Source organism: Marmota monax, unplaced genomic scaffold (assembly GCF_021218885.2).
Source record: "Marmota monax isolate L192 unplaced genomic scaffold, Marmota_monax_Labrador192_F-V1.1 WCK01_AAM20220418_F8-fsc00012, whole genome shotgun sequence".
Taxonomy (NCBI): Eukaryota; Metazoa; Chordata; class Mammalia; order Rodentia; family Sciuridae; genus Marmota; species Marmota monax.
The window spans coordinates 30,069,470-30,193,880 of NW_026695227.1; the positions used below are offsets into that span (position 1 = coordinate 30,069,470).

Below are 124,411 nucleotides of genomic sequence, written 5' to 3' on the forward strand. Positions count from 1 at the left end.
GGGTGGCCATAGCCCTTGGGTTGATCATCTTAAGTTTCAAGAAGCTGTATCTAGGGCTGGAGATATAGCTTGTGCTTGCCTCATATGCACAAAGCCCTGGGTTCAATCTCCAGCACCACAAAAAAAAAAAAAAAAAAAAAAAAAAAACAGCAGTTGTGTCTATTTCTGTGTATGTCGTGTTAGGAAAAAGGTTGGGGCCTTCCACCTGAAATCCCAGCAGCTCAGGAGGATGAGGCAGGAGGATCACAAGTTCAAAACAAGTCTCAGCAACTTGACAAGGCACTTAGCAACTCAGCAAGACTCTGTCTCTAAATAACATATAAAAAAAGGCATGGGGATGTGGCTCAGTGGTTAAGTCCCCCTAAGTACAAAAAAAAATGGTTGGACAGTTTTCCACTAGACTGTGAGTCCCTTTACCTGTAAGATCTATGCCTTATTCATGTTTCATGTGCCTAGCATACAGCACCATGACTGACTTGTAGTTAGTGACTGAAATCCTTGCAGAGGAGAATGGTTCTACTAAGGGTGGCAAAAAAAATCTGGGAATCAAAGACAACAGTATCCTATACGTGGTCCCTGGTTCTTTTCCCATATTTTACAAACTGAATAAGTGGTTTCCAAGATCTCAGAGCCCTCAGGTTCTTTGGATGGATTCAGAGGCTGCCTGGGAAAAGGAGGAGGTCCCATTATATTCTCCCATTCCCCACTAATACCAGAGCAGCATTTTGTTTATTTGCAGTACTGGGCATTGAACCCAAAGGTATTCTACCACATCCCCAGCCAGTTTATATTTGATTTTTTTTTTAGATGTTGATGGACCTTTATTTTATTCATTTATTTATATGCAGTGCTGAGAATCAAACCCAGTGCCTCACACATGCTAGGGAAGCGCTCTACCACGAGACACAACCCCAGCCCCTTGTATTTCATTTTGATACAAGATCTCATTAAGTAGCCCAGGCTAGTCTCAAATTTATGATCCTCCTGCCTCAGCCTACAGAGTAACTAGGATTACAGGGAGTGTACTGCTACACTCAGCTAACTTTTATTCATTTGATGTATTAGACTTCAAATAAGAGTTTACATAAGGTAAAGTTTGAATACTTTTTTTTTAAAAAAAAAAGGACAAAAATCATTGCAACAGAAAGCAAACACTTTACAGCATGTTAAGTTCATGTCGAAGTTTAAACATTCATGCCTGACACTTGTGCATAAGTTAATAAAGGAAGTGTTATGCCAGGCTCTCACAAGTAAGAGCTAGAAAGTACCATGAGACCTGCCATTTCATCTTTCTTTAGGAATATGGCGATAATAGCAGATCCCTGAAATCTTGAGCCATTTCCTATCTAGTCCATATGGTGTGGCAGATTCTCTGCAGAAGTCCATGGCAAAAGCCCTAACACATTCAAAGAACTTACCTCAGTCAATTCTTTCCCAGCCTACAATACAAAGCCTTTACACTTATAGGACTCTTTCTAAATGTTTCTCAAGTCTTTAAATTATCAAAAAGTTTTATTAGGGGGTGGGGTTATAGCTCAGTGGCAAAACGCTTGCTTGTGTGAGGCACTGGATTTGACTTTCAGCACCGCATATAAATAAATAAAATAAAGGTCCATTGACAACTAAAAAAATTATTTTAAAAAAAGGCCTTATTAGCACTTCACCTATATTTACCACAGATGCTGGAGTGATAGGTATGATAAAAGAGAATTACACAGATATCACAATCTCTATAGATGTTAAGACAATATATCATGAAAGAGATACTCAGAGGCAGACATTTTAAAAAGGTATGACTAAATGAAAAGAGTGACCCAGGAAATGGAGGATCCTGAAATACTGATTGAAACTTAAAACAAAGGGACCAAGGAATCTAAACCTCTGATGAAGACCAATCAGGATGTTCAACCATTACCTCAGAGTCATGTTGACTTTTCTAACAAATATTATTAAGCCCCCACATCCTCACTCTACATCCAAGTTGATGGTACAGGGCCCCTGTTCTGCTTCAGCTTCACCTCCCACTCAGGCAGCAGGAGCTGCCTCTATGAGGCTGATGCTGAAAAAAGATTTCACTGCTCATAAGCCTACAACCAGCATAGAAAGTCATGGTAACAATCATCCCTTTACACAGGCACCTCAGGTGCCAAGATGTTCTTTTGTAAACCTCTTCTCCTTTAAGGCAGCCTGGAGTGATCACGTTATTATTACTATTATGATGATCAATTATTCATAACAGCTAACATTTTGGTGCTTCATACAATACTAAGTGCTTTACATTTTTCATCACATTTAATTTTCATGACAACCATAGGTACTACCACTGTCTTCTTTACAGATAAGGAAAATAAACCTAGGGGAGGACAGGTGCTTTTTACCAAAAATACACAACTTATAAAGAGCAGAGGCAGAATATCATCTCAATTTTATCTAATTCCAAGGCCCACTTTAAAAAAAATTTTTTTTGTAGTTGTAGATGGACAGCATGTCTTTGTTATTTTTATGTGGTGCTGAGGATCAAACCCAGTGCCTCATATGTGCTAGGCTAGCACTCTGCCACTGAGCTACAGCCCCAGCTCCCAAGGCCCACTCTTGATTACTACACCATTCTGCCTTAAATTTACCTGAAAGTGAAAAGATGAGAGCCAAAAACAGTTTTGGTTTTTGAGTTTGTTTGTTTGTTTTTGGCGGGGGTGGGGGTGGGAAGGTGGGGGGAGACTGGTACTGGAGATTGAACCCAAAGGCACTTTACCACTGAGCCAAATCTCCAGTCCTTTTTTTTTTTTTTTAATTCTGAGACAGGGTCTCACTAAGTTGCTGAAGGCCTCACTAAACTGCTGAGGCTGGCCTTGAACTCATGATCCTCCTGTCCCTGCCTCAGTCACTGGAAGTAGCTGGGATTATGGGTATGTGTCACCTTGCTTGGCTAGTGATACTTTCTGACTTCGACTCTCGGGCTTCTCAGCATCTAAATTATATGGGAAAGCAGATTCCAAAATTTCCCTCAGTTACATACTCAGTTTTAACAAAACTGGTTTTAAAGAAGTTTCTCCTTTTAACCAATAAATCCCACCCTTTGTCCTTTAAGTCTATTTCCTTTTAAGTCTAGTGGAAAAGAGAGAAGGGAATATGAACACACACTTTATGACCTTTTGTGAATTTAAGATTTCACTTTCACTCTTTCTAGACTGCTGTCTGCTTTCCTTTATACTTTATATTCAGTGTATCAGCAGGTATCATTCACTGGTACCAATTCTGTGCCAGGTACCACATACATACATTGGCCTCTCCTCTCCAGGATCCCAATTAACAGACAACAACACTTTGAAGGACTTAGGTATGATGGAGAGATGCCTTCTGTGCACAATGGGAAAGCAGGAAATTTGAAATTTCAGATAAATAATGACTTTATATTCTAATAATATTTTTGGTGGGGGAGATTTTAGTTTCCATTATCTATGCCTGTTTTGTGCCTCTTAAGAAGGTAGGAAAGACCAAGTCTTTTACTCTGCTATCTTCAAGCACTTTCAGTGGCAGTCTAGCCATCTCCCTCCTTTCCTTAAACTGTAGTTAGAAACCTTATTGAGCCAGATGTGGTGGTGGCACATGACTATAACCCAAACTTCTCCCAACTACTAGGAAGGCTGAGGCAGGAGGATAGCAAGTTTGAGGTCAGCCTGAGAAACTTAGTGAGACCTGTCTCAAAATTAAAAATAAAAGGAGACGGAGGTGTAGCTCAATGGCAAAGCACCCAAGCACCCCTGGGTTCAATCCCCAGTGCTACTTAAAAAAAAAAAAGAACTTTTAAAGACAGGCTATTCAAACTCAGGTCCAATGTGCAAGGACCAATCCTCTGGCCAGTTCCAGTCATAACACGGCCCCAACAACAGGCCTAAGATAAAATGGAAGGACAGACTGTCTATATTTGCCTGATTAGGGACAGGGAAGGAGGTATAAGGAATCTAGATTCTGTCCTGTTGTACTGACCCAAGCAATCAGACTCCTGCAGCAGTCGTCCTCTCAATAAAACTTTTATGTCATAGACCAGGGATGACCCAATCCAACAGCAGCAGAGAGGTTTTACATTACATTTCTTCCTCACCCTGATGACCTCACTATTTCTTCTTACTCCTGACCACATACCACACTCCTCCACCTCCATCACCACATTCCTCCTGGCATGGTCAAATGCAGACCGGCAGTAGTACAACCCAGAAGGAAAGGAATTCCCCCAAAAGAGGAGTTACTACTCAGCTAATCAAGTGGCCCGTTTTAACAGGGAACTTCACCTCCCCACCACCCCCTCCTTCACTCAAACGATTGTCGTAAGCAATGGCTCCATTTTCTGTTCCGGGAATCTTGGTACTTCCTAAAGAAAGAAAGCGGATTGGAAGACACAAACTCGGGGCCAGTGACAATATTCTCCCTCCTCCTGTGTAACCACCCCCGCCACGCCTGGGGGAGGAACGCCCCACCTCTCTTCTCCAAGCAAGCTTGGATCCCCCTCCCCCTTCTAAAGCCTCCTCTCTATCCTCTCCCCACCTGCTGCCCTCTTCCCAACCTTCTGTTCCCAAGAACCGAACATGCAACCTCCACCAGAATAGTGCCCCTGGGGTGTCTCACCAGCCTGCCCAGTTGCTAACCTCAAGACCCCCTGTGTACCCTTGCCCCATGATGCGTGGGGGGGGGGGGGGTAACGCAAGGCTTTTCTCCAGTCTCCTATAGCTAAGGTGGGGGAGGGAGAGGGAGAGAACAGCATTCCCTAGTCCTTTAACAGGAAAAAAAGAAAGAAAGAAAGAAAGATGCTAACAGCCACACCGCCCCCGCATCATCTCTCTTTTGGACGGCTTTCCTCCCCCTCAACCCCCACCCCTTGAAAGCCCACCACCTGAAGGCTAGGAAAACCTAACTGCAGCCCAGGTTGCCCCCTTGTGCGAGGCGGAGGACAAATTCGGTGTTGCCCCCCCCACCCCCATCCCAGCTCCGCGTCCTTCAAATGCGGGGGCAGGCATGGGGCTGGTCCGACGCCCCTCTCTGAGCTCTGGGATGAGAAGAGCTACACCGCTCCATGTCAGGCAGTGCCGGGCGGAGCCGCTCTATCTCCTCAGCCCCCAACCTGACCGAACCTCTTCCCTCTAAGGGGACCCGCCTTCCCTCCCCAGCCCCTCACCTGTTCCAGCTCCCAGCTCTGCCGCTGCTACCGCCGCCTCCGCCCCCGCAGGTTCCGCTCGGCTCCCGCTCTCTTTCCTCCGGCTCCCCAAGCCGACTTCTGCGCCGCTGCTCTCCTAGCCCGTTCCCCAGCTCCCTCCTTCCTTCCCTCCACCTAGCACCGGAAGCCGCGACCGCGACAGGAGCTGTGCGGCGCACCCCCACCCCCAGCCCAGGATACTTCCCACCTCCACGATCGCGCGATAGCTGCACGGTACCAAGCGGCAATTCTCGCGAGACCCATCACCATGGCAGCGGCTGCAGCAGAAGCAGCCCAGCACTGGAGCTTGAATCTAGGCGGGGGCTGGTGTGGGGGCTGGAGGCTGCAGGCGGCGGAGGCGGGAGCCTGGAGCCTGGGAATGGGCATGCGACAGTGAGGACTGAGGTGAGACCCCTCACGCCCCAGAGCCATGCCTAGAATTTAAAGGACTGAGGTCACTTGCTGATTGCACTGGAGACAGGTTGAGCCAAGAGGTACAGGGGCACCATGGGCAAAGCTATAAACGGAATATGGGTGAACAGTCTTTGCTGCGGCCTGCTTTACTGTGCCAGACTCCTTTATTTCTTATCCTGGGCTACCTGCATACCCCTGACAGCTGCACCGTTTTTGCTACTCACTATTCCTAAGACTATATTACAGCAAGACCTGAATCAAGAGATCCTTTCCCACAAGGAAGAGGAGGGAGAGGAATTAATTCAAGAGACTAAAAGAAAAAAAACTGGATTCTAGGTCATTTAGGAAACTGGAACTTGAAAAACAAAAGGCTGAAGCCTAATATTCAGAGTTGTTGTCTGGGGAAATATATCTAGATTAATGTGGGTTTTAGCATCAAGAGGAAAAGTGAAGGTCTTTACACCCATGTTTCTCACTTCCTACCCATCCCCACTTCTCTCACACTTATTTTTGCACCTGTTCCACACATGCAGAGGTGCCTTGGAACAGTCACAGCTGTGATAGAAGCTGTGCTAGAAGGGCACTAATAATGCTAAGAACAGAAAGTTCTTTAGGTTCCCTCTCATTTACAGCAGTGTAAAGGAACACATGCCTCATCCTTCAAGCATGAGCCAAAATTTTTATTCTGAACTTTATTCCTTGTTTTTTGTCTTCATCTAAGAAGGCCTAGACTAGTAGATAGCCTAATTATGTCTATCCCCTTGACCCCATCAGGCCCTGGTTTATGCACTCACTAGACCCTTCTTTTCCCAAAGTCTTGTTTTCCCAAAGAATAACATGACCTTGGAATGTGAAGCCAAGAAGACCCTAATTTAAAATGGTGAGAGATGAGATAGATAACAAGGATAATATCTGTCCTGGCCCATTCCTATTAAGAGTCTTTGCCCTGCTAAGTTCTGTGTTTATAAAAGCAAAAGACTTCTCCAATGTTATTACACACTACTAGAGTAGGACTTGTGATATCTTTATATATAACCCTTTCTAGAAATGGACATAGTTACTGTAACAAAAATTTCTAGCAACACCTCTCACCAGGTCATACTCCCATACTAACCACCAAAATAATGCTCTACAATAACCTCTTCCCTGGTGCTCTAACCAGACCAACATACCTTGTGAGAGTCTGATAAGGAAATGGAAACTGTTAATGGATGTCTGCCCAAGATTTCAAATAATCTCAAAATCATATCCCAGGTATGACAGGGTGGAAATGGTGACAACCTAATATAGTTATCAGCAAGTGTCATGATATTTGACTCAGGACTAATAAATGGGACTAGAGACTCTCCTAGCTCATCTATACATCACCCCTCTGGAGTAAGGAGAAGAAAATGTCTGTTGTAGCATAAGAGGGGGCCACCCAAGAAACAAACAGGAACAGAGATAGGAGTGCTGCCTAGTTGGCAGTTAGCTGACCACTGCCGCACCCAGTTTTCCAGCCACCTGATAAAGGGTAAAGAAAGAGCTCATCCAAAGCTGAAGGACACCCAGAAGCCTTACAGTTCATCAGTCTTTTTCCTCTCTCCGGAGCCTAGTAAAAGCTGAAATTGTAGGCACCAGCTGTATGGGTTACATATTCCCACTCCATCTCTGACTCCAGGCCTGGGCCTGAGCCCAGCACATGTGCTAGAAATGGAGCAGGGAGGTGTAGGCCTTGCTGACAAAATCCATTTGAAATTCGTCAAGGTTGTGATTTGGGGCTTATGTTTGTCACAGAGTGTGTCTGATGAAAGAAGAGGGAAAGCTAGAAAAAGAGCCAAAGGGACTACAGAAAAAGGAAAAAGCTGACGTATTCTTGCTACAACTCCATTGGAAATTCTCCTTCTTCTTGCTAAATGTGAGAAATTCCCATTCTGGATATTCTTTATCATTATTCTCTCTATATCCTATGCCCACTCTAGCCACCTTCCTTCCCCGCCACCACCCCCAATGCTTACAACAAATGCCTAAAGTAAGAATGGTATAATTTCTGGAACCTAGGAACTACCAAATCCAGAATTTTCATGCTCAAATTAAAATTCAGGACATAAAACATCGCCATAGGGTTGGCGATCTCAGTGATAGAGTGCTTGCCTAGCGTGCATGAGGCTCTGGGTTCAATCCTGAGAACCACAAAAAAGATAGAGAAAAGAAAAGATAAGCTGGGCAGGTACCCATGCACAGGCCTGTAATCTCAGTGGATTGGAAGGCTAAAGCAAGAGGATCGCAAGTTTGAGGCCAGCCTTAGCAATTTACTAAGACTCTGTCATAAAATTAAAAAAATAAGCCAGATGTGGTGGTGCAAGCCTATAATCCCAGCTGCTCAGAAGGCTGAGGCAGGAGAATCACAAGTTCAAAGCCAGCCTCAGTTACTTAGCAAGACCCTAAGCAATTTAGCAAGATCCTGCCTCAAAATAAATAAAAGGGCTGGGATGTGGCTCAGTCATTAAGTGCCCTTGAGTTCAATCCCTGGTACAAAAAAAAAAAAATTATAACTTTATTTTTATTTGTTTATTTTTATGTGGTGCTGAGGATCCAACCCAGGGCCTCACACGTGCAAGGCAAGTGCTGTACCACTGAACTACAACCCCAGCTCCCCCCAAAAAAATATTTTTTAATTAATAAATAAAAAGGGCTGGGAATGAAGCTTGGTGGTAAAGTGCCTCTGGATTCAATCCCCAGTATCCCCCCCAAACAAAAAAAAATTTTAAGAAATAAAAGGAGGGGCTGGGGTTGTGGCTCAATGGTAGAGCAATTGCCTAGCATGTGTGAGGCACTGGGTCTGAACCTCAGCACCACATAAAAATAAATAAATAAAATTATAAAATATATTCATTTTAAGAAAGAAAGAAAAGGAAAAAAAAGTTGTCATAAATTACTGCCCTATCTCAACACTTCTCAAAATTTCCTAGCTACCCCAGTACTACTCTCATTTCACCTGATTTGAGGGTCATTTGGGTTGCAGAAATATCTATTGCTTAGAGAAGTGGAAAGAACTATTTCTACATTCCCTTGCAAAGGACATGACCTGTTAGTCATTTGTAAAATTCTAAATGTGTAATGCATATCCCTTTTTAGCACTGAATCATGGGAAGATAAGTTTATTTTCAAATATATTGGACTAGACATTCCCTGGTTGTATAATAGTTAGGAATTGGCCTCTCAAAGGTATTAGGCTGGAAAAAGAGAGGTTGGAACCAAATAATAATAATAGAATTATTTTACTAAGATTAAATGCAAAAGAATTCTGAAAAAAAAGGACAAGCCTGATAGGGTAGTTTAAAACCTGTAGCCCCAGCAACTCAAGAAGCTGAAGCAAAAGGATTACAAGTTCTAGGCCTGCCTCAATACTTTGTGAGATTTTGCTACACAATAAAAAATTAAAAGGGAGGTGGGATGTAGCTCAGTGAGAAAGTACCCCTGGTTCAACCCCTACCCCCCCACACACCCACACACACCAAAAAAAAAGGACAAAAATACATAGGCAGTAAACTCAATGGGAGAGCATACTGTTTTTTTGCTGGCTTGGAGTGGGACGAACAACTCATTTTGACATAGGAATCCCTTTTCTATGCTTCCCGTCAGTCTTACATCTATCTCCCAAATTCTCTGGTTTGGAGACTAAGAGGGACCTGCTCTTTTGGGTTCACATTCAATGCTGAAATACCTTTAAGAATTTAAAACTCCAAAGAAAAACTCATAATACAGGTAGAGGTCATCAAACTACAGCCAGAGGACCAAATCAGTCCTGCAGCCAAATTTTGTGAATTAAGTTTTATTGAATTTAGTCATGCCCATTCATTTATGTATGATCTATGGCTACTTTTTGCTCCATAAGAGCAGAGTTGAATAATTGAGACAAAGATTACAATGTAGATAGCCCAATATGTATACTATCTTGCCTTTTATAGGGAAAAAAATGCCAAACTTGTTTTAGGCAGTGATCAAGATAACATCTGAAGTTGAGGTACACAAATACTAAACAGGGTCTACATTTGGATCTCTAATGCCACCTAGAAGTAAACCCTACCCCTGGTTTCACAAAGAAAAGGATGCCAACTAAGTTACTGAGGATGATTTCAAATCCTTTGTAGAACTCAATAGGATGTGTGTATATAAAGTCATTGAGTATAGGAGGGTAGGAGAAATCACCTGGAAAAGAAACTATGGAATAAGATCCCAACTTTGGCTAAATATATCACCATGTACATCCACCAGTTCAGTAACTTAATTTATTTTAGTTTCAAACTGGAACCAAGAACAAGTCTCAGTACAATAAATTATCCATTCCCATTCCTCCTGCTAAAGAAGAAAAAACAGGCTCCAAGAATCTTAGGTAAACCCTTCCTTTGGCAGGTCCCCTTTAACATCTGAATGGAAGGAAACAACTTCCCTAAGGGTCTACATGGATAGTTTTTGTGAGATTTGTGGGAGAGTACTCTCTAGTACTCTGTTCCTTCCCCAAGAAAAACTTCTCTACTCCTACTGTCTCCCTTGACCCCACAAGAGAAAGTCTAGGCTGTGGTAGAGAATTATGGGAAAGCTAACATGAGTGGTGGTTCCTTTCTAGAAACTGGTCTTAATGGCTCCACACAATGCTTGGACTATCCCTTAAGGGAGAGGACAGCCAAACCTTAAGGAATATCCCCCCCCACACCAAAAGGAGTATGAACAACAGAAGCCTGGAGTTGAGAAGGGGCCCTGGATTTGAGAAGAGGGGAGCATGACAGTGCATTTCATCTTAGTCCATTCAGATGTTTAAGGAGCAAAATAGGGGTAACAGTTTCCCCAACCACCCTGCAACTATGGGGAAAAGGCCGCACATCACAGACCTCACCTAAACCTCACCACTCCCAAAGCCATTTCCAGATAGATACTTTGAACTTCCAGGGTGTCAAGATTGACCCTAAACAGAAATCAGAGCAAAGGGCTGAAAAGCTGCCCTTTCACACAGTACCTTTACCTAGTGCCAGGGTCAGGCTCACCCTCACTTACATACATTGACCCACTCTGTGACTTTGCACTCCTCACACAGCACATAGCAGCACCAGTGGAAACGGCAATGGCAGCGCTCAACTCTTGTCTGCCGGAGCACATTGTGCCCTCGGCCACAGCATAGACTGCCACAGCCATCCAACAGATGGCTGGTCTTGTTGCAGGCTCGGCCCCTTGTGCCTGGGGAGCCCACTGTGGGGTCTCGCTCACAGAAGTCAGGAGATTTTTCAAAGTAGACCAGCTCTCCTGAGAGGCGTCGAGGACGCAGGCGGGGTTGGAAGGCTCCAGAATTGCGGTTGTGGGTATCAATGAAGATGGCTCGACCCAATCGCTCCCTCAATGCTGCCCCCACAGCCCGGAACTCTGGGACCGCTCTCCAGCATGTCTTGAACTGGCAGCTGCCTGAAGTGCCATGGCACTTACATTTCCGCTTTAGGTTTTCAGTTACCACCTAGAGCATCAGAGGGGCACAGGTGAAGGGGAGGCAGCAAATGGAAAGAGCATGTAGACATAGGAAAGGGAAGGAAACAGAGAACACAAGGAGGAACAAATGTAATATCAGAAGAGAAAGGGCATTTTAAAGTTAGCTAATAGCTCAATTCCCTCATCATATAATTGAACTGAAGCCATCGTATAATTGAACTAAATCACTAAGTGATTTGTTTTGTGTGGGTATGTCGGAGTGGGGGAGTTGGGGGGGCAGAATATGATAATGGGTATTGAATCCAGGTGTGCTCTACCACTAGCCTACAAAAGCCCTTTTTATTTTATTTTGAGACAGTGTCTTGTTAAGTTGCTCCGGCTGGCCTCAAACTTGTGATTCATCTGCCTAAGCTTCCTGAGTAGCTGGGATTACAGGGATGTGCCACCACACCTGGTTGGATTTGCCCATCTTTGATCACCAACTGGTAACAGAACCAGAACTCAACTCCAGTTTTCTGGACTCTCAGTCCAGAGTAAGATTGGTAAAATGGAAAGTGTAGCCCAGAGTGCCCCTCAGGTCTTTAGGGAAGGCAGCTGTAATAACAGCCACCGTGTAACAAGCCAAGGACTAGGCACTGTGTGGGGTACCCTATTTGCTAGCTTAGCTTTAAAGATGTTGTGATATGGTTATCATCAGATTCTTTGTACAGATGCAAATCCAAGGCTGGGTGACTTGCTGATGGCAAATGGAGATCACCCACCACACCTCATCCTCTTACTCTGCTGGGCTTCTGGGCTTCTCACACTCTAGCCTGACCTTAATAGCAAAGGAAACCAGGATAAGGCCCACAAACATACCTGGCGTCCCACCCTGTTGTTGTGAATTCTCATCCGTGCCTGGATGTCCCGAGGACCTTCCCTGGAATCCAAAAAATCCCGAGAGAACTTCTCTCCAAAGTCCATGTCATGGTTACAGCCACCCCATTCCCATGTGTCCTGGGGGCCAGAACTGGGGCTTGAGCCTGGGACAGGGCTGGGCAGGGAGTGGGGAAAACTCTTGCCCCGGGACAGTGCCTGCAACTGCAGCAGTTTGGCCCTCAGCCGATCCTGCTCACCACTGCCCTTCCAGCCACAGCCACAGCTCACCAGCTTGCCCAGGCTGCAGGCAGTGGCAACAGCATGCATGACTCCAGCCGCCAACATGGAGAAGGAGAAAGCACTCTCACGGAAACCTGGGGATGATAAGGATTATAATGGTGGAGCTAAGGTTGACAGGCAGCTGAGAATGGGGAGGCAGGAGGAAATAAACAGCCATCCTCCAATTCCAAAATTTTCTAATTGAATCCTGACCCTGCTATATTCTAGCTGAGTGATTGGGAGAAAGTTTAACAGGACAAGAAAGGAAATAGCACAAAGCTTGTTTCCTCATCTATAAAAGCAGACTCATTGATCAAGATGCTCTCTGAGGTCCATTCTCACTCTGATTTTCAGGTGTAGATAAAAGAGCCAATCCAGAGGGAGAGACCCTTGGGGTTGGGCGATGACTAAGAGGGAATCCCTGAGAAGATGAGAAAATGTATTCATAGAGTTCTACATCTGAAAGCCTTAGGAATTCCCCAGCCCTGCAGGAGCTGGAGTGGGGTGGGAGCAGAGAATTTTAGGGTTCTTTTGTATTCCCCTGAAGAATTATTTAAATCAGTCTTTTAATCAATCTACCCTCCATTACCCCACAGAAAACCCCAAAACACTGGAGCTATGGAGTTACCCTTCCCTTTCCCAGATTCTAGTTGTACATTTGCCCTTCAAGACTGCCCTTTATGTTTATCATAACCTGCTATTACTCTATAAAACACTGGGAGGAGGAGAGAGGAGGGGGTGATTTTCCCTAAGGCCCTCTTAAAAGGTTGGCCTCTTTGTTATGTTTTTGGGGTCATGGAGGCTCAGGATGACAAGCCTTTCCCAGGCTTAGATAGATGTGCTCACCATTTGGGTGTCAAAGCCTTCCCCTAAGCCAGGCCCTGAGGTGAAGAAAGGGTCCCTTACTTCATTTTAGGCAGGGGCTCCCTGGAGCCCTGAGAAGATGAAAGACAGCACCCTCTTAGAGGCCAGGTCTCTCTTACACTGGGATTCAGGGCTCCCAGGCCAGCCTCCTGATCCCCCCAATCCCAACCCTCTAAGGGTGAAGCTGTTTGCACAAGTCTTGGGAATTCCCCTGCAGATGGCAGCTGCTTATTAACCCCATAGTCCCCAAAACACTACACCCACCCCAGGCTGAGCCCCCATGGATCTTTACTCCTCAGGGAGTAAACTTAAGCAAGGCATAGGTACTGACAATAAAATCTCCCAGATCATCCCTTCCAGACCTGGCCAGCAGTGACCTGTTCTCTGTCCCTCCATCGTTCCTCACCTGCTCAGGTGAGTGACACCTGGGCTCCCCACAGCACAGAGGAGGGGGCTGCTCCCCAGCTTCAAAGCCATCAGGGTCTTTGTTCCCAGCTTTGGCTCCTGGGAACCCCAGCAATTAGGGGAGCAGGTTTAACCCTTAAACGGTTGGGGGCGTCACCCCACCCCCGCTGGGGACACTGGCCTGGGCTTGTCCCGGTAGAGAGGGAGGGGGAGAGAAAAATAGGGGAGGGAACAGGGGAAATTTGAGGCTTCCAGGGCTGGGGGCATCTCTTGTTCACAGGTGCAATCCAGATTGAGCTGGGCAGAGGCAGGAAAGAGGGGGCCCTGGGGTAGGGAAGCAGGGACCCAGCTGCCTTGCCAGCAGCGCACAGGTGGAAATCGGGACTGCAAAGCCACGGACGGACGGGTGGCCAGACCCGGCTCAGCGCTGGGGCGGGGGGAATTCCCGAAGAGGCCCCTCCCGAAGCCATGGACCGGTCTCTTCCCGCCTCCGCTCGCCTCAGCCTGCCCCCCACCCCCTAGCTTCGGCTGCTGCACGGTCCCGCCCGCCAGGCTCACCACGCTTCAGGATGGCGCTGTGGTGCGGCAGGCGGCCGCCGCCCTCGAGCGCCGAGCAGTTCCAGCGCTGGTCGCGCAGCTGGTACTGACACTCGTGGACAGCGATATGCAGACCTTGAAGGGCGGACGCCGTCACGTCGGGGCTGCGCAGGCACAGGCCTAGCTGCCGCTTGCTCAAACCCGACAGCGTCAAGCACACGGTGTTGGCCGTCAGCGACGGCTCGCCCGGCAGTTTCAGGCCCAGAATCTCATTGCTTAGAGCCCTGGGAACAGAAAAGGCGTCTGGGATCTGTGGATCAGGCCGCACACCTCCCTCCCAATCTCCCCACGCCAGGTCAGTGCTTCTCTCGTAGTCTGGAAGACAGGGGGATCTGCTCACCTACTGCACAAGGCCAGGAATAGAAGACCCGCGAAGCCCGAGGGCGGAGGCCGCTGCCGGGGCTCCTCCAGCATGTCGAAGCCCGGAGGCTCCGGTGCGCAGATGATCAGCGCCTGCGGGACAGGGAGATTTAATGCTAGCTCTGAAATATGGTTGCTCCCCAGGGAACCGAAGGATGCCCTACTTAGGTCTCCTAAGCCACCGGTGCCAACCTCACTGACCCTTTTCACCCCTCTCCAAACCAAGCAATTAGAATCACCCCCTTGATTTCCAGAGTCCCTGAGTCTTGGAGTGCTGGAAGAGAAAGAGTCCAGGTCACCCAACTAAGGACTCACCCGAAGGCCCCTGGAGCCCAGTCCAGTTAGACACAATGCCCGGCACACAGACACACTCACATGCAAATACAGACTTGCAAACACTTGCTCCAGGACCTCACCCACTGCTCCCTCTGCTCCCTCCTCAAGGGCCCCAAGACGGGCTTCCCCACCCTTATAGGGCTAAGGGGGTGGGATCAGGAGGGGGTTCCCCACCACCTGGGGGCGGGAGGGGGGGCGTTGCCTCCAGGTGCCATCAATGGCAGGCAAGCTCCTTCAGAAAGGTCGAAGACTGGGCTCTCCACCCAGCTCTACCCCCTCCCTGCACTACAGAGAAACAGGAGAGGCTCCAGGTGCAGCAAAAGAGGAGGGAAACTTGGTGCTCCCCAGCAAGGGATGGTGTGGCAAGCTGGGTCCTCTTCTCTGTCCACCCTTTCCTAAGTAAATGCTCCCCTCCTCAGCCTGCGACCGTCTGGTCCCCACAGGTTCCAGCCTCGGTCCCCACCCCTTTGCCTTGGTGTTCATTGCCCTCTAAATCTGGAAGCACTCCTTTATTCTCTGTCTTTATCTCTGGCAACATCTTTGGCTCTCTGCGTGTCTGTGCTCTTATGGGTGGATGTGTCTGTCTGACTACCCGTGTGCCTGTCTGGTCCTGGGTGCGCGCCTCGTTGCCCTTCCTGCTTTCCCATGTCCGATTACCTCCAGCGGTTCGGGTGCAGAGTCCGTGACCCACACGGTTGGGTCGCCTGGGCTCCGCTCGGACTGCTTAAACCGTGGGGTGACTGCGACGGGTTCTGCCCCTTCGGCAGAGCTGCATTCTTCCAGAGCCGGGCCACTCCTCTTCGCCGCTTCCCCAGCGCCGCCGGGAGGAAGGGAGGGAGGGAAAGAGGGAGTGATCGAAAGGGCTAGCGAACGAGCGGGCGAGCAAAGCACTGGGGGCTCTGGCTCTGCTCGAGCCGAACTGACGGGTGGCTCTGCTAGGGCTGACGAAGCTATGGCCCCTCCCCGAGCCCGGGGCATCCCCACCCCACCCCCCTTTGACTAGGGGAACGCAGCCGCTCCCCCTCTTCCCAGCGCGCGCGCACACACACCCTCTCCCCCGACGCCTGGGTTCACGCTTGGTCCTCCTGAAAGAGGAGGTGGCCGGAGTTTCTTTCACCTGCTCTGGGGTCACTAAGGACGTATAGGGAGGATGCCTGGCCCAGATTAGGGAGCCAGGACCCAGCCCAAGTGACCAAATCTTTCATTGCTCTTTGCCTCAGTTTCTCCCACCGACAGTGGGATGGGTGGACAGCTCTTTGACAAGGGGAGGAGGGATCTGGATCATCTTCTCCTTCAGGCGTTTGACAGTCACTTATAGAACCCACAAGGTGAGCACACAGCAGGGCACTCAGTACCTGCAGAAAAAGCCAATGAGACCAAGTGGCTTGGCTCCTGCCCACCTCCCAACCCTACCCCAACCGCCTGGGAGAATTTGACTCTAGTCAAAAGGTTCAGGTAGCCCCAAAGATCTGTATCTCGCGCCTATGCTTGTCTTCCTCCGTAGGCATACTGCCCAAAGAGGTCTCCTATCATTCGTGGATTCCTGGCTTTGCACTTGGGAGGACTGTATTCCTGCTCCAGGAATACAGTCTTGCTTCACATGGGCTGAGGAGTGCTTCAGAATCCCAAATTGAGCCTAGCTCAGGGAGAGCTGGGAAGTAATCTGGTCTTGGGGTGCACAAGCAAGACAAAATGCCTTAGGTAGCTCCAGCGGCAGCGAAGGGGTTAGTCGCCGATGCACTCCCGCCTGACTCACCCTAGTAGCTCTAACCACTGCGGACTATTTTTGCCAGAGAGGGGCCCCAGGCTTCCCAACCGCCCCCAGCCCCTGCCAGACCACAGCCTAAGGCACTGCTGGCCCTGTGCACTCAAGCGCATTGACTCAGAGACCAGCCCCCCAACCAAGTAAGCAGAAGGACGGAGATGATACCCACAGCCACAATCACCTCTTCCTTGGTGGTGGCAACAGCTCTGCTGGGCAGCCAGCCTGGAGTCTGTGCTGTGGCAGGTCCTGCCTTATGCTGAAGGGGGCACTCCTGGCTAAGGGGCATAGCAGTCTGAGAGAAATCAGGAACTTAAATCTACTGGGATGTTTACTGGGCACATACTGAACAGTCTAGGGAAGTAAGTGCCATAGTTCCTGACATTGGACAGCATGGACCACAAATGGTTGCTTTTCTTTTATTCCCCATCTCTGGGGTGGGAAGAAGAAGGCCAAGAACTCCTGAACAGCCTTCCTATTTATAGGATGCGACCCAAACACGTGTGACTGTTGAGGTCACCAGAATCTGAAAGCCCTGTCTTGTAGCTTTCATCCTTACACCTGGATTCAGTGATTCCTACCAGTGTCCTCATCCTTTTTCCTCATGTCAGCCTGGGATTCCACCCAGGTCCCTGGAAGAGGAGGTAATGAAGTTTCCTATGCCCCTTTTCTCCATGGGGACCTCATACACATTTGTATTTCTTCATGAGTCTCTGGTCTCCCTCAAGTTTTGGATTTTGTCCAGTTTTAGTTTGTTTTTGTTTTTGCCTTTGATTCTATCCTCAGACTCCAGGCAGGTGACAAGATGGGACCGGGGTCAGAACTATTGCCATAAGTTTCAACATCTCAGTGATTGGGTGGCTGTCCAAGGTGGATGTTTCAAATCCAAGGATGCATATGCCTGCTCCCTCTCCTCACTGAAGCCTAGCTCTGGGATAGGAGGCCACAAGCAGGCTGACTGGGTGGCCTGAGCTGGCCCACAGTGCCCTCAGCCCGACCGGCTGGCCTGAGCACTGACCCGCAGGCAGCTAGAGAGCGGTGGGACAGGCGGGGCCTGGAGAGGGCTGCGGGTGCACACCCATTGCCTAATACCCGAAGCACGCGGCCAGCTCCAGGAAAGGGGAGGGGCAGGAACCAGAGAGACCTTGACTAGGGTTGGGGCTATGACAGGAGGGGGCGAATGGGGGTCTGTCATCACTGCAGCAAGGGAGTGGGAGCAAGCTGGTCCCCATTCCTCTCAATGAGAAGAATAAAGGGCTGCTCTTCCATTCATGAGGATGGAGGGCGTAACAGAACAATGTGGGAAGAACACTGGGGCCCTGGAGGGCGGGGGTCAAAGAAAAAAGTGGGGGCCCCTGGAGATTGGGGGAATCAAGTAACTGAGGCGGTGGCTAAACCCAGTCACAGCCTCGGGAACCTCCTCCTCCTCCTCCCCTCATGTTTGCCTTGGCCCGGGGTCTTGGGTGACTCATCTGTTGCTAAGCCGCTGATAGGGGCGGCCAGGCCAGGGGAACCCAAATTATAGGCCCGGGAGGAATGGATGCGCTCGCTTGGTGGTGAGCTCAGCTGTGCTGCCTACCCTCCACCTCACACACATTCTGCTGCAGCACCACAGGCTACCACCTGGAGGCACCAAAGTATCCAGAGCCAGATTCTGGTGGTCTCTGGGGAAGCCCCCCAACATTTGGCAGTTGGCCCCAACAAATCTTCAGGATTACCCTAGAGAGAATTTTGCTCCCTTTTCTACAGGGGGCTGATGGATGGGCTGTGCCTTTCCAGCCTAACAGGCAGTTGCTTCAAAGGAAGTAGACTCCTCTGTCCACAAAACTCCCTGATTCCCTTCTTCCTTCCCATATCCCAAGGTCAAAACAAGGCTCCTCTCCCTCCAACATCTCTCCCCATGCTTACTCCAGGAGGGTGGTTTTCTCCTGATTTTCCATTTCAAGCTTTTTTGGGGGGAGGAGGGTGTACTGGGGATTGAACTCAGGGGCCCTAGACCACTGAGCCACATCCCTAGCCCTATTTTTGCATTTTATTAGAGACAGGGTCTCACTGAGTTGCTTAGCGCCTCACTAAATTGCTGAGACTGGCTTTTAACTCGTGATCCTCCTGCCTCCACCTCCTGAGCCACAGGGATTACAGGCGTGCACCTCCATACCTGGTTCATTTCAAGCTTTTATATCTGTGGTTGGGTGGGGAATATGGCTCAGTGACATAGTGTTTGTCTAGAATGCTTGAGGCTCTGGATTTAATCTCCAGTGCATGTGTGCACACGCACACACACACACACACACACACAATGTTATCTGTGGTCAAAGATGATACAGAGGGAAAAATAAGGCAGGATAAAGGAGATTGGTGATGGGATTCTATTTTATATAAGGGGACAGATGAGGAAGTGAAGGAACAAAGGCATAGAGATATCTAAGGAAGGGCATTCCAGAAGACAGAAAAACAGGTGTACAGACCCTGAAAAAGTAGCATTCTTGTTATTTTCAAATAATCAGCAAAGAGGTCAGTATGGCTAAGGGGGAGGAATACATAAGGGAGACAATGGTAGGCAACAAAGTTGGAGTACTAGGAAGGAACAGGGTTAAATCACCTGAGGCCTTGTAGACCACTGTAAAGATTTTGGCTTGATTCAAGTGAGATGAGGAATGACTGGAAAACTTCTAGCTGGGTAATGAACTTATTTAACTTCCTTTTTAGAAAGGATGGCCCCTTGTGCTATATGGAGAACAGGAACAGACTGTGGGGAAAAGCTTAGAAGCAAGGAGTCAAATAGGAGGCTATTACAGGAATGAAAGCAAGAGTTGATGGTGGCTCCTATTAGCATGTAGCAGTAGAGTAGTGAGATTGGATAAGAGTCTACCTATTGAAGATTGAGGGACAGAATTTGCTGATGGCTTAACTCAGAGTATAAAGCAGATTGAGTCAAGGATGACTCCAAGATTTTTGTGTTGAGCAACTGAAACAAAGGAGTTGCCATTTACTGAGATGGAAATGACTGAAGAAAGAGCAAGTTAAGGCAATGGAGGAATCAAGAGTTCAGTTTGCACAGGTATATTTTGAGATGCTATTTAAGTGTTAGATGTGTAAGTTCATATTTCAGGACTAGAGATATAAATTAGGAAGCATAAGACTGGAAAGTTTACCAAGGGAATTCATGAAGACAGAAAAGAAGGTCAATTAAACCTGGGTATGCTCCAGTGTTTAGAAATTCAGTAAACAAAGAGCATCCAGGTAAGGACCCTGAAAGGGAAGATGCCATTGAGATAGGAATAGTATTTCAAAACCAAATGAGAGGGGCTGGGGATGTGGCTTAAGCGGTAGCGCGCTTGCCTGGCATGCGTGCGGCCCGGGTTCGATCCTCAGCACCACATACAAACAAAGATGTTGTGTCTGCCAAAAACTAAAAAAAAAATAAATAAATATTAAAATTAAAAAAAAAAAACAAATGAGAGGAAGGAAGAAGGAAGTGGCTGGGTGCAGTGGCACACACCTGTAATCTCAGCAGCTCAGGAAACTGAGGCAGGAGGATCACGAGTTCAAAGCAAGCCTCAGCAACTCAGCAAGACCCTGAGCAACTCAGTGAGACCCTGTCTCTAAATAAAATATAAAAAGGGCTGGGGATGTGGTTGAGTGGTAAAGCACCTGTGGGTTTAATCCCAGGTACGAAAAAAAGAAGAAGAAGAACTAGTAGTAGTAGTAGTAGTAGTTGTGGTTGTTGTTGTTGAGCAGTGTCTGCTGTTCCAGGATGGCTAACTAGGATAAGAACTAAGAATTGGTTATTGGATAGAGCAATACAGATTTTCATTAATGGTTTTGATAAAGAAGTGTAGTGAGTTGAAAGGTATGATTGGAGCTGAGGGCAGTAGCACATACCTGTAATTCCAGCTCCTCTGGAGGCTGAGGTAGGATGATCACAAGTTCAAGGCCAGCTCAGGCAATTTAGTGAGATCCTGTTTCAACAAACAAACAAACAAAAGTAAACAAAAAAGTGCTGGGAATGTATCTCAGTGGTTAATAGCCCTGGGTTCAATCACTAATACCTAAAAAGAAGGAGATAAATTTTTAAAAGAGACCTTCTAAGGGGCTACCAGTGTGGTTCAGTGGTTAGAGCACTTGCCTAGTATGCATGAGGCCCTGAGTTTCATCCCTAGCACTGCAAAGATGTAATTTGAGTAGAAAGAAAATAAATTGATGCTAGAATTAAAATTAAAATTTCAAGTTTTGTAGTAAAAGAAGAGGAATGGGGCAATCTTGGACAATAATGTAGATCAAACAAAGCATTTGAATTTTTCAGATAGAAGATATTACAGCGTTTGCATGTTGATAGATGTGTTCCAAAAGAGAGATAAATTGATGATGTAAGAAAGAAAGATGGGGGCTGAGGTTGTGGCTCAGTGGTAGAGTGCTCATCTAGCATGTGTGAGGCACTGGGTTTGATCCTCAGCACCACATTAAAATAAAATAAAATAAAGGTATTGTGTCCATCTACAACTTAAAAAATTAAAAAAGAAAGAGGGGACAATTGATAAAATATGATTTGATCAAAATAGTAATTTAAGCAGACCATATACCATGTGACTCAGACCTAGGGCCTTTCCCCTCTTTCCTCCATCCTCCTGGGAAATGGAGGAACAAGAAAGAACATAAGCTTTGAGTCAAAATGGTTTGGGCTGTATTGCTGATCACTTATTAGTTGTGACCTTGTACAACTGCCTCACTTATTGGTCCTCTGTAAAATGGGAGAGAGGAGAGAGGTAAAAGAAGAGATTTTTCTTTCCCTCCAGGAGCCATCTCTGAGTGACACTGAGGCATGATAACCAAGCTGGCAGTGCCCCCTATGCCCCACACAGGGAACAGCACCACTTCTTCAACAGAAAACCATGATGGCCATGAAGTTGAATTGAAGTCCCTGGGAGAGAAAAGTGTACTATTGTTAAGATGATCTTGGGCACTCAAAGCACCACTGTGTGGTGAGAGCAGAAAGAACCAGAATTTTAGGAGAACACAGTAACTTGGTAGCAAAATCCAGAGAGAAGCAAACACATAGAGGCCAAATTTCCTAATCTAGGTTCAGTTCAGTCAGCAGCCTTTTTCTTCCTAGTCCTCCCTTACCTTACACTTACTTTATTGCCCACCCTGTCTTTTTCTTTTTCTGTTACTTTTTTCTCAGTACTGGGGGTTTAATTCAATAACATTCCACGAACTACACCCCCAGCCCTTTTTATTTTTTATTTTGAGAAAGGGGGTCTCACTAAGTTGCCTAGGCTGACCTCAAATATATAATCCTCTTGCCTCAGCCTCACCAGCAGCTGGGATTACTGGCATGTGCAGCCTCCATGGCTGGCTCCACTGCCCACGCTTTCTAATCCTAGTCATCAAAGACTCAGTCATTCAGGCCTGGTTCATCTTCATACCCACTTCATTGTAGGTTCAGCTCTCTCCCCCAGTGATATGCACAGGTTGACACATACCACAAGGTGACACACTGTAGGATGACACAAGATACACAGGGTGACTGTGACACATCCACACATATGTAATCTTCCCATGCACACACTCATCCACCCACCTTCCAACAGTACCAGACACTCTGCATCCCTTAGTCAAGCTTCTGGGTTTCTCCTATCATAGCTGCCACCTCCTTCCTGACACACTGCCCCAGGCAGCAACTGTAAAAAAAAAACAAAACTTGATGATCTCTTCTGACTTGAGTCCAAAATTCTTTGGAAAGAGTTCCTAACCTCACTCCTCAGAACTAGGAGTTTCTGAACATATCAATACACAGGAGCATGCACCTTCAGAACACAGTGTACATTTTCACTTGCACACACACACAGCCACTTGTGCTTTCCTCTGGCTCACATGTGCAACCTGCTGCTGCTTCAGGTTTCTCTCCACAGCCAGGCTCTGTTTGGTCAGCCCACCCCTATCCTAACCTCGGGATTTCCCTGACCACAGCTCCACCCACGTCCCTGTCTCCCCCTTTTCCTTCTCTGTCCAGACGTTGGGGGTTCCTGGGTGGGAAAGCATCTCCCTAGTCTCTGGCCAGAACCACAGGTTTCCTTCCTTCCGCCACTCAGGATGGGGGAGAGAAGGGACACCAGTGGGGCCAGGGTGACGTCGAGGGGACAGCCCCATCGCGCTTGGAGAGGCGGTCTGGGCTCCTGGGGGATTCTCCCCAAGCACATTGTCCCCGCGCCCCCTGGCGGATGCTGGTCCCCGACGGGCTCCCGACGCGAAGAGTAGTGAGGCAGGCGCGCGCGTGGGAGGGCGTCCCAAGGGGAGGGGTCGGCGCCCAGTGCAAGCCTGGAGGCGGGGGCCACCGGGCAGGGGGCGGGGGGGGGGAGTAAGCCCCGACGGTCAGCCCGTCAGTTCTTTGCTCAGACGGGAGGGAGCCACGGCCCCGCTCGCTGCCCATTGTCTGCGCCCCTGACTGGTGCGCCCTGGTGCCACAGTGCAGCCTGGCTGGGCAGCCTTCTCTCGTCACTCCAGCCAGCGCCGCAAGTATAAGAGGCGGTGCCGCCCTCCGTGGCCGCCTCAGCCCACCAGCCGGGACCACAAGCCATGCTGCCCGCCGACCGCCTCCGGGGTTGTTAAAGCCAGACTGCGAACTCTCGCCACCGCCGCCACCGCCGCGTCCGGTCCCACCGTCGCGGGCAGCAGCCAAAGCCGCCGCAACTGCAGCACAGAAGCGGCCAGGCCAGGCAGGCCATGGGGCGCTGGGCGCTGCTGCCCAGCTGGGTTTCTGCTACTCTGCTACTGGTGCTGGCCGCTCTGCCCGCTGCCCTGGCCGCCAACAGCAGTGGCCGATGGTGGTAAGTGAGCTGGTGTCGGGTGGTGGCCTCTTGTTCTGGGGGACAGAGCCAGGGGCCAACCCTATCCAGCTCCTATGCTCTGGGACCCGTCAGTCCACAGACATTGCCCCATCTCTGACTTCCTTCTGCCACACCAAAGGTTGCTCTAGCCCAGAGCTGCACCAGAAATTCCATTCCATTTCCTTTCCTTTTTTTTTTTGGGGGGGGGGGGTTAGGGATCAGGGCCTCGGGCATGCTTCTGCAATGGGTCTACCATTGACCTGTATCATCAGCCCCAGAGATTCCATTTCTGATGAAGTGGGATCAATGATCTGCCGGCAGAGGCCCACCATAACCCAGTCGGGGAGCCCACTCCCATCTAGGATTGTCATTCCCTTTTGAGCCCCAGTCTTAACCTCATACTCGTGGTTGCGCCACAGATTTCCAAAGATCAGAAGTGAAGGACTAGGTGTTCACTTAGAAAGGAGACCCGAAAAGGGTGGGACTCCTGGGCATTTCACTCCTAGGCAAGAACTGCAGGTCAGGATTTCTTCCCGGTACTGATCAGAAGGAGGCTGGGAAAGCCCAGGTACTCTTGCAGTCTCCATGTTCCCCATGACTCTTCTGTGCAGTCCCTGGACCCAGGACTCTGAGAATCCCCTAGGACTACTAGACACCCAAAAGTCTGGATACCCAGTTCTTTCATACTAGTAAGTCTGGGAGCACAAAGACATTACCTTATAATTGATCTCCCCCGAACTCTCCTGGTATGTATTCCCAAAGGTCAGGTGCATGCTCCTGTGTATTGGTATGTTCAGAAACTCCTAGTTCTGAGGAGTGAGGTTAGAAACTCTTCTTTATGATTAGAGTGCAGGTCCCCTTCCCCAGTCTGAGTTCCCATTGTGCGTCCCACCAGGGGTATCGTGAACATAGCCTCCTCTACGAACCTGCTAACCGACTCCAAGAGTCTGCAGCTGGTGCTGGAGCCCAGTCTGCAACTGCTGAGCCGCAAGCAGCGGCGGTTGATCCGCCAGAACCCGGGGATCCTGCACAGCGTGAGCGGTGGGCTGCAGAGCGCAGTCCGGGAGTGCAAGTGGCAGTTCCGGAACCGCCGCTGGAACTGCCCCACTGCTCCGGGGCCCCACCTCTTCGGCAAGATCGTCAACCGAGGTGAGTACCCAGGAAGTCGACGCTTCCGGGACCAGGGGAAATGCAGGGTCACCCCCAGGGCATAGGCCGGTGAACGCAGGAAAGATGTCCCAGGCACTGCAGGGTCACACAATCAACCCACCTAACTGCTTCTTGCCGAGCGCCAGTTCCAGGCGCTTTCCAGCTGTATATTTTCGGTACCAAGCTTAACTTTTCTGAGCCACTGACCAAAAGAAAATGAATTCCAGGTTGTGCACGCTGGATGACGGTCGCTTTCCTCAATCTATCGAAGTTCCTGGGAAGCTGCTGTCTGCCCGCGTGTGTCTTGCTTCATGCTTAGCAAAGTTTGCTACGCCAAAAGCTGCGTAGATTGTTTGGGCTGCGTAGAAGTCTTGACAATGCAAAGTTCTTCCGCTCCTCTCGTGTTTTTCTCTCTGGTGCTGCCTCACTTCCTCTCTAAAGCCAAAAAGTGTTCTGAAGAGTCTCCGTAAAGCGTGACTACCAGTGTGTTGGTGGGTTCGTGCCCACGCACCTGTTTTCTCTGTGAGACCTAGAAATAAGGTTTCCAACACTACCGCTAGTCTAGCCCTCAGGACTCCAAGGGTGGAATCCGGGCGTGGGACTCCAAGGTTCCAAGCCCTCCAAGGAGGGCGCTGGCCGGACCACAAGCGCCTTCTCTTGATTCTTAGTCTCTTCACCCCTAGGCTGCAGGGAAACAGCGTTTATCTTCGCCATCACCTCTGCCGGGGTCACCCATTCGGTGGCGCGCTCCTGCTCAGAAGGCTCTATCGAGTCTTGCACATGCGACTATCGGCGGCGCGGTCCTGGAGGCCCCGATTGGCACTGGGGGGGCTGCAGTGACAACATTGATTTCGGCCGCCTCTTCGGTCGGGAGTTCGTGGACTCTGGGGAGAAGGGGCGGGACCTGCGCTTCCTCATGAACCTTCATAACAACGAGGCGGGCCGCACGGTGAGTAGACCTGAGAGGCTCAGCACCCGAAGCTGAGTGACCAGGCTAACCTCGGGCTCAGAAAGTAAGAGTCGGTAGTAAGATGAGGACTCCAGGGGTGGGCGTCCTGAGGGAAGCAGGAGATTTGGAAAAAAGCCAAAAAAGAGATAGTGGCTGAAGCAAAGGAATTTCTGGGTTGAGAGCAGATAGAACGGAAGAAGATACAAGTTATACAACACATAGAATGGATTGCCTATGGCCCCTCCTTTGCAGAGATTACAAAAAAAAAAAAAAAAACAGGGTAGAGAGGCCGAGAGTGACTCGCTGGTGTGCAGCTGAGTTTGGCCAAGTGTCCAAATCTCAGAGGGACATTTCGCGCCTTCTCCTGGGTTCCACCAGGACTTTGCTGAGGTCCCGTCCGCGTCCAGGAGGGGGCGGTATCTGGAATAAGGGCTCTGACTGACAATGCCTTGGGACATCTTTTTTCCTTCTTCCCCCCCACCCCGCTCCCCACCCCAGACAGTGTTCTCTGAGATGCGTCAGGAGTGCAAGTGCCATGGGATGTCTGGTTCATGCACGGTGCGCACCTGCTGGATGCGGCTACCCACGCTGCGTGCGGTGGGCGACGTGCTGCGTGACCGCTTCGACGGCGCATCGCGCGTACTCTACGGCAACCGCGGTAGCAACCGTGCTTCAAGAGCGGAGCTGCTGCGCCTAGAGCCCGAAGACCCTGCGCACAAGCCTCCTTCCCCTCATGACCTCGTCTACTTCGAGAAATCACCCAACTTCTGCACATACAGTGGACGCCTTGGTACAGCAGGCACTGCAGGGCGCTCCTGCAACAGTTCATCACCGGCGTTGGATGGTTGCGAGCTGCTCTGCTGTGGCCGGGGCCACCGCACACGCACGCAGCGCGTCACCGAGCGCTGCAACTGCACCTTCCACTGGTGCTGCCATGTCAGCTGCCGCAACTGCACTCACACGCGCGTACTGCACGAGTGTCTGTGAGGCGCTGCGCAGACTTGCCCGGGAACGCTGTCCTCCAGACTTCCCGCGACAGATTCGCTGGCATTCAAGACCCTGATTGATATTGGCCCGCTCCAAAATCTTCAGCCACATTCCCCGCGGTTCATACGTGTCCCATCTCTCCCATCTCCTCCTCTCTGGGGACTCCTCAAACCACTTGCGTGGGGCGGCATGAACCCTCTTGCCATCCTGATGGACCTGCCCCAACCTACCTACCTCCCTCTCCGCGGGAGACCCCTTGTTGCACTGCCCCCTTGCTTGGCCTGGAGGTGAGAGAAGGATTCGTCCCCTCCCCTACCCGGGGTCAGCTCCTGACGCTGCCCTGACTGTGCCACACTACACCAGAGTCCTCTCTGCCTCTTTCATTTCCCCTTTGTCCTCCCTATTCTCCTGGTCCCTACAGGCGCCTTACCACTCTCCAGCGATGGGCGCAGACCCTGAACACACACCTGGGCATCAGGGCCATTCTCCTCCCTGCTTCAAGCGAAGCCGAGAAGTTCCAGGGTGAAAGGGCAGCTGTGGTGATGTGGAAGAGGAGGTGGGGGACGCAGCAAAAAATCCCCCTTTCTTCCAGCCTCTCTGTTGGAGCCATTGAACAGCTGTGAGCCATGCCTCCCTCAACCACCTCCCACCCGTTCCTGTCCTGCCTCCTCATCAGTGTGTAAATAATTTGCACTGAAACGTGGACACAAAGCCACGAGTTTGGTTGTTGTAAATAAAATTATTTATTGTGCTGGGTTCCAGCCTGGTTTGCAGAGACCACCTTCACTCTAACCCAGTCCCTCTCCATTCTTCTCTCCTTTTGCCCTCCAACCTTCTCTCCTCTCCTGTTTCTCAAAGATGCCTTTGCCTACCGGAATCAGTATTTCCTTCCACTGTAGCTATTAGTGGCTCCTCGCCCCCACTAATGTAATATCTTCCTCTGCAGAATAAAATCTCTATTTTTATCAATGACTTGGTAGTGTTTCCTTGAATCCAGAACACAACATGGTTTGTGGTATCCACTTACCTTCCTCTTACTACTCCCAGATTTGGGTGCTTACTTCTCTTAAACAAATAGGGTATATTGTTGGGGAACTGGTTTCCTGGACCTGCAAAAAGATCCTGAAATTCTGAGCCTTGGATGACCTAATGAGACCAGATGGGACCCTGGTCTCCAGAAGAAACTGGTCAGAAGCTTAAACATCCTGCAGGGTTCATCTTCCTATTCTTTTTTTTAAAAAAATATTTATTTTATAGTTGGACACAAAACCTTTGTTTCACTCAATTATTATTTTTTTAAAGAGAGAGAGAGAATTTTTTAATATTGATTTTTTAGTTTTTCAGTGGACACAACATCTTTGTCTGTTATGTGGTGCTGAGGATCCAACCCCGGGCGGCCACACGCATGCCAGGCCAACGCACCACCACTTGAGCCACCTCCCCAGCCCCAATTATTTTTTACGTGGTGCTGAGGATTGAACCCAGGGTCCCACGCACTCTACTGCTGAGCCACAACCCCAGCCCCTCATCTTCCTATTCTAAAAGCAACTTTCTATGTGATATAGGCAAGTGCATTCATTTGATGAATGGGGATTAAACATACTCTGAGCCTGCTTTTCCTCCTAGAAGACAACTGAGTGATAACTGTGGCCATGTTCTGAAGAGTAGAAAGAGAAATCCAAGCAGAAAGGATGCTATTGCCCTTGATATAGATCTCTTGTTCCCTGAATCCTGTCTCCTACTAGGACCCAGGTATAGGGCAGTGGTGAAGCACCCCTTTCTTCTGCAAGACAGGGAAATATCTTCTTAGAATCCCAGTTATACCTTGGACGCAGGAGCATCCAGGTAACAGGTTATTGACTCTTTTCCTCAGAGAAGGATCTCCATGCTGAGGAAGCTCAGACTGATGATGGGAGAGAAGAAAGGAGCAGGAAGTTTAGAATTCAAATGTGGACTAGGCTTAAACCACCCTAAACCAAAAGGAGACAAAGTGTGATTCATAACCAAATCATTAAACTGGCCATTCCCACAGAGTCAGAATGAGGATTCTGTTACTAACAATTCCTAGAGGCTACCTCTGTGTGCACATTCACTGGAGTCAGCAGGAATGCTAATCCTGCCCATAGTTCTAAACCTATGTTAACTCTAATCCTCTCCCTGTCCCCAGGTCTAGGCTGAAGCCTAGCCTGAACCCTAACTTCAGACAAACACTAGCCCCTTCCTAAACTCTAATGTCTGTCTCTAATCTTAACCCCTCCCCTCCAGGGAAGGACCAGAAGGACAGCAGGAGCTAAGAAACACCCCCCCCCCCCAAGGGCAACAACTGGTCCCAGCCAACAAGAGAATTTCCCCCTCTCCCCAGGACTCCTTTGCTGTTGTCACTGCCTCCCACCTCTCCCTGGGTGTATGAACTCTGACCCTTGTTGGCCTTTGGGATGTGTGTGGGGGTAGGGAAGTGGATCCAGGATCTGCTCAACCCTGCAAGGACATCCCTTTCCCTTTCTCTTCTTTGGTTAAGGCAGCACCATTTCAGTTCTGATGGGCAGCCTAGTGGGAAGAATAAAACCCTTATTGATTCTGAGTAGGAGACACCTGAAAGACCTTGGGTTTCCAGTAAATATCTTTTGCTTTCTCAACCTCTTTTGCCTTGACCATTAAACAGGAAAGAAAGATTATTGTTACTTATTCTTCAGGGAGGATATGAGGTTCAGATGAGATCATGTACATGAAGGCTTCAGTCATTTGAAGCTTACTGACACCTCTTCTGTACTGGGTATACACCAAATGCTGGCAATATAGTGTTGTACAAGCCATATTTTCTGCTAGGAGAAGTTTACAGTCCAGCCAGAGAATCAAACACATAAACAGATACTGTCAGTTTAAAGGGTGGGAGGGAGTACAATGAAGGTTCAGTGAAGTGTAAAGTCTTCTGCATGTACCTGAAGACTTTACTAAGGTACTAAGCTTAAAGACAGACTCCCATACATAAGCCCTCAGCTTGGAAATCCTTCTCTTCCTGAGGCTGGAAAGTGCAGAATATTCTGGGAAGTACAAAACAGGGCTGGGCCCTAACAGGGCATGCGCTAATAAAAGGGGGGAAAAAAGCTCTTAAAAGGGCTGGGGGTATAGTTCAGTGGTAGAGTGGCGAATATGCTGGAGGTCCTGGGTTCTATCCCCAGCATGGGGTAGGAGACAAGTAAAAGGAGTGCAGGATCCGAAAAGCATGGCACAGGAACTAATTACTTTGTTATTATGATCATCTGTGTTGTTCTCACTTGGGACTAGAGTGGGTAGATCCTGGGGGAAAGAACAGCTGTGCCTAGAAAGAGTCTCATAAAGGTCTCAGGGCTGAGTGGTTCAGGGTGGTGGCCACAGGATAATGTCAGCAGGAATGTGCCTGATGCTCTGGCTCCCACCCACCTCTGATCTTCAGGTGCCACATACCCAAGGGGATCTGAGGCTGGCAGGGACCCTGGATACAAGGTTGGCCTCAGAAAATGAGGGAGGTACTAGTCCTGAAATATCCTCAGGGGAGTGGAAAAGCTGAGAGGACTGAGACAGCAGTCTTGCGTAGTCCCTGGGGGGTCAGCAAACTGGCACCCGCACACACCCTGCCACACGCACCCTGGAAAAACCCTGTCAGTGGGGCTGCAAATACCCTAGGGTCCAGTCCACTCCCCCCACCCCCTGTCCCAGGCTGGCTCAGTCTTCCTCTCCAGGACAGAGAGAGAAAAATAACAAAATGAGGAGAAAATAAGCTGTTTGGCTGTGGTGTGAGCAGGAATATCCATGCAGAGCTGCCCACCACTCACCCTTACTCACTCTTTCCACACCCAGCTGGGGCGCCCAGCATGAGACAGACCACCCTCCTGCCCCCTCCCCCGTCTGGGCTAAAAGCAGACGCTGGTGAGGAACAGCAGGTTATAAATATGCCCAGGGAACTGCCGCCAACTCTCCCTTGTCATCCCCTGGGAGGGGGTAGGGTGGGGTGGCTCTAAGGAGGAGCCAGGGCTGCCCTGTTCCCTGAGGCCCAGGAGGAAGTGGGGCTTCCAACAGCCTACTGCCTTTTTTTTTTTTTTTTTTTTTTTTGTCTTTTCCAGGTGAAGGAACCACTGCTGCTCCATTTTCCCTAGACACTTGCTCATCTCCTCAGAAATGGAGTTCCCTGGCCATGGCTGAAAGTTCGGTATGGAAGGGCCCAAAGTCACTCACTCTGTGTCAGGGTGCAGCCAAGTACCACTTCTCTTTTTTCAAATCAGTTACTCTCATCAAAAGGTCATTCATTCATTCATTCATTCAACAGGCATTTACTGAGGACATGCCAACACCAAGCCCGGTGCACAGGCATACCTGCAGGCAAAATCTCCTGTGCACACTTGCAACCACCCCTAGTCCTATGTGTTCACATCAATTCCAGCCATACAGGCCAGAAGGTTCTGGCTTTAACCTGGCAGCCTCCTTGGGGAAGGTAAAGCTTCAGGCTCTGGAATCTGCTTCAGAGTAGGTTTTGTGGGGACTGGGTAAGAGGGGCTGAGAACAGGGCTCCTAAATTACATGCTTGTCTCCTCTACTTCCCTGACAAATGAGGAGGTGCTTCCTCCCCTCTCTGCCCCATCATTTTCCCTATGTAGGTGCCATGTAAGGAAGAGTCATTCTGTGGGATGCTGAGGGCACCTGCCCAGGTGGCCAGTCTCCTGCCTCCAGCCTCTTGTCACATAGGTACCCAGCAGGGCAAGAGGGGGCAGTGCCACCTTGTGAAGCTTCCAGCTCTCCTCCCCCAGGGCTGAGCTCCCCCCTCCATTAATCCTCGGAAGTGAAGGGGCCGTCCCTGGCAGCCCCTCAGCCCTATTGTGGCCCCTCGCCCTCCTCGGCTGGCGTCTAATTAACTCCTCCTGCCCCTGGTTTTGTGTGCCCCCCCCTTACCCCACCTTGTCGGCCCCGCCCCTCCGCTCGTCCTGCTCCCTCCCACACGGACATTCCAGCCAGGCCGAGCCAGTATGCCAGGGCAACCAGGGCCGGACCGAGGCCTAATCCCCCTGCCGCCTGGCCCGGCTAGGGGAGCCCCACTCACCTCCCCACTCTCTGGGGGCTGCTCGGCTCTGCTGTGTCGGAGACACACAATCAGGACAAAGGCGCAGCCCCCAGGGGGCTAACTCAGCCTTCACGCCCAGGTTGTGCGGCATTTGGGGAGTTTAATGAATTGTCCATCACGCCTTTCAGGGCCCGCCCGTCAGCCTGGATTAATCTTCGGAGCCCTGGTGGGGTAGGAGACACTAAGCCTGTATTTATTACTCTCCCATTGTCACTAATTGAGGTAATTATCTGTGACTCTGGCCTGACCAACAATGCCGCATTCACTCCCTGGGACCTCGATGGGCCTGGCTCCCACTCTCAGCACCAACCCTCCCTCCCATCCTCTCCCAAACCCGCCAAGGGCTCAGAAGGGCCCTGGAGCATGTTGGGAAAGTGGACAATGTCCCACAATGCTCCATCTTCAGCCACCACTATGATGGAGTTGTGTCTAAGGAGGGGCCTGATCCTCCCAAAGTAGGTCTCTGTCAGGAGACAGGTTTGGCTGGCAGAAGCCTTGTGCCACAGAGGACCATTTTTCTGAAGTCTGGTTTTCTAGAGTCTCCAACTCCTCATTTCTGGATAGATATGGATCTGGCCTCATGTCCTTGTAGCCTCCAGAGCTTTAGGTGTAAGGAGACCCTAGCATATACCAGACCTATGCTGTGAACCTACCAGGGCTGGCAGAGTGACTGTGTATACATGATGGGATGTGGGGGAGAGAGAACAGGAAAGGACATGACTGGGAACTGAGGAGAAGGGCAAGAGAAAGAAGCCTTTGAGGGAAGGAGTGCTCAAGGGTCAGTAGTGTGTCAATATTCTGTGGCCATGCAGCAATCTTGGGGAGAAATTTGGATTTGAATGTGTGAACATCACCAAAGAGTAGATCTCATGTGGAGATGGCTTCCCAGGTCAAGGGGATTGGCCCTAACGAACAGTTGCATGTGTGAGTGTGCATGTGTGTCACACATATGTAAAAGAGAGAAGAAGGGAAGATCTGCATAGGACTGGACTATGAGGTTCTTGAGGCAAGAACTGTGTTTTGGTCCCTCTTGCTTTTGCAAGACCCTAACATACAATGAACCTGGTACATAGTGGCACAGTCAAAGGAATGGTTGGATAGATGATAACTGATACATGATTGAGGTTGGGGTCTGTTAGCTCTCCTCCTCCTCCTCCTCCTCCTCCTCCTCCTCCTCCTCCTCCTCCTCCTTCTTCTTCTCTCTCTCTCTCTCTCTCTCTCTCTCTCTCTGTATATTGAACCCAGGGGCTCTTAACCACTGATCCACATCCCCCATCCCTTTTTAGATTTTATTTTGAGACAGGATTTAAGTTTTCTTAGGGCTTCACTAAGTTGCTGAAGCTGGCTTTGAACTTGGAATTCTCCTGCCTCATCCTCCCAAGATGCTGGGATTACAGGTGTGCACCATCTTGCCCAACTTGTCAGCTCTTTTATTCTGTGGCTGCACTCAAGTTCTTCATTTTCTTAGGACTAGCTGGAAGGAGATGTCTAGACCATTCCTGGATAATTCTTAGACAAGGCTTCACCAGTTGAAACACTAAGGACTCTAGCAGAATCAAAAGCTATAGTTGGAACAACGCCACCTTGTGGTGCCTTATGGAGAGACCCCAGCAAAAAAGGCAGGATCCTCTCTTAGGAGCTGGAGTGGTGTGGGGGACACAGTAGGCAGAAACGATCACTTTTCCTATATATATGATGCTACATCATCATGCCAGTGTTCCTGTGGCACAGTTTTGTCATCTGTTCCATCCTTATGTCCGTATTTTCTGAGCACCTGCTCCATGACAAGCTTGTAGGGATATAGAATTAAATCAAAGGCAGGACTCTTGAGTAGTTCATAACCCTGCAGGGGATTCCACAAGGTATTAAGACCAAGAGGGTCATAATCAAGCATTAGGTAAATTTTTATTGGTGTTTAGGAGCACTGGGACATTCTCACTCCAAACCTCTGCCACTCACCTCTCCCTCAATTCCTCTCACTAAAGCTCAAATGTTTTTGTTTTGTCTGTTTTGAGACAGGTCTCACTATGTTGGCCAAGCTGGCCTTCAACTCCCAGGCTCAAGTGATCCTCCAGCCAGGACTAAAGGTGTGTGCTACAGGGCCTAATTAAATGTCAGATGTTTTATCTTTGCTTTTAAAAATCATTTCATGACTTGATTCCCACATATCTCTCCAGGACCCCACTTCTTTTCAGCTCTGTATTCCTCAGTGCTTCTGTTCCCTGTGAAAGCTATGTGTTTTCACATACCCAGAATGCACCCTTTTCCCATCTCCCTATTGAAACTTGTCTCAAATTTTCCTTCCTCCACGAAGACTCTGATTTCCCTTGCCTGTTCGAGCTCCTGAAGCACCTTGCTGGTGGAGCTTTCACTAACAGCACAGACTGGCCATCCTATCAGTGGTTATTTGTGTATACTACTCCCCCACCAGGCTTCCAGTTCCCTGAGAACATGCTCTGTGTTTTCTTCATAATGGCATCCTTTGCAGCATTAAGCTATACAAAATTGCCTTCATTAAATGATGAATGGATGGACAAATGAATAGATGGATGGATGCATGGATGGGTACATGGATGAATACACAGATGCATAGATAGATGGGTATAGAGGGATGACTATATGGATGATAGATGAGTTGGTAGATGGGTAAATGGATGGATGGGATACATAGATAGACACGATGGATGGATGAGTGGATGGGTGCATAGGTGGAATATCCATCCACAAAAGAATTCATGTGCCATGGGGCTGGGGTTGTGGCTCAGCAGTGGAGTGCTTGCCTAGCACATGTGAGGCCCTGGGTTCAATCCTTAGCACCACATATAAAATAAAAGTATTGTATCCAATATATATATATATATATATATATATATATATATATATGAAGAATTCATGTTTATATAAATATAAAGAATTCATGTGTCATGGGATTCAAGGAAGAGAGTTCACCCTATGTCATGCAAAGGCAAGGACAGCATATCTAGGCTGAACCTTCCTTTATTATGGACTTTCAACAGTTTGTCTCCTGGAAACCTGAATATGTTCTCACTCCTCATAAGTCCTAGTCTAGTAGCTGTTTCTTCTTTCCTGCCATGTTCCCTCAGGAATGCTTTTTATTATGCTGTCATTCTACACTGTAATACCTCTGTGGGTCTTTACCCATAGAGCCTAGAATGTGGAATCCATGAAGGTAAAAATTGTGCCTGAGTCTCTTCTGTATCCCTGGCATATGCATTTAATGGGCAAGTGAACAAATGAATAACTGAGTGAACACTGACACTATACCCCGTAGACATACTTCGCATACTTCCCATGTCCTCGAGTTTGGTTTTCTCTCCTGGTTCTCTCCTCCTCACACACATACATGTTCACACTCCTGACTCTGATAGTCTCTGAAGTCCCAGAGTTATGTCCTGGTTCTTGGTTTCCATTACCCACCTATGGATGATCTCAGGAAGTCCCAGGGACTTTCCTGAGTCTGAAAGGAGGAGAAGGTGCTTGGTTCTTCCAAAGCCTTAATCACTAGAGCAGAAAAGTCTTCCCAGGGAAGAACCTGGCTATTGGGAGGGTCACAGGGACCCACACTAACCTAAGATCTCTGCTCCAAACTGACCATGTCCTCCTGTATCTGCTGTTCCTACTCATAAACAGTAAGGCAGTACTAAGGTGGGGGGTGGTTGTGGCCTCCATCACGAGGCTGGCTGACTGGCAGACACAGCCGAATTTAGAAGTCATTTTCGCAGCAGGGAACCTTCAGCCTCCCACCCACAGGGCCCTGCAGGGCCAGCCTGAGATATGGATTACCAGGAGCTGGCCCCAGACCTGCAGTCACTTCTCCACTTCTCTTTCTCCCTTTCTCCCCAGAACTTTGGCAACTGGTGCCAACTCTATCCATAGGCAAAGATGGAGGGAAGTTCTGGGAGAAGGAGCATGTTGTTCCTAATCACTCAAGTGTTCCCAGTACACCACTGGCCCATTTAAGGTGCTGTTTGCATCCACTCCAGTGCTTTTTTTGTTGGAAATTGAACCCAGGAGCACTTTAACACTGAGCCACATCCCAACCCTTTTTATTTTTTATTTTAAGACAGTCTGGCTAAGTTGCCCAGGATGGCCTTGAACTTTGGATCCTCTTGCCTCAGCCTCTGGAGTCTCTGGGATTACAGGCATATGTTACCATGCCCAAACCCTGTGCTCCTCTTTTTTTTTTTTTTTTCCTGTGCTCCTCTTGATGTGGACTCTGCTACCCCTTTCTCCTCTTTTACTTCTACTTCTTTCCCTCATCCTTTGTTTGACACTCCATCACTAATGAAATAGTGCTAAAGAGAAAGAATAGAGCTAATACTTATATATCACTTACCATGCATTGTTCTAAGTACTATGCATATTGAATCATTTAATCCTTTCAACAATCCTATGCAAAAAGTGCTTTTAATATTTCCCCCCTGCCTTTTTTTTTAAACCAGGGATTGAACCCAGGGGTTCAACCCCAGCCTTTTTATAATTTTTTACTTTGAGACAGGGTCTTGCTAGTTGTTTAGGGTCTTGCTAAATTGCTAAGGTGAATTTGAACTTGTGATCCTCCTGCTTCAGCTCCCAAGTTGCTGGGATTACGGGTGTGCACCTCCACACCTGGTAATATCCTCCTCTCCTTTTTATATAAGTTAAGACACTGAGGCATAGAGACATTGAGTATCTTGCCCAATGTCACACAGCTAGAATGAGGTAGAGGCAAGGTTTAAATACAGGCTGCCAGGCCCCGAAGTCCAAGTTCTAAACGTGCTACCTTAATTCTCCAATAATGGTAGCAATGTGGGTGAGCTTTTAAAAAATAGACTATTGTATGTTCACCTCAAATGTGTTTAGGCAGTATAGTGGAGACAACTCCCACAGGGTCAGCCCCTCTACTATACCACGCAGTTAGTTCACCACTTCTACCTGCCTCAGGATCCTGGAACCCCTAGGTTGTAGCAAACTGCAGGCAGCTGCCCTCACTTCAGCAGTGGGCTTCCCTAGTTTTCCTCTTAGCCTGAATCCTACCCTCTTCCCAAGCCCAAGAGGGTAGGGTTCACCAATGTACCAGGTTCACCTGTTCCCACCTCTATTTTCACTCCCAACTGATTGATCTTCCACTATGAATGTTCTCTCAACTTTGGGAGGACTAGACCATTTGGTAATTTGTGGGAAGGAGGTATTGGGAATTGAACTCAGGAGTTCTTTGCCATTGAACTACACCCCAAGCCCTTTTAAAATTTTATTTATTTATTGGTGGTTCTGGGATTGAACTCAGGGCCTCACACATGCTAGGCATGCACCTTACCACTGGGTCCATCCCCAGCCCTGATTTATTTCTTTATTTTGACACAAGGCCTTGCTAAATTGCCCAGGCTGGTCTCCATCTTGGAATCCTCCTGCTTTAGATGGGTTTACAGTCCTGCCACTGTGACTGGCTCATTTGATATCTTTCTTTTCTTTTAATTTTATAATTTAAAAAATATCCTGTTTCCCTGCATCCATATCTTTTTTAAAGAGAAAGAGAGAGATAATTTTTAAATTTTTTTTAATTTTTATTTTTTGGTGGACACAAATCTTTATTTTTTTATTTTTTATGTGGTGCTGAGGATTGAACCCAGCGCCCCATGCATGCCAGGCAAGCGTGCTACCGCTTGAGCCACATCCCCAGCCCTCCATATCTTTTTTGCTACTTTGTTCCCTCTACTTCTTCTGTTTTGATTTTTGAGATGTTGCTTACACTGGTCACGAATTTTAGGACTCTAGCCATCCTCCTGTCTCAGTCTCCAGAGTAACTGGAACTACAGACTATGCCCTTAAAGACAGGCACCATCCTACTTGAAATGCTCTTTCACCAAATTTAACTCAAATGCCACTTCCTCCAAGGAGAAGTCCTGAATCTCATAAAATGGTAATCTCCCTAGTTTGACTCCTCATAGTATTTAACATTCACACTCGGTACTATCATCTCTGTGTTTCATCTTTGCCTCATTGTCAGGCATGCCTTGCTTCTCTTTCTGGAGGCCAGCACAGAGTGTCTTGCTCCTAGTACTGCTCAGTAAACACTTAGTCGTTAGAATTGGCAACAGCTAAGGATTGCGATGGGAGGGAGACAGATATCAGCAACCTTTAATCTCTGCCCAAGATGGTATGGTCCTCCTCCCCACTTCCTTCACCCTCTCCTTCCAGAACTATTTGAAATCTGGAAGTGTGCATTCAAGGCAGGCAGCGGGGTGGACCTTCTTCCAGAGCTCAAACCAATGCTCTCCCCTCTGGTTCGGAAACACCAAGAGGACAGACCCTCATCTCCTGAAGTAAGGCCAACCTCGGGGGCCCTGGGTCGCCTCACATCCAACTGGCAGCCCTGCCTCCTCCAAGTCCTTCCCAGAGTGATGTCGAGATAATTGGAGACTAAAACCAGAAGTGGTTTGAGAGAGGAGCTGGGGACCTGAACGCTGAGCGGGAGCTGGGGTTGGCGGGACTCGATGGAAGTGAGGACAGAGGCGGGGCCGGGGGGTAGGCCAGGACCCGGAGACTGAGTCTGGGCAAAGCCCCCGCGCCTGCCTAGCCAGCGGCTAAATTTACCCAGGCTGACTCAGCCCTTGCCCGGAATGAGGGGCGGGGGGAGTGCTCCCAGGCAGTGGGAAGAGGTAGCAGGAGTGGAGTGGGGGGCGAGGAAGAGAGTCCCTGGTAGGGGAGATGGGTGGGCCTAGAGTTTTCACCAAAGAAAGGAGTCCTCCTCCCCCCTCACAGCAAGCGGGAAGGAGCAGAGGAGCCCTGGGAGAGGGTGTGGGGAAAGGGTCAGAGAAAGGAAGATGCCAGAACTGGTTAAAGGGAAGCTTAGATTTATTGAGCGCCAATGTGTGCTAGGCACTGTGCAAGGCGCTTTACATACATTACCGCATTAAATCCTCACAACAACCCTGCGAGGTAGGTGTTTATAAACCCCCATTTGACAGATGAGGAAACTGAGGCTCAGGGAGGTGAAGTGATTTGGCCAAGCTCACATGGCTAGTAAATGGCAAACAGAGGATGTGTCCAGGATCAGAGAGAAAAAAAAAGGTCAGTGTCCGCGTTCCAAGCCACTTGGCGTGGATGAGTACAAAGAGGGGCTCGGCGTGCTCCAGAGGTCTGGGAAGCCGGAGGCCTGCTCCCGGCCCCGCACAGCTGGAGGTGGCAAGGCGGGGGACAGGCGCGCGGTAACTAGGGATCAGATAACCTGCAATGCCCGGATAGGGGGGACTCAGGAACTAGCAACCGGGGAAATCCGCGACCTGCGCGCGCCCCTTAGTGGCTACTGTGAGTATCACGCCCCACCCTATGGTCTTTTTGAGACCAGCATTTTTCCTTGCCTGGAGGGTTTCTTGAAGAGGCAAAGATGCAGGAATTCTCAGGGTTCTGTCAGGTGGGCAATACACCTGGCTGAGAAATCGTAATAATACTTTAGTACACCACTAAGGGACATGGGGGTGAAGCAAAAGGGGGAGGCCTGGAGAGGTCCCAAGCTGATTCATTGGCTACCTTCCCTCCCCAGCTTGGACCACCACAGGCCAGGGACAGTAACAGGGTCACTATCCTGCCTTGCTTTGGGGAACCCTCATCTAAACGAGGGAGACCAGGGTATGAGCACCTTGCTCACTCAGTTCTTCTGTAAACCCTAGACAGTCTCCTGAATTGAGGATAAGTGAAGGTGACAAGGAAGCAACTGGGGAACCCTTGGATTCTGTTAGCCTATTCTCAATGCTCTTTCCTGGCTTGTTGAGATGAGGCCTCCTCAAAGATCCCCAAATTCCAGAGCTGGAAAGAACCATAGATCTCCCTCATTTTAAATACTAGGAGCCCTGGAGAGGGGAAGTGACAGGTGTAAGTCAACTGGCAAATCAGTGGCAGAGTTGGGGCCAAAACTCAAGACCTGTGACTCAACAGTCCTTTTCCTGCTTTGCTGGTTGCTTCTGGACCCTCTTCTGCCAAGAACCCCTCTATCACCTGGCCACTTTGTCCCTAGATCCTTCCTGCCCAGAGGTCCTGCCCTGACATTGTCTTCCTATGACTGCCTCCATCCCTGACCTTTAGCCTGGTCCTTACTAGGCCTCTCTGTTCAGCTCCACACCTTGGGCACCAGCCCCTGCTGAAGATCTCAAGGAATGTCTTGCATACAACAGGCATTAAATCTGCTCATTCTCATCTCTCCTGAAACAACCATAAAATGCCACATGCTCTCTTTTCCTTTCATTTCTATTTCAAGTATGGGAAACGGTATGGGTAGGGAAACAAGGAAAAGAGAGCAAAGGAAGTCTCTGTGGGGAAGAAGGAGGTCCAAAGAGGGATGGGTCAGAGGATACAAATACAAGAAGGAGTCTCTCACTGCCTCTCCCTATTCCCTTGTGGGGTCCCCTTGACATCCCTCGCCCCAAAGAGGGCCTGCTCAGTTTGGCTGATGACATCTAGAATCTCTTGGATACTGTCGCTCAGCTCTGCTGTCTTCCCGCCTTCCCGTGGCCGGGCGTTCCCAACCACGGACAGGGTTCTCTCATTCCGCCAGGAGGCGCCCGGGGTTTCTGTGTCGCTTCCATCAGAGGAACCGCTATGGATGCTGAGCTCTTCAGCTTCATCTGAGTCCGAGTCTGGGGCAGTGTGGCGGCGGATGCGGGACACGGCTTCCCGCAGGGCCCCGGCATAGGGCCCCGGGGTCCGCGCCCAGCCCCCGCCCGCGCGCCGCGGGACCACTGCCACTTCCAAGCCCTTTGCGCTGCCGGCGCCTCCCAGAGCTGATGGGCCTAAGGTTGGGTGCTCTGGACTAACTGGCTGCGTGGGGGCGTCCGGCAGGTTTACTTCGCCTACCGAGAGCCCCAAGATGCCGGAGGCGCGCTCCTCCAGTGAAGATTCCCCCGGCTTCCCGTCCTCAGTTTCGCCCCCGCGCCCCCTGCCCAGCTGGTGTAAAAGGAGACTGCTCAACAGCGGTTTCTGGTCGCTGGAGGGAAAGACCGCGGACCCCTCGCCCTCTTCCTTACAGGGATTGGGTTGCCTGGGAGCATCTCCCACAACGCGTGGCTCCCCAGAGGGCAAAAGCTGCACCTTTTGGGTTCGAGAGGTGGGAACATACTGGGACCGTATCACCACACACGTGGCGTCAATGACAAAGACACCTTCTCCACTAGCGGGACCCCGGGAACTGCGAGGCAGGGTGTGGGCGCGGCGGGTCACCTTCCAACCCTCCAGGGTCTCGGATCCTGTCCCTTCTCTAGGACCCAGGAACTCTCTCCATCCAGTGCCTCCTGGAGCCCAGGGTCTGGGGAGCGTCTGGCTATGCCGGGGTGGCTGCTTTTTAGGGGAAGGAAACCAGCATTTGGGCAGCCAGATAGGTTCTCTTCCCTCTTTCCCTTCCCTCGAGCCCTTGTGATGGTGCCTGGACCTGGGAGCTGGACGTGGGGGGCTCGGAGACGCAGTTGCAGACCTGGAAGGAGCTATCTCCGTGCCTGGGCTACCTGTAGTTTTGGCTTGGGAGTGGCGGTCACTACTATTGTTGAGGCCAGCAGCCGCTAGGCTCAGACTTTTCTCCGTGGCCCCCTTGTCAGACTCTGGCCTCGCTCTGGCCGCTCCACAGCCTGGAGATCCCCCTAAGAGACCTCGCCCCTGTCGGATACCCCAAGCCCCTAAGACGTCCCGGTAGATTCGAGGGTCTAACTTCTTTTTTGTGCGCCCTCCCTCTGTCCTGGCGGGGGTCGGAGTTGGGGCTGATAAGATGGGTGCCTGCGAGAACTCGGGACCTCGCTTGGTCCCCAAGGTCCTGTGGGGGCCTTCGTAACAAGGTGGAGCCACGTAGGGTGGTGGCCGGTCCCAGCGGCGTCGTGGGGCCGTACCTGCAGAGCCTCTGAGTAGCAGGTGAGTCTCATAGCTGGGGGGCCCTGGCCTGCGACCTCCCCAGGGCCCCGCCCATGGCGCCCCCGGGTCGCTCTGCGGTTGCGCGGATGGACGAGCTCTCCCCACCTGCCCCAGGCGCCCGGGCCGAGAGGGAACTGGGAGCCCTGCAGGTTGGGCCACCCGAGGAACGTTCCGGGGCTCCAGGCGCGGCTGACCCACGGGGCTTCGTCGGGCCCCACCAGCTTTGCGCCTTTTTCGCTCGGTCTCCTTGGCCTCCCGCTCCTGCGACGCCGCTTTCCTTTTCTCTTGCTCCCGGGCTCGGGCCTCGGCTGGAGGCCCCGCCCGCCAGTTGGTCGCCTCCTGCAGCACCCTGGAGGCCCAGGGACGGCGGGGCGGCGGCTCGGGGGATCCCGGGCTTGGCCTACACCTGGGACAATGAGCAGGAACCCAGGTGAGCAGTTTGTGGGGGAAGGGAGCCGAGGTCCAGGGAACTGGGAGCACTGGTGACCGTTTGGGGCAGCCACGTGAAGGGGTTTGTGTGAGTGTGTGCGAGTGTGCACGTGCGTATATGTTAGGGCTGAAGTCGAAGTGGGACTCCTCGCCACCTCTCCATGCACACTTTAATAGCGCCTGCCCCATCTTACCTCCTGCCCTTTCTCACGCCCACTCATGTCCCCCGAATCAACGCTGAATGAGTCAGGCCTGAGCCCTCGAGGGGTGGGGGAGGGAGGCGCGGGAAAGAGAATGGGGACCAGCGGTGTTCACCGGTGCCTGTGGGGAGATCTGGACCCCAATCCCCGCCCCACCACTTGCTTCCCCTCACCCCTCCTTCACTCACGTGCGGTTCTGGGGCCCGCGAGCCCAGTGGCTGGCCTGAAAGTCCATGGGCTGTCGAGAAGGGGCGCGGCGACTATAATGACAGGAAATAGTCTTCACTTCGATCACCAACAGCTTGGACTTCTGCACCCAGAGGCAGCTGCCAGACTCCTCATCCTGGAGCTCCCGGGGGCTGTCGGGCCCCTCAGAGAATAGCGGGCCATCCAGCATCCTGCCCCACCCCACCCCGGCCCCCCACCCTCCCACCCGCCCCTGGAGCCCCCTCCCAGCCCAGGGAGCCGGCGCCCACTGCAGAGCGGCGGGCCCAGGGACTGGGAACTATATATACCCAGGCACACGTGTGTGCCTGTCTGTGTGTGTGCGCGCGCGCATGTGACACAGCGCGGACGGCTCAGCGTTGCTACCTCCCCCATGTACACGGCCGCCCCCTGGGGCCCAGGATTGGACGCCCCTTCCCACTGCTCTGTCCCCCAAGCCTAATGGGACCCACAGTGTGGGTGGAGGAGAGGCTTCTGATTCCTACCACGCTGACAGTGCCCCCCTCTCTAGTCGTCCCCATTTCTTCAACCTTCCTGCTGTTTTAACCCTTTACTCTCCTGCTTGTCAGGTTGCCAGACCACTAGGGTTCTACCTGGTACTTTCTTCCTGCCTTGGACTTATTTCCACAACGGGGAATGATGAGAATGGAATTTAAGGTCTCTGCCTGCCACTCTCTGTGCTGGTTTCCATGGGGTTGGGGTGCAGGAGGGGCTGGCCCACGGCTGGGGGCGCTATTTTTAGCGGCAGTGGCATTCGGGTGCAGAGATGAGATGAGTAACTAGCTCCCAAGCAGTGGAGAGAGGAGGCGGTGGCTTTCAGGAAGCTTTTGTATGATTCGGGGAGAGAGCTGTTCTCCCAAGCTCAGAAAGGGTGACCCCTACATCCTTAACCCTCACTTTTTGAGTGTGGCAGAGTGGCTGCTGGTATAGTAGGACACACTCCATGGTGGCTATCTAAGCTGTTCTACCACTCCCACTCCAGATATTTGCTCTTGGGCACCCATGGAGCCACCCCACCCAGGAGCAGATACTTTCCCCAAGTACAGAAGCCAGAATTTTGGGGTTACACTGTTCTGTGCCTACACAGCCCTGCTCAGCCTTATGGAGGACAGAATAGAGTGCTTATGCACTTGCACCCTTACTAAGAGGGATGGAGGAGGAATGATGTGCTCCCTTGGCAAAACAAATTCCCTAGCAACTGCAATAAAAGTGGCCTGTATTTCCCACTGTAGGGCTCCCTCTCCACTACCACAATTCCTAGTTCACTCAACCCCTTTCTAAAGTGGAACTAGCCTCTTGGGCTCAGTCTGTCCTAGGAAGTTGTTGCTTACATCCACATGATCCCTCCCCCTAAGCCTATACCAGGTGTCCCCTGATTCACCATGGTAATGTTAGTGGCAGCACAGCCCACGCCAACCCTTACATGCAGAGACTTAGCAACATTGCCTGGCAACCATGGCAGCAGCTTCCGTGGAGGGGAGGGGTGCAGAGAGGGAGAAAGTGTGTATGGTAATGGTTCCTAAGGAACAAGGGACAATTTGCCTCTTCTGAGAAGAAAAGGTTAGAAGCCTGTGGAGCTCCCTTGTCCTTCCCTCAGTTCCATCCTCAGATTCTGAGACTGATTGGTTGGATTTTAGAGGAAAATGGGAAAAGCAGGAGATCCCAATTTGTTTTCTGCTAAAGGACATGGACCTCTTTGGGTACAGACCCTACCTTTTAAGGTAATGGGAATAAAAAGGGTTGCATGGCAGAGATGGGACTTACTACTGAGAAATAGCACAAAACTTAGACCCTCTGCTCCTTAACATGGACCCTTGGAGAGAACCCAAACAGCCCCTGTCCCATCTATGTCCTCCCTCCTGATTCCATGCACATACCAGCCGCACTGATGGCTCTGCTTGAAGGTGCTTCTTTCCACTCTGGATTCCACCAGAGTCCAGAGGCTTTTTAAAGCTCTTGCCTCCTCCCCAGACAAATCTTTGTTAATGAGGGAATGTGACATAAGGAGACATCTGTCTTTTCCACCATGCACCTACCCACACACATATAAACATACTCTAATTCTAATAACTTGGAAGCCTTCCTCCCCCAAGTTTGGGAATGTGCTGCCAGAGCTGTGAAGAGGTGAGCACAGAAGCAAGGGCCTAGCCACAATGCAGCACTGAAAGCTGAATTCTAACAAGTGTCTTGATGCTTTTCTCCTGGTTTGGAATCAGGAGATTCCATTAGGAATCCTAGTTTGGAAAAAGTATAGTAAGGCTGATGGTTCATCAGAAGAGTTAGATACAGGGGCTGGGGTTGTAGCTCAGTGGTAGAGTGCTTGCCTTGCAAGCGTGAGGCCCTGGGTTTGATCCTCAGCCCCACATAAAAATAAACAAGTAAAAATAAAGATATTGGGGCTGGGGATGTGGCTCAAGCGGTAGTGTGCTCGCCTGGCATGCGTGCGGCCCGGGTTCGATCCTCAGCACCACATACAAAGATGTTGTGTCCGCTGAAAACTAAAAATAAATAAATAAATATTTAAAAAAAATAAATAAAGATATTGTGTCCATCTACAACTAAAAAAAATTTTTAAATGCAAAAAAAAAAAAAAGAAAGACTTAGAAACAGTAGAGGGAAGCCCAGGCTTGTAGAGATGCTGTAGTTCCTGGTTTGGATGGGAAATTATTTTGTACCTGCAAGGGAGTAGTGAAATGGCATTGGAATCTGGCTCATATCCATAGTCTGGCAGTCACTGAGGTGTCTGATGCTGACTACTGTTTCAGTCCATGTAATTTCAGCATAGGGAGTGGGTCTGATAGGGTGACCTTACTCCTGCTATTCCCTTACCCACTACTGTTAGCTCAGTGTTTGTGTGTGTGTGTGCGCACATGTTTGTGCGCCGCGAGCTACTGGAGATTTAAACTAGGGCCAAACATGCTAGGCAAGTGTTCTACCACTGTCTAGCTCATTCTTATCTTGGAAGAAAGGCAAGAATTTGTAAGTTCAAGGATAGTGCCAGCCCAGCAAAGTTCAAACAATCCAACCTTCCTTAGGAAAAGTGCTGATGGTGGCAGGTCTCTCTGCCCAAAGACCTGTCTATTCTCTGGAGAGCTATCACTGTTATGAGATTTTCCTGGGGCCTCAGCTATGGTTCAGGCAGAGGAGAAAGTGAATAATAAGGGAATAGGGTGGACAACACTTGTGAAAGGAGAATTACAGAGGTAGTAAGTCTAGCATAGTGATTAAAAAAAAAAAAAAAAGAAAGAAAGAAAGAAAAAGAAAAAGCATGAAACCTGGATCTAGACCATTTGGATTCTAATCCTAATTTTATTTTTTAGTAGCTTGTGGCCTTGAGCCAGTTAGTCCCTCTATGCCGCACTTTTTAAAAAAATCTATTAAGGGCTGGGGATTCAGCTCAGTTGGTAGAGTGCTTGCCTTGCATGCACAAGGCCCTGGGTTCAATCCCCAGTACCAGTATCTCTCTCTCTCTCTCTCTCTCACACACACACACACACACACACAAAATCTATTAAAACTAGGATAGTATTTAGTATGGTTCTGAAGACTAAATGTGTTAACACAGTTGACAATCCCTAATCAAAAAATTTTAAATCTGAATTGCTCCAAAATTCAAAACACATAGTCTCAAGTATTTAGGATAAGGAATACATAACTTGTATAGGTAAAGCACTGAGAATGATATTTAGTATGCAGTTATATATGTATGTGTGTTGTTATTACTACTGTTATTAGTGATGAGTTGAAGAAGTCATATGAAGTTAAAAGGCTGGGGAAAGTGTCTATTAAGTGTAAAAATCAAACACTGCAATAACATGTGAGATTCTTGTCATTTAATCAGCTTTGCCATGAAAAGCAATAACCTTTGCTATCCACTCTGACCTCCTCCACCACTTAACCATCTTCCTTCATACGCTTACAGCACAAGAACCAAAAGCCTTCCTCCCCACAATACTCCCCACTCAGATCACTGGAAGAAATGACACTAAATGGACACAGCCTCCTCCATACAGCATGAACTAGGAAGAATAAAAATATGAAGAGTTTGGTTGTGCTATTATCTTAGGATAGAGTCAGAGCAGAGACAGAGGCAAAGGAAGGGTGAGGTCTAGGGATCTCTCAGAGATCAGTATTTGCCTGAGGAGCACAGAGCCCATTTTATACCCAACAGGGGGCTATGTCTAAGACAGGAGCTGGGATTGGCTAGGCTGAAAGATTTTCTCAAATATACATGTGAGGGTAAGGGCGGCTAAAATCCTTTCCCCTTCTCCTCATGCCTCCTCTAGCTTTCAGACAGAGGGCAGGGGACTCTGAGTAGGGAACAGTCAGTTCTCCTAAGGTTTCATCTGATTCCTACAGCTTTTATCAGGCAGCAAGTGAAGCATATCCCCTGATGCTGCCCAACTCCTTCGTCCTGCTAGGGCTTCTTCTCTCCACCTGTGAGCACCAGGGCCTGCAGGATGTCAGATAGTGATACAATTCCCTTGACCACATCATTCTCATCCACTACTACAAGTCGGTGAACCTGGCACAGAACAAGAAGAAGGAATGCTTAGTGCCAGCCTCAGTTGGGGTGAGCCCCTCAACCCCTATTCTCCATGCTAAACCCCAACTCTCAAGACTACTTCCCCCAGCTCCTTTAGAGTCACTGGCCTCCCTACCTCTGCTTCCACCAGCCTGTTGATGATGGTCTCTAGAGTTTCATGTAGGTAGCACTTGAGAACACCCTCAAAATAGTGTGATCGATGTTGGAGAGCTTTGGTCACAGACACATCCAGGTTGTTGTAGGTCTTTTCTGCTGCCAGATTCTGGGGAGAGAAAGGAAGGGCTTGCAGGGAAGCAAGGGAACCAGTCCCTAAATCTTGGACACACCCAATCTCACCACAGGGGTTTAGGGCAATTGTCAGCCACGTCCACAAGCCATACACAGATCATTCAATTTATTTTCAAATAGAATTTGAAAGCTTGGAAACTTCTAAGACTCAAGTGACAAAAAAGACTCCTTCTTTTCCCTTTCCACATTCAATATCCCTCCCCTTCCCAATATCCCAACCCCTCCACAATCACTCACGATAACATCAAACTTGGAGTAGATGTCCACCACACGCCCTAGGGGGATAGAGGCAGCTCAGAAAGGAGATCTGGCATCCAAGGCTCCCCCTTCCCCAAAGAATTGCCCCCCCTCCCATGTTGAGCTGAAGGGAAAACAGATTTTCTTCAGCTACCTGACCCCTAAGAGTCTTCCCTCTCCTTTCCTAATCTCACCTTTCTCATCCACCACAGGCAGGGCTGAGACTCGATGCTGTACAAAGATACCCAGAGCCACATATACGGGGGTGGTAGTACGGACCATAGCAATATTGGCATAGGTGCCAATCTGCAACTCTTCCAAAGACTTAGACATGAACTCTGGCTTGGGGAACTCAGTGATCTGAGGAAAGAACCATTAGCTTGACTTTTAAGGCCCCCTAAACCAACCATGGATAACCCTCCAACCCAGTATATAAGAAATAAGAACTGGGTTGAGATCACTTACAAACAATTTGAGGAACTTCAGGATGCGCTTGTGAGTAAGAATGTACAAGGTATTGCCTGATTCTGGGTCAATAACTGGCAGCCTGTGGATCTTGTTTTGAATTAATGAAGAGACAGCATCAAACAAGCTGTGAGAAGGTAAAGAGTAATAATAAGTCCATAATTCTAATGCTGAGTTATATAATTTTGTTAAAGAGTATTTGTAAACAGGGAAAACTGGTGGTTAGGAGAGGTTGATAGCTTAGACCAGACTTGGGGGGAGAGAAGGAGTGAGTGAGTGTATAAGAGAGTGTGAGTGTTAAGAGGAGTATCTTTTTTTGCCCCTCCCTGGATCTTTGGGTGTTTAGGGTTTTAGTTATGCTGATGGCAAGGCTGTTCCCATTTGGATACATGGACAGCAGGAACTCACCTAGCATTTGGAGAAATACAGACAAGTGGCTTAAAGGAGTCCTGTAGGTACACCTCTGAAGGGAAAAGGGACAGTTCACAAAATACTGCCGTGGAAAAAGCATTTCCCACAGGAAACACCCTCATCCCTTCATCCTTTTACAACCCCCAAATTCTCCATATACCTCTCCAGGTTTCTATTTTGTGTTCTTCTAGCTCATAGATCTGTACCTGGAAGCAGAAGCAAAAGAACTTGATCATCTTCCTCTTTATTTCATGGCTTGCATGCAGGAAAATACATGAGAATGAGAAACTCTGGGCAAGGAAAGTGGTTTTAGTGTTTGGGCTAAGGTTCCTTACCAAGGCTGACTTATAGTAGCGATGTAAGATATTGATGAAATCTGTGATAGTCAGCATACCTAAAGGCCAAGACAAGAGCCCTCAGCATTGCTCAAAGCTTCTCTCCCTTCCCAGCATAAGATGCCAATAATATTGTGTTCCAGACTTTTGCTTACCCACAAAACTTTGCTTCTTACTATCCCACAATGGGGCAGCACGTACACCATTAGTTACCAAAGCAAAGAAAGCTTTCTTCACCTGTAGCCAAGACAGTAATAATCATAAAGGGAAATTAGCAGGATACAGGACTGTTAGAAAGAAGAAGGGTTGGTATTCTGGAGAAAACAAGAAACTAATTCCATAGAAGGAAAAGACCATTACCCTTAAGATGAGACAGGATAAGAGGTATTGAACCAGAGGTTCCAAGGAAGGGGGAAGGGAAAAGAAGATTCCACCCACCTGCAAGGAAGTATCAAATACAACCAATTTGGAGCTTGTGGGAATCAGGTCATAGCAGCGATGAGACTTCATGAAGGAAGTATACACGCTATTGTTCGATTCCGGGGTCTCTGCATAGGGTGGGACAGTTAATAGCTTTCTTCCATACAATAACCCCCCATTAAAAGAGACAATAAACAAAACAGTGTTTTAGTTTCTCAAATAGAGAATTTAAAAAAAAAAATAAGGTTCCCTATTCTGTTTTGTTCTGTTGTTCCTAGAAAACCTAGATGAACCCCTTAAAAACTGTTTTATCCAACTCCTAACCCCAGATAAGACTATATTGGCTCTTTTGGTAAAAGAAGGATGATTAAAACAAAGTCTATAATATCTTTCATTAACTTTTTCTAGTCTAAAAGTTTTTTCTCATCTTTAATTCAAAAATTTCCTTCTATTTATTTAGCACACTTTCACTTATCTTTTCTCAGTAAAGATGAAATACCAAGGGGCTGAAGTTGTGGCTCAGTGGCAGAGCACTCGCCTAGCACAGGTGGGGCACTGGGTTCAATCCTCAGCACCACATAAAAATAAATAAAGGTATTGTGTTCACCTACAACTAAAATAAATAAATAAATAAATGATAAAATACTAAGTAAGCTTTTTAAAATTCTTCTCTAAGAGGCTGAGGTTGTAGCTCAGTGGCACAACACTTCCTTAGCACCACATAAAAATAAATAGACATTCTGTCTACCTACAACTACAAAAAAAATTCTTCCAAGACCTGCAGATGGCAGAGTCATGGTGTAAGTTGGGCCGCTTCTCAGCAACACTAAGTTGGAGCCCAGTGCTCAATCATCCTGAGAGTTCATTATGGGATCATTCTGGAATCAGAGATCATATCACCTACTCTAGACAAATAGGAGAGTCTGGCTAGGCTTACCTCCAATCTTGTGATTATTTTTTTTTTTTTGGAGGGGGGACAGGTACTGGGGATTGAACCCAGGGGCACTTTACAATTAAGTTACCTTCCCAGACCTTTTTTATTTTTAATTTTGAGACAAAGTCTCACTAAGTAGCTTAAGGCCTTACTAAATTGCTAAGGGTGGCCTTGAACTTGAAATCTTCCTGACTCAGTCTCCTGAGTCACTGGGATTAAGGCATGTGCCACGATGCCAGGCTCATTCCTGTGATTTTAATTGCTTGACCAAAACTGGAGAAGCAATCCCTCAAAACAGCAGCCCAAATGTGCTATGTACTAGGCTATGTATACTTAAACATATTACATCACTTAATTCTTTCAACAAATCTGTTAAGTATCCTCATGTTTCAGATGAGAAAACCAGATATGGAAGAATTAAATAAGCCATCAAAGTCACACCATTAGAAAGTGGCAAGAAAGATCTACCTAATCCCAAAGTTCATGCTCATAAAATTCTAAGTCAATTTTGTTTATTTGTAGCTGGGGATTGAATGCTAAAATGTGTTCATACTAAAATGTGCTCTACCATTTTTGGTAACAAAACAAAACAAAAACAGAAATAAATAGGAGATCTGAAAAATCCAGGAGAAGAATTCTCCCAGAATATAATTAAACATCAAGGAAGCTGCTCTACCATTGAACCATACCCATAGCCCCCTCCCACCAGCTTGCTTTTCAATATTTAATTTTTCACCAAAGTTACACAGGCACACAGTTTGAAGAGTTAAATAGTTTTGCTAATTTTATTACGAAAAACTGCTGTACCAGGCACCCACCTCCCTGAACCACCCCTCCTCAGATATTTATCTCTTTTAGCTGATTATTTTGGTAATTATTTCTATGTCCTTAAATTATATACTTATATTGCTACTTTCTGATTTTTCATTTTTGATCTTTATCTACTATCTTTCTAACAAGTAAGATGAGGATTTTTAGTTTTTTGTTTTTGTTTTTTTTCCCTACCGGTACTCCATCACAAACATGTGCCTTCCACCTCAATTCTTCCAGGAGTTAAACTCTAATGTTGGTTACATTAGTACTTAAGCCATTTTGGCTAAATATGCATTATCAGAACTAAACCAAAAAGTAAACTCTGATTTTTCTTTTACAACTTTGTTTTCCCTGGAGTTAACAATGGTTTTATACTTGTTAATTTTCTATATAAGTACTTATAATTCAACCCCCAAACTCTTCACAAATTATTAAAATCTCCTTTCAAAAAATTCAGAAGCATGAGATAACTTATCAATTTAAATTATCTAAAGAAGTCTCTCTGGAGTCTTCTGACCTGCTCAAATCTGGACTGGTTTGCCTGGTGTATACTGCTGCCATCCTGGGATCTTCCTTCCGTCACCACCCAGGGGGCCCTTTTACATCTCTCCTCTATTGGTACTCCTGTTTCCTGTATTTCATGTTTTCATCTTTTTTGATTACTCCCTTGTTTTGGTGGAGCACATCTTCGAGTAGCTTCCTGAGAAAGGGTGCATGGGAGGTAAATGTTTTGAGACCTTGCAGTCTGTTGATATCTTTATTCTACCCTCATCCTTCCTTGGTTTATAATTTGGGTGGATATGGAGTTTATTTTCCTGAAGAATATTGAAGGCATTGCTCCATTTCCTGTTAGCTGCTAGTATTGTTGAGAGTCCCAGGTAATTCTGATTCTTTGTATATTACTTGCTTTTTCTTCTCTGGAAACTCACAGGATCTTCTGTTTTCAGTGTTTTTGAAGTCTCATGATGACTGTGTTTCAGCAGGGTTCATCCACTATGCTAAATGTTCAATGAGTTATTTAGTTTGAAAACTAATTTTTCAGTTCCCAGAAATATTCTTGAATTTTTTTGTTTTCTTTCTTTCTGTGTTGTCATTTTCCCTTTTAAGTCCCATTATTTAGATATTGGACCATCTACACTGATCCTCTCAGGTCTGTCTGGGTTTTTGTTTGCTTTTGTGACTTATTGGGTTTTTTTTTTTTTATCTTTTTGTAGTTGTAGATGGACAGAATGCCTTTATTTTATTTGCTATGTGGTGCTAAGAATCAAACCCAGTGCCTCACATATGCTACACAAGTGCTCTGACAGTGAACCACGTCCCAGCCCCCGACTTCTTGTTTTTAAAATATCTTCTCTCCTATTTTCTGCTTCCTTGATTTATTTTGCAGTGCTGGGGATTGAACCTAGGGCTTTGCCCAGGTTAAGCAAGTGCTCTACCACTGAACTACATCCCTAGCCCAGCTTCCTTGATGTTTAACTATATTCTGGGAGAATTCTTCTCCTGGATTTTTCAGATCTCCTATTTATTTCTGTTTTTGTTTTGTTTTGTTACCAGCAAGTGAATCCAGGGGTACTTAACCACTGAGCCACATCCCAAGCCCTTTCTATTTTTAATTTCTTTTTAGGTACTGGGAATTGAACTCAGGGCACCAGACCACTGAGCCATATCCCCAGCCCTATTTTGTATTTTATTTAAAGAGAGGGTCTCACTAAGTTGCTTAGTGCCTTGCCATTTCTGATGCTGGCTTTGAACTCATGATCCTCCTGCTTCAGATTCCCAAGCCGTTGGGATTACAAGCATGCACCACTATGCCCAGCTTTATTTTTTGAGACAAGGCCTCACAAATTGCCGAAGCTGGATTTGAACTTGTGATTCCCCTGCCTCACCAGGGCTTTATGTATGTGAGGCAAGCACTCTACCAATTGAGCTATATCCCCAGCCCCCCGAAAAGTTTTTGTTTGTTTGTTTCTGTGGTGCTGGGGATTGAACCCAGGGCCTTCTACATTCGAAGCAGGCACTCTACCAACTGGCTATATCCCCAACCCCTGTATTTGTTTTTAAGTTTTGATTGATTTCCAAGGGCTCCATTTTTGTTTTCTGAAAATTCCTTTTTTAAAAAAATAAAAACATATCTTATACTTGTTTCCTGATAGAAATATGTTCATCGAGCCTAATATTATTATTAAAGTTTTCTACTCTGTGTATTGACTTTTTCTGCAGTTGCTTTTTTTTTTCTTTTTGTTTCCATATGTGAGGTGGCAAGTAATCATTTGTATCACTTTTTTCACTTCCTTTAGATGTTTGGTAGTTCTTGGTTTAATTTTATTAATTCATTCACCCATTCATTTATTCAGGGGCACTCTACCACTGAGCTACACTCTCAGCCTTTTCTTGAGATAGGGTCTCCTTAAGATGCCTAGGTTGATCTCCAACTTGTAATTCTTCTGCTACATCCTCTTGAGTTGCTGGATATTATGGTTTGGATATTAGGTGTCCCCCAAAGGCTCATATGTGAGACAATACAGGAAGGTTTAGAGGCAAAATGACTGGGAGACCCTTTAACTCAATCAGTACCTTAATTCCAACAGTGAGTGTAGGCAGGTAGGGTATGGCTGGAGAAGGTGGATCATGGGGGGGATAGAAGGGGGGGCACGTGTCTTTAGTATCTATTTTGTGAGCTCAGCTTCATCGCTCTGCTTCCTGGTGCCATGTCCCCAGCTGCTTTCCTATGCTACACACTTCCTCAGCTGCTTTCCTATGCTACACACTTCCACCGTGATGTTCTGCCTCATCTCTAGTCTTCAGGAACAGAGTCAGCCAGCCATCTATGGACTGAGACCTCTGAAACTATGAGTCCCAAAATAAACTCTTCCTTCTCTATTTGTTCTTGTCAGGTCTTTTGGTTACAGCAGCAAAAAAGATGACTGAAACACTGGGATTGTAGGCATGTACCACTGGGCCTGGCTTGGCTAGTAACTCTTGGTTTAAAAGAGTATTCAAATCCTATTGTTCCCCCCTCCCTGCCAAAATCACACACACACACACACACACACACACAAACATTTGCGGGAGGTCCAGATTATATTATAAGAGGGGAGGATTAAAAACTGATTGGGTGCTCTAAGTGTGTGAGTAAGCCTTCTGTGAGCCATTTAAATAGAGAACATTCAATACTTACATTTTTGGGGCATTCCCCTCAAGGGGACTCTGGAGAGAAGAACTATTCAATTTCAAGCTTGGAGGGTGAAGTCTTTCAGTATTCTAGAAGCTGAATCTCCAGGGGAAAGAGGGCTGAAGGGTCAGTACCTGGGGCAGTTCACTTTAGGCTCCAGTTTTCAGTATAGTACCTCCGCCCTCAACTGTGCCTCAGTCTCTCTCTTGATGCCCAGTTTTGGCCAAAGTGGGGAGGGGGAGTTGTCCAACCATATTCAATAGGTAGACTCTTGGGATCTATTTTCTCATTTTCAGTTTTCTCAGATAAGCCAAGTTACTCAACATTCTTCCATCTACTTTCCAGCTTCCAAGAATTCATTGCTATTATCTTCTCTCCTGTTCTGATAGTTTGTACCTTTTTAAAAAAATTCCTTTATAATGGTTTTAGGGGGTTTTGTGAAGAATATATATATCCAATCTACCATCTTTAACTGGAAGCTATACATTGTTTTTCAAACATGAAAATTCACAAACACCTAAGAAATACCTTTAGATACTAGTTGAAAATACACTACATCAACAATTAAAACACTACCATTTTAAGCCACAGGCCCCTATACATATTGAATTTGGCTTTCCTAGTGTTTTAAAAAAGTAATTTGTATTTGCTCAACTTTAAAAACCTGGAGATTTACATAAAAATGCTAATTCCGAGTTTCTTTCCAATATCAAAAAGATCTGGGGGACAGAGATATAGCTCAGTGGGTAGAGTGCTTCCCTCACATGCACAAGGCTCTGGGTTCAATTCTCAGCACCACAAAAAAAAAAAAAAAATCTGGCCAAAATAGGTAGATAGTCATAGTGGCGCATACCTGCAATTCCAGTGGCTCGAGAGGCTAAGGCAGGAGGATCTTGAGTTTAAAGCCAGCCTCAGCAAAAGCAAGGCAATAAGCAACTCAGTGAGACCATGACCATGTCTTTAAATAAAATAAGATTTAACTGGAAGCTACCCATTGTTTTTCAAACATGAGATTAGATTAGAATAAATCAATTAAAAATAAAAAAGATTTATAGATTGTTCCAGTCATATTTCTGTTTTACTGCTAGGTTCATGTAGATAATCCAGTTTCTAACTCCTGCCTTGGTGCTACTGAGAATATACTCAGACAGATACCATGTGAAAATGCTCAATTATGAAGAGTTATTCAGATAATCCAAAAATAAAATGAAAACAAAAAATGTTTAATTTTTTTTTCAGTGGTGGTACTGAGAATCAAACCCAGGGCTTTGCACATGCTAGGTAAGTACTCTACCACTGAACTACTTCCCTAGCCTAAAAAAATTTTAAATTCTTGTCAAGAATTCAAAGACCCTTAGGATCACAATATGACACTATATTGCCTCTTGGAATCTGTACTCAGCTCCTATTTAATCCTCTGGAAAAGTGTGTACCCCCAATGCCATAAACACAGCCTGTGGAGACCTAAGAATGTTCCTGGGAAAAATCGTTTACTAGAGATGTCTATCAATTGTGCCTCTTTCTAGATGGTCTAGAGTTGGAACATTCCATTTTTAAAAGGTATTTGGAAATGCACTGGAATTGTCTTCTCCTTTACTCTGGATTTTAAAGGCATAGTACTTCTACTTCCAGATAAATTCTAAGGACTTTTGAAGTTTTTCCATAATTTCTTTTGTACACTTAAAGGCTTTGTGAACTTGCTGGGTGATAAAATCCTCACGGCACTGTTTTTGGACTACTCAAAAAATACCAGAGATTTCAAAAGCATGGCTAGCCAGCTGAGTTGCCTACTGGGAATGTACTCAGACAGATACTATGTGAAAATGCTCAATTATCTCAGAAGTTATTCCCAAGTGGCTTAATAATTGAAGGTATTAATCCTCTCCACCCTATCCAAGATTTATTCCTGGGTGATCCTGCCAAATGACTATTCCTGATTTGAGTGGCTTGGCACATTATCTGGATCAGTTTTGATTTTTCCAGGGGAAACACTAGAAGATGCAAAACCATTGTGAAGATAAGTTAGGGTCAAGCTATGGTTTTTGTGTTCAGTCTCCTTTGTTCACTTTATCGCACAGTATACTTACCTTGAGGATGCTCATTTTCCAGAGCAGGGGAGCTATCTGAAGTAACCTGGAAAGATAAGAGAAACACAGATGCAACTTAACCTAGGCTCCATCCATTTTAACCTAGCAACATTAGGAAAAAGGCTTGTAAACTAATGATTTCCTTTAAAACACTCTAAGACCCTTCATAAATATTATTTTACTTAATTTTCATAACAACCCTAAGGTGAATACTATTATTATCCTATTTTCACAGATTAGGAAACTGAGAGTCAAGAGACATTAAACAACCCATCAAAGGTCATCTGGTTGGTAAGGGGTAGAGACTTGAACAAATCATCTGTCTGGTTTGAAAGTTCATGTTCTTATTTGCTACCCTGCCTATGAGACATTAGGTCTTAAAAGTTTTTTGTTTTTTTTTTAAACATTTCCTTAGTTGTAGATGAACACAATACCTTTGTTTTATTTTATTTTTTATTTTTTTTAAAGAGAGAGAGAATTTTTTTAATATTTATTTTTTAGTTTTTGGTGGATACAACATCTTTATTTTATTTTTATATGGTGCTGAGGATCAAACCCAGTGCCCCCCACATGTGAAGCGAGCACTCTACCACTGAGCTACAACCCTAGCCCTAGGTCTTAAAAAATTAAGACTAAAAAATATGGACTTAGGACAGGCCTCACAGGATTCTCACAGATCGACTTTATTAAAATATAGATGCTGGGCTGGGGTTGTGGCTCAGTGGTAGAGCGCCTATCTAGCATACGGGAGGCACTGAGTTCGATTTTCAGACCACATGTAAATAAATGAATACAATAAAAGTCCATCAACAACTAAAAAAAATATTTTAAAAAATAGATGCTGCTGGGGACTGGGGTTGTGGCTCAGTGGTAGAGCGCTTGCCTAGCATGCATGAGGCACTGGGTTCGATTCTCAGCAAGCACTACATACAAATAAATAAAAATAAAGGTCCATCAACAACAACAAAAAAATATTAAATAAATAAATAAATATAAAATAAAATAGATGCTGCTGGGCACAATGACGCATGCCTGGAATCCCAGCTACTCAGGAGGCTGAGTCAGGATGATCACAGGTTTGAGGCCAAACTAGGTAACTTAGTGAGACTATGTCTCAAGATAAAATAAAAAGGGCTGGGGGTGCAGCTAAGTGGTACAGTGCTTGCCTAGCATGTAGGAGGCCCTGGGTTCAATCCTAGTATCTCAAACAAATAAAAACAAACAAAGACAAAACAAAAACATGGATGCCAGAGAGATAATGATATTAAGCATAGTTGTGGGCACTGGAATCACAGACATACCCCTTACCACTGACAGAGGGCCATGTCTGGGGAGATCCTCATAGTTGTCAGTAAGACAGCCAAAGCCTGAATAACTGAGGAGTAGATGAGGAATATCAATGTATAAAACTGAAGACTTGAGTCCTCTCAGCACCCTGTGAGTCAAAGGGGATGCTGGATTTCCAAGTTTCATTTCCCATTGTCTAGTCTCAGATTAGACAAACAAACCTTCAGAACCATCTCTGTGCTCCCCCAAGTGGGGATGTTTGGGAATTTCATTGTTATGTAGGAACTCAGGAGGGATTCTGAAAATCAACTGGCATCAATAATTTTGGATCCACCTGTTTTGGGTAATATCCCCAAACAAACTTAAGGCCATACTTTACATCCATAATTTCTGTAGTAACATGAAGTTAAAGACTTTGGCTTGAACCTTGGAAGCTGGCTGGCAAACAGGGTCAAGTTGGCAGAGCAACCCTAACTTCCCCCCTGAAATGTGCTGAGGGTTGGGGGAGGGGAGAGAATAAACTCCCTCACTTCTCTTTGGGCTTGGTCTGGGCATTTTGGGCAGGGCTATCGGAACAACAGCCTCATCATTTAAAAGTGGAGAGAGCTGTTCTGTAGCAAAGATACATACATCATATACACAGCCTCACAAAGGTCTATACAAAGGTACAGAAACAGCTACTCATATAAATTACCACACCCATCATATGATACCTACACACCGCACTGTGTTACAGTTATTTTTTTCATTATCTATTTAAACAGATTATAAATTCCTGGAAGCCTACAACTAGCTTATACTTTGTATCCCCCATCACTTAACATGGTGTACTGTATATCATTCACAATTTTTAAAAATTCTCTAGTAATAATTAGACCTAAGACTAAGTTATATATAGAGAGAAGAGACATACATCTTATTTGAAATATAGATAACAATATAAAAGAGTAAGACAATTGAACATATGACCTTATCTTTCTGCCTGTTTCTCCACACAAGAGGGGAATTTACTCCTTTCTATTTTTAATAATGTGAGGAACTGATAAGATACCCCTGTATTCCACAAGTAGTACAATATATTACAGACACAGTTTAGATCTGACACACAGACAACAAATTCTTTAAACTTCTTATCCACATTTCCAACTGACTTGACAACAACACATGTCACAAAGACTACTAAAAATGCTTCAATACAAAACAGAATATTTATCTGTTCAATCCTCTTAAGTCTTACTGGGATTGGTTATCTTCCCAAGTACCTAGAACTGTAGTTGATTTCCCTACTTTCTGTAACATGCAGAACTCAAGGTGCTAAGCTACTATGTTAGAAATGCCTAATATCATGCCAGATGCAGAGGCATAAGCTTGTAATCCCAGCTACTTAGGAGGCCGAGGCCGGAGGTTCACAAGTTCAAGACCAGTCCCAGCATTTAGTGAGACTGTCTTGGGGGGGGGGGGGGAAAGCCTTATATCCATCTCTCTTACACTTTTATAGTCTTAAGCTTTTACCTCTCCCTTCTGCAACAGTCTCTAAATTTGTTTCCTTGCCCTCAATCTATCTCCTCTTTGATTCATCTTCTATGCTTTCACCAAGTTCTCTCACCAATGCATCTCTAGTTTGAGAGGAATTTTCATCTCCAGAAATCAGAAACTCATTACTTTCTGTAGTGGGTCCATCCATTGACAGAAAGCTGTTAAGAACATTCCCTGCAAAGCACACTTATCCCTGGTTCAGACATCTTCCACAGGTCCCTTAATTATAAAGCAAAATTCAAACCTAGAACAATATGCAATACCTTCAACCTGATTTTAGCCTACTCTTTTAGTCTTTTCTCATACTGTGTCAAAAAATTCAAAGCTCCAGCAACATCAAACCAACTATCTCACTCCTATTTATTCTTTGTGTACCCAATTTTTATGTCCTTGCTCAATTTTAATGCTCATTGCTAAGTCCAGTGTAATTTCTTCCTCCTCTACACTTGTACAGTTCTTACTTTATGTCTCGATGATGGAACACTCTATCTTAATAGCTGTTTCAGGTTTGCCCTCACCCTCACTTCAGTTAGGTCAAGGACTTTCAAAGCAAGAATTTTCTTTTTCTTCTTTTTAAAAACAATCTCTACACCTAGAACCCAATCTGGTACATAAAACATGAGGGCTAAATTAGAAAATGCTTTGTAAACCATAATACATTACCAGTAAATTAAAAATGATACATCATTTTGAATTAAGTGGAATCAAACTATTGTTGCTCAAAATTCTCTTACTCTAGAAACTGACTCCCTTACCTGCATTTCACTTTACCACTTTGTTTTCTTCTTTAGAATCTAAGGAACACCACCTCTCTGCAAGCAGAGAAACGGTGTGGCAAAGAATTACTCAGGGCAAATAACTAACTGATCCAAAGAAAAGTGAACCTGCAATCCTTCCACAACAGTAGCGGATGATTAAAAACCAAGCTGAGAAGAATTACTCTGACAGAGTAACTGGGGAGCAGGAAGTAAATGGGGGGGGGGGGTTCCTAGAGTCCTGGAGAAAGAATCCCCAGAGTGAGGTGGGTCCAAACATGGAGCAGGTAACCTGCAACATCCGTGGGACAGGGATAGGGACCTGTCACAATTGGTCTTTCGCCTGCTCATCAAGAATGAACTATGAAAACACTCCTGCTTGGGTCGCAAAGCAGGACGTCAATGACCTAAGCTTGTCCAAGGGACAAGACCGCCTATAACACTGAAAGATTTCTTCCTTCAAGAAAACCTCAATTCTCAGTCAATAAGGGAATGGAACCTCGCTGGATGCAGTACAAAAGTCTTTCAGATCTCCCTCCAGCTAGAGATTGTAGGAATCAGTCAATCGGGTTCCAAGAACTATCTGCAAGCACGGGTCACCCATCAGTAAAGCCAGATCATAACCCTGCTCTCTCATGTACACTTCTGAAAGGGCTTGAGTTGCTATGAGGAAAGAGGCCTGAGAGCCATAGGGTACGTGGGCTCCAAGGAAGGAAGCCAGGAAAGTTCCCGCCCGCTCCGGCCAAGGGTACCGCGGACTGACGGAAGGCAGGCAAGGGCGGGGCCCCGTCTTAGGAAATACGCCCAGCGAAGGAGCAGAGGGGCAGGGTCACGCAACAGGACAGCCACCGGCTACTTCTTGTTTGCCAGACACCAGCGCCAGGCCCTGCCCGTCTCCTAAACTAGGGGGTCTCAGGCTCCATAGCGCCCCCCGGCCGCCCTCCTGCGCTCCTCACCGTCTCCATCGCAAGGGGCACCGGCCTTATCCTTTCACTTTAGGAAGCTCGCTCAGGGCACGCCCCGCCCCATGTCCGGTGCTGCGACGCCACTTCCGCCTACGTCACGGCAGAACGTACGCACAGACGGGAGGAGTCCCCCCTTCCGGGGGTGGCCTTGCCTGGATAACCGCCCTCCCCCGGGTCCTCGCGGACCTCACGTATCCGGTTGACGGCGAGGGTCACGGAACGGAGCCGCTTATATTTAAAATGTTCTTTTTTTATTTGTCGTTTAAAAACAAACTTGGAAGAAGCAAAATCCAAAACTTGCCCTTTGCCTCTCGCAACATAAATTATGTACAGTTCAGAATGATCGCTGATACAAAACATGCCAAGGACAGGGGCGCTGGGGGTGGAGGGAGAGAGGGCGCTTTAAAAAAAAGGGAACCATTTCATCCGTTGTTACGAAGGACCAACCTTGCTGTACAGGATACACACAACACAAAATAAAGTCTTCACGGGATTCACACTTGTCAGCGATTTATTTTTTTTTAAAAAGGGGGAGGGTCCTGGAGGTGAGGGTAGAAGGCGGTACAGGGGAAAAACTGAAAATTGAGTATGTGCAAGTGTAAACCAACCCAAAATACAAACGGGGGGAGTGGGGTGGGGAGGGAATTGTGATGCAATTATACAGGCAGGGTACTTAAAAAAACCAACAACCAAAATTCCAACCTTGCAGCTTGGGTCTGAGTTATAGTTTATATAAAAATTAAAAACTGTATAAGGATTCTTCACTAAATTCTACAGGACTATCGGATACCTAGCATATGCTTACAAAGTCTGCCCCATCCCCTTTGCCCAATCTTAAGGCCCAAGCCCTGACCAGAGTTTGACTGCAGCCAATCTCCCCGTCCCAGTGGCCTAGACCTTTTTGATCTCAGAAAGAGAGACCAAGGGCTGTGGCTCTAGGGGCAGCAGCCCAGTCTCCCCACTGCCTGATCTAATTACAGTGATTCCTGTGGGAGTCGGGGGTGTTATTCTCTTAAACATTTGCAGCTTGAAACAGTTGAGGAAGCAGCTTTAAAAAAAAAAAAAAAAAAAGAAAAGAAAAAAAGAAAAGAAAGAAATCTCCCTACCCCCATCAATCCACAACCCCCCAAATTCAAAACAAAACAAAAACAAACCTAAAATCACAACAGCGACCATGCTCCCCCTCCAGCAGGCCTGCCCATCTGCCACCACCAAGCCCACCCCTACACTCCAGACATCTGATTCTTGAAAATATTAATTACAAAATGCCCTTTGCCCACAGCCCCTAGGAGAGAACTGCATATAAGTTTTATCTTCATTCCAAGGCTCCCTACCAGAGAGGGGTCTGGGGCTTCACCTACCCCCTACCTACCCCTACCCCCAGGAAGAGGTTCAACTGCAGCACAAGCTTGGGCAGAAAGGGGAAGGAAAGGGGGCAGGGAACCCATCACCCTCTGGCTCCCCCTGGGGCCAGCTCACTTTTGTGCGTTATAATAGTCCAACTATACAATGGAGAGGGAGGCGGCCCAGCCTCTCTCTATACCCTCACCTTACAGCAGTCACAGCCAGGGGGTGGGAAGGGGGGGTGAGGAAAAGGGCGGTAGGTTGGGTAATGGAGTGGGCCCCCCCACAAGGGGAGCTCCATGTGTCCGCCCCACACCCCCCTACCATTTATAAACTGGTTTTGTAAAAAGAAAATAGATATATTTATATAGAATATATAAAGCACAAAAATTAGTAGTTTTACATTTGCTCTCCCCGGGGGTGGGGGGAGAGGGGAGGGTTCTCACCTCCAGCCGGCTCCCCCATGCCCCACAAGACTATGTACAATCCCATGTATAAATAGATAAATACCCCCCACCCTCCCCGCGCTGACACTAAGCTCCCCACCCCCACATCACCACCCCTTCCCACCAGACCAGCAGCAGTTTGGTGACTGAGGGAAAGTGGGAGCTCCGGGCCACACCCTGCCTCACTGGGTATGGGCATGCCACTCAGGGATAGCCCTCACCCTGCCCCCCACCCACCCATCCAGGGGCTGGAGGGCAAATGGGCTCATGATGAGGTTAGGAAAACAGGAGGGAGATATCCTGGTCCTAGGTTTAGCACACCCCTCCTGCCCCATGTCCAGATGGAGAAGGAAGTCCTAGAGCAACTAGGGGCCAGTCATCCCCAATCTTCATCACCATTTGCCTCAACCACCATCCCATGCCCATAATTAAAAACAAAGATGGATTTTTTGTTGTTGTTTTTCTTCCTCCTCCTACCCCCTTTCCACCCACTCAGAAGAGGGCAGTGAGGTGGGGGAGAGGGTTGGGGCAGTAGGGGCTTGGAGAGGGTCTCACATTTCAAAACAGCAAAAAATCCAACACTTAAATGAGGTAGGTGTGGGTGCGGGGTCTCCTTGCCCGGCTTGCCCAGCTTGCCCTCCTGGGAAGCTGGGCGCCTCTTTCCCGTTCATGTTGCATTTGTCAGAGTGGAAAACAAGGAAACACAACCCATAGAGAGACAGAAACACAGAGGAAAGAGGGAGACAGAGACAGATAAGAGAGGGAAGGAGTTGGGGGTGAGGGTGGGGGCAGGACCCGGCAGGCAGGGCCAGGTGTGGGACCCGGCCTTTGGGATTGTCAAGCTTAGTCAAGTCTCTTTGCAGCCTTGAGTTGGGCCGGAGAGGTCAGTGGGAGCAGCAGGGCTGTGAGGCCCGGCCACACATCCTCCTCCCCGCTCCCTGCTGCCTCCCAGATGCTTCTGGGTAGTTCCCGGCCCATATCCCCCTCAAACCTGAGATGCCCAATGGCTGCTTCTGTCTGGCCCCTCCTGGAGCTGGGGGCAGAGATGCCAGCCTGAGGGTCAGTGGCGGGGAAGAGGGTTGTCCCTGGTGCCCAGGGTGGGCGTGGCCTAAGGGGCCCTCTGCCCCAGCCTCTTGCTCCAGGGGCTCCGGTCAGTCGGCAGCCCCTGCCCTGGGTCCTGGCTCTGGCTGCTACCTCTCTTCCCCCTCATCCCTTTCAGGGAAGAGGTTGGGGGTGGGGAGACTCCCCTGCCTGGTAGCCTCAAAGCTTCTTAGTTCATCCATTTTCGACAATTCCAGGCTCCACAGTGACAGGGGATCTTGTGCTGATCATCCTCAAAATCAAACTGATAGTCATAGGTTAGCTGGAAAGAGAAAAAGGCAAAATCAAAATTTACTCCCCAGAGGAAGGGGATGCTGGCTGAGATCTGATCTGTGGGTCACGGCCTTGAAACCCAGCTCCTAAGGAATAGCAGAGAAGGGGAAGAGAGGGAGGAGCTGCTTTATCACTCACTTAGGATGCTTCCTCTCACCTCCTCTCCTTTGGGGATTCGCCGGCTAGAGATGATAATGATTTTGTCCTCCTTGTCAAATGTCACGACTTCTGCCACACAGTTAGGGGCACAGGAATGGTTAATGTACCTGGGCAGTGGGACAGAGTCAGTGATGCCAGGCAACTGAGTAGAGATAATTTTGGTTCATTGTTGACCTATGCTCAGAGGGTCACCTCCAAAGACCCCTAAATCCCTCCTTCATCTCTCACCTGGCAGGGCCTCCAGTCAACGTAGCATCAATGACATGTTCATTGTTTATTCGGAACATGTAGATGCCTCGATTCTAAGAAAGACAAAGGTTGCAGAAGGGACAAGATTATCATATAGTAGACTCAGGCTGTGGGTTTATCTACCATGTTCCTCCTCATTTCTCCTGCCTTTCTCCTTTCCCCCATAAACTTTCTACCTCCCCTCCTATACCTAAACCTCTCATACCTAAACCTGCCCCCTGTTCCTTGACTGAGTGTGGACTGTCTACCATAAAGTCCCCTCAACTCAGCCCATACCTGCTCTTCATATATTTTCTCCCGCCGGTTGGCCACCTCATTGCGAATGATGGTGCCAATGTACTCGATGACCATAGTGTGCTTTTCTAGATCCTTGGCTGCATAGAGCCCCAGGCCCTGGATACGGGAGCGAGCCAGATACACATTGTTCTTCCACTCGGTGCGCAGGCGCCGGTACTGAGATGACTTCGAGTGCACAAACTGCTTGCTGTATGGTGTGTTGGTTTCGCCTGTGAAGGTGCTCTGATATGCCTTAGACATGCTGGTGCTGTTCAGGGTATGGGGCCTGGGAGGTGATATAGTCCATGACAAGACAGCTCTCCTACAGACCAAGTACACACCACCCACCTCCTCCCTGGGATGTGCAACACACTGTTAGGATGTGTGGTGCTGGCAAGTGCTGCCTGGGAGTGGGGTGGAGGCACCTGGATCTCAATTATAGAGAGGCAACAACTAGCTAAGAGGACCCTTCTGACACCCTAGATGGCACAAACTGCCCAAGACAAGGGATGGGGATGGAAGGAGAGGGGCACCAATTCCCCTACACTGAGCCTGCTCTCCTATCTCTTCTCTTGCTACCACCCTCTTGCAAAGGCCAGGCTCCTCTAGGAGTCCCCAAGCAGTCCAGGCCTAGAATGTAAACTAATAGTTTGCTCAGATTCTTGAGTTCTACCTCCTGCACATGCTGGAGCCATGTCTACCACATGGGGTGGATGTGGGTGGGATTTTAATTAAAATTGGCTGTAAATTTGCAGCCTAAAGGTGATATCCTTGCTTTTCTTCAGACTGTCCCATTCTCTGACATAGCATTTGGCTCTGTACAGATGGCTCAGTGCAGGGGAATGACTGCTACCTGGCAGGATGCCTTTTCACCACCCTAGGACACCAGCCAAATTCTTGCCCATCCCAGAGCAGTGGTTTTCAAACATTTGGGTTGTTTTTGGTTTTTGTTTCATTGGCAGAATTTTTTCTTTAACAAAATGTTGACTAACTCCAATCTAAAAAGTTGGTGAGGATGTAACTCTTCTGGTTGAATGCAATTTGGGGAAGGTGAAATTATGCACAGCAAGTGCCAAGTTCTTCTGCCCATCAGATTATGTGTTCCATAGCATTCGGCAACATATACACTCATAGTTTGAAAACCACTGTTGTAGAGCATCAAGGACCAGGGCTGACTAGGGGTAGACTCTGACGCTCTATGACAGCCTAGGAGTCACCAAAGGCCTTTAAGAAATCCCTGCTATCATGGATTCTGCCTCCCTCTACCCAAGGACCAAGGTCAGGCTACTGTGATACACAGAAAGAATAGTGACACAAGTCAAGACGTAAGGGTCTGGTCCCACTTGTATGACCTTTATCCAGTCATGTAGTCTTTCTGGGCCTCAGTTTTCTCAGCTGTAAAATGGGGGTCATACCACCTGCCCTACCTACCTCATAAGGTTGTTGTGAGGATCAAATGAGATAATGGATGTGAAAACGCTTTGAAAAAAAAAGTATAAAGTGCTATACAAATGTAAGGTTTTATTATTTTTCTATTATATTTCTAATTATTTTTGACACCAACTCAACCTTGGGAAGGGAAGGTGACCCTAGCATTCATGGGGTGCCTGAGATTTTGGAGAATCACAGGCCCCCCTGGATGCAAAAGAGGAAAAGGAAGAAGTGACAAAGTCCCTTATATATTTCATAATATTTCACCACTATCTACCCAGAACCTCCCCAGCAGCCATTCCCAGGGTACCCAAGATGACAATTCAACCAAGAATATCTGAACAGATTGGTGGGGAGGAAAGGGATACCCTAGTAATAGTTATGCATCCTTTAATCAGGATGTCTAAGAGTGAATCCCAGTTTCTCCAAGGGAACCCTGATCTTCATCCCAAACTCTCATAATGTGGCCAGAGACTCTCTACCAACACCCACACCCATAGCCCATGGCCCATGGCCCCAGCCCCACAAGCTCACCGTTTGTAGTGTGTGAGGATTTTAGGCTCCGATCGGGCACAGCCAGTGGGGTTGATCATGAGTGGCAGCTCCATCAGGGGGTGGCGCCCATAGCGGAATAAATAGTTTTGACAGCTCTCCACCCCAGGCAGCTGTGGGCATAGGTAGTCTTTGCCTTAACCTGAGATCCTTTGCAGCAGGGTCAATGTTCTCAGTGCCACAGTCCCCCAGCTCCCAGCCCCTTGCTTACTGATTCAGCTATGCGAAGCACGGCATGCACCGTCAGCCCAAAGAGCTCCTCGCCTTTTAGGTACTCAGGGAAGAGTCGCAGCATGTCAGCTTCTTTTCTCATGGCAGCCACTGGCTCGATGATGCGATTCCACACAGCTAGAAGGTAGAGAAAGAAGAGCAGCCCTCAGAGGAAAGCTCTGCTGACTGACCTTCAGTCCTTAACCCCACTCCTGAGCCTCAGATATTTTCTGTGGCCTTCACACCTTCCTGTTATGAAGGTGTGTGAATCTTTAGGATCCTCTCCTGGCTTCCTAGTAACACTTTCTCTTAAGAAACCAACAGGGACTGGAAATATAGTTCAGTGGTACAGTGCTTGCCTTGAATGCATGAGGCCCTGGATTTGACTCCCCAAAAAAAGGAGCCTCAGGAGCCTATAAAAACAAACAGTTCAGGTTCTAGTGCTCTGGCCATGAGACCTTAAACAAATATGTAAGTTTCTTTGCAAGATTCTTTCTTTCCATCCTTCTTTCTCTTCCTTCTCCTCCCCCCAATCCCTTCCTTCCTTCCTTTTTTTCCTATGGTCTAGGGATCGGAACACAGAGCCTCAAACATGCCAGGCAAATGATCTACCACCAGAACTTCATCCCTAGCCCACAAACCTACTTACCTCATAAGGATGCAGGAGCAAAACAACCTATATAAATCACTTAGTTTGTGGCACACAGTATATACCCAATAAAGGGTAGTACCAGCTCTTATTATTTCATCATTAACACAAAAACAAAAATCAAAATAATTTTATATAGAGAAAAAAAACCAAGGAACTTAGAATCAGGTTGGGTGAACCAAATCATGAGTCTCAGAACTGAATCCTTTAGTTCCATTGAGAATAGGAAAAGGAGCTAGAATATATGAGATTAGAAAAATATTTTCAATTACAAAGGAATTTAAAGTGATTGAAAGAGGATGAAATACTTTCAAGAAACCCCTGTGTGCCTGAGGTGGGGGAGGAACACTCATATGGAGGTTGAAGATCCTCTTATTGACATTGTAAAGTGACCCCTATGAGAAACTTACGCAATTCAATATTACCACTACAAAAGCTTAGTGCTTACCCTGTGGAGAGGCATCAGTGAAGACCAGATCTTCCAGGCCCTGCTCCATGACTTTGATTATAAACTCAGGCCGCCCATTGTTCTCTCCAATGGAGCATCGGTAGCAGCAGCGGCGATTGTTAGTGCGGAGGCTCCAGTAGATGCGTGTGGCCTCATAGCCCACAGGATAGAGGGCAGTGGCACTGTGGAAGTCAGCCATCTGGTGAGGGAGCAGCTGTCCAATGGCATGGAACACAAGGCCCCCTACACGGAACATGTGAAGCCGCTCTCCCCGCTGGATGATGCTAGCAATCTGCTTCACCTCATCCCGTTCAATGTAGACCCGCCGGAAGACAGCAAATGAGCTGAGCTCCTGCTCACAGGGCCCCTTGATCTTATGCATAGGACACAGCATGGTCTTGTCCTTAAAGAACATGCACTTGGCGCGGATGGCACAGGCAAAGTGGTAGACATTGGGGCAACGCATGCGATTACAGCTGCTGGTGGCACCAGTTCGCTGGCACAGGGAGCACTTGGTTAGCAGTCCTCGGTGCAGGGCAACCTCCACATTCATAAGCGCCCCACCCTGGGTCTCATATACTTCCGTGGACCACAGAGCACAGTTGAGGTGTACCCACAGGTCCAGGTCCAGGTTTAGCAAGCGGGCAGGACCATCAGTGGCCCCATCCCCCTCCTCATGACAGAAGCAGCAGCGCCGCATGTCGCGGGGCACCTTGTCAGGCCGCAAGGCTGTGCCAAGTTGTTCCATAAACTCTGCCACTTCCCGCTCATCCTCCTGCCGCCCATTGCCCTTCTGGATGGTCAGAAGCAGCCTCAGCCTCTTCCAGCGCACCCCTTTCCACTTCTTGAGGCGAGGGGAACGGGAATCTTCACCTTCTTCAGGGGGCCGGGCTCGGGGCTTAGGCCGGGCTGATTCGGGGGATGAGGCCAAAGGCAAGGGTGAGGGCATTGGTGGGTCAGCTGAGGGTTCAGTTGCAAGTTCAACCAGGGGTTCAGCAGGAGGGCTGGCAGGGGAGGGTGCCAAGGGGGATGGGGGTGGGGAGGGTTCTTCAGGAGGCGGAGCAGAGAGCTGTCGCACATCCAGATTGGAGACGTTGTAGGTGTAGCTGTGCTGGGTGGCCGGCTCTGGAGCGGGGCTCTCCTACAGGAGAATGCCCTGGATAATTAGTGCCAGCTCCTCCGCTAACTAGCCCTCTCCCTCTTCTCTAAAGCCCTCTGTCTTCTTTGCCTTGGATAGCACCTTTTTCGATGACCACCCCTTTTTCCTTCCCTCTACCCACCTGTTTCAGGAGGCTCAAGATGTCTAGCTGGCTCTTAAGGGTGTAGCCAGGCAACACTGCGTCAAACTGCTTTAGCCAATCAGGGCCAGCATCTGAACTCTTGACGCCCAGACCCTTTTCTTTCCCACCTGTAGGAAAGAAGGAGTCAAGAGTCTCTACCAGAACCTTTTTCCTCTGGTCCCAAGGAACTCTTCTGTCCCACTCACCAGGGCCCTCGGCTTCTCCCTTCTTAGGCTCAATGCTTGCCCTGGCAGGGCTCTCTGGAAACAGCACCTCATAGGAGTTGGGGATCTTCATGCTTAGCAGCTCTGCCACTGCCACCATCACACCATTAAGATTCTGCCACAGAAGAAGAAGGGATGGGAGAGACATGTCAGGAGAGTGTCCTGAAGCATGAGTCCCAGGTGGGTGGGGACAAAGTCAGTGCTGCCTGTTCCACTCTAGCTCTTCTCAAACACCTCAGTTACAGCAGGAGGTATTTCTCAAACTGTTACAGATACTCACAGGGGCTCTGCAAGAAGAGAATATTAACTGAATTTAGGAAGTGATGCCCATTATACTCACAAGCTGGAGATTCATTCACCCTATGTGTGCAAATTAAAGCACCTGAGAGTTCTTGTAGTAAAGAAACTGAGTAATGTTGTTTTAACTCTGTTTTCCTTTTTTTTTTTTTTTCCTATAAAAACCCTGCTAACATTCAAATACAGCAAAGTTCTACCAAATGTGAGTAAGGAAATTATATCTTCTGGCACCTGTAGCATTTGTTGCACAAAACACACTCTATTGGCTTGCCAGTTTTTACTACTAGATGAGGAGCTCTGGTGGACAGAGACTATGCTTCATTCACCCTTTTCTCACAATCTCTAGCCCAGGCTTTCACACATAGCAGATATTAAAAAAAAAAATTTTTTTTAGATGTTAATGGACCTTTATTTTATTCATTTATTTATATGTGGTGCTGAGAATCAAACCCAGTGCCTCACACATGCTCTTAACTCTACCACTGAGCCACAACCCTAGGCCTAGAAGAGATTTTTTTGAATGATCGGATATATTTATCTAGACAAGCAAAGAGACTGCCTTCTTTCTCAGCAAGGTCCTCTTGGCCTCAGAGAACCCGCAGGACACACCTTGGCTGCAGCAGCTGAAACTGTCAGCATGACTGACACCTCACTTCCTTTGCTCTTTTCCCAAGTTGTGGCAGGCAGCTTTCCAGGGACCTCTAAGTCGAGGGTCCCATAAGGTTTGGTATCTGGGAAGACTGAATGAGAAAGGGACATGTATAGAGTTAGTTATCTCCCTCAACCACCCACTCATGCCAGCGCCTGCCAAGCCAGGCCTGACACATCTCCAGCACATACCTGGGATGCTAGCCCGAGGAATGATTGGGATGACAGGAGAGAGGGCTCGGTCATCCTGCTCCCACCGGCCTGAGCCCAGCTGAGGGAAACGAGGGGCCTCCTCCCCCAGGATGCTCTCGGGGGACGATGCCGGCACAATGCTGTCAGGAGAATCACTGTCCTCATCACTCTCCATCCTGTGGGCCAGATGTAGATACCTATTGGTACAGCCCTGGGGACTCTCCCACCCAAATCTAAAAATCTGCCATTGGCCAAAGAAAACTGAAGCAAGCTGTACCCCATTCCATTCTCAATTCCACCCTCACCTGACATCCTCAGTCTGATTGTGGGGGGGTGTGGGCAAGGCAGCCAGCAGGTCTACACTCTTCACCTCTGAAGCATCTGTGGGTAGGGAGAAGAAAAGTCAGGGGTGAGGGTGTCCAGAGTAGACGGTGTTTTCTCCCTGATACTTCATATTCAACTAACATGAAATCTTAGCTTAGTTATGATTAACCATCAAACTCACCTACCAGTTTGGGGCAGAAAAGCTATATTTATTGGGCCTTTCCTATATGGTAGACCCTGGGCTTTAGGTACCCTTTCTTAAAAATACTTTTTTAGTTGTCAATGAACCTTTATTTTTACTTATTTATATGTGAGGCAAGCACCCTACCACTGAGCCATAAACCCAGGCCCAGGTATACTCTCTATTTCATCTTTTTCTTCTTTTTTCCACCAATACCAAGGATTGAACCCAGGCACTTGCATATGTTAGGCAGCAAGTATTCTACCACTGAGCTACACCCCCCAATCCTTTTTTGTTGTTGTTGTTACTAGGGATTAAACCCAGAGGCACTTTGCCACTCAGCCACATCCCAGCCCTTTTATTTGAGATAGGGTCTCACTAAGTTGCTTAGGGCCTTGATAAATTCCTAAGGCTGGCTTGAACTTGTGATCCTCCTGCTTCAGCCTCCCCAGTCACTGGGATTATAGACATGCACCACTGCACCCTGCACCTCTCTAGTCCTTTTAAGCCTCTTATTTTGAGACAGGTCTCTCTAAGCTGCCAAAGTTGGTGTCAAACTTGTGATCCTCTTGTTTAAGCCTCCTGAGTAGCTGCAATTCTCCTCACCTGGCTTTATTTAATCTTAACGACCTGTTAGATGAATGTTCTAATACTCCATTTATAGGAAGGAAATTGAGGCTCCCACAAGGAAATTTGGCTGAAGTAATACAACTAAATAAATGCAGGCACCAGAGTCCAAATCCAGGTTGGGCTAAAGCTCCACACCCAGGAAAGTTGCACTGTTTCTTCTATACAAAAATTCAATCAGACTCTCCCTGCCACCAACCTCCCCTGTTGCCTTTGCTTCAGATTCCAGAAGCCCATCCTTGTCCCTAACAAATCAGTCCTGAAGAGGCCCTTCCTACCAGGCCACCTATCATGTTAAGCACATAGAGCAGTATGTAATCTACTTGTTTTCTTCAATTGTGTGACAGAGCACAATAATAACTGCTTAAACCCCAGCCACAGAATCCCACTGGGAAAGAAAAGTCAGCTCTTCACTTACCCCTCAGTGCTCCTTCAGTGTCCCGGGAAGAGGCTGTGTCCTTGGGGTGCTCCCCCAGCTCTTCAGAAGGAGTGACACCATTTACCATCTTCTGCTGCACCGATGGGGGTGGGGTGGGGGGCAGCGACGAGGGTGGTGTCGGCGGGTTACTCAGGTTATTCTGGGGGGTGGGGTGGTGTTGTGTGCAAGATGGCATAGGGAGACTGCTATAATCTCCTGGCCCCATACTATATCAGCAATTTCCTCAAGTATTCCATTCCTAGTATCCCCACCCCCACCTCCCCAAGAACTTCATTATTCCCAAAAGGCAATGCCACTTTTCTGACCTTGGTAAGCAGCTGGGAATAGTAGTCAGGGCTGCTGGACAGTGCCCCACTTCCAAAGGCCCCTCTCAGCTGGCTCTGCCCACTGACTGGGCAGCCACTGCCAAAGGGAGCAAAGAGACTAAAATTGGCAGTGATGGTAGGTTCCGTCAGGGGCAGCAAGGACAGCTCCTACAAGGGCAAGATGACAAAGTTGGAAACCTGCAGCACTTGTACCTGCGATTACAAAGCTGGGGGACAGGGTTCCCCCATTCTGGGATGGGACCAGGGGACTGGTTCCTGGGGGAGGTCACCTGTTTTAGCTGTTTCAACAGGGCCTCGTTGGCCCTGACACCATCCTCCTTCCGCAGTTTCTTTCGGGAGCTCACCAACCTGTCGCTTGCCTTCTGTACCCGCTTGGGCTTTGGTGTCAAAGGCTTCCTTGCTGCCGCATCCTAATCCAGATAAACTCTGTAAAGGCTGCTGCCCTTATCTGTTCTGTCTGACCCAGACCTGCTCATTCTTGCATCTCCCACCTCCATTCCAGGCCCCACTGTCTGCTCAACTCTAGCAGGAGTACTCACCTCCTTGTTGTTGGGGGTACCCTGTAGTTTCTGTTCCAGCCCTGCCAGCTTGCTGTCAATGTGCCCGTTGATCTCAGCTCGCAGCCCCTCAGGCACCCGCCCAGCGCCGAGTTGCACATTCTTTGCTCGTAGAAGCTTCTGCAAGAGCAGATGCCCTGCCTCTGAGCGGGAGCCTGCCAGCAGGAGGTGGTTGCTGGTACCTGATGTCCCTATTGGCTCCCCATTGGCCTCCCTCTTCACTGCCTGGGGTCCCAGGGCACATGGCTCTTCCCGAGGTTCCTGCTTGATGCTGAGTTGGGGTGGCTCAGGTACCACTTGTCCATTCACCTGCTCCAGATGCCCAGGTACCAGGCTGCTCTGCTCTAGCTTCTGGGCTTCTGCTAGGTTGTCTGGGGGATCCCAAGGTCCCAGCCCCTTGCAAAAGAAGGTATCCACAAGCTGGGCAGCAGCAGGTGAGACCCTCTCAGGAGGCAGCTCTGAGGTTGGCCCCTGGGGCTTTGGGGTCCCTGGATGGGTAGGGGTGAGCTGGGCACTGGGGGAAGGTAATTGTGAAGATCTCTTTGGCTCTTGGGGACTGGATGGTGGAGGTGTGGGATGGACAGGGCCAAGGACTGGTCCTGTGGATAAGGCTCCTTGTGGGGTAGGGAGCCGGGGTGGGCCCTGAGGTCTAGGCCCTGCCCCTAGCTCCTGGAGGGGGCCTGTCTGGGATCCAGGGAAACCCCCAGGTTGAGGATGGCTGCCCAAGAGGCCCTGCAGGGGAGAGGGTTGGGTTCCAGGCTCCTGGTAGGGTGGAGTCTGGCGAACGGCCTGACTCTGCTGCAGCTGCCGCTGCATGAGGAGGGCCTGTAGTTGCTGCTGCTGCTGAGGACTCAAGTGCCGCAGCTGTGGGTTTTTGGCCAGAACTCCTTGGAGCTGTGCTCGAAGTTGACCCACTGTAGGCATGACTCCAACCCCAGGCAGACCCTGCCCAGACTGGGCGCCAGATCCTGCTTTGGAAGGCTGTGGCCCTGTATTATTTTGCATGGGTCTCTCTAGCCCAAGGGGCTGTTGTGGCCCCAGAAGGTTCTGGGTCATGGGCATAGGCTGTTCCCCTAAGGAAACAGAGGGCTGGGCCAGCAAGTGGGGCATAGATGAAGCCTCAGAGGATGGTCCACTGCCTAGTTGCCCATGGCTTCCTGCACCTGCTGCGTGTAGCAAGTTAACTTGCTGCTGAGGTTGTCCCGGGAGCCTCAGAGGTGGCTGCAGCTGCAGAGAGTTGGGCTGAGGCTGGGCCTGGGGTTGGACCAGCAAGAGTTGTGAGTCCCCAGAGAGGGAGGGCTTTACCTCTCCTGGCTCAGTAGCCAATGACTCAGGTGCAGTCCCTATTCCTAATGGCCCTCCTTGATGTGTTGAGGGCCCTTCGGTGACTTCTGAAGGAAGAGCGGTCTCTACAATGTTTTGTTCCTTGCCCGTCAGGAGGAGGGTTGGGCCTAGGGCTCCAGAGCTAGAAAAATGTTGAGGAGGCTTGGCTGGCATGCCAGGGCCAAGTGTCACCTGCTGCTGCTGCTGTTGCTGAGGAGATAATAAAGTTCGACTCTGGTTCAAGAGGCCCATCTGGTGCTGTTGCTGCTGCTGCTGCTGCAGCTGCTGTTGTTGCTGTTGTAACTGCTGCTGTTGCTGAAGTTGTTGTTGCTGCTGCTGCTGCTGCTGCTGCTGCTGCTGAAGCTGTTGCTGCTGTTGCTGAAGTTGTTGCTGCTGTTGCTGTTGAAGCTGCTGCTGCTGCTGTTGAAGCTGCTGTTGCTGCTGTTGCTGCTGCTGCTGCTGTAGTTGCTGTTGCTGCTGTTGTTGAAGCTGCTGCTGCTGTAAGGAGCCCAGAGGCTGAGTGCTCAGTTTGGGCTGACCACTGTGTGATATCAGGCCCTGCTGAAGATGGGAAAGCCCTGCCATGGATCCCTGCTGTTGGTGTTGTTGTTGCTGCTGCTGTTGTTGCTGCTGCTGCTGCTGTTGGGCTGTGACCAGCCGGTGTCCCATAAGGCCATGACCCTGCTGTGTCAGCTGGGGGGAACTCAGCACCCGGGACTGGGTCATAAGCACCTGTCTGTGAGGGCCCTGAGGACCCAAAGCTGCAGGGTGCTGCTGCTGCAACACTGCCACCTGGGAAGGACCCAACATACTTTGGGACCCCTGGGGTGGTTGTGGGGACAACTGCTGCACCAGGAGGCCCTGGTGGCTGCCAGGAGGCAGAAGACCCTGGGGCTTGGGACCCAGAGTCTGGTTTGCTTGTACCCCAGGACCCTGTTGCTGTTGCTGCTGAACTGACACCTGTCCTAGGAGGTGTTGCTGCTGCTGTTGCTGCTGCTGTAATTTCTGAGCCAGCTGCATGCGTTGCTGCTGCAGCTGCAGCTGCCTTTCCTGTAAAAGCCTTGAGTCAGGTCCTAGGCTTCGAAGAGCAAGGTTGCCAGGAAAGAAGCCCCCTGAGGCACCAGCCAAGGATCCAGCCCCACCAGAATGTTGCTGTTGCTGCTGTTGGGCCAGGGCTGTGTTGAGGAATGGGCCAGTAGGCTGTCCAGGTAGTGCCATACCCCCAGGAGGCAGGCGAAGACCTCCAGCTTGTCCACCCGGAGGCCCCTGTGGTGGCTGTAACCCATGGCCAGGGAGCAGCTGACCAGGGAGCTTGGTGAGTAGCCGAGGACTCTGAGAAGGGCTGAGAGCTAGCACAGCTGAGTGCTGTTGCTGCTGTTGCTGCTGTTGTTGCTGTTGTTGCTGCTGCTGTTGCTGTTGCTGCTTGTTTCGATACTCTGCCATGAGATTCGTGTGCTCCTTCTGCTGTTTACGAACCTAACACGAAGGGTAGAAGAGGTCAGCCTGGAACCTGCCCACCCACGCCATCCCTTATTCCTGACTTCTGAATGATAAGTTGAAGTTTGCTTTCCCCACCTGATCCAGTTGTTTCTGGATCTTGCTCTGCTGTTCTGTAACCAGTTTGAGCTTCTCAGCATCAGCTTCTGGGAACTCACGGCCAGCCTTTTTGGCAGTGCGCTGTTTGGCACACAGAGCCTTCCGGGACTTACGGTGCACACCAATCTGCTCCTCTAGCAACTTCAGTTGCATCTGTAGGAGCTGTTGGGTATGGAAGAGCCACTCCTCATACTGCCGCTGATCAGCCTCATCTAGGAGAGGAAGTGGCATGTCAGGACCATAATCCCTCTCTTTCCACTGGTCCTTAAACCACTTCCTTGTACCTTCTCTTCTACCCCATACTCACTGATTACTCCCTGGGCAAAAGTGGGTGGGTTGGGACGAGGCTGGGAGGGGTCACTGGCATTCCGCTCCTGTTATGAGAAAGACCAATAAAAGGTCACTGTTCCACACAAGGCCCTAAGAAAGGTGACTCAATGCATAACATCCATGTTCCAACCCCAACCCCCAGCTCCTGACAACTTACCTGGCCACTCCCAGGTGCCACATGGTTCTGCAAATCACTGCCAGGTCCCCCAGAGAGCCTCTGGGCTAGCAGTGACACTTGCTGCCTGGAGTCCATCAAAGCACAGAGGATTAAGTGTTGTTGAAAGGCAAAGAAGTAGGACAAACAGGAAAGTGGGGCCAAGAAGGGAAGGGGTGTTAACTGGGAAAGAAAAGGGCCAGCCCCAAGTCTTACCTGTTCATACCAGGTGCCACCCCAATGCTGCCCTGAGCCATCACTTTCTTGATGCCTTTTAAAGCTACCATCTTGGCCTTTGCAATGGGATCAATGATGTCTTCTGCAGCAAATTTGTCCAGGTCTAGAGAGGGGATAGCCAAATGAGCTAGACTTTGGAATCAATGCTTTATACATTATATGACTAACACCCTGACCTACACCAAGCCATGAAGAATATGGCACAGTCAGGCAGAAAGACAACTGAGACAGGAGACAGGTGGCTTGGTGACACAGCTCTGATATTCAGAGAACATGTGATCCAGCCTTTACTTGTACAGTGTCAGGAAAAAGAACTTGGTAAATATTTGTTTAGTCAATAGATTAATGTCACTTCACCTATCTAAACCTCAGTTTACCTGTTTGATAGAGATCATGATCCCTATTCTGGGTATATCATGGAGATGTGACAAGCAAGTATACTTTATGACCTGGAAAGTTCTCTTCAAACATAGTATTCTTAGAGTAAGCACAACTCAGAACCCAAGATGTGGGCACTGTGGCAAAGCCCTAGATGTTAAGAGTAGTTTGGGACACAAAAAGGCATCATCTAAAACCAACTTTCCTGCCAATCTAGGATGCTGGGCTAAAAAGGGTAAAATAAATAACCACCCAAGATGCAAATTTTCCAGCAGGGCACAGTGGCATACACCTGTAAGCTCAGGTACTCAGGAGGCTGAGACAGGAAAATCGAGACCAGCCTGGGCAACTTAGCAACATCCTGGCTCAAAATGAAATAAAAAGGGCTGGGAACTCAGTAATAGAGTACTTGCCTAGTATCACCCCCAAAAGAAAAAACAACCTCAAATCTTCCTAAAACCCTTTTCTTGGGCTGGGGATGTGGCTCAGAGGTGGAGCACTCGCCTAGCATGCGTGAGGCACTGGGTTCGATCCTCAGCACCACGTAAATGTAAAATAAAGATATTGCGTTCACCTATAGCTAAAAAATAAATACTTAAAAAAAAAAAAAAACCTTTTCTTTATATATTTCCGTTGCTTAGAAAACAACTGACCCCCGACACACACACACACTTTCTAAAGAACTAACCAAACTCATTGTCCTGGAATTCTGAGGCAGTCAAGAAGAGTACTGGTATTCATATCCAACTCTGCTACTTGCTGTGTAATCATAGACAAGTTACTTAACTTCTATGCCTGTTTCCTCTTCTGTAATCAGACAATAATAGGACCTATTTAGTGAGTCTGTTGTGATGAGGAAATTAGACAATGAGTGTAAAGCACTCAACACACTGCTTGGAAAATAATAATTACTCAATAAATGTTGTTATAAGTTGACGTCTTTCTCAATATGGCTTTTCTTCTTACCGCTTCAAAATTATGGTAGTGCCTGCTCACTTATCTCACTGTTCTCCAACATCCTGGATGGGTTTTCCTGCCACTACAGCTTCACTCTATCTTTCTGTTTATCTGGATTGCTTTCTCTTGTAACACTTCTCTCCAAGTCCTAAACTTTTAGCCTCACCATAGCCACCATAAAGCCTTTGCTAATTAGACTTCATTCATTCCATTCATTCATTCTGATATCTGAATGCCTTCTATAGGTCAAGAACCATTCCCTCCCTTAAAAGCTACAGTGCTTCTGCCTGCCCTAGTACAGTATTTAGCCAAATCACTTTGTGTCCAATCTCCCTTAACTATGGCTTATCTTAGGTTGCTAACCTCAATGCCCATTTGGTGATAACAATGATCATCCCCAGTTAACTCAACCATGCCAGCAACTAAGGTTACCTGTATCTGGGAAGAAGTTGTTAGCCAGCTGCTGCTGCATCACCAACTGCTGGGGCTTCATGCACATGGAAGGTGGCATGGTACCCATGGGTTTCTGTGGTAGCACTGGCTGAGGGCTCTGCTGGGGCACCAAGCCTGCTTGCCCCCCATGCTGCCCACTTAGCATATGCCCTTGGTTGGACACCATGGCCATAGATGGGGCCAGGCGCTGCTGGAGGGCATGAGCTGGTGTCTGGGTGGGCATCAGTGGTTGGCTCAAGCCTGGCTGTCGGGCACCTGCAAGACCTAGGGCAAGCTGTTGTTGGGGCCCAGCCAAACTAGAAGAGCCCTCATGTGGCAAAGGCAGGGCCTGGGCAGGGCCTGGTGTGGACAGTAGGGGATGTTGTTGTTGCTGCTGTTGCTGTTGTTGCTGGGCAGGTTGCAGCTGTGCTGAAAGCTGCTGTTTCTTCTGCAGCTCCTTCTTTTCATGTTCCAACAGGTCCTCAATGAGCAGGGGCAACTCACTGGCAACCAGCGAGCTCTCCATCTTGTCCAGCTCATCCCCTGATGTTGTGTGTCCACCAGGCAAGGTCAGGGCCCCACTCTCTAGCTCAAACTTTTCCAGTAAGGAGGATCCTCCTGGGCCACTCAAGGGGCTAGGAGTCAGCAAGTGGGCTGATGGTCCTCCTGTGGCCCCAAAGGAACCCTTCTCAACTGTGTGCCCACCGCTGGAAAATGGTCCTGTGCCCATTCGGGTGTCCCGGCTACCCATCACACTCTGTCCTGGCTTCAGTCCTAGGCCAAGGGAAGTTGTAGCAGGTGCTGATTCTCCCTTGGGGGCAGTAATGGTGAACTGGCAAGGGGAAGGGTGGCGCCCACCTTCCTCCACCTTGGGCTTCACCTCAGGAAGTACAGATGCTAAGCGGGGTTCAGATGCATCAGCAGCAGGGGCAGGGCGCTCCTCAGGGCCCAAGGGTCCTGGCTCAACCCCCCGCAGCAGGGCCTCCCGCTCAGCCTTCTCATTTGCCGACTCCACCAGTCTTAGGTGCTCATTAAAGATGTCCTTCTTGTCCCCTGTGTCCAGCTCAGGATCAGTATATGCCAGTAGGTCAAACTCATCTCCATTAAGCAGGTCATCCAGGTGGGGATCATTGGTCTCCAGGTTTTCCAGGGTACCCAGCTCATCATCACCCTTGGCTACATCCACACCCAGACCCAAGTGAGCAAGCTCTTCATCATCCTCTAAGGCCTTGTGGGCATCAAAATCGTCGTCTAGCTCAGAATCCTCACAGGGTAATTTCCCAGTTTCTAGGGCCAGAGGAGGGGGACGGCCAAGCTCAGTGCTTGAGGGGGGACGGCTGACTAGCTCCAAACCAGCTGGCAAAGCCGGACTCTTGGTGTGGACCGTTGGATGAAGGCTATTGTTCAATTCAGGGGCTTGTGGAACAGAGGGTTTCTGTGGGGGAAGACCTGATATTGCCAGGCCTCGAAGTCCTTCAGGGGCTAATCGATGGGGATCTTCATTTACAGGGTAAAAACGGGGCCTCTGAGGGGGGCCCTGACCAGGAAATGGAGCCCCTCCAGGTCCTAGTCCTTTCTGTACATTGTGTCGCAACTCAATGAACTGAGCAGGACCAGCTGGACCAGGCACTGGCTCAGCAGGACCTGGTAGGCGGGTGGGAATTCCCGCCAAGGGAGAACCTAATGTTTGGCGGCCAAGTTCAGGTCCAGGAGTTGATGGAAAGCGAGTAGACATGGCAAGTCGCATGGAGGTTGCTGTTGTTGCCTGCTGCTGCTGCTGCTGCTGCTGCTGCTGCCACAGTTGTTGCTGCTGTTGCTGCTGTAAGGGCAGGGACGCAGGATAGGGCCCTCGCTGATAGAAGGCCTGGGAGCCTCCCACCAGTTGCCTGGAAGAATATGTAACAGTCAGTGAGAGACAATCAGGATAGAGAGAGAGAACAGGACTTACTAGCAACATGAGGAAGGACAGAATTAAAGTAGTGAAGGGGATGGAATGACGAAAAAGTAAATGATACTGGAGAAGGACTGGTAAAAAAGGAAAATCAGAGTATACAATGGCGATAAAATCTGTCCCCTTAGTTTATTCCCAGGGAACCCCCTAGAGCCTCACCGGCTGTTCATGTCCAAAGAAGAAGGTGTGGCTGGTGGAGGTGGCCGAGATAGTCGTTCATCGGTAGGGAAGGCCCCAGGCCCAAGGATAGGGCCACCTAGCTTGCTCGGAGGTAACCCCACAAGGCTGCTCTTATCCTGGAAGAGAGAAGTAGATGAAACTGGAGCCACTTCCATTTCCCTGGCCCTGCCACCCCATGCATGTTATTTACCTGGGTTCCAGTAAAAGGGGTCTGGCCTCGACTCAGCTGCTCAAAGGCAGGGCTGCTGGGCTCAGCACCCCAGCTGCCTGGGGGCCCTGCTGCACCTGCAGCTGCTGCAGCCGTTTCCTTCTCCTGCCGCAGGGTGTTGCGCTGGATCTGCTGCCTAATCAGCAACTCCCGTAGCCGCTGGCGCTGTACAGAAAATGGAGAAAAGGAGTGAACCCATTCTATTCCAATCATGAGCCTGGCACAGAAGATATAGAGATAGGCAGGAGCTGGGGGGCAGAGCTCAGCTGTGGGATATTCACTCACCTGCCGTTGTTTCTCCAGTTCTGTCTGGCTGAGGTTGGACATGCCTGGGTCCTGGGTACCTGGGAGATCAGGTGCTGCCAAAGAGCTACTCATTGTAGACCCTGGGTCTTGCTTTTCAACTGGAGAGGTGATGCTTGCCCGCTGTGAGGCTCCATGGGACAGGTAGGAGAGGGATCCATCGGGTGCAGGTGGTGGCAGAACTGATGCGGGGCGTAGTGGGGACAGCCCATAACCCTCCCCTGTGGACCCACTGTTGGACCCCAGCGGACTGCCTGATGGATGGAAGTTCCCCGTGGCTACTGTGTAGTTTGTGCTTTGTGGCTTGCCCAAGGTGGGGCCGGGCCCAAAATGGCTGTTGATCCCATGGGGTGGAGGGAGACCAGGCTGAGGGACAGGGGGCTTTAGGGAAGGCTCCCCTACTGCCTGAGGGAAAGTAAAACGCATGGGAGAGGGGGTGCCCACAAATGCACCCGTTCCAGGGGAGCGGGCGAAATTGGGGGGCTGTCCACTTGGGACCTTGGCATGGAGCTCACCTGCTGGCCCCGAGGGCAGGGCTGCTGGGAAGCCCCCAGCCCCCAGAGGAGTGTGGGCTAGAGGCCCAGCCTTAAAGGCAACTTCAGGGGGCTGGGGTCGGGGTGGCTTATGCAATGGGGCAAATGGGTCACGGGACTGAGGGCGCGAGGGTGGGCGAGAATAAGGGTCAGGGGACTGGAAGCGAGGGGTAACAGGGGATGGGCAGAAAGCCTCAGCAGACAGGGGACGAGGAGTTAATGGGGACTGGGAGCTGGACTGGGACTGAGGACTGGCGGGCACTCGGGAGAAAGGGTCAGAGGGCAGTGAGCGAGGGGGCAGGGCACAGCAGCTTTCAGGAGGTGGTGGCTGGGGCCGAGGAGTCAATGGGGGCTGGGCATATGGATCAGGGTAGGGACCAGGGCGAAAGATGTCTGGGTGGCTGGGAGGAGAAGGGGCCAAAGCCTGGGAAGAGGGTGGCTCCTGAGGCCGTAGGCCCAGACCTGGGCTCTGGGGCTCTACCTGAGATGCCCGAGGGGTCAGGGGGGCTTTGAAGACATCAGGTGCCTTCAACTCCAGGCCACCCAGATGAGGGCCTGAGGAGGGTGAGTCAACAAAACCCAGGTTTTGGGGTCCATAGCTAGGAGAGGATGCCCCAAGTTCTTCTTTCTTCACCTCTAGGGCCTTCCGGGACTCCCCAAAAGATGGGGGTGAGAGCAAGGGCTCAGAAGCCTTGCCTCCCACTACTCCTGGGCTCTCAGGGACAGCCAGGTTGTCCAGTGAGGGGCAGCGGGGTTTGAGGAAGGGGTCAGGCGTGGAGGGCTGATGTCGAGGGGTGCCAGGTGGGGTAGTGCGGAATTCTCCTGGCTGACCAGTCCCAGGACGAGATGAGGCGCCCAACATCGGGGGCTGCGCAGGGGCCCCAGTCGGACTCGGATAGGGGGGATAAGTGGGTGGTGCCACAGGGAAGCGGGGCTCCAGGGTGTAGGCAGGGGCCAGTCCAAAGGGGTCCTGCGAAGGCACTTGGGCAGGCACCTGGGGCGGGAGCTTGAGGAAGAGCTCACCGGGCGAGTCGGGGCCGGGCACCGTGCCCACTGGTGGCTTCAGGAACCCGTCCGCAGAGGTAGACAAGCCGGCGGGGGTAGTGGGACTGCCAATGAAAATGGTGGGGGCCGCGGCAGGGGGCGGACTGCCCAGTGCTCCTGGCTGAGGGGGAATGCGGAGATGAAGGGCCGGTCGATCAGTCTTACGGGCTATGTCGCCCACCTTGGTCTGCTTGTTGATCTGGCTCTCAGCCTGCTACAGGGAGAGACCAGGCACAGAGCAGTCAGGCTGCTGTAAGCAGGCCCCATGACCCTAGATGGGCCATCCACTATGAAACTTCAATGACTTGGCCCGGCCCAGCCCCAACTCACCTTCTGCACCTTGTTGATGCGGTGAGCCGCTCTGTTATCTTTGGCCTTTTGCTGAGGAATGTAAGACACAACAGAGGCCTAGCACTGAGTCTCAAACCTAATCCTCATCCCTCATGATGTTACTCACACTCCCTACCCATAAGCTGGTCCCTCTTGGCCCAGCTTCTTTAGGAATAGGGAATGGAAAGATCTAAGGTAAATATACCATAGATATCTCCCCTCCACCTCCATTCCAAGGCTGGCCCATGCTCCTTTCTGTCTCACCAGATAGGGGGCTTTGTCAGCAGCTGGAACCTTTCTCCAGAGCTTCATGATTTGTTTGCAACGGTTAGACCAATCTGGAAGGCAAAGGTATTGAGTCAGAGACTTAGCAGGTGACCGCTCCACCTGCCAGGCTGCCAAGTTGTTTCCCTTGCCCTCAACCCACAGGTACCTGGGTAATCTTGCTTGAGATTTGGAAAGTTAATGTTGGCATAGAGCACAGGTGAGATGGTAGAGAGCTGGCCCAACTCCTCGTCCTTCTCCCAGCGCTGCAGATTCCGTTGATTATAGGAGAGCCCGTCGCCCTCACCCTCTGTGGTGGGAGTGGTGGGGGTGGAGGGTGTGGTGCCCCCCGAGCCTGTCCAAGGGCTGTCTGGCTCACCGGGTTCTGGGCTAAAGAAGCCCCCGCGCTCCCTGGGGCGCAGGGGCAGAGAGTCACAGTGGGCAGGGATGCCAAGTCCCCCACCAGGCCACCGCCCTTCCCCAATAAAGAAAGGACATTAACAAGGGAATGAGAAGAGCAGGGGAAGTATTGCTATAGTGACCCAGAAGTCCAAGCCAAGGTATGGACCTGGTTGGAGGGAAAGGATAACAGGAACTACCCACAGAGATTAAGCATAGATACCAACCTAGAATCCAAGAACGGGGACTGACAGAGGCCCGGATAGGAGTCCATTGGGCTGCTGGAGGGGAGATTGACCAGAGGGAGTCCACCTACAAGAGGGATAGGATCAGAGGAAAGGGAGTGACTGGACTACTCTGGGAGCAAGCTTATTTATCCCTTGGCCACTCCCCACTCCATATCACCTTGGATAAAGGGCCTCTGCAGTGGTGTACGGCTGCCTTCTAGGCCAGGGGTTCCACAGCCCAGATGCTGCTCTCGTTCAGAACCCAGGACATCCTTGAAGAGCTGCTGCAGATCCTTGGACTCCATCTTGGGCAGTTCTGTGGGGGAACGATAAAGGATGCTGCTGAGGAAGAAGGGAAGGGTCACCACAGGTCAACAAATGGTCATAGCCAGAGAGGGTGCCCAGGACTTCCCACCAGAGAAGATCATCCCACGAGTGGGACATGAATAAATACAACCCTTATAAGCCTCACCTTCTGTAGGAATCCTGTCTAAGTCAGAGCTAAGCATCCCTTCACCTGGGGTGCCTGGCTTCTCAGGGTCACTGGGCACAGGGGATGCCTTTACACCTCCATCCTCAGGACCTGAAATTATCAGGAGAAACCCATCAGCCAAGGCCATGGAGATATGAAGGTACCACACTGGCCATCCTGAACTGCAGAAAGGTATGGAACAATTTCCAGCCTCCAACCCTGACAGTGCTCAAGGGCAGAGCTAACTGACAGAAGCAAAGCCAATAAAGGACACAGTCCACCCAGTGGCCCTTACCTGGTATATCAGCCATGCCCTCGGGGCCACGGGATTCTTCATCTGCAACATCTGGACCATCATCTCCTATAAGCAATAGGCCCCACTCCAATCAGAGACACGCTATTCTCCAGCTTCACCAGCCAGGGCCCTTAGCATACCCTTAACTGCTGGAGGCTAGCCCCTTCCCTGCAAACACCCACCAGCTCCTAAGCAAAAGGCAAGTTGGATCCCCTCAGATCATTTCACTCATAAAGAACTAACCTTTCTGTGAAGTGGTGAGCTCCTTCCTATCTGAGCCTCCATCCCCACGGGCTTTTGGGGTTCCTAGCCCAAAGGTTGGCCGGCTCACCCCAACTGCAAAAAGGGCCTTCCGGCTCAGGTCCAGCAGCTCCTTCCCAAAGAAGGCTTCCTATGATAGGAGTCAGAAGAAACAGGCTCTTGATGCCTTACATGTACAGATACCTCCCTTGCCCCTCAGAGTCTGAGACCCACCTGCAGGTAAACAGGGAACATATCCTCTAGTTTGCTTTTCTTGCGCCCTCGTCGCTGCTGCTTCTTCTTCTCATCCCCATCAGCGAGGTTCTGTTCCATGGAGCCCTCTGCAGGCAGATCAGTAGGCATCACTGTGGACAGAATGGGAAGGCTCTGGCTCTCTGGGAACATTGGGTATCATGTACCCAATTGGACTAGAAAATACTTTCTACCTACTCTCTCCCCTAAAATCAACTGGGCCCATCACCCTCTTGGCCCTTGCAGCAAGTCCCCACCCTGAGCCTCCCTGGCATTGTTCTGTGGGTGCTGTGATCCCCACCTTCTCCCAGGTCCCACTGGTGCCCTCACCCGTCTCACCCTCGTCGGGCTGCCCATCCCCACTCAACACCTCCGCCTGTGCAGCAGGCCCCTTTTTCACGCGTGTGTGGGATTTCCGTTGTCGCACCATGAAACCACCAATGCCTATGAGGAGGTGGAGCTGAGGATAAGTAGCTGCTGAGGGACCTGTTAAACTGTCCTTCCCATCCCACCTCCCCATCCCAGGGCCTTACCAGGCCGATAGGGTTTGCGCTTGCGTTTTTTGCTTTCTTCAGTCTCTTCTTTGCCAGGTTCCACATCAGGGCTTGCAGGGCCCTCTAGTTTAATTTCACACTCCATGTGTTCCACACCACCTGCATATGATGACAGAAGCGACGGAGGTAGATCAGAGGCATGGGCCCATTTACCCTTGTTATCCTGCCCCAGAGAACCTGGTACCTTGCCACAGAGTCACCTAGACAAGACCAACAGTGCTGGAAGGTGACCTGGAGTAGCAACATGGACCCCACTCAATAGCCCAACTCCCACGTGTGTTCCCTGAGATTTCTGGCCCAACCTTCACCCTTGAGCAGCTCGTCGGTATCCAGGTCCCCATCCTTCTTGTCATCAGGGCCAAGGGCATCAGAGGGCTCAGAACCCTCCAGCCCTGCTTCGCCTGGGAGGCCCAGACGGCCTCGCCTCTGGCGCCGCTTGTGCAGTGGCGACATGGTCAGGTTACGCAGCACAGCCATGCCTGTTTCTGTCAGCCACACACCTTCGAAGCGAAAGTACTGGGGCTCTGTACAAGGAGGAAAAGTGTGTGAGCTGTGGACAGAAGCCCCAGGGAAACTAGAACTCCAAGTTTCAACCTATGTCTCCTGCTGAGACAAAAAACAGACAAAAAGTCCACCCTGGGATCTGAGGGCTGGGAAAAAAGTCCAAAAAGGGGCACTGATTGAAGCCTGAGTTCTCTGTCAGTGACCCAGGGGAATCTAGAGAGGGGACTGCCTTTGCAGAAGCCTGACTTTACTCAGGATTAACCCCAATTTCACCAATTAGATTCTCTAGCTGTCCAGGGACCAGAAGGGTCCCTATTTGCTGACTGCCAGCACATAGTACCCCAGATGCCAGAAGTAGTATCCACATCATGATGGAAGAGATGGCTCCCAACCCATTCAAGGAGGAAGAAAGAGTTGTGCTCTCTAGAGATAAAATTCTGGGAGTAAAGATAGGTCATGTTTCCTGGTAAAAAGAACAATGTTCAATAAACTGAAGGTACTTTGCTTCTAGTCATAACTTTGCCACTAACTTACTAGGAGACTATGGGCAGGACACTCAATCTCCCTGGATCTACTTTCTCCTCTTAAAATGGAGAAAATGATGGGACTGAGGCTGAAGCTCAGTGGTAAAGTGCTTGCCTCGTATGTGTGAGGCACTGGGTTCAATCCTCAGCACCACAAAAACATCTAACACTAAATAAACATTTTTTAAAAATAAAAATAAAATGAGAAAATGAAGTTAGGGGGTTGGAGCTAAAGTGTATCTTATTGAAGGTTTCCTCTGGCATGCAAAATTTCTGGGACTCACCTGGCTCTTTCACCTTCATAGGCACCAATTCTGGAGGGGCAACAGGCACTGTGGAGGGAAGAACCAAGCAGGCAGCTTAGGCACTGTCTTAAAACCAAGTACCCATATTTTGTCTCCTCCTTGCCCTCCCAGCAACTGGTACTCACCCACAGGCTTTACCACATAGGGCTGGCAGGAGACACAGTCAAAGCCCTCATCAGCTGCCTGCTCCACATCATCCTCAGTGAGTAGGCTCTGGCAGCGAGCATGCATCCACCTGGGAGAACAGAGACAAGACAGGGGTGATGAGAGCACAGGCAATGCCAGGCTGACAACAGAGAAGTGGGACTGACACAAGGGTAAAGGGATGCTCTCACCGTTCACAATGGCGGCATTGAATTAACAGGTCCTCTTCAACATACGGTGAATGACAGATAGGGCAGGTTACCAGGCTGGCACAGGGCCCACAGTGTGTATAGCTATTCTGCCATTCACAGTGGAAGCCAGGGGAAGCGGCCCCACACTGCATACAAGACACACACCTGATGGGGTAGAAAGATAGACCCTCAACACCTAACCTACCCAAGTCAAGGAAAGGCACTCCCCCTCAGAGAACCAAATAAGCAGCATGCCTCCTAAATTCAACCTCTGTCACATATGCAACATCACACCCATTCTAACATCTAAGGCCCAAATGCCCCATCCTCTCAAGCCCCAGGCTCCTCAGAAGACCCAGGTCTCCTTACCACTTGCACTTCCAGCCACCCTTGGGCACGGTGAGCAGTGGGGGGTCCAGGCAGTATGTGTGGTAACTAATGTCACAGTCATCACAGAGCAGCAGACGTGAAGGGTCAGAGGCCTGGCCACACACCTCACACACGATACACTCCACACAACGCCAGCCCTTTAGCAGCATCACCTTAGTAATCTAGTGTAATGTAAAAGAGGGGAATTTCTTGGGGTGTGAAGGAGGAGGGAGACATATATTGATGGGGCTGGAGGAACCCCAGTACAAGTCAGGCTTCCACTTGAGCACAGGTAGGCTTATACAGAGCACCCTCACCCCTGAAAACGGTGACTCTAAACAGGCTTCCTGGGATCTCTGTCAATCACAGAACAGCCTCACCAGCCACTACCTCACAACAAGTGTGGAATAGCAATCTTTCACTAGTCAGAAAACCACAGACAAAATTAGGATGCACTTCCCTCAATTTCCTTGAATATTTAGAACCTGTTACTAAAACAAGTGCTAACCATGAATTAAATCATAAATTAATATTACTGACAAACTAAAAATGAGCATACACACTTAGATCAAAACACTGCTTTCTCTTCGTGGAGACATCTTATAGTTTGATTTTATATTATAACTCCAGGCTACACCACGATTTATACTAGTAAAGTTGTCATTGTTTAATGTAATGGATTGAATTATGTCACACGGTTTGGTCTACCACAATGAAACTATAAAGTCTTCCATAATTTCCAAAAGACTTTTCACCAAAATAAGCTTAATAGTCCCGGGAAACTGATGAATAACTTCCAGAGCAATGGTCACTTTAAGAGGTACTGTGGCCAGAGCAGGAGATTAAGTAAGAAAGAACTGACCCTGTTCCCCAGTCCACACCTCTTGGGTCCTGAACTCACCTTGCTGTTGACACAGTAAGGGTGATAGCACTGAGAGCACTGTGAACAGGCCAGGAGGTGGCCCTCGGCCCCCCGACCAAAGCTGCCACATACCACACACATGTCCTGTAGAAACAAAGAAGTCTCAATGTTCAAGCAGATCTCCTTATTTTGCCTGTCCCAGCTAACTACTAGAACACTTAACCTTAGACCAAGAAGCCAGGAAATCAGAAGCCCACTCCACAGTACTGTGACACTTACAGGGCCACCTCAAGACCCCAGCTCCTCCTTTTCAACCCAAAGGAACTATGCCTCCCTAGAATGTCTCACTCACCTAATAAGTAACTTGAGTTTATAAAGTTCAGCATATGTAATGGTATGAAAAAATTACAGGAAGGTAAAATGGAATAAAGACTGGTCAGGGGAGAGTCACATATGTGATAGAAGTCTGTCTGCTTCAAGATTATTCAAGTGAGAACATATGTAAGCTCCCCCTAAACAATAAGCTTCGACAGGGCAAAGATCATTTTTGCCTTTCTTACTGCTACATGGAATTAATTTATTGTCCACTTGCTTTCTTATTAGCTGGGTATCCCCAGCAATAGGTACATGGTTTCCCCCATCTCATCAAAACACACACACACACACACACACATACACACACTGCAGGGGATAGAACTACCACAAGTATAATACCTGCATTAGAACAAATTTGTCTGTGTTGGAAAAAAGAACCACAGTATTTTGCATGGTGTCATCATCTTCTTCCTCCTCCTCCTTGCTGGGAGAGCTATCAATATCAGCCACCTTATAGGCAGAGAGTTGTGAAAGTGAGGAAAATAAGTCTACCCCAACTAAGGTGTTTCCCTCTTTGGCACTGGGGAAGGAGGTGTGAACCCTAGGCTAAATGAAGGCCAGATGCCAGATCTAAGAGGAAGAACAATATCCCAACTCCCAATCTGGGCCTCAGCTCAATGGCAAGGATTTCAGAGAAGACTGGGGACCAAGTACACAGACAGGAGTACAGACTAGCCAGACAAACCTTAGGCTAACAGGCTGATAGGCTAGCATACAGGGGACTGGCATGATATAAAGGGTGTTTAATTCTGAAGGGGCCAGGTAAAGCATGCTTGGGGAATGGGAAGCCTCTCCTTACTACCAGAGTCTCGATGGAAGAAGTGGTTGATTTTAGCCGGGCCCGTCCTCTCCCTCGTCCTCCATGTGCTCCTCCTCGAGGCCGGCGTCTTCCTGGGAAACTACTGCTGCGACCCTGAGTGAGGGAAGAGGATGATTACAAGAAAAAGTCAAGGACTCGTGTGTTGGATCCACAGGCTCAAAGAGAAGAGACAAATGACAGAGTATGACTAGTAATTAAACCCAGGAACCCCACTTAGAGCAGGGAAAAGTCAAGCTCCCAAATATCAACAAGTAGTTGCTCTGGCACACACCAATTACCCTCTTTCAAGAAAGAGTGACCAGGGGACTGGGGTTGTGGTTCAGTGAGGGAGTGCCTGCCTAGCATGTATGAGGCACCAGGTTCAATCCTCAGTACCACAAAAAATATATATATAAATAAAATAAAGGTACTGTGTCCACCTATAATTGAAAAAAAAAGAGTGACCAACATGATCCAAGGAGATAAAATAGTGACTTGAGAGACCCAAGTTTCTGATTCCAGTTCTCCTACTAAGAGATCAAGAGCCTAGGTAAATCATCTGCCCACTCTATGTATCAGTATTCTCTTTAGTAAAATATGAAGTTGGACTAAAGCATCTCTACAAGCCTGGGATTCAGTAAACCAATTGTGAAGGTTATCAGTGGCAAATGACTGTACCTCTCACAGTATTGTGACCTTGACCACATACAGTGGCTGCATAGCCCCCTCACCTGTTTGATTCGGGAACGGGCTGGGGAGCTGCGCCGCCGCCCCTTGTCCCCCTCAGCTTTGCCTCCGCTGATAGCTGTCCCAGCATCACACAATAGAGAGTCATCAGTCTCTGGCAGCGAGTCGGTACAGAGTCGCAGGGAGCCCTCATCTCGAACTGGACTAACATCCGTAGATACCCCCAGCTCCATAGACAAGGAGCCACCCCCCTCAGGGTCAGGAGAACCCAGCAGGGGCTCTGAGCCAGGAAAACTGGCACTGGCATCGCCCTGGCTCAGATTAGAGATCTCATTAACAATGTCAGATTTGATGAGAGTGGGTGGTATGGAGGCCACTGGTACACGGGGCTCCTCTTGTTCTTCACAGGGTGATCCTTGCCCTGCCTGCTTGCATTCTGGGCCATAGACCTCCATAGGGGTCACAGGGGCCAGCTCCTCAGGGTCCAGGAGCACAGGGGAACCTTTAGGTTCACTAGCCAAACTGGCAGGGGTCTGTCCAGCCTCTGGCTGTGAACCAGGAGCATCAGTCCCATCCAGAGGCGCTGTGTCTTCCCCCAAGCCGGAGAAGTCATCTAGAGCTGGGGCAGGGCTGGGGGCAGGGCAGGAAAGGTCCCCCATGGGGGAAGGGAGAGGACTGGTGGCACTGGGTTCCAAGGCTGGGCACTCAGGTTCTGGGCCTTTCTCAGTCTCCATCTCATGCAACTCAGCCTCATCTGAGATATCCATTGCCTTTCCCATGGGACTCAATGGGGAGGGAATGGACAGTGGCAGAGCAGGAGGGGAGCACCGGGAAGGAGGGGAGTCTGGAAGAGGGAGGGGATGCTGAAGAAGTGGAGAACACTGTGGAGCAAGAGGTTCCATCAGGATGGGAGAAGCAGGTCCCATTGGAGAGCCTGGAGATGGGGGAAGGATCATTGGGGGCACAGGCTCAGGGTCAGTGCAGTTAGCTTCCGGTGGAGGGCTGATGGGTGTCTCTAGGATGGGGGCAGCCAATGGTGACTCAGAATCACTGTCCCCTTTGGCACCAAAGGGGTACTCTAACTCCCCCAAAGGAGACAGAGCTGGTGGGGCTGTAGCTGGAATAATGGGTGACAGTGGAGGAGGAAGAGGATCTGGGAGGAAGAAAAAAGAGAAGCTCTAGATTAGATGTGCCATAAAGAGTTAAGACTGTCCCAGAGTAAACAGGCACTAACCTCCCCTTACCTGATGGCATCAGCTGAGGTGACAAGGATGGCTCCCCTGATGGGGACATGGGCATCTCCTCAGGTAGAGGGGATAGAGGTGGTTCCCCAGGCTCAGACAGGGCCGGCTCTCCAAGCAAGGGGGACAAGGGAGGCTCCCCAGGTGGGGGAAACAAGGGCAACTCCTCAGATGCAGGGCACAGGTGTGGCTCCTCAGGAGGCTCTTCAGGCTGAAGGGATCGGCATGGTTCCTCAAGCTGGGGGGTCAGGCATGGCTCCTCAGGCATAGGCGACTGGTGGGGCTCCTCAGGCTGGAGGGTAAGCAATCCCTCAGGCTGAGGGGATAAGCATGGTTCCTCAGTCACAGGAGATAGGTGTAGTTTCTCAGGCTGAGAGGATAGACATGGCTCCTCAAGCACAGGGGACAAACATGGCTCCTCAGGCCGTGGGGACAGGTGCGGCTCCTCAGGCCGTGGGGACAGGTGCGGCTCCTCAGGCCGTGGGGACAGGTGCGGCTCCTCAGACCGTGGGGACAGGTGCAGCTCCTTAGGCTGGGGATAGAGTCTCGGCTCCTCAGGCTGCAGGGACAGGTGCAGCTTCTCAGACTGGGAACAAAGTTGGGGCTCCTCAGGCTGTGGGGACAGGTGTGGCTCCTCAGGCCGGGGGCAGAGTCTCAGCTCCTCAGGCAGTGGTGACAGGGGTGACTCCTCCAGTGGCAGGGACATGAGCGAGTCCTCCGGTGGTGGAGAAGCAGATAAATCTTCAGGTGGTGGAGATGTGGGCGAGTCCTCAGGTGGTGGGGATAGGCGTGAAGCCTCAGGTGGAGGTGACGTGGGGGACTCCTCAGGTGGCGGAGACAAGGGAGATTCCTCAGGTGGTGGGGACAGGCGTGACACCTCAGGTAGGGGGGATAAGTGTGATACCTCAGGCAGTGGGGACAGGCATGATACCTCAGGTGGGGGGGACATAGGTGAGTCTTCAGGTGGTGGAGACATGGGTGAGTCCTCAGGGGGTGGGGACAGGCGTGAAGCCTCAGGAGGTGGAGACAAGGGAGACTCTTCAGGTGGAGGGGACAAGGGAGACTCTTCAAATGGTGGGAACAGACGAGATGCCTCAGGTGGTGGAGACATGGGTGACTCTTCAGGTGGAGGGGACATAGGTGACTCCTCAGGTGGTGGAGACAGGCGAGATGCCTCAGGTGGTGGGGAACTGGGCAATTCTTCAGGTGGGGGTGACAAGGGAGACTCCTCAAATGGAGGAGACAGGGGTGATGCTTCAGGTGGTGGGGACAAGGGCGTCTCAAGTGAGGGAGATGGGGGTGATGCTTCTGGTGGAGAGAAGGGTGACTCTTCCAGTGGAGAAAAAGGTGATGATTCAGGTGGGGGAGACAGAGGAGACTCTTCAGGCGGTGGGGAAAGGGGTGATTCCTCAGGCGGAGAGGACAGGTGTGACATCTCAGGCGGTGGGGAAGCAGGTGATTCCTCAGGCGGCGGGGACAGGCGTGAGGCTTCAGGAGGTGGAGACGTGGGTGATTCCTCAGGTGGTGGGGACAGGGGTGACTCCTCAGGTGGGGGCAGCAGTGGCATCTCCTCATTTAGGGTGGTCTCCAACCGGGATTCAGGTTGGGCCCCTGCTCTCCCTGCAGACACAACACATAAAACTCCCATCTAGCTCAGATTTATTGCACAGAAAGTAAAATGTTTAAAGCAAAGGAAAATCTGTTTCTTACCACAGAATAAAGGGGGATTGATTTCAGGGATCCTCAAACCCTACTCACCTAGTGGTTTGGCTTCACATTGCAGGGGCCCCGATTCCTTGGGTTGCATAGAGGTCACGTGCCCACCCTTTGGCTGCCCTTGGCATGCAACGCACAGAGCATCGGGCTCATCAGTGGGGATATCGCCAGGCTCTGGGGGTGAAAATCTGCAGAGGGTACAGGGGAGCAGGCACTGTGGCTCTCACCAGCTAACAATTCCTAGAGAGCACACTGGGGTGATGCGTGAATACTGTGGATTGCGCTGCCCCCTTTAGGGCTCTCCTCTAAAAGTCCATGCTTTAACATGACCTCTGCCAATCTCAATCCTTCTGACCACCCCCCAATCCCAATCTCAACCAGTTCACACCACTTACCTCCTACAGACAGGCGAATGCTGCTCAGCAACAGAACTGATAGGTTGACCTCCCTGGGCTTTGTGACAGCGGTGACAGAGTGAGTAGTTCTCAAACCACTCAGAGTTGGGATTCAGCTCTGCTGAACCTGTTCCACAGGCCCGGCATACCCGACATGCCTAGAAGGGAATAGACAAAACAGGCATTGGTCAAACTAACAGGACTGGTCACCATAGGAAAACTCTGGGGATGCTGTAGAGGCAGAATCAGGAGACACTCACCTTACACTTCCAAGAGTGAGCAGGCAGTTCCTCCATGGGTGGTTTTAAGCAGAAGGTATGATATCCTTTGTCACAAGTCTCACAGACCAACATCTTAGAGTCATTCCCAGGTTTCCTGCAGGGGTACAGGGCACATTATGGGGTCCTCATTTTCTACCTTAGCCTGTGTTCTGCTTCCCTCTTGTCTTCCTAGTCTTACCTGCAGGCTTGGCACACTTTGCATTCAGGGCACTGCCAGCCAGCACGCTTGCGGGGAGTCAAAGCAGTATCCAAGCAGGCCCCATGATAGTGATGCCCACAGCTGGTACAGAAGAACAGGTCACATAATTCCCCTGGTCCCTCACATACTGCACAGTGAGCCTCCTCTGCAGAGGGAAGAGACAGACAACACAGGTCAGCTGCAGATTCCTTACCAGGTACATAACAGGTATTCCATGGGCACAGAATAAATGTATAACATAGTTTACTGAGTACTGGCTCAAAATATGCCAGGTACTATTCTAGGCACTGTGGACACTATGGTAAATGAGACAAGCAAATACCCCATGCTCACAAAGTTCACACATATTTTAGTGGGGCAGACTGATGGTGTATAATTACAGATTTGAGAAGTGCTCTACAGAATACCAAAATGTGATGCATACTTGGCCCCTCATTTGCTCTCTGTCCAAAGGATAAGATTTCTCACCCAGATGTGCAGCCCCCTCACTGTGTTCCGGGCAAAGCAGTTGCAGTGTTTTCATGGATAAGAACGAACCGCTGGCAGTTGCACAGGGGAAATGGTAAAGCCGTGGACATCCAGGAGAACGGCAAGGGATGGAGGCACCGAGCCTGGTGCAGTGGGAGCAACGCTGCCAGGAAGAACACAAATCCTCAGACCAACCAGTTTTCTATAGAGGAGCAGTTTTAAGTACTAACTCTGCCCCAGTATGTCTACCATCCTTCTCATTCTACCCTAACTCTCAGAATCCCACCAGCCATTCCAACTCTCTCCAAGCCCAGCCCTGTTTTCCCCTCTGCAATCCCCTAGCCTTAGCTCTACCTGTGAGATCCCTGAGAAGATGGCCTTGTCCACACCACATAGTTCTGGGCCCTCTTGCCCCCAAACGCCTGCTGACCATGCAGCACACCAATGGTGTGCCCAGAAGGACCCTTTACAGGTGGGAAGAGATAAACAAAAAGGAAAGAGTTAACAAGATGACTCCTGGCTCATGACTACCCACCCTTTACTTGGTTTTCTGCCCTTCTCTCCTTCACTTACCTCCAGGTTCTCCTAGGTGGGCAGGTGTAAGGCCCTCAGGGAAACCAATCTGTGATAGATCCTCACTGGGAAGCACTGCCTCACTGGGTCCTGGGTTCCCCCCAGGTAACACCACTGGAGACCGGGGCCAGTCAAATGGCAACTCAAAGCGTTGCAGTTCCCGCTGCCCATGAAGACTTGGCTCCCCGCAGTTACAGAGAGCACAGCGCCGCACTGGACCCCCACTGTGGAGACACAAGCATCAGCACCATGCTAGGCTCCTGGCACCCCATGAACCGGCATGCCCATGCATCCCAAATACTCATTTTTTTTTTTAATCTTCTTCCTTAAAGCCCCAAACTCTCAAATCAAACTCTTTTTTTTTTTTAAAGAAAGAGAGAGAGAGAGTGAGAAAGAGGAAGAGAGAGAGAGAATTTTAATATTTATTTCTTAGTATTTGGCAGACACAACATCTTTGTCTGTATGTGGTGCTGAGGATCGAACCGGGGCCGCACACATGCCAGGCGAGCGCGCTACCGCTTAAGCCACATCCCCAGCCCCATCAAATCAAATTCTTATGAGCCCTTACATCCTTGTTTCTCCCAAATGAGTTACCTGCAGCCCTGGGGTGGCTCCTGAAGTCTGGGACTCCCAGAACTGGGGACAGACACCTCCCCCACACGTGGGTTGGGAAGGTCTGGCTCAGCGGCACCTGGCTCCTCGGAGGCTGCAGGTCCATCAGCTGAATGAACAGAAAGAACAGCACGCATATTTAATACTAAGTCCATTCACCAGACCATGAGATTATCTAAAACCCACACTGGACCAGAGAGATGGTATTTTGATTTTTGTCTCAAAGAACAAAGTCCTTCAATTAGCTATCTATTACTCAGATTTAATTCACGTCCTTGTGCCAGGGCCAGAAATACAAGGTTGCCACGAAGAGCTAAAAGCTTTCAGCAAACCCAAAACTTGCCCTACTCACCTGCCGGTTCTGAATCTTTATCCTCACCAGGCGACTTCTGGCTGTCCATCCCTCTCTCCGACGGGGCAGGGCCCTCTCGGGGAGACCTGTTAGTGTCAAGAGATATCTGTGTATCCAGTAAATCTCCCCTAAAGCCCTTGCCCAAAAATCCTAGGAGGAAGTCAGCTAATGGTATCCAGACCCTACAGATATCAGAACCAAGTCTTACCTACAAACTCCCAAATTAATGACAAGGAAAATCATTCTTCCTAACCTTATCCCAATTTCTCCCCAGATAAACACATACCCTCTTCTCCCACTCTGGACTCTCAGGGGATCTACTCCATTTTCCCATTTCTAGCCACCTCTATAACCCAGGGCAATAGTATTTAACTAGAAGCACATCCAATTTACATCTAGTACCACCCTTTGCCTCATCTGATTTCTTATGAGTCCTATCCCCTATCCTTTTTCCTCATGTCATCCACCATCCTAAGCCCTGTCAGTGCCAACTTAGGGGTAATTTTGACCCTGAAGTCTGAGTCCAGCCAAAATCCCTCTCCCAGAGCCAGAGTCCCAAGATCTTGCAAGAAATAGGGCACACTACAAGAACTAAAGTCTAGCTGTGGATGGATCTCTCCCACTTCCACTAGTCTCAACCAGGACAACTCAATCCCAACAGAAGAAACCCCAATATCCACTCAAATGCTCTGCCCTTGCCCTAACTAAACCCTGGGTCTCACCCAACCTGAAGGCCTCAGGTCGTTGCCCTTAACAACGCCAACTGCCCTTCCTCCTGAGATGTTCCCAGTAGTTAACAGAAGTGGGCCTGAAGAGTTACTGAGCATGTGTAGGCAGGTCTGAGGCTAAGCATGCTGGGAGTTGTAGTCTCAGGAAGCACATTGCCACTTGGAGGAGTTCTAAATGGGGCAGGACATAGCAGAGCAGAACAGTTTCCTTCCTCTTCCGTCAAAGAGGGTTTCCACACAAACTGGGTGTGTGTATGTGTGTGTGTGTGTAAGTAACGGTCCCCAGTCCCCCTTCTAAGATATACCAGCCTGTACCAGAGTCATAAAAAACACACTAAAGTTGTACCAAAAAAAAAAAAAAAAGTTGAGACACACCTTTGAGCATATTTTCCTTTACCTTGGAGGGAACTAAGCATAGTACAAAAACAAACAGGAGTAAAGAATAAGAAGAATTACAAAGATGAGGAATAGGAAAGGGACCCTATAGAAGAAAGGAGAAAGGGACAGGTACCATAAGCTGTTAGTGAGAAGGGTAGACCGTTCTCTTAATTAGAGATTAAGAGATGGAGTATGAGAGTCCTAAAAAAAGAATTGCAAGTAATAAGAGTCTGAGAAATTCATCTCCCACCTTTTTCACTCCTCTTTTTTAACAACAGTGACTACATCAAACTTAATAAGAACAACCCTGTCCTCTCAAACTGTATGGCAAATCCCCCAGTCAACAATTTAGGATTCAATGACAGGGGAACTCTCAAAGGTGCTCAAGATTGGGAAATCAATTCCCTAATTACCAAGTTATCAGTCCCTCCTTTCCTAAGATCACACTTCCTTTTCCAGATGCTGGAAATGCTTCTCCTGAGCCATTTCCCCCACCACTCAGAATCTCTTAGGTAGGTAACATAAAGCATCACCTGATGCCTGTTATCTCCATTCTCAAACCATCTTTCTTTCACAAATCTGCTACACAACCACACCTGAAAAAAAAAGCAGGGTGGGTCATCTGGCTGTCTCACAGAAAAGTTGCTCAGGAACTTCAAGGGGCCATTAGAAACCACCTGTGGGAAGTGGGAGTTGGAGGTCAGGGTACCAGCCAGGTCCCTCTTCCTATTCAGTCATTCAAGGCCTAGACATCCCCAGAAGTCCAAGAAGGCCTCAAAATTTTCTATGCTTGCATCTTACTGTATCTTACCACTACATGCTCCAAAGATCCTCCCCAAAGATCCAGCTCTGCTCTCAAAATTGAAGTCAAAGGAGTCACACACAGGAAGAAATAAAAAACAACAGTGATAATACAGTGGGTAGGAGGAGAACCGCCTCACACAAGGCCACAGGGACAAATTCCTCTACCCTCCCCCGAGCACAGCCCTCTCAGGCTGGTACAGCTGGCAATGTTCAAGAAGGTACAGAAACCACCTTCGTCCCGTCTTGAGGAACAGAATACTAATGTCCTCCATAGTCAAGAGTCCCATTCATGGAGCTATGGAAGATGAGAGATTAAGAAGCAAGGAGCAGAGTGTTCTCTAAATTGTACCAAAAAGAATTTAAAGGTACCTCCAAGAAGACTAAGCTCTCAATCCCTACTTCCCCATCCCTGCCATCCAGCATCTATACACCAATGCTAAGTTCCACAACCTTCAAGCCTCTGAACACATCTAAAGACATAAAGGCACAGGTTCCCACATCCCATCAATCATAGCCAGTAAACACAGACATACTAATACACTAAGGGGTTTTTCCTAAATCTAAGTGGAATAATGCCTAGCAGGCTTCCTCTGACCTACGAAGCAAAACTATGCTGATACCCCTTAATGCTATGCCTAAAAGGCCCAAAACAAACAGCAAGAAAAGCAGGGATTTATCTCAACCCACTATTCTCCTTGCATTCATCCCAGACTAACAGCTTTCACTCCATTTTCCCAGCCACAGGGGAAATAGAAGCTTGGAGAGGTGAAAGGCTGAAACAGGCCCTTGCGTGAACAACTCTTCAATAGGACTCAGGACTTCCTGGTTCCCAGCCTGAGAATCAAACCACACCTCTGTCCACCCCCATTTTGGGTCAGCCCTCTAGGAAAGACTCAAATGGCAATACTGGCCCTGAAGACCCTCCACACTGTCCCTGGGTCATCCTAGAATTTGCCACACCTAAGAGAAGCCACTGCTAACTTCCCATCTGAGGAAGCTGTTTGGGGACAGATGACAGGAGGAACCCTCCACAGAAAGCACTAGCAGAGACCACAGCTGACAGCTTACCTCACTTCACCAGCCCTGTGCCTCAGAAATTGTTTAAGGGCAAAACCCCTACTTTCTGCTTTCCAAGATCAAACTCAAAAGAGATCCAGTATATACATATGTATGTTGGAGGGGGTTGAGTGAAGGAGCAAAATGCACTAGCCAAATCCCTGCTGGGCAGCATGACAGGTGTGAGAGAGGCTGTCCTAGCTGGGGAGTTCAGAGTCAGAGGCGCAAGGCTCATGCTGCAACCTCCTGCACATGCATATACACCCCTTCTCCCAGCACCACTTGCTAGGGCTAGACACACTGACTTCCACCAGAAAAGTTCAAATCAAGTCATCCTATTCTGCAGGACTGGGATAGGATCAGAGGACCAGTTAGCATTCCTTAGTCAGAAAAGTGTTGGAGAAGTCTGGGAGGAGTCTGCAGGACTGGCTAGGGACTCATGGGCAGCCAGCTCTCCACACAAGGCCCAGAGAAAGCAGGAGACAAAAGCCATTTTTTTGCAGCCCACATTCGCAGGAAACAAATCTCCACAGCCTCCTCTATAATCCCCTGGAGATTATGTCCATCCCAGGAGTAGGGGAAGCAAAGCAGGCTAAGACAGCAGTAGGCCTAGCTAGGGTCACTTTGCCAGGCAGGGGTAGTTTAAAGTTGAACAGTAGGGACAGAGCTACCCCCAGCCCCTCCTCCTCCTTCACCAGTCACCCCTTCATCACACTAGTCAGTATCCACACACCCTCCCCTTTACTCCAGGTAAAGAAGACCTGGTGAAGGACCTAGGGCTCCTTGAGTTTCTCAGAGACTGCACTGGTGCCTGGCTGAGTAGGAACAACCTTAAAGTCCAATCTGGCAGTAAGTCCGACCTGGCAGTGGCACCCTCCCCCCATCCCAAGTTGTTCTGTCCCAAGACCCACGGGAACCCTGCGGGGAGAAGCAGCAGGCTGGGATTGGTGCTGGCACCATGGCCTGGGTCTTAATTTGGTGGAACTCCCCCCAACACAAAAATAAACGGGCAGAGAGACTATCTGGACAGGTTCCCAAACTCCCTGTTTCCCTGAACCCCCAGTCTTTAAAGAGGCACACCCCAAGACACCAGGCCTCGATTCTGCCCTAACGACTGGCTCAGGTTCCCCTGACAGACCCTGCCAAAAGAACCCTCCCCAGCTCTGGCACCCCCTTCTCCAACCTAAGGCCAGCACAGGCCAAGATAGTCCATCTGGCTGTGCCCCCAGTCCAACCCTTTCTGGGCCCTGGCCGGGCGGACTTCACTCACCTCTTCACAGGGCGATCCAGAAATCCTCATCCGAGAACATGGCCAGAGCCCGGGCCGCTCCCCGACCTCCAACCGCCAGAGCGATCACAGTCGCCCCCCGCACGGGGGGGCTTAGGGGGGCCAAGAACGGTAAATCCAGGTCGGAGTGGCCACCCTCCCCACCCCCCCCCAAAAAAAGCAAGAAGCCAAAGAGGGGTTCTCTGCCTCGGGTTCCAGCAGTTTAGGTTTCCATGGACAGCCCCAGGGCGGCGAATCCCGAGCGGACACAAAGAGAGCACCGGTGGCTTTGATCTTGGGCAAGAAGGCTCCGCATCCGCGTCGCCGGGCGGCCTCTCAGTCCTAGGGCCCGGCCAGCGCCCCGGCCGCCCGCGCCGGGCTCGGGCGGAACGTCGAGGCTCTCCAGATGGAACGTCGAGGCGCCTCCCCAGCAGCCCGGAAGGAATGCCGCGCCGCCCCGCGCCGGGCCCGGATGGAACGTGAGACCCTCACAGCAGCGCCGAGCCCCTCTCCCTGCCCGGCCGGCGCCCCGGGGCCGCGCGAGCTACCGCGACGCGGAGCCGGCGGGGCCGCGGGGTTGAACCTGACACACACCCAGCGCCGGGCTCCTCGACCCCGAGCGCTCGCCTCCGGCGGCTTCGAGTCCCCCCACCTTCTGCTCCCCCCGGGGAAGGGAGGAGGGTAGGTGGGCGAGGAAGAGGAAGGGGCGGGCGGTGCGAGCCCTCTGCCCGCTCCCCTCCGGCCGCTCCAGGCCCTGCGCTCGCCTCCCTTCCCCTCTGGCCTCCGGAGCTGCCCCGCCCCCGGCCTGGCCGGCTCAGGTCGGCGGCACCCCCTCGACCCCCAGTTGGCTGTGATCGCGGGGGGCCTAGAGGTGCATGGCCCAACCCCGGCTCCCGGCGCCAAGGGGTCAGGAAACTGAGCGGAAAGTGGGGAACGAGGCAGCCATTTGCAACCGGAGAGGAAAGTAGTGCAGCGCGGCGCCGCTCCGCCTCCCCCCCCCTCCGCCTCCTGTTCGGCCGGTAGGGTGGTTCCTGCGAAGGGGCTATTTCCTGGCCCGAGATCTGGGCAGCAGTCGCGGAGATTCGTGAAGCCTCTGGTGTGGGATCCTCCGGGACCTTCTGCCCGGGGAGCCCCACTCAAGAAGGGGAGAAAGGATAAGATGCGGCCCTATTTTGTGTTGGAGCGGGGCGGCGTAGGGATACGGCCCTCTCGGAGGAAAGGCTGTGACTCTGCAGTTCTACGCACACGTTATGGGATCCCTCCGCCACAGGTTAACCCCGACTGCGCCGGACCGGCCGCTGTGCAGACACGTGGGAATGAAGCCCCCCTGCTCGTCGCCCCAGTTCTGGAGCTGTCTTCCTTACCTTCTGGACGATGAAACTGGAATTCTGGTCACTTTCTAATTCCATTCCCTTGCAGTCGTTGGTTTCTGAAACTGCAGCTGCCCCCTTGTCTTGGCCAGGGGCAATCTTTCCCGGGAGGGGGATGGAAAAAGAGCCAGGAGATTGGACGCTGCTCTGCATCCTGGGAACTGGAGTCCGCAAATGGAGAAAGTGAGGCACGGCGCCTGGCGATGTATAGGGTGTGTTCTTGCCACGTTCGGGGGCCCAAAGAACTCTGGACGAGTTCCTAGTCTTTCCTTGAGGCTCCCAGACACCTTCTTGAGTAAGGACGGTCGGTGCCCTCACAATTGCCACACACACACACCGCTTCCCCATCAAAACATCAATACAGAGCTTCCTTCTCTTCCTTTTCAGGGTGCTCCTACCCCCAACTCTGGTGTTTCGGAATCTTCAGGCCCTCTGTCCCCACCCTCCCTCTTTTTTTTTTCTTTTTAAGTAAACTAAGGTAGCTTTCCTACTACCTGGCGGGAGTACTATTACTCTGAAAAAGATTCCAGAACACACTCTTGGCGGGCACCTCCACCCCAAGTCTGGATGAGAGGAAGCAATAGGAGTGGCTTTCTGTATGAGCTGTACACTTGGGGCAGGTAGAAGACAAACTAACAATGTGTAGATACTTTATATCTTCCTAGTTATTCCTCACTTGTATTATGAATTGCATGGAACTATCTCCATATTACCAATGAAAAGATTGAGGCTAAAAGAGATAAAATTGCCCAGGAAATCACATCTAGTGAGAAGCTGAGCCATGCTTCAAACCAAAGGCCATGTTTTGTTGATTAAAAACATTGTGTGTGTGTTTTTTTTTAGCTGTACTGAGTATTGTGAGGGAGGGGGTCACTACAAATGGTTTACATCCCCAGCCTTTTGAATTTTTTATTTTGAGACTGGGTCTTCATAAGTTGCTCTGGCTGGTCTAGAACTTGCTATCCTCCTTCCTCAGCCTCCCGAGTATTTTTTTGTTTTTAAAGGAAAAGTGAAGAAAGGCAAGCAGAACGGTACAGGACTAGTGTTGTGGGAAGAGTTTACGACACAGGCCCAATGGAAAAGGTGAGCACTTTGAAATGAAGGTAGTATTATTGAGGAACTTTTTATTTTAATTAAATTTATAAAGCCATATGTGACTTGGGGCTTCCATATTGGACAGTCCAATCTCCTGGCTCTTTTTCCATGGTTATAGGAGGGATCCGGACGAGGTATGTCCTCCACTATGCACACATTGACATCATGTTCTCTGCTCTGACCAAGTGCATTTCAGAAAAAAACAAAAATGAAAAACCTTTAGCAATGACCCCACATCTGTCCCAGCTATATAGTAAGTTAATTGAGAGATAGAAGTTGGAAAATGGAAGGTACCTCCTTATTGTCTGTAACCAGAGATAGGGAAAAGCAAACCCTCACTAGAAACTCCAATAATAACACTGACTTATAGACTGATAGCTACCATTTCTTTCTTTTTTTTTTTTTCTTTACTTTTTTTTCCCCTTGTACTGGGGATTGAACCCAAGGGCACTTAACCACTGAGCGACATCCCCAGCATTTTTTTATTTTTTTGAGACAGGGTCTCACTAAGTTGCTTAGGGCCTTGCTAAATTGATGAAGATGACTTTAATTGGGATCCTCCTGCCTCAGCCTCTCAAGCTGCTGGAATTACAGATATGCACCACTGCACCCAGCTGATAGCCACCATTTCTTAAGGGCTTGTATGTATGATGAGCTATGCAAAGTATTGTGTATATTACCTCATTTAATTCTCATCTCAGCAGTCTGAAGCAGATTTAACCACACTATGTAAGATGCTGAGGCTCAGAGACTTTAAGTGACTGCCCAAGGTCACAATGCTAAATGGAGAAGCTATTAACCACTAATAACTCAAGTTTTTCAGGCCCTGGGATTGCTAATTGATAAACATCTAGAAAAATCTCAGATGTCTATAAAGTCTATCCCAGGCTTTATGAAAATGGCAGTGGTAGGTTCCTGTAATGAGAATCCTTACCAGATGTGCAGAAGGACCTAATTGTATGCCATATATGACTTGGGGCTTCCAAGTAAAAAGTAAAGAGAGGATGATGATGGCCTTAAGAAACTTCCTAAGTCACTGAGATTGCTCTTTGGGGTATATATTTTTTTCTAGAAGCCTTATTTCTTGTTAGATTCTGTATCAGAGAAGCAAAAATAGGACTTTGAAAAATCGGCATGACAAAACATCATTTTCAGCCATAAGACTGGAGCCAAATACTGACAAGATCATGGCTAAAAATCCCACCTAGCAGGCTGGGATTGTGGCTCAGTGGTAGAGCACTTGCCTAGCATGTGTGAGGCACTGGGTTCAATTCTCAGCACCACATACCAATAAATAAATAAAATTTTAAAATTCATCAACAATGAATAAAAATGTTTAAAAAAAAATCCCACCTAGCTGGGCATGGTGGTGCACATTTGTAATACGAGCAACTCAGGAGACTGGAGCAAAGGATCACAGATTTTTTTTTTTTTTAATATTTATTTTTTAGTTTTTTTAGGTGGACACAATATCTTTATTTTATTTTTATGTGGTGTTGAGGATCGAACCCAGTGCCCCACGCATGCCAGGCGAGTGTCTTACTGCTTGAGCCACATCCCCAGCCTGGATCACAGATTTGGGCCCAGCCTGGACAACTTGGTGATACCCTATCTCAAAAAATAGCCAGGCCTGGTAGCACATGCCTGCAATTCCAGAGACTTGGGAGTTTGAGACAGGAGGATTATAAATTCAAGGCCAGACTCAGCAATTTAAAGGCACTAAGCAACATACTGATACCACGGTAGGGATGTGGCTCAGTGGTAAAGCACCTTTGGGTTCAATCCTCAAAACCAAAAATAATAAATTTTTTTTTTTAAATAAAAAGGACTGGGAGAGCTGGAACTGTAGCTCACTGGTAAAGAGATTTCCTTGCATGCATGAGGCACTGGGTTCAATCCTTAGCACCACATAAAAATAAAAATACTGTGTGGGTTCATCTACAACTAAATATATATATATTTTAAAAAGGACTGGGAATGTAGCTAAGAGTCCCCAGTACCACAAAAAAAAAAAAAAAATCACACCTAGATTTTGTCCGTTTCTCACCGCCACCAAGTAAGTGCACTGATAGGGTACTTCATCCTCCGCCAATTAGCAAGAGAGATCTATCCTCCTTATACATTTATGATACCATTCAAATAATCCATTTTATTGGAGGAGAAGCTGGGCCAGTTAGACTCTTGGGTTATGAGAAAGAGAGTCAAGAAAAACAGGCAGCTGGATAGGGTGGTGCATGCCTCCAATCTCAGCTACTTGGGAGGCTGAGGCAGGAAGATTACAAGTTCAAAGGCAGCCTCAGCAATTTAGCAAGACCCTGTCTAAAAAAAGGGCGGGGGGGGGGGGGGGGGGGCGGGGGAATGTGTCTCAGTGCTTAAGCTTCAATTGGCTTCAATTCCTGGTACCAAAAATAAAATAAATTTTAAAAAATTGAGACAGAGAGGTGCTGGGGTCGTGGCTCAGTGGTAGAGCGCTTGCCTGGCATGTGTGAGGCATGGGGTTCAATTCTCAGCACTGCATATAGATAAATAAAGATCCATTGACAACTAAAATATGTATATAGTGTGTGTTTATGTATGTATATATATAAACTGAGGCAAAGAGACCCAAACCTTTCTAGCTGAAATAGATAGCCATCCTCATTCTGAGGTGGTAAGTTGTTGAAAAAAGGACAAAAACAATATCCTTTGGCAGCTAAAACATGTAGCATGCCCCCCAAAATGTGAACAGTACAAAAAAATTAAAAAGCATAAAAAGAGCAAAGAATGCATATTATAATGAAAGGGACTAGGGGCAAAGAGGCTGATATGCACCAGAAGCATTATTTCTGACTTTCTCAACTTTCTTGGGGAATCAAAATCTTTTTTTTTTTTTTTTTTAATATTTATTTTTTAGTTTTTGGCGGACACAACATCTTCGTTTGTATGTGGTGCTGGGGATCGAACCTGGGCTGCACGCATGCCAGGCGAGCGCACTACCGCTTGAGCCACATCCCCAGCCTGGGAATCAAAATCTTCACAACACTTTTAGTCTTTACCTTCATTTTCACATTATAAGGAGTGAGGAACTTCCTTTTCCCCAAACTCTACCAGGAGTCTCAGCCAACTACTAAGGTCCCAGGGACAACACCTAGATCAGCATATGGCAGGTGGCCACTAGAGGGTGGTGTTTCTGTAGGTAAGGGAATGTTAAGAGCCTAACTTGGATGGGTGGAGCAACCAACAGAAACTCAGTACTGTAGAGAAGAACCTAGCAGAAAGGTGAGAAAGGCAGGTGGTAAGTCTTAGGGTAATGGTCCTTAATAAATGAGGAGTAAGGAGTAGGAATGAGGTAGGAGGAATGATTTCCCACCAAAGACCATCACTCCTTGGAAAAGGAATACTGGTCCTGAGCTTCTCAGATACAGAAAAGTCAACAACAAAAGATTTCTCAGTTTATTTGCATATATACATTGTCACACCAGGAAGCCAACTCTTCTTCAGGAGTCCCCAGCTCTTCTTGCCCAGGCAACACCAAAAACCTATACAGGAGGATGAGTCCTGGATAAACAATGCCCAGGACTCATATACCAACCCACAGGTTCTAAGAGAATTCATTTAGAGGAAAAAAGGGTCTAGAGAGGCCAGTGCCCATGAGACATCCTTGCCCTTTGTAAACATTGACACCCAGGCCACTGGAGCCTGTGGAAAGTGTGCAAATATGAGGTACCACACTGTGTGCCCAGAGGGCTAGGAATAGCTGGCAGCTATCCATGAAGTCCAGAGGGTCTGTCCCCCAATGGAACCCAGCAAGTGCTAGAGGCAGCAACAAGGGAGTTACCCCACACCCGAGGGCTCACATGAGACGGCATCGTCGCTCTTGCCCATAGGAATTCTCCACACGAGCAATCTCCTGGATGACTTTTGTGAAGATGCCTTGAGTCAGCTATAAGGGATAAGCATTCAGGGCAAAAGTCAGTTTGGTGCCAGCTCTGAGGTGAACGCCCCATTCCCCTCCCATCCCCACCACCAAGCAATGTATAAGGAAGAAACTGCTATCCCCACCACCTTCCCAGTACCTGAGTCTCTCGAGCAGATGACTCCATAAATGTCGCACCCCAGGACTCTGCTAATTTCTTCCCTTCAACTGCCTGTACCTCTCTAGAAGTAAATTTGGGACATAAAAATGGATGATAACAAGGTACCCAAGTTCTCTGCAAAATCTTTAGAATCTAGACTTCTCTGATACTTCCCATCTCTCCAAAGTTTGCAACAAAGGTTGAGGAAAGAGATAGAGGTAAACAAAGGGCTGAGTCTTGCAGCTGGGGATATAGCTCAGTAGAGTGCCTGCCTCACATTCACAAGGCCTGGGTTCAATCCCCAGAACCAAAGGGAGATTAAAAAAAAAAAAAGGAAAAAAGGACTGAGGCTTGAAATACTGCAACTGTGGCTTTTGTGATAGAAGGGTTATCTTCTCTTAACCCTCTAGTTAGAAATGAAGAGAGGTGAAATAATTTATTTGAGTCAATAGTAGGGATAGGACTAGAGTTTAACTGATTCCTAGTCTAGCTCACTTTCCTTAACCCTGAGCAGCAGAGACTTACATACCTGTCTGGAGAGAGATCTGCCTTGTTCCCCACTAGCACCACTGGCAGCCTGTGAGGAGATGGCAGTGACTATAGGCTCCCCTCTCATTCTCTATGGACCCCAACCACCTTCAAATCAAGGCTTGACAAATCCCCATCAGACTAGGCATGATCTATGTACTAGCCTCCTTTCTAATTTAGACAATTCACCCGGTTGCTCCTCCAACCCCCTTCAGCCCACTTACCGGGTTTTCCCATGCCCTTCATGTAGCTTTTGGTACAGACTCTCAATGACTTGGAAGCTTTAAACACAAGAAATGGAGCTATAATCTTAATTCTGAGACAGTCCTCATGTCCTCCCAAGTCCCCCACAACTTTGTTTACTTACCTATGTAGAGAGGTGACAGAATACACAAGGACATAACCATGGACCCCAATGATGAATGAATAGGGCAAAATGCTGTACTCATCCTGACAAGAAATAGAAACATTAGTACCTAGATCCACACCACTCAGATGGCAAAGGTCGGTGGGACAGTGTCCAGTGTTCTTGGGGCACTCCCCACTCCAGTCACTTCTATCCAATAAGTTTATGGAACAGCTCTAATGAGCCCTATAAACAGTGTTAGCAGCTAAAATGCTTTTCATCCAATACTACTTTACACATGAACCACAAAAGCTGCCAAACTTTATCTCCTAGGGCTGAACTACCACATTTGAATACCCTGCCCCAACTGGTACCTGCCCTGCTGTGTCCACCAGGTGTAGGTGAAACTCATCTTTGCCAAGAGTCACTATCTTGCTGTAAGCTGAAAAGAAAAGAAAACTTGACTGTGAGGTGCCTTGTACAGCCAGCAATGTGTACCCCATACATTCTTAACTCTGGAGGTGACATAGATGTACCAGGTCCAGGGAGCTCTCCAGGAAACTAAAGTGACATGCTAGGACTTTTACTGTCTATATGTACACTCTTCTGGACATAGTACCTTGCAAATCCATACTCTATTCACCCACAGAACAAGATTGCAAGAGGAGATTAGATTTAACAACTAAATAAAGGAGTCCCTTGGCAACAGGAAAATCCCAAATCATGGAGTTGGGTGAGGCACCCAAGCCTTCCAGGTTATATCCCCTTCACACCAAAGGACAAACTACTCACTATTCTCCACTGTAGGATCGTAGCCTTCCAAAAACTCGCCTTTCACAAATTGATGTGCCAAAGATGTCTTCCCTGTAAAGTGCAGAAGTAGTATGTAAAACATCCCTCCACATTCACATCCTCAATCCTAAAGGACTGTGGCTCAGGACCAAATAGTACCCCAAATCAGTACCCTAGTCTGTGAGCGCCCCAACAAAGGCTTTCTCTTATGCTACCTTCACCATCTTTTGGCCTTGTCTCTTCGCTTTGGCTCCCGGGTGCATACAGCAGCACAGCAGGAAGCCTTTCCTGCCACCTTTCCCTACCCCACCTCACTCCCGGGAAAATTCGATATTCCTAGGAGTGTCCTCACTGCCCCAGGACACTTGTGACTATTTGCCCACACCTTCGAGTCCGGACCCCATCTCTACTCCCAGGATAATGCTGAGGACCTCTCAGATGTTCCTGCAGTCAAGTCCACATTAACCCTTACAAGCTACGGCTTCCTGCAGCCTTCAACACACCAACCTTTTTTCCTCCATCCCTCGCTCTAAACACCCGGCACTGGGTCAAGTTCCCGCGACAGCGCGCCTCTTCTGACCACAAAGCTGCGGTGCATTCCTGTTCTTTGCAGGGCGGAGACTCACCTACAGAGCGGTATCCAAGGATGACCACCTTCCTGTAGCGGACCAACGGCATGGCAGGAACCCGCCCCGAGGGACATGCAGAACTGCGGGCTAAGAGAGCCCGAAGAAGAGGTCTGGATGTAGACAGGCACGGCAACCGGTGCAGGAAAATCGTTCACCCCAAAGCTTCCAGAGGCAAGCTAAAGAAAAACCAAAACAAGCGCCGCGCCCGAAGTCGGCCACGTGATCACAACACAGCAAGACTAACGCGAGGGAGCCGGGCGCCCGGCGAACTACAGAACCTGGTGGCTCCGGGCTCCGCCCCCCAGGCCTCTCATCATTGGTCTATTAGAATGGATGAGGGCGGGGCCGCCCGGCTAGAGGGACTGGTGGGCCTCACGTGGAGCGGGAGAACCTGGAGCTGCGCGTGCGTCGATTTGAGCCGGTTCATTCATAAAGAAACAGAATGGAACACGGGGTCCTAAAGGTATTTGCGCATTTGCAGCCCAACAGGAGTGGCTACAAAGTGTCATAGATGGAAAATACCCACCGTGATTGAGCCGGAATGTCTAGTCAAAAGATTCTAGGCCTCCCTTTTGCAAGGTCTCTGGGGTGTTTGGCTAGGAAAGAAAATCCAAAGTTCATGAATTTTTTTCTTCGCTTCTTCAGCCTGCAACCCCAGATCTTTTGTTTTTAGGTTTCCCAGTCTTCCAGGATTTTTCTTTTTCCGGTTCTGGGATGGAACCCAGGGGCTTGGAACTGCAATTCTTGTTCTTGGAAAATTTGCAAGAATGTGTAACCGACTAGTTTGAGTTGTTGTCGTCGTCATAAGTAGTGCGCTCATTTATTCAGCAAATATTTATTAGGCATATACTACAAGTTCCAGACATCGCTCCAACTTTGGGGATGGAGAGATGAACATACCAGACAAGGTCTCTATTCTCACAAAGCTTAAAATTTATTGAGGAGAGGGTCTGGGGTTATAGATCAGTGACATGTAGGAAACCCTGGATTCAATCCCCAGCACGAGGGGGGGGAATTATTGAGGGAGAAACAAACATATAGACAAAAAAACAACAACAACAACAAAAAAAACAAAAAACAGTGCAGTGTTAAGTGCTATTAAAGGTGGTATGATAAGAAATTACCACTTCTGATTAGTGATACTCCTTCTCAGAGGGAGTCCCCCTTAAAACTGATATCTGAATGGCAACAAGGAGTTAACTAGCTGAATATGCCAAAAGAAGAATCCATCAATGCTAAAGTGCTAAAATGGAAATAAATTTTGTTAATTCCAGGAAGGTGGGGGGAAGAGCCAATTAGCCTAAAGCATATGAAGTTTAAGAGGAAAGTAGAGACCAAACAACATAAAGAAGTCCAGGCTAATTCTAAATACCTAAAGATGTTTAATCTGGTTTAGAAATGACATCATCAGAACTGTTTCTAGTGCTAAGGATGTAATTCAATGGTAGAGCACAAGCTTTTATGCATGAGACTGTTGAGAGCCACAGTTTAGTTTAGTGGGAATGACACCTGGCATTTTGCTAGAGGGAATGGTTGAAAGGTGACCCTGCTCTGGGATTAGGGCGGATCCTGGGGGGGATTAGGGCGGATCCTGCTGCCTGGGGAGCCTGCTACTTTGGAGTTCCCCTTGAGTTCTCTCTGGGTTCTGTAAGAATTGGCGTGCCAAGCCTGTGGAGGGAATATATTCCCGGAAAGTGTGTGTAGAGTGCCTGTGAGAGTTCGGGAATAAAGAGTTGCTGTTTGAACCTACAAGGCTTTGTGGCCTCTCGGTTATTTCGTGCCCAGCCAGACTGCAGCATGAGACCCTGGGTTCCATCCCAGCACAACTCCACCATCAAAAAAAAAAAAAAAAAAAAAAAAAAAAAAAGCAATTCTAAAAGATCTTCCTCACTCTGGAGAGATTGGAGTTTGATGGGAGCAGGAGCAAGAAAGAAGGTGGAGAGATCGGCTAAGAAAGAGACTATTACTGTAGTCTAGATGGGAGATAAGGTTGGTTTGGCTAGAATGGTAGTAATAAATGAAGTAGAGAGAAAAGATATGTTTGAAAACTGAGGTCAAACTGACTTGTTGAATTATTGGACATGGGGAAGGGAGGGGGAAAACACTTAAATTTATAGAGTTCTACTATGTACTAAGTGCATTTTATTGTTATCTCACTTTATATTTACAACAAAACTAACATCGATAATTATTTTAATTTATTCATTCATCAATATATAAATGTTGAGCCAGGCAGGATGACAACACACATGTCCAGCTACTTCAGAGGCTGAGGTGGAGGATGGCTTTAACTCATGAGTAACAAGACCCCATCTTAAAAAAAAAAAAAATAGTGTAAACACACACACCTGTAATTCCAGCTACTTAGGAGGCTGAGGCAGGACAGCAAGTTCAAGACTAACCTAGATAATTTTAACAAGACCTTCCTCTAAAAGAAAAAAGAAAAGAAAGAAAAAGAAAGAGAGAAGGAAAAGGTGCATGCCACAACACCCAGTTTATTTTGCATTTCTAATATGTTTTTTAAATCTAGATCTACAAAAGTTGCTTCAAAAAACCACTCCTAATCTGGCCTCAGGAAAGGATCCAAATATCTTTTGCTATTGGGTAAAAAAGAAGTTATTTGCAGACTAGCAATTTTATGTTGGATTTTATGCATGAATAAGGTTGATGGTGATTTCAGATTGGGTTGTGAGTACTGTAGGACAGAACAGATAACTAAATTCAATTAAATGCAAATAAAAATGGATTCATCTCCTACTTTTTGCCAGGACTCTCACTGTGTGCTGCGTTTTGTAGATGTAAGAAAAGAAAAAAGAAAAAGATAGATGCCTGTGTGGTGTTTTTACCTCCAGATTAATTCTCCAATATTTTTTACCTCAATTTGTGTCCAGAAGACTTTTCCCTCTGACTCTCTGTGGAGCCTAAACAAAAGGAAGCACTCAAAGGAGATTAGAATGAAAGAGGAGGGTGGCTGGGACCCCTCTGAAGGTCAAAGCTCCTCTTGAGGAAGCTACCTCTCACTCAACTCTCTCCTGGTTTGCTGTAACCCCTGTCCTCACTCCTCATGCCTACAGTTGTGATGGGCCTATGTTATATACCTTGGGTTACTATTCTACTCACTATTGCTTTCCTGTACTCTGTCCGCACCTCTGTAAATAGTCTCTTCATTAACTCATCTTCAGACTCTTGCTGTGAATCAGGTATGGTGGTACACACCAAAGTGAAAGAGATCAGATAAAGGGCTTTCTCCTCTTGTGGCCTTTTCTGTTTACATGTGGAGGGAATATCTTTAGCAGATTGTCTCCTTGAATAAAACTGTACCATATAACCATCTGTAGCTGTAAGGGAGTCCAGAAATTTTACCATTTTCCTTTCTAACCTCTATAGTAAAGGAAGACAAAAGATGAGATGATTAGAAATAAATATTTAGGGCCAATAAGTGTGGTAGTGCATGCCTGTAATTCCAGTGACTTGAGAGACTGAGGCAGAAGCATCACAAGTTGAAGGTGAACCTGGGCAAAAGTGAGACCCTCAGCAATTTAGCTGAGTTACATCTCCAGTCTTTCTTTTTATTTATTTATTTATTTATTTATTTATATTTTGAGATCTCAAAATATAAATAAATAAATAGAAAGACTGGAGATGTCACTCAGTGGTAAAGTGACAGGATTCAATTCCTCATATCAAGAAAGAAAGAAAGAAAGAAGGAGGGAGGGAGGGAAGGAAGGAAGGAGGGAAGGAAGGAAAGAAGGAAGGAGAGAAAAGAAAAGAAAAGAAAAAAAGGAAGAATGAAATGCTTAGGCTGGGATGTAGCTCAATGGTAAAGTATTTGACTGGCATGTACATAAGCCCTGGTTTCAGTCCCCAGCACCAAGATAAATAAAGAAAAAAAATGTTTCTTGATTCAATCTACAAAACCTATATAACTTTAGGACCAAGGTTTTTGTTTGTTCAATATTTGTTCATGAGTCTGGGGGTATAGTTCAGTGGTAGAGTGTATGCTTAGCATGTAAGAAAAATAAATATTTGTTCATTAAATATCACTTTTTTTAATACTAGGGACTGAACCCAGGAGTGCATTATCACTGAGCCACATTCCCAGTTCTTTTAAACTCACTTAAGTTGCTTAAGGCTATGCTAAATTACTTTCAATCCTGCTGCCTTGGCCAACTGAGTAGCTGGGATTACAGGTGTGAGCCACCATGCCCAGTTTATCAGTTATTTTTTAAAATAATGTACAAATGGTCACTAGGTAAAGATTACAGTTATACCAAGATCACCAATACAGGACCAAAAATAAAGGAAGCAAACTATCCTAATGTTAGATAAATAGGTTTACAATGACATTGTTAGTAATAACACCATACAGTGCTATGTCTCAAACAACTGAGACAAAATAAAGATTAAAAAATTCCCAGAAAAATGTTTTAAGTATCTCTGTAAAAAGTGAAAACATCTGCCAGGTAAATTGGTACACACCTGTAATCCTGGTGACTCTGAAGATCAAGACAGAAGGATTGCAAGTTTGAGGCTAGCCTCGTCATTTTAGTGAGGCCCGAAGCAACTTAGTGAAACAGAATTTAAAAAATAAAAGAGCTGGGATTGTAGCTCAGTGGTAGAGCACTTGCCTAGCATGTGTGAGGCTCTGGGTTTGAGTCTCAGCACCACATATAAATAAATAAAATAAATGTCCATTGACAACTAAAAAAAATTTTTTTAAATAAAATAAAAGAACTGCGATTGAAATTGTAGCTTAGTGGTAAAGTGTCCCTGTTCAATCCCCACTACAAAAAAATAAAAATAAATGAGAATATCTCTATAATGTTTGCACCAAAATTATGTTGCATTTTTCTCTCCAGTGAATTCTGTTGCACAGGCTTTAGGGTTTCTTTTTTTTTTTTTTTTTTTTTTTTTTTTTTTTTTTTTTTTATTTTTTTTTAATATTTATTTTTTAGCTTTCGGCAGACACAACATCTTTGTTTGTATGTGGTGCTGAGGATCGAACCCGGGCCTCACGCATGCCAGGCGAGCGCGCTACCGCTTGAGCCACATCCCCAGCCCAGGGTTTCTTGATTTTCCATAGTTATGGAAACTTCCCTACTGATTATTATTGCAATGTAATAAATAGGATCAAAACTTTGTAGCTTAAAAAAAAACTTAGTAGCTTAAACAATAACAATGTATTATCTCTCAGAAATCTGTTGGTTGAATTGGTTATTCTTCTATTCCCTCTCCTGGAATCATTCAATCATACATGTAGCAATAGTCAGCTGAATGTGCTACTGGAAATGGAAAGCCTAAAAGGATTTCACTCACAAGTCAGGGCACTTGGGTCTCGCTATCACCTGTGTCAGTCTTCCCCATCACCACTTCTCTCTTTGCATGTCAAAACACTTTAGGAACCAGCCTGAGGCTTCCTGACTTGGAGATAGAAGCATGCAAGAAGGAAAAGTCAGAAACCATATGGCCTTGTGAGCCCTAGGTTCTTGAACCCATCCAACAATGTGACTTCTGTCACATGTTATTAGTCTGCGCAATTCACAAGTTCAGCCCAGATTCGAAACAGTGGAAATAGAATCTATTTTTTTATAAGAACTACAAAATATTGTGGCTATTTTTCAACCTACTACAGAGTGTCTCTCTGTTGGGTTATGGCAAGAATTCCAAGCTCACCAGGCAGAGTGATGCACATCTGTAATCTTAGAGGGTCAGGAGGTTCAGGCAGAAGGATCATAAGTTCAAAACCAGCCTCAGCAACTTAGTGAGGCCCTAAGCAACTTAAAGCACCCAAGGATTCATTCACTCCTGGGTACCAATAAAATAAAATAAAGGCCCAAGTTGGAATTCTCCATACCACCCTGGAGCACTCTGTGCCTTCATGGTAGACAATGAGGCTATCTATGACATCTGTTGCAGAAACCTTGACATTGAGTACCCAACCTACACTAACCTGAATTTGCTGATTCTGTCATTATAGACACTTGAACATTAAAATGTATTTGGCTTCTGTAATAGAAAAAAAAAATTACTGTAGCTTAGACACATACATTTATTTTTGCCACATAACAAAGCTGGAGGTAAGTAACAATAGTCCAGTTGCTCCATGATGTCTGGTCTGGCATTTCTGCAGTTCTCTTTACATTTTTTTCATGCTTGTCACAAGATGATTTTACCTTCAGGCAAAAGGTAGAATCAGTTCAAAAGAGAATGAAGTCAGGGGCTGGGGATGTGGCTCAAAATGGTAGCGTGCTCGCCTGGCATGTGTGCAGCCCGGGTTTGATCCTCAGCACCACATACAAACAAAGATGTGTGTCCGCTGAAAACTGAAAAATAAATCTTAGGAAATTCTCTCTCTCTCTCTCTCAAAAAAAAAAAAAAAAGACTCAAGTCGTCATATACTGAAAATAAATATTTTCATATTCAATTATGAAAAAAAGTTTTTTATTCATCTTAAGAGAAAAAAAGTTTGAATAAAACTATTCTTGAAATGTAAGAATAGAAAAGCAGAAAAAATTAATCTATTATTATTATTAATAATGCTCAAGCCCAGAGCCTCACACACGCTAATCACACCCTCTGTCATGAGCTATACTCCGCAGCCCAATCTATTACTTTGTAGGACAGTACATATTCAAATAAGTATATATAAGCAAATACATTAAATTATAATTTACCTTTGATTCTTGACTCCTAAAAGCTTGCTGAAGTTGGTCAAGCAACACCTTTTATTCTGAATCTATTAAACTGAGAAATGGATAATAATCTCATTTTGGGCATCAACTTTTTAAAAATCATATGCTGTTAATCTCCAGGATATATAAAAAACCCAATAAACTTAACACCAGATGCTCGTCTGCAAATCCCAGCGGCTGGGGAGGCTGAGACAGGAGGATCATGAGTTCAAAGCCAGCCTCAGTAAAAGTGAGGCACTAAGCAACTCAGTGAGACCCTGTCTCTAAATAAAATACAAAATAGGGCTAAGGATGTGGCTCAGTGGTTGGGTGCCCGAGTTCAATTCCCGGTACCAAAAAACAAACAAACAAACTTAACACACACACACACACACACAAAAAAAAAAAAACAATGAATGGACAAAGAAGAAGAAATACAGTAGACCAACAAATATATGAAAATATGTTCAACATCTATATCAATTAGAGAAATGCAAATCAAAACTACATTGAGGGGCTGGGGTTGTAGCTCAGCAGTAGAGCTCTTTTTAGCACATGCAAGGCCCTGGGTTCGATCCTCAGCACCACATAAAAACAAATAAATAAAATAAAGACATTGTGTCCAGTTAAAACTAAAAAATAAATATTAAAAAAATACATTGAGATTCCATCTCATTCCAGTCAGAATGGCAATCATCAAGAATACAAGCAACAATAAATGTTGGTAAGGATGTGGGAAAAAAAGTACTCTCGTACATTTCTGGTAGAACTGCAAATTGGTGCAACCACTCTGGAAAGCAGTATGGAGAGTCCTAAGAAACTTGGAATGGAGCCACCATTTGACCCAGTCATCCCACTTGTAGGTTTATACCCAAAGAACTTAAAATCAGCATACTATATAGTGATCCAGCCACATCAATATTTATAGCAGCTCAATTCACAATACCTAAACTATGGAACCAAGCTAGGTGCCCTTCAACAGATGAATGGATAATGAAATTGTGGTGTATATATACACAATGGAATATTACTCAGCCTTAAAAAAGAATGAAATTATGGCATTTGCCAGTAAATGGATGAAACTGGAGAATATTATGCTAAGCAAAATAAGCCAATCCCAAAGAACCAAAGGCTGAATGTTTTCTCTGATATGCAGCTGCTAATTCACAATGGCAGAAGAAGAATAGAGTTATTTTAGACTAGAAAGAGAGGAATGAAGGGAGGGGAGTGGGGCATGAGGGTAGAAATGATAGTAGAATGAATCGGACATTATTACCCTATGTGCATATGCGATTACATGACCTGTGTAACTCTACATCATGTACAACCAGATGAATGAGAAGTTGTACTCCATTTATATATGATGTATCAAAATGCATTCTACTGTCATATATAACTAATTAGAACAAATTTTAAAATATATTAAAAATAAAATAAAAATTAGGTACTGATGTTGAATTAGATAAAATGCAAACATGCTGTTTCTTATGTCTAAATTAGCTAATAAGTTACTTTCAGATGCTCCCTCTCACTTTCCTTTCTAATCTAAAGACTTAGACTTACATTTTGGTCTGTATGCTTGCTTAGTGTGTGTGTGTGTGTCTATGTGTCTGTGTCTGTGTGTTGCTAGGAATTTATCCCATGGTGACCTACCACTGAGCTACATCCCCAGCCTTTTTTATTTTTTTGTTTTGAGATAAGTTCTCATAAGTTACCTGGCCTGGCCTCACACTTTTGATCCTCCTGCCTTAGCCTTCTGAGTAGTTGGGATTAGAGGCATGCATCACCGTGTTTGGCTGAGCCACTCTTGACGTGGCTATGCTCCTCTTCCAGAGGCCACAGATTCTCTCCTTCATCCAACAGCTGTGGTTAATTACAATATTCTCTGGGTTTTCATATCCCACCTTTCTCAGTCCTAGGGGTAGTAATGGCTCCCACTGATGCCACTCAGAATGCTTCACCACTCTTGTTGGTACCTCTTCACCCTGTCCACTACTTTATGAATAGCCCATTCATTATAGTCTCCTCAATTCCCCCATTTGAGTGTGCCATGAAAGACATAGTAGGGGAAATTGTTGAATGAAAGATTAGAAGGCAAAATTACATTCTCACATCACAGTGGAAGTTAGACGCATAGAGGAAGAAACCTTCCTAATGACAGAAAAAGAGAAAAAGAGAGAGAGAGAGAGTGTGTGTGTGTGTGTGTGAGAAAGAGAGAGAAAAAAAAGAGAAGTTTTGATAAGGTAATTGAAAAGGTGCTAGGGAAAAAGAAAAATTCTAAGGGAAGAGTGAAAACAGATTTATCTGGAAATACAGAGTGGACTCTGTATTTGGAGCATTTTCTGAGTGTGGACTATGTGTTAAAATTCAGGTGGGAGCCAGGCATGGTGGCACATGCCTATAATCCTAGTTACTAAGGAGGCTGAGGCAAAAGGATAAAAATGTTATGCCAGTATCGGCAATTTAGTGATACCCTGCCCCAAAATCAAAATTAAAAAGGGCTGGGGATGTAGCCCAGCAGTAAAGTGCCCCTGGGTTTAATCCTTAGTACCAAAAGGAAAAAAAAAAAAAAAAAGAGGGATGGGGCTGTAGCTCAGTGGCAGAGCACTTGCCTAGAATGTGGGAGGCACTGGGTTTGATCCTCAGCACCACATAAAAATAAACAGATAAAATAAAGGCATTCAGTCCATCTACAACACACACAAAAAAATTAACACAATGCCTTTATTTTTATGTGGTGCTGAGGATCGAACCCGGGTTCCGTCTGTGCTAGGCGAGCGCTCTACCGCTAAGCCACAATCCCAGCCCCAACAACAACAACACCAAAAAAAAAATTAAAAAGAAAAGAAAAATATCACAAATCCTTAGCATGGTACAGGCCTATTAGTACTTGCAGGGTTTGGTAACTGTTTGTTGGAGTCAAGTCTCTGGATCTGGAGGAGCTGTCCTGTCCCTTCATGTATTAATTTGCCTTAAGTCTTTTTTTATGACCAATTTTTTAATTCATTTTGTAGTTGTAGATGGACAGCATGCCCTTATTTTATTTACTTTTATATGGTACTGAGGATCCAACCCGGTGCCTCACATGTGCTAGGCAAAACTGCCACTGAGCTAGAGTGTTAGCCCTAATTTGCCTTAAGTCTTGAGCACCTCCTCTTTTCTCATCCTCTGGAGAGCACTTCATTATGGCTTCTGGCATCTCACACAACATTTCCTCAAGGTTACGTAACTGATGAGAAGAATCAAACAGAAAATACAGTCCTATTGTTTTTAACTGTAGGTTCAGTGAAAAGCAGTGAGTGTAAAAGTAACAACCACTTGTATGATTCTTTTTTTCTTTTGACCAGGGATTGAACCCAGGGGTGCTTAACCACTGAGTCACATCCCAAGCCCTTTTTTTTTTTTTTTTTTTAATATTGAGACAGCGTCTCACTGAGTTACTTGGGGCCTCACTAAATTGCTAAAGCTGGCTTTGAACTTGCAATCCAGGAGCCTCTGAGCCCCTGGAATTACTGGTGGGTGCTACCAATCCTGGCCACTAGTATGATTCTTGATCCTCCCCAAAACACTCCCAAGAGTTTGAAAGCCTTGTTGTAGAGTTCTTGAAAGATAAAGGAAATCTACCACCTCACCACACCAAAGAAGTCCCTCCATCTTTAAACAATTCTAATAGTTTTTACAGAATATCATACAATTCAAGAATACTCCATCCTGACCAGTTTATGGAAGGATAGAAAAAAATGAGGGAAATGAGGCTGTGTGCTTTGGACTTACTGCATCCAGAAGAAGGTGGGTGACTCCACTTTAGTAAGGAAAGATATCTGTTATATCTGTTCTCAAAGATTCTATGAGATGATTGTAGACAAGCTATGGATTAGAACAAGGAAGGGATGTGTGTGGAGGAAATGGTTTTAATCCCAGTTCAATTGTTGGATGGAATCCCAACTGCTGCAGCTGCTGAGGGCTTAACCAGCTGTTCCTGGGGCAGCTGCAATATTCAGTATTCAGCCCAGACCTGGCTCTCATCTCAGGGTAGTAAGTCTGCCTCAGCTTGTGGCCATCAGTTCCAAGGTAAACCAAGACTCTGCTCAAATGATCACTGGAAAGCAAAAGAAAATGGCAGAGTCTCAAGTTCTGGTTAGAAATCAGGCAACTGTGTTCTCAGATTATGTGGTCCCAATAAGAAAAGCTGAGAGACAATTTGGGTTTATGTTTCTGAGAGAAGCAAAGCCAGGTGAGGTATATTGGCTTCAACTATATTGCATTTCTCATCCTATTCTATCCTACCCTAACCTGCTCCAGTTTCCCTACACTGTCTCATCTGCTCCCATAGCACATTGTATATGGGAGTGGGAGCATTTCCTAAGGTGGAAAGTGAGATGAGAACCAATCTGCTTTGGGATAAAGACTATCCAAAAACCCCTGTCCACTGGGCACAGTGGCTTACAACTGTAATACCAGTGGCTCAGGGAGCTGAGGCAGAAGAATCACAAGTTCCAGGCCAGCCACAGCAACTTAGAAAGACCTGAAGCAACTTAGTGAGCCCCTGTCTCAAAATTAAAAGGTCTTTGGATGTGGCTTAGTTTAATACCTGGTACCAAAAACAAAAATAGTAAAATGTGTTTATTTATTGCCTTCACAGTGTTATTCCCCTGCTTCAAATTCTATAATTGTGTTTCATCTTCAGAATAAAATTTAAAATCCTTAAATAGATCCCATCTCCCTCTAGCTAGATTGAACCTCTTGATGCTTCTCAGTTTCATCTTATTCATACTCTTCAACTATACAGGCCTTTGCACATGCCATATTTTCTGCTTGAACAACTTGACTCCTCCTTCAGGTATCGGCTTATATGTCTCTATCAATCCCTTTCACCACACTCAACAACATTCAAACAATTTATGCTTGTCTTGTAAGATGAATGTAAGAAACATGAGGGGAAGGAATTGTGTCTACACCTGCTTTTACTAATCTATGACCACATACAGCATAACACATGGCACATAGTAGGCATGCAGTAAATTCCTTATTGAATCAAAGATCCCCCTCTCCTGGAGATTCTCATGTGCATACATCAACCAAGTCCCATACAGAGACAATAACAGGGAAAGGAGGGTTTGAGTGTGCTAATTGGCCACAAAATCCCCTGCAGAGAAAGAGACCCTGACTACCTATAGCTTTCTTTTCCACAGACAGCTGCCTCAATCTCCCAGCCTCAGAAAAAAGGTTCTCTAATATAACACAGATCATAAAAGCATAGTCAGGGATAAACATGTCAAGTTTTATATCAGAAATGCTAATTTTTCAAGGAGAGATGATTATTTTCATTAAGTAAAGACCCTTTCTTAGCACTAGACTCTTCCTCCTTTAAAGATTTCAGAGCCAGAGCTGGGCATGGTGGCACATACTTATAATCCCAGTAGCTTGGGAGGCTGAGGCAGGAAGATCAAGAGTTTAAGACCAGCTTCAGCAATTTAGCTTAAGCAGCTTAGTGAGACGGTGTCTCAAAATAAAATGTAAGGGGGAGGGGATATAGCTCAGTTGGTAGAGTGCTTGCCTTCTATGCACAAGGCCCTGGGTTCAATCCCAGCACCACAAAAAAAAAAAAAAAAAAAAGGTAAGAGGCTGGGGTTGTGGCTCAGCGGTAAAGCACTTGCCTAGCATGTGTGAAGTGCTGGGTTTGATCCTCAGCACCACATAAAAATAATAAAATAAAGGTATTGTGTCCAGCTACAACTAAAAAAAATATGGAAAAGAGAGAGAGAGAGAGAGAGAGAGAGAGAGAGAGAGAGAGAGAGAGAGAGAGAGAGAGAAGGGCTGGGGCTGGATGCAGCATAATCCCAGCAGCTCAGGAGGCTGAAGCAGGAGGATCACAAGTTCAAAACCAGCCTCAGCAAAAGCAAGGTGCTAAGCAACTCAGACCCCCATCTCTAAATAAAATACAAAATAGTGCTGGAGATGTGGCTCACTGGTTGCATTACCTGAGTTCAATCCCCAGCATCCCCCCAAGAAAAAACAGCTGAGGATGTGACCCATTGGTGAAGCATCCCCCTGGGTTTAATTCCTAGCCGCCTTCCCCCAAAAAATTCTGGAAGCTTGTCTTAATCTTGGGCTATCATAACAAAATATCAGACCAGGTGGCTTAATTAACAGGTATTTATTTTCTCATAGTTTTGGGGCTAGAAGTCCAAGGTCAAGGTTCTAGATGATTCAGTTTCTATGAGGGCTCTAGATAGCAGCTTTCTGACTGTGGCTTGCAGACAGCTGGCTTCTCACATATGTCCTCACACATGGCCTTTTGTGTGTGTGTTTTTGTGTGTGTATGTGTGTGTGTGTGTGTGTGTGTGTGGAGAGAGACAGACAGACAGACAGACACACTGACTGTTCTGGTATCTCTTCTCATAAAGGGCACTAATCCTAGGATTAAGGCCTCACCTTTATGAATTCAGTTAACCTGAATTATTTCCTTAGAGGTCTTCAAAATTTGAATATAGGAAGGGGGGAGTGCACAAACATTCAGTCCATTACAAAACCTCCCTTCTCTCTCTCTAATCCAGAAAGAACTGGGGGTCTTCTTATACTTTGTGTGGGTGTGCTAGCCTCCCATGGATTCCTATCAGAAACCAATACATGTATTTCCTTAACTGGATGGTCAGATAGCTCCTAGTGGGAGGTCAGACATCCTGTGTGGAGGAAGAAAGGCCAATAAAATGAGAGAGAAATAAGTATTAGAAAGCTAGAAGGACTTTATATTATGACTCAAAGAAGGGAAAGAGCAAGAGTAAACAGTAGCTTAAGGCCCACATAGTTGGACCCATCCATCAGAGCAGTTTTTGTTTTTGTTTGTGGTGCTGGGGATTGAATCCAGGGCCTTGTGCATGAGAGGCAACTGAGCTGTATCCCCAGCGCCCCCATCAGAGCAGTTTTATTTCCCATATGCTCCTGCTTCATTTTACCACTCTGGCTGTGGTACCCAACCCAAGATAGTGAATTAAAGCTCTGCCTCAGGTTCCTCATCTGTAATATCATCTCAGAGGACAGTTGCAAGGACTAACCAGAATGCAGGTAAAGTGCTAAAACAAGGCCTGACATGTATTAAATCCTCAGTAAACATTAGTTATATATTGTTACACTTCCCAGTTTTCTGCTCTCAGCAGGCTACATATCTTAATCCCAGATTTCAAGCCCTTGCACATGATGTTCCTTCTGCCTGGAATGCTCTTTCCAGCCTTGTCGCCCTACACAAACATCAATACTCTATTCAGGCCTTCCTTTCATCACAAGGCCTTCTCTGTACCACTGTTACATTTACTGCTGGTCCAACTAATCCCAATTAAGTAACAATGTTGCTTTAGTAGTTAAACATTTTATGTCTTTATGTCTCCTTTTCCAGGAAAGAAGTTGTTTGTTAATCTTTTTGTTTTGGGGTGCCTAACACAGTTCTACACTCTTGATGTTCTGAAAATCCTGCTTGAAAAAAAGGAATGAATTTAAAAGGATTACCTGAACCTTTAAAGGGTGGTTCTAATTTTGATTTCCTAGCAGGCAGAGGTCTTGCCAGGGTTATCGCAAAATGCTCAGTAAATTTTCAAAACAAGGTTGTTTTTAATTATACTTTAGTTCTAAAACAAACCCAAATCTGTCACACAGCACCTTCTGAAAAAAGGAGTGTCATAAAATCAAACAAGTGTAGGTATTACTCAACCCTGCAAAGTTTGCACTGATAATGCTTTTTAGTGGAGTGGTAAGGGGAAAAACAGCAAAAAGCAGCAAAGGCAGTGAGAAATGGATGTAAAGAATGGAAAACATTTGCTGAGTGTCTATTTCATATCGAGTACAACCTTATCAACAATCCTGTTAGGGAGGTAGCATTATCCTCAGTTCTATCTGACTCCCCAGTCAGGGTCTTACCCTACTTTTTTGATGAAAAGAGGTGTTGCAACTGGAAGATGTTGGGTGGCTGAGTATGCCCACCTGCTTCCTGGAGATGGAGCACTTAACTTGCTTAAGAATAGGTCATGATTTTTTTTTTTTTTTGAGAGAGAGAGAGCAAGTGAAGTGTTTCTTAACTCTAAAGAACACCCTGTATAACTTATTAAAACTATAGGAATAATCATCATTATGGTTTTATGGTGTTATTTTCAGCAAGCCTGTTGGATACATGCGTTAACTGAGAAGGGTAGTGAAAACAAAGAGTCTACCAACCCAGAAAGATGAATTAGTTTATCAGATTAATCATCACATGGGTGACATAAAAGAATGACATCAAATCTGATAGAGTGAACAAGGCCAGGTTTAGAAAGAAAGTAAGAAAGGTCCACAGCTTTGGAGTATGTTTCTGAGATCAGGAAAAGGGTGGGTGGCAACAGGTACCTGGTGTGGATTGAGAGAATTGGTGAGTGGAAGGACACTAAAGGTAACATTAGGTAACATCACTGCCAAATGTTACCTTCCTAAAGCACTACACGGAACTCCATTTGCTTTTACTTCTTGACTATTAAACTCAAGGATTACAAGGGTGAGGGACATGAGGGAGCAACTTCAATGTGTAAGGGAGTCTGGACTACTCTGGGTATATGACTGCTACCCCTCCAGCTTCCATGAGCCACAGAGCTTAAACTATGCACTAGGGAAGCAAAAGTGCCACTCTTTGGAAGGGCTTTTCTAAATGGAAGTAAGACGG

General features: G+C 47.9%; 7 protein-coding genes across 22 annotated transcripts in view; 1 reads left to right on the forward strand and 6 right to left on the reverse strand.

Moving 5' to 3' along the window:
- Window positions 1-5,349, reverse strand: part of Arf3 (ADP ribosylation factor 3) — a 20,877-nt gene extending 15,528 nt beyond the window's left edge. Inside the window, exon 1 of the mRNA XM_046435691.2 lies at window positions 5,171-5,349. The gene's annotated coding sequence lies outside the window, so the exon portion shown is untranslated. The remainder of the gene's footprint in view (window positions 1-5,170) is intronic.
- Window positions 5,350-9,859: 4,510 nt separating this feature from the next.
- Window positions 9,860-25,306, reverse strand: Wnt10b (Wnt family member 10B). Of its 11 annotated transcripts, none has more exons than XM_046435697.2 (8): window positions 24,618-25,306; window positions 22,102-22,201; window positions 20,406-20,482; window positions 15,416-16,113; window positions 14,403-14,515; window positions 14,024-14,286; window positions 11,918-12,291; window positions 9,860-11,087 (listed from the first exon to the last, which is right to left on the reverse strand). In XM_046435697.2, the coding sequence occupies exons 4-8, from the start codon at window positions 15,734-15,736 to the stop codon at window positions 10,629-10,631; spliced, it is 1,530 nt and encodes a 509-aa protein (XP_046291653.1). In that variant the 5' UTR covers window positions 15,737-16,113; window positions 20,406-20,482; window positions 22,102-22,201; window positions 24,618-25,306; the 3' UTR covers window positions 9,860-10,628. The 11 variants fall into 11 exon arrangements, with proteins under 11 accessions (XP_046291653.1, XP_046291651.1, XP_046291650.1 ...); XM_046435695.2 differs by lacking the exon at window positions 24,618-25,306 and adding an exon at window positions 24,274-24,389; XM_046435694.2 differs by lacking the exons at window positions 22,102-22,201; window positions 24,618-25,306 and adding exons at window positions 24,064-24,156; window positions 24,274-24,386.
- Window positions 23,190-27,401, forward strand: Wnt1 (Wnt family member 1). The gene is made up of 4 exons (XM_058576126.1): window positions 23,190-23,347; window positions 24,243-24,496; window positions 25,180-25,445; window positions 25,944-27,401. The coding sequence occupies exons 1-4, from the start codon at window positions 23,244-23,246 to the stop codon at window positions 26,430-26,432; spliced, it is 1,113 nt and encodes a 370-aa protein (XP_058432109.1). The 5' UTR covers window positions 23,190-23,243; the 3' UTR covers window positions 26,433-27,401.
- Window positions 27,402-38,361: 10,960 nt separating this feature from the next.
- Ddn (dendrin) lies at window positions 38,362-44,286 on the reverse strand. 3 transcript variants are annotated; one of them, XM_046436370.2, is made up of 3 exons: window positions 44,147-44,286; window positions 42,233-42,304; window positions 38,362-41,821 (listed from the first exon to the last, which is right to left on the reverse strand). In XM_046436370.2, the coding sequence occupies exons 1-3, from the start codon at window positions 44,269-44,271 to the stop codon at window positions 39,895-39,897; spliced, it is 2,124 nt and encodes a 707-aa protein (XP_046292326.2). In that variant the 5' UTR covers window positions 44,272-44,286; the 3' UTR covers window positions 38,362-39,894. The 3 variants fall into 3 exon arrangements, with proteins under 3 accessions (XP_046292326.2, XP_046292325.2, XP_046292324.1); XM_046436369.2 differs by having other exon boundaries at window positions 42,233-42,403; XM_046436368.2 differs by lacking the exon at window positions 44,147-44,286 and having other exon boundaries at window positions 42,233-42,445.
- Window positions 44,287-46,087: 1,801 nt separating this feature from the next.
- On the reverse strand, window positions 46,088-60,620 carry Prkag1 (protein kinase AMP-activated non-catalytic subunit gamma 1). Of its 2 annotated transcripts, none has more exons than XM_046436014.2 (12): window positions 60,512-60,620; window positions 55,978-56,023; window positions 48,990-49,099; window positions 48,707-48,788; window positions 48,552-48,610; window positions 48,377-48,422; window positions 48,214-48,268; window positions 47,806-47,932; window positions 47,535-47,700; window positions 47,341-47,378; window positions 46,931-47,077; window positions 46,088-46,794 (listed from the first exon to the last, which is right to left on the reverse strand). In XM_046436014.2, exons 1-12 carry the CDS (start codon window positions 60,518-60,520, stop codon window positions 46,687-46,689), a joined length of 993 nt encoding a protein of 330 aa, XP_046291970.1. In that variant the 5' UTR covers window positions 60,521-60,620; the 3' UTR covers window positions 46,088-46,686. The 2 variants fall into 2 exon arrangements, with proteins under 2 accessions (XP_046291970.1, XP_058432333.1); XM_058576350.1 differs by lacking the exon at window positions 60,512-60,620 and adding an exon at window positions 59,556-59,612.
- Kmt2d (lysine methyltransferase 2D) lies at window positions 48,987-100,384 on the reverse strand. The gene is made up of 58 exons (XM_046436013.2): window positions 100,246-100,384; window positions 96,010-96,095; window positions 95,640-95,766; window positions 95,046-95,269; window positions 94,827-94,936; window positions 94,473-94,635; window positions 93,984-94,149; window positions 93,785-93,899; window positions 93,525-93,682; window positions 93,172-93,317; window positions 91,417-93,033; window positions 90,217-91,325; window positions 89,486-89,599; window positions 89,026-89,136; window positions 88,351-88,455; window positions 87,450-87,631; window positions 87,081-87,245; window positions 86,871-86,980; window positions 86,725-86,772; window positions 85,715-85,936; window positions 85,392-85,511; window positions 85,198-85,302; window positions 84,841-84,971; window positions 84,610-84,757; window positions 84,367-84,432; window positions 84,072-84,182; window positions 83,778-83,915; window positions 83,600-83,684; window positions 83,143-83,384; window positions 82,974-83,047; window positions 82,710-82,760; window positions 80,785-82,593; window positions 80,482-80,664; window positions 80,271-80,407; window positions 78,161-80,046; window positions 76,373-76,496; window positions 76,160-76,244; window positions 75,980-76,046; window positions 75,652-75,884; window positions 72,736-75,552; window positions 72,466-72,606; window positions 72,176-72,343; window positions 71,850-72,009; window positions 70,605-70,680; window positions 70,300-70,475; window positions 70,069-70,199; window positions 69,145-69,277; window positions 68,939-69,066; window positions 67,659-68,799; window positions 66,563-66,699; window positions 66,334-66,464; window positions 64,369-64,654; window positions 64,072-64,145; window positions 63,842-63,950; window positions 60,512-63,673; window positions 55,978-56,023; window positions 53,897-53,992; window positions 48,987-49,099 (listed from the first exon to the last, which is right to left on the reverse strand). Exons 2-55 carry the CDS (start codon window positions 96,056-96,058, stop codon window positions 63,581-63,583), a joined length of 16,737 nt encoding a protein of 5,578 aa, XP_046291969.1. The 5' UTR covers window positions 96,059-96,095; window positions 100,246-100,384; the 3' UTR covers window positions 48,987-49,099; window positions 53,897-53,992; window positions 55,978-56,023; window positions 60,512-63,580.
- A 5,741-nt stretch (window positions 100,385-106,125) lies between these two features.
- Window positions 106,126-109,329, reverse strand: Rhebl1 (RHEB like 1). Of its 3 annotated transcripts, XM_046436133.1 has the most exons (9): window positions 109,055-109,329; window positions 108,429-108,500; window positions 108,011-108,078; window positions 107,658-107,740; window positions 107,515-107,571; window positions 107,292-107,339; window positions 106,763-106,844; window positions 106,544-106,629; window positions 106,126-106,225 (listed from the first exon to the last, which is right to left on the reverse strand). In XM_046436133.1, exons 1-9 carry the CDS (start codon window positions 109,104-109,106, stop codon window positions 106,135-106,137), a joined length of 639 nt encoding a protein of 212 aa, XP_046292089.1. In that variant the 5' UTR covers window positions 109,107-109,329; the 3' UTR covers window positions 106,126-106,134. The 3 variants fall into 3 exon arrangements, with proteins under 3 accessions (XP_046292089.1, XP_046292090.1, XP_046292091.1); XM_046436134.1 differs by lacking the exon at window positions 107,292-107,339; XM_046436135.1 differs by having other exon boundaries at window positions 106,126-106,629.
- Between the last annotated feature and the right edge of the window lie 15,082 nt (window positions 109,330-124,411).

What these genes read in the sequence shown, in the direction of transcription:
- Wnt10b (XM_046435699.2), bottom strand. Translation starts at nt 15,736, where the DNA reads ATGCCCCGGGCTCGGGGAGGGGCCATAGCTTCGTCAGCCCTAGCAGAG. An exon ending in CTGCACCCGAACCGCTGGAG is followed by an intron (nt 14,516 to 15,415) that starts GTAATCGGACAT and finishes CCTGTCCCGCAG; the next exon opens with GCGCTGATCATCTGCGCACC. An exon ending in CAGCGCCATCCTGAAGCGTG is followed by an intron (nt 12,292 to 14,023) that starts GTGAGCCTGGCG and finishes TATCATCCCCAG; the next exon opens with GTTTCCGTGAGAGTGCTTTC.
- Wnt1 (XM_058576126.1), top strand. Translation starts at nt 23,244, where the DNA reads ATGGGGCGCTGGGCGCTGCTGCCCAGCTGGGTTTCTGCTACTCTGCTA. An exon ending in AACAGCAGTGGCCGATGGTG is followed by an intron (nt 23,348 to 24,242) that starts GTAAGTGAGCTG and finishes GCGTCCCACCAG; the next exon opens with GGGTATCGTGAACATAGCCT. An exon ending in ACAACGAGGCGGGCCGCACG is followed by an intron (nt 25,446 to 25,943) that starts GTGAGTAGACCT and finishes TCCCCACCCCAG; the next exon opens with ACAGTGTTCTCTGAGATGCG.
- Ddn (XM_046436369.2), bottom strand. Translation starts at nt 44,271, where the DNA reads ATGTCACATTCCCTCATTAACAAAGATTTGTCTGGGGAGGAGGCAAGA. An exon ending in CAGAGCCATCAGTGCGGCTG is followed by an intron (nt 42,404 to 44,146) that starts GTATGTGCATGG and finishes GGGGCCCGACAG; the next exon opens with CCCCCGGGAGCTCCAGGATG. An exon ending in CGCGGGCCCCAGAACCGCAC is followed by an intron (nt 41,822 to 42,232) that starts GTGAGTGAAGGA and finishes TCATTGTCCCAG; the next exon opens with GTGTAGGCCAAGCCCGGGAT.
- Prkag1 (XM_046436014.2), bottom strand. An exon ending in TGTATTTCTCCAAATGCTAG is followed by an intron (nt 47,933 to 48,213) that starts GTGAGTTCCTGC and finishes ACCTTCTCACAG; the next exon opens with CTTGTTTGATGCTGTCTCTT. An exon ending in GCCTGTGGTGGATGAGAAAG is followed by an intron (nt 47,379 to 47,534) that starts GTGAGATTAGGA and finishes CTATCCCCCTAG; the next exon opens with GGCGTGTGGTGGACATCTAC.
- Kmt2d (XM_046436013.2), bottom strand. Translation starts at nt 96,058, where the DNA reads ATGGACAGCCAGAAGTCGCCTGGTGAGGATAAAGATTCAGAACCGGCA. An exon ending in AACTGGAGAAACAACGGCAG is followed by an intron (nt 80,665 to 80,784) that starts GTGAGTGAATAT and finishes TTTTCTGTACAG; the next exon opens with CGCCAGCGGCTACGGGAGTT. An exon ending in TCCAGAAACAACTGGATCAG is followed by an intron (nt 75,553 to 75,651) that starts GTGGGGAAAGCA and finishes CCTTCGTGTTAG; the next exon opens with GTTCGTAAACAGCAGAAGGA.
- Rhebl1 (XM_046436133.1), bottom strand. Translation starts at nt 109,106, where the DNA reads ATGCCGTTGGTCCGCTACAGGAAGGTGGTCATCCTTGGATACCGCTCT. An exon ending in CGATCCTACAGTGGAGAATA is followed by an intron (nt 108,079 to 108,428) that starts GTGAGTAGTTTG and finishes TTTTCTTTTCAG; the next exon opens with CTTACAGCAAGATAGTGACT. An exon ending in TCTGTCACCTCTCTACATAG is followed by an intron (nt 107,572 to 107,657) that starts GTAAGTAAACAA and finishes TTGTGTTTAAAG; the next exon opens with CTTCCAAGTCATTGAGAGTC.